Raw genomic sequence first — 117,398 nt, forward strand, 5'->3', positions numbered from 1 at the left:
GTGCGTCAGTGTGTGTTGAGTTGAGCCCACGTATGCACGTGTGTGTATGTATGCGTGTGTTTATACGAGTGCGTGTGTATGTGCGTGTGTGCGTGTATTAGTATGTGCTTGAGTGTTTATGTGAATGTGTCGGTATGCATGTGTGTGTGCGTGCGTGCCTGCGTGTGTGTGTGTGTGTGTGTGTGTGTATGTGACATGAACCGTCTCCAGTGTTACCCTGACATGACATGACATCATCCGCTGGTGCAGTGACAATAAACATGACATTTCTTTTTTGGTTACAGCAGTGTTGCACTATTACACGTCTCAATGAATAATTATTCTATTTTCATCAAATCAACTTTTTTGATCAATAAGATATGTTGTATTTGCGTGACATTAATCTGCCCACACGAAGAGACATGCCTGTCGTCTGGCACAGCTCGCTGACTTCTTTGTGATGCTGTTGTGTGATTCCTGTGTACACGTGTTGTTGGTGTCGTTGCCGGAGTAGCTGTTGTTGCTGACAACATGGCGTGGCGGTAGTCAGGTAACGTCACCACGATTGCATTTCATAACGACACGCAGAATTTCGATAAAGAAATGTCATAGCCCCTCGACTGGAGGCGACAGCACGTCAAGTCTTACGCTGAATTAGATTTTCATTTTGATATTATTGACCACTTGATGCAAGCGTTACACATCACGTCTCTACATGACGTTGGCATCATAGACCACGTTCATGATGTAGACGCTACAGACCACATCTCTCCCTGATGTAGACGTCACAGACCATGTTGTATTACGTTGGAGTTCCAGATCACGTCTACAGACGATGGCAGGCGTTATAGATCACGTCACCCCATGATGTGCGTGTTAGAGATCATTTCTCTACATGATGTAGACGTTATAGATCACGTCTCTACGTGATGTAGACGTTAGAGATCACGTCTGTACATGATGTGCGTTAGTGATAACGACTCTACATGATGAAGACGTTATAGATCACGTCTCTGCATGATGTAGAGACGTTAGAGATCACGTCTCTACATGATGTAGACGTTATAGATCACGTCTCTACATGATGTAGACGTTATAGATCACGTCTCTACATGATGTAGACGTTATAGATCACGTCTCTACATGATATTGACGTGACAGACCCAAACTCTACATAACATAGGCGTTACACACCACGTATCCACATGATGCAAGCGTTGAAGGCTGATGTTCACGTCTCTAGATGTAGATGTTACAGACCACGTCTCTACATGTAGATGTTACAGACTACTTCTTCACATGTAGATGTTACAGACCACTTCTCTACATGTAAATGTTACAGACCACTTCTCTACATGTAAATGTTACAGACTACTTCTTCACATGTAGATGTTACAGACCACTTCTCTACATGTAAATGTTACAGACCACTTCTCTACATGTAAATGTTACAGACCACTTCTCTACATGTAAATGTTACAGACCACTTCTCTACATGTAGATGTTACAGACCACTTCTTCACATGTAGATGTTACAGACCACTTCTCTACATGTAAATGTTACAGACCACTTCTCTACATGTAAATGTTACAGACCACTTCTCTACATGTAGATGTTACAGACCACGTATCTACATGTAGGTGTTACAGACCACGTATCTACATGTAGATGTTACAGACTACTTCTTCACATGTAGATGTTACAGACCACGTCTCTTCATGTAGATGTTACAGACCACGTATCTACATGTAGATGTTACAGACTACTTCTTCACATGTAGATGTTACAGACCACGTCTCTTCATGTAGATGTTACAGACCACGTCTCTACATGTAGATGTTACAGACTACTTCTTCACATGTAGATGTTACAGACCACGTCTCTTCATGTAGATGTTACAGACCACTTCTTCACATGTAGATGTTACAGACCACGTCTCTACATGTTGATGTTACAGACCACCTCTTCACATGTAAATGTTACAGACCACGTCTCTACATGTAGATGTTACAGACCACTTCTTCACATGTAGATGTTACAGACCACGTCTCTACATGTAGATGTTACAGACCACTTCTTCATTGTAGATGTTACAGACCACGCCTCTACATGTAGATATTACAGACCACGTCTCTACATGTAGATGTAACAGACCACGTCTCTACATGTAGATGTTACAGACCACTTCTTCACATGTAGATGTTACAGACCACGTCTCTACATGTAGATGTTACAGACCACGTCTCTACATGTAGATGTTACAGACCACGTCTCTACATGTAGATGTTACAGACCACGTATCTACATGTAGATGTTACAGACCACTTCTTCACATGTAGATGTTACAGACCACGTATCTACATGTAAATGTTACAGACCACGTATCTACATGTAGATGTTACAGACCACGTATCTACATGTAGATGTTACAGACCACTTCTTCACATGTAGATGTTACAGACCACGTATCTACATGTAGATGTTACAGACCACGTATCTACATGTAGATGTTACAGACCACGTATCTACATGTAGATGTTACAGACCACGTCTCTACATGTAGATGTTACAGACCACGTATCTACATGTAGATGTTACAGACCACTTCTTCACATGTAGATGTTACAGACCACTTCTCTACATGTAGATGTTACAGACCACTTCTTCACATGTAGATGTTACAGACCACGTCTCTACATGTAGATGTTACAGACCACGTATCTACATGTAGATGTTACAGACCACGTATCTACATGTAGATGTTACAGACCACGTTTTGACATGTTGCAGTCGTTACAGACCACGTATCTACATGTAGATGTTACAGACCACGTATCTACATGTAGATGTTACAGACCACGTCTCTACATGTAGATGTTACAGACCACGTATCTACATGTAGATGTTACAGACCACTTCTTCACATGTAGATGTTACAGACCACTTCTCTACATGTAGATGTTACAGACCACTTCTTCACATGTAGATGTTACAGACCACGTCTCTACATGTAGATGTTACAGACCACGTATCTACATGTAGATGTTACAGACCACGTATCTACATGTAGATGTTACAGACCACGCCTCTACATGTAGGTGTTACAGACCACGTTTTGACATGTTGCAGTCGTTACAGACCACGTATCTACATGTAGATGTTACAGACCACTTCTTCACATGTAGATGTTACAGACCACGTCTCTACATGTAGATGTTACAGACCACGTATCTACATGTAGATGTTACAGACCACGTATCTACATGTAGATGTTACAGACCACGCCTCTACATGTAGGTGTTACAGACCACGTTTTGACATGTTGCAGTCGTTACAGACCACGTATCTACATGTAGGTGTTACAGACCACGTCTCTACATGTAGATGTTACAGACCACGTATCTACATGTAAATGTTACAGACCACGTATCTACATGTAGATGTTACAGACCACGTATCTACATGTAGGTGTTACAGACCACGTTTTGACATGTTGCAGTCGTTACAGACCACGTATCTACATGTAAATGTTACAGACCACGTATCTACATGTAGATGTTACAGACCACGTTTTGACATGTTGCAGTCGTTACAGACCACGTATCTACATGTAAATGTTACAGACCACGTATCTACATGTAGATGTTACAGACCACGTTTTGACATGTTGCAGTCGTTACAGACCACGTCTCTACATGTAAATGTTACAGACCACGTATCTACATGTAGGTGTTACAGACCACGTTTTGACATGTTGCAGTCGTTACAGACCACGTATCTACATGTAGGTGTTACAGACCACGTTTTGACATGTTGCAGTCGTTACAGACCACGTCTCTACATGTAAATGTTACAGACCACGTATCTACATGTAGGTGTTACAGACCACGTTTTGACATGTTGCAGTCGTTACAGACCACGTATCTACATGTAAATGTTACAGACCACGTATCTACATGTAGATGTTACAGACCACGTTTTGACATGTTGCAGTCGTTACAGACCACGTATCTACATGTAAATGTTACAGACCACGTATCTACATGTAGATGTTACAGACCACGTTTTGACATGTTGCAGTCGTTACAGACCACGTCTCTACATGTAAATGTTACAGACCACGTATCTACATGTAGGTGTTACAGACCACGTTTTGACATGTTGCAGTCGTTACAGACCACGTATCTACATGTAGGTGTTACAGACCACGTTTTGACATGTTGCAGTCGTTACAGACCACGTCTCTACATGTAAATGTTACAGACCACGTATCTACATGTAGGTGTTACAGACCACGTTTTGACATGTTGCAGTCGTTACAGACCACGTATCTACATGTAGGTGTTACAGACCACGTATCTACATGTAAATGTTACAGACCACGTCTCTACATGTAGGTGTTACAGACCACGTTTTGACATGTTACAGTCGTTACAGACCACGTCTCTACATGAAGATTTAGACGCAGTAGGCCAACATAGTTCCTCCCAACATAGTCGAAGTAGACAGCTCATACAATAATACCGCTTATTTCCATTTGCTATATATGCAAGCTCCAGTATAATAGCGTGTGTATTTGGGGACTCTGTACTGTACATTGTATCGCAGTTGTGGCTTAGGTTTAAGCCTCGCTGACAACCGATGGACGATTATATAATGGAAAGGATTAGTTCACAGTATGTCTATCTATATGTATAAACCCAGCTGCCTCCTGCAGACATGTAATGGATCCAGGTTATTGATGTGCTATCAGCTTTCTGTAACTGAGCATCTATGGATCAGACTAAATGTTCACTAGGATCACGACTGTATATAATGTCCAGTCGAGTGGAGGACGAAGATGAGCCAGCTGGATAGGAAGCGTACTGGTGCCTAGTGGTACATGGCGTCTCAGTTCGCCAATGGTCCTTGGTCCGACCGTCATATCTATCTAGGATCATCTAGACTGCACCCATTGTCTATTTCACTGAACCCCAGTCAACCAACCAGGTGTCGGGGACACAGGTGGCCCAGTGGTCTAAGGCACCTCAGCTGCCAACATCTGATTTAGTTTGGGGCTGAGCTTTTGATTTACTGTGTATGTTTGTATGTGGGTGTGCGTGCGTGCGTGCGTCATTGCGTCCGTTCGTGGAGGTGAGGGTGTAATTTACAAAATATATGGTTCTGAAGCTGTTGCTGAACAAATATCTGGTCTCAAGTATGAAATGGTCGGTCCCTAATGTGTTCGAGTCCCAGTGACGATCCATGATCTGTCAGCATCATGCCCATCTCATGGTTTTCACCGACGTAGTAAAAAGTCTATGATCTGTGTAACTTCCGGTTTTCCTCTCTAACATTAAGTTAGCAAACTGTGATACAACTTAATATTGTTCTAAACGGCGCCAAACACATTCACACCGGGAATAATAAAGTACTTAATGATACCTCCATAACAGAATGATGAAATCTGATTGGTCCACGTGATCTTGATAAAATACTTTATAATACCAGAATGTTTTTTGTTTGTTGTTGAACACGGCACTCGGCAATATACCGGCTATATGACGGCGATCTGTAAACAATAGAGTCTGAACAAGACAATCCAGTGATTGATATCATGGGCATCGATCCACGCAATTGGGATACGATGACATGCATCAACCAAATGAGCGAGCCTGACCACCCGATCCCGTTAGTCGCCTGTGTCAGCAAGATAAATTCGTGGCAGCAGGATTACTCGGTTACAGGGGTTTTATGCGTCCCGCTTGGTTTCATACTACGAACCAGAGGCGAGTGGTAAAAAACCAAACGAGGGACGCATGTACCCCGAGTCCCGTGTACTCCTCGTGGTCCTGCTACAACTTGTATTCTGCTGTCCTCTATGTTTATTCTCTTTCCGGAACTTCACGGGTCGTCTCTTCTTGTACTTGGATGCAACCAGGTAGACTATGCCAGCCTACGGAAACTATATCTTACCAGGTAAACTATGCCAGCCCACGGAGACTATATCTTACCAGGTAAACTATGCAAGACTACGGAGACTATATCTTACCAGGTAAACTATGCCAGACTACGGAGACCATATCTTACCAGGTAGACTATGCCAGACTACGGAGACTATATCTGACCAGGTAGACTATGCCAGACTACGGAGACTATATCTTACCAGGTAGACTATGCCAGACTACGGAGACTATATCTTACCAGGTAGACTATGCCAGACTACGGAGACTATATCTTACCAGGTAGACTATGCCAGACTACGGAGACTATATCTGACCAGGTAGACTATGCCAGACTACGGAGACTATATCTTACCAGGTAGGCTATGCCAGACTACGGAGACTATATCTGACCAGGTAGACTATGCCAGACTACGGAGACTATATCTGACCAGGTAGACTATGCCAGACTACGGAGACTATATCTGACCAGGTAGACTATGCCAGACTACGGAGACTATATCTGACCAGGTAGACTATGCCAGACTACGGAGACTATATCTTACCAGGTAGGCTATGCCAGCCTACGGAAACTATATCTTACCAGGTAGGCTATGCCAGCCTACGGAAACTATATCTTACCAGGTAAACTATGGAAGACTACGGAGACTATATCTTACCAGGTAGACTATGCCAGACTACGGAGACTATATCTGACCAGGTAGACTATGCCAGACTACGGAGACTATATCTGACCAGGAAGACTATGCCAGACTACGGAGACTATATCTGACCAGGTAGACTATGCCAGACTACGGAGACTATATCTGACCAGGAAGACTATGCCAGACTACAGAGACTATATCTGACCAGGTAGACTATGCCAGACTACGGAGACTATATCTGACCAGGTAGACTATGCCAGACTACGGAGTCTATATCTTACCAGGTAGGCTATGCCAGCCTACGGAAACTATATCTTACCAGGTAGGCTATGCCAGCCTACGGAAACTATATCTTACAAGGTAAACTATGGAAGACTACGGAGACTATATCTTACCAGGTAGACTATGCCAGACTACGGAGACTATATCTGACCAGGTAGACTATGCCAGACTACAGAGACTATATCTTACCAGGTAGGCTATGCCAGCCTACGGAAACTATATCTTACCAGGTAAACTATGGAAGACTACGGAGACTATATCTTACCAGGTAAACTATGCCAGACTACGGAGACTATATCTGACCAGGTAGACTATGCCAGCCTACGGAGACTATATCTTACCAGGTAAACTATGCCAGACTACGGAGACTATATCTGATCAGGTAAACTATGCCAGACTACGGAGACTATATCTTACCAGGTAAACTATGCCAGACTACGGAGACTATATCTTACCAGGTACACTATGCCAGACGACGGAGACCATATCTTACCAGGTAGACTATGACAGACTACGGAGACTATATCTGACCAGGTAGACTATGCCAGACTACGGAGACTATATCTGACCAGGTAAACTATGCCAGACTACGGAGACTATATCTTACCAGGTAGACTATGCCAGACTACGGAAACTATATCTTACCAGGTAGGCTATGCCAGCCCACGGAAACTATATCTTACCAGGTAGGCTATGCCAGCCTACGGAAACTATATCTTACCAGGTAAACCATGGAAGACTCCGGAGACTATATCTTACCAGGTAAACTATGCCAGACTACGGAGACTATATCTGACCAGGTAGACTATGCCAGACTACGGAGACTATATCTGACCAGGTAAACTATGCCAGACTACGGAGACTATATCTTACCAGGTAGACTATGCCAGACTACGGAAACTATATCTTACCAGGTAGACTATGCCAGACTACGGAGACTATATCTTACCAGGTAAACTATGCCAGACTACGGAGACTATATCTGATTAGGTAAACTATGCAAGACTACGGAGACTATATCTTACCAGGTAAACTATGCCAGACTACAGAGACTATATCTTACCAGGTAAACTATGCCAGACTACAGAGACTATATCTTACCAGGTACACTATGCCAGACTACGGAGACTATATCTTACCAGGTAAACTATGCCAGACTACAGAGACTATATCTGACCAGGTAGGCTATGCCAGACTACAGAGACTATATCTGACCAGGTAGGCTATGCCAGACTACGGAGACTATATCTTACCAGGTAAACTATGCCAGACTACGGAGACTATATCTTACCAGGTAGGCTATGCCAGACTACGGAGACTATATCTTACCAGGTAAACTATGCCAGACTACGGAGACTATATCTGATTAGGTAAACTATGCCAGACTACGGAGACTATATCTTACCAGGTAAACTATGCCAGACTACAGAGACTATATCTTACCAGGTAAACTATGCCAGACTACAGAGACTATATCTTACCAGGTACACTATGCCAGACGACGGAGACTATATCTTACCAGGTAGACTATGCCAGACTACGGAGACTATATCTTACCAGGTAAATTATGCCAGCCCACGGAGACTATATCTTACCAGGTAGACTATGGCAGACTACGGAGACTATATCTTACCAGGTAGGCTATGCCAGACTACAGAGACTATATCTGACCAGGTAGGCTATGCCAGACTACGGAGACTATATCTGACCAGGTAGGCTATGCCAGACTACGGAGACTATATCTTACCAGGTAGGCTATGCCAGACTACGGAGACTATATCTTACCAGGTAAACTATGCCAGACTACAGAGACTATATCTGACCAGGTAGGCTATGCCAGACTACAGAGACTATATCTGACCAGGTAGACTATGCCAGACTACGGAGACTATATCTTACCAGGTAAACTATGCCAGACTACGGAGACTATATCTTACCAGGTAGGCTATGCCAGACTACGGAGACTATATCTTACCAGGTAAACTATGCCAGACTACAGAGACTATATCTGACCAGGGAGACTATGCCAGACTACGGAGACTATATCTGACCAGGGAGACTGTGCCAGACCACGGACACTATTTGAGACTACGGAGATTGCCAGAAAACGGAGACTATGCCAGACTATGCTAGACCACACAAGAGCTCCCCGCAGACTCTTCATATAACCAGTCACTCCAAATCCATGTTATTGTAGCGGCCATAAAATGTCCCAGTCCCGTGATGGGATTCGAACCACGGACCTTCTGATCCAAGTTCGGACGCCTTGTCAACATGGCCAAAGAGGTTAACCCCGTCAGCAATCTGACAAGGTAAGGATGTCATCTGTGGGATGACTCCCCGCCCTGCTACATACTCCCCCGTCAACGGAAGGCACGTCCCGGGCCGCATAGTAGGGTACTGAGGCTTATTTTGCTCAAATTTAATATGAACGTGCTCAGCCCCACGTTGGGCGCCAATGTTGCGGCCATAAAATGTCCGAGTCCCGTGATGGGATTCGAACCACGGACCTTCTGATCCGAGTTCGGACGCCTTGTCCACATGACCAAAGAGGTTAACCCCGTCAGCAATATGACAAGGTAAGGATGTCATCTGTGGGATGACTCCACGCCCTGCTACAGTATTTTCAAGTATGATTTGGGATTTATTTCAGTGAAAATCAAGAAAGAGACACAACAAGGTTGACGAGTAAAGACCGACGAGTTTATTAGCATTTTACTTGGAACAGGTGCTTGACATAAGTTCCATGTCCACGTTACCATGGCAACAAAGGGGTCCGCCATAGCCCACGCACACGATAAGACAGAACGCTGTAGCGTAAACAAAACAACATCAACAACAACGACAACGACGATGATGACGAGGACGACACAGACTGCGCTGTGCGGACGTCGACACCAGGATGAAGAAGCATTCATCCCCATGTCCAATGACGGGCCGGTCGTGTACACCTGCTAAGTGGGTTCTCTCCCTCAGATCGTTTCACCGCTAGGGATCGTCACTTCCTGTAAAGGGAGACAATCCACGTAGACCCCGCGAAATGTCACACGGTAATGAGAAACGTTTATCCAGCAATGTTCAGCCGTCACGCGGCGCCCAGAAAGTCACTGTGTGCAAAGTATGGAACGTTCAAATCTTTTCTGCGCACTACGTCATAGATTCGTGTTTACACTGCGTCAGCATTTGTTGCAGTTGAGCACAAGTTGAGTCCATCAAACACGCACGTACGTTGACGTCATCACATTCCCCTTGTAAGTAGTCGTCTGCAAGAGAAGATAACGAGGTGATTATCAACACACGCACGCACGCACGCACGCACGCACGCACGCACGCACTCAACATGCGCTCGGTATTCATGGCATACATTTACGAAAACTACATACGGTTTCCACCGTCTTAGATCATTGATTATGATCATATGTACGCTCTTGGTTACACGTGGGCACGGGTGGCCCAGTCGTCTGAGGCGCCGCGATTCGCTGTGCAGAGTTGCGTCCCTTGGGCCAGAAGCTTATGATTGTGGGTTCGAATCACGGTTAGCCCCAATTATGAATCTAGGTGTGACAGCACCATACCCGTGCTCGTGGGCTTCATCGAAGTGGTAAAGGTCCGAGACCTGCATCACTTCGGGCTTTTCTCCCACATTGAGCTGACATGCCGTGATATAACTGGAATACTGTTAGAGGCGGCGTTAAACCCATCTCACTCACTCACTCTAGGTGGCACAGTCGATCAAGTCGCCGAAATTCGCTCTGCAGGGTTGCGTCCCTTGGGCACGCCTGAAACCTAGGTTTCTAGATTTGTCAGCACCATAGCTTTGCTCGTGGGTTTCACCAAAGTGGTTAACACCTAAGAAGGCCTACATCACTTCGGGTTTTCCTCCCACATTAAGCTGTCACGCCGTGATATAACTGGAATAGTTTTCAAAGCGGCGTTTAACCCAACTCACTAACTAAAGATGATCTGATTCTTCTTTCTTGGTTAGAAATTGAGATGCAAGTTCATTTGCTAGTAGTCCAGAACAGACTCAATGAGCCTTCAGGTTTCACAACGGAGGTAAAAATTAGTTTTCTAAGCCATTGAATTGACCAGCTGATTTGGTTTTCTACAGCCTCTTGAGACATTTGAGAATGTTGATGCGGAGTTACGTATTCTAACACTACTACCTTATTCATCGTCTTGTCCAATGAGGTCAAACTTGGGTTTTCCCTAGTAAAATGACACAGGGTTACTATTTTCAGCATTTGATAATCGCAATGCATTCCAAATCAAAGTACCTGTAAATGCCAAAAAATGTAATAAATTCTATAAGTTTAAAAAAAAGAAGAAAAAAAAAAAGAAAAAAGAAAAGAAAAAGATGATCTGCTGGGATGGGTCTTTTGTTGATGACACTAACATCTAACTTTAACCTCAAGTACAACTGAGTTTAGTTTAACTCTGCTTTGAACAGTAATTCAGTATTTTCCCGGCATGTCAACTTCGTATTGAGGGCAAACCGGAAGTGATGCAGGTCTTAGACGTTTATCATTTACCATTCTAGGCTCTTACAAAGCTAGAAACATAATCAGGACGAACCGAAATTCGAACCAATGATCATAGGTTTCTGGAACGCCTAATTGATGACTCTACCACAGCGAAATGCGGCGCCGTTGTCGACAGACCCCATAATAAGCAATGATCCCTAATCTTGTATATGTCCATGTGAGTACCACGTTACGAGGAGTACTTACGACAAGCATCTTCCCGGAGTCTTGTAACTGTCTCATGATCTGCATCTCGTTCTCCATCTCTGCTATCTTGTGGGTCTCCAGGAACCTCCCGTCTTGCGCATTGATCACGCTCTGAAACAAACGAGCGCCAACTTAGTACAGGGTACTTCGTTCAAATATTTTGGACAACAGTTTACCTGATATTAAAGTTATGTACCCGTGCTCGTGAGTTTCACCAACGAGGTAAACGTCTAAGACCTGTATCACTTCAGCCTTTCCTCCCATACCAAGCTGACCAAGCTAAGAACGACCCTACGGCGCTAACACTACCAATATATCATATTGTCTGCAAACAATGACAGAGTAATGGCCACGAGTGGCATTTTCAATATGGCTGCCGAGACGGACATGTTGTTTTGCGAGACTATGCTGCCAACTGACGACCGGTCATGGCTTCATTTCTCATCCTCTTTCGTTCTAGGTGAGCTAAAAATCTCTACTATTATTTTAAAGGTCAGTTGCGATGTCTTTGAAACCTCTATAAAGATTACGATTTTGGTAGAGAACTTTGTACAATGCAACAGCCGTATCGTATCTGTGCTGAGCCTACCCTCCCTATGTACAGTATGCCACAAGACAGCCAGAGCGCTTCCAGATCGGTCTATTAACAAGCTGGCATCTGCCCATCCACGGTTTTTCGAGCCCCTATTTAAAACTGTAAAGTTAAGAGTTAGACACCCCACCCAGGTCGCTGGCTAATTACCACAGATTCAAGGTGAGCATTTGTGCTTAGATTGTAACCGAGGCGATCCCGTCTCAATTACTTCAAGCTTTCATTTTCAAAAGCAGAAAAAGTAAGTTTCAGTAAAACTTGAAATATGGCAGCGTGTGTGTCCTGTGCCTCCCGCTCACGAACCTGTGAAAACACTGCATGTACATTTAAATGCATGCTTTAAAACTTCACATAGATCATTAAATATACCTATCTATATAATAACGTCATTATACAACCACACATAAATTATGATATGTAGATCTAAGCCTAGAAAGCACCATCTAGCTCTATGTCGCAATCCCGTAACATTTCTGTGTCAAGTGAGTGAGTGAGAGTGAGTTTAACGCCACTTTAGGTAGTATTTCAGTAAGATGGCGTGTCAGCAAATGCGGGAGGAAAGTCAGATGTGATGACTAGTCAGGGCGTTTGCAAAATTTAAGATTAGGTCATGTATTTTTATGCTCAGAAATCGTTGGCAATGTCGGAATAACGTCCCGTCCGTCCAAGCCGGATCGCGTTATAAATTCTACACCTGATCAGTATGCTAGTATGCACAGCGTGTTCTCGAGTTTTAGACACATGCATACACTTCCTTCACTGGGATGGGGATGAGGCAAAGGTTTAGGGCTTCGTTGTGTCATTTATATACTTCCCGTAACGTCAATAGGGGCGGTCGGGTAGCCTAGTGGTTTAAGCGTTCGCTTGTCACGCTGAAGACCCGGGTTCGATTCCCGACATGGGTACAATGTGTGAAGCCCATTTCTGGTGTCCTCCGCCGTGATATTGCTGGAATATTGCTAAAAGCGGCGTAGAACCATACTCACTCACTCACTCATAACGTCAATATCACGTTATATATTTCTATATCTAGATCACGCCAGCATATCTATACCGGGCATTGCAGCAGATAATTATTTCGGTGCCAAGAAAACGCCATTCAGCTTTAAACTGAGATGAGGTCATACCTCTATTTCAACATGACGTCACGGACGTCGATTTAAAGATAACGTCGTATACTCCTACTCCAAGATGACGTCATCTGTTATAAAGCACGTATCTACCTTCATGGGCGTTCCGTCAAGGTTGGCGGATTCGTAAGGTTCCCCCATCTTGAACCTAAACTGTCGCCCATTGGGGACGTCTGCCACGCCCACGTCGATGATCCAAACGTCCCCGTCTTTGTTGTAGGAGATGACGGTTTTCGAACTCTTGTAGAACGCCGTCTTGTCACTGGTAAGACCTTGAAGAAAATACAACACAATGTTCAGCTACATATTGTCATCAACACAACACAACACAATGTTCAGCTACATATTTTCGTCAGCACAACACAACACTATGTTCACGAGGAGACGCACCAGCCCAAAGTGATTCCGATCGCATGGTCATGGTGCTGCATACCAAGGATCATAATAAGACAAGATTAAGGACCTGTTCTGTACCGGAACCCCCATGGAGAGACACGTCTAGGACACTTGGGATCTGTTCTGTACGGAACCCCCATGGAGAGACAAGTCTAGCACCCTGGGGACCTGTTCTGTATTGGAGCCCCTATGGACAGACACGTCTAGGACTGTGGGGACCTAATTCTGTACCGGATTCTACATGGAGAGACACGTCTAGGGCCCTGGGGACCTATTCTGTACTGGAACCCCCATGGACAGACACGTCTAAGACACTGGGGACATTTTCTGTACCAGAATCTACATGCAGAGACAAGTCTAGGACCCTGGGGATCTGTTCTGTCCTGGAACCCCCATGGACAGACACGTCTAAGTCACTGCGGACCTCTTCTGTACCGGAACCCCTATAGAGAGACAAGTCTAGGGCACCGGGGGCCTGTTCGGTCCTGGAACCCCCATGGACAGACACGTCTGAGACACTGGGGACATTTTCTGTACCAGAATCTACATGGAGAGACAAGTCTAGGACCCTGGGGATCTGTTCTCTCCTGGAACCCCCATGGACAGACACGTCTAAGTCACTGCGGACCTCTTCTGTACCGGAACCCCTATGGAGAGACAAGTCTAGGGCACCGGGGGCCTGTTCGGTCCTGGAACCCCCATGGACAGACACGTCTGAGACACTGGGGACATTTTCTGTACCAGAATCTACATGGAGAGACAAGTCTAGGACGCTGGGGACCTTTTTCTGTACCAGAATCTACATGGAGAGACAAGTCTAGGACCCTGGGGGCCTGTTCTGTCCTGGAACCCCCATTGAGAGACAAGTCTAGGACCCTGGGGGCCTGTTCTGTACCAGAATCTACATTGAGAGACAAGTCTAGGACCCTTGGGATCTGTTCTGTCCTGGAACCCCAATGGAGAGACAAGTCTAGGACCCTGGGGACCTGTTCTGTCCTGGAACCCCCATGGAGAGACAAGTCTAGGACCCTGGGGACCTGTTCTGTCCTGGAACCCCCATGGAGAGACAAGTCTAGCACCCTGGGGACCTGTTCTGTACCAGAATCTACATTGAGAGACAAGTCTAGGACCCTTGGGATCTGTTCTGTCCTGGAACCCCAATGGAGAGACAAGTCTAGGACACCGGGGACCTATTCTGTCACAAATACCCTAGGATAATCGCAGCTAGCTTCAGAATCACCTGTAACAAGACAGAACTTGTCTATCAGAAATTGCCAAGAATGCGTCTGCCCGCAGTGCTACTTATGGATAAGTTCCATGTCGGGAGTCACCTTCTGTCCGAGCTATAGGCGGCAACCAGAGAGTATTATGTCATTTCCACTAAATGCCAGCGCTAGTATACACGTTCCCCTACATACTCCACTAATAGCTGACGACACAGAACAGATTATTACTGGGTAAATATATCCACAGTTGGTAATCTTAGCCGAATGACATTTCCAGGTTCGGCCAGCAAAGTATTACATAGAGCACTGACCTTTCTGATAGAAAGTGCCAGACACTCATTCAGTATGTCAAGAGATGGTTTGAAGCTGTTTATTGTGATCGATAACTCTTTATATTCATGGAGTAAAGTCTTGCTCAACGTCATGAAGTACAGACGCCTCCCAGAGAAAAACGAGGCTTAACTTGCTGTCTTCTTCAGGGCGTTGTTGCGTTGCTGTCAAATACTTGTGATGGGCAATCAGTAAATGTTATGTACATGAATATTTAACAAAAAATATTTCTACATAGATAAGGCCAGTTAATTTATTTTGTTTCTTATCACCGACTGGTCCTAAAAATCGACCCAACACCAAAGTTTAAAAAAAATGTTCCCATGTTAAATTCGGTTCACGTTCCGAAACATTTTTTCATTCTGAAGTTGTACTTTTTAATGTAACCTGACCCGACGTCCTATCATTCCGCGGGTGATTTTGCAAACCAGGGAAGGCTATGAGGACTTGGGAAAAGAACAATTGTGAATTTAAGTTGGAACAGAAAAAAACATCGATTTGTTAAAATGATGAAAAACAAGAAGTATTTGTGTGGTCTGTTGTTGTAGTGGTAGTGAGAGAGTACGGTCACGTTGTCAGTAGCACAAACACACAAAGGGACAGGGAGAAGTGATGGATCCATATCGAGACTTCATGATTGAGACCTGCATGATATTTCGTCTAACAGTTAATTTTCACACAAACAACTCGCGTAGGGTGTCAGATATACATGTGTAAAATAATCGAACAAGTTAAGTTTGTTCTGGCTGTAAGTAAAGGAGTTATGATCAATTACGGAACTGGTCACGTTACTGCATGTCACGTTGACACACGCGCACCTGGCACGCAGCGCACGCTCCATTCCGCGGATGATAGTGTCGTGTTCCCGCGCCTGGCATAGCTGCTGCTTCTCACAGAGTAGAAGCCACAGCGGACCGCCCCTCACCACTGAACGAGGGCCCCGGGTTGCGAACATCCCGTGGGGTCGTGTTGCGAGGGTGGGCGGGGTGTCCTTTAAAGTTTAACGCCACATCGCTAGAAAAGAATTTAAACTTTGATAAAATAATTGGGATAACTGCTTATCTTGTCTCCGCAGAAATGTTGGAAATGTTAAGAGATGTACGCGCTGGCAGTCGCCTCTTGCCAAACCGTGCCTGGAATTCTTGGCTCCCTCTGGGGGACGGGCTCGAGACTGGGGAGATGCCAGTTTGAAGAGGGGGTGGTCTCGTGGGGATCTCGGGACCCCGGTGGGGGCCGGCGATCGAGAGTAGGGGAGGGTAGGGGCTGCGATGCGTGGATTTTCATGTTAGGATGCGTGGTGATGTGTTTGGTTAGGTTGTAGCTTGGTGGGTGGTGTGGTGCGGAGCAGTGCGGCGCGGTGCGGCGCGGTGCGGGTATGTGTGAATTGTGAACGTGTGCGGCGCGGCACGTGGAGATTTGCGGTGTTGGATGTGTGAATTGTGAAGGTGTGGTGCGGCGCGGCAGGTGGAGATGTGCGGTGTTGGATGTGTGAATTGTGAACGTGTGCGGCGCGGTGTTTGATGTGTGAATTGTGTAGGTGTGGTGCGGCGCGGCGCGGTGCGGGTATGTGTGAATTGTGAACGTGTACGGCGCGGCAGGTGGAGATTTGCGGTGTTGGATGTGTGAATTGTGAAGGTGTGGTGCGACGCGGCAGGTGGAGATTTGCTGTGTTGGATGTGTGAATTGTGAAGGTGTGGTGCGGCGCGGTGCGGGTATGTGTGAATTGTGAAGGTGTGGTGCGGCGCGGTGCGGGTATGTGTGAATTGTGAAGGTGTGGTGCGGCGCGGTGCGGGTATGTGTGAATTGTGAAGGTGTGGTGCGGCGCGGTGCGGGTATGTGTGAATTGTGAAGGTGTGGTGCGGCGCGGTGCGGGTATGTGTGAATTGTGAAGGTGTGGTGCGGCGCGGTGCGGGTATGTGTGAATTGTGAAGGTGTGGTGCGGCGCGGTGCGGGTATGTGTAAATTGTGAACGTGTGCGGCGCGGCAGGTGGAGATGTGCGGTGTTGGATGTGTGAATTGTGAAGGTGTGCGGCGCGGTGCGGGTATGTGTGAATTGTGAAGGTGTGGTGCGGCGCGGTGCGGGTATGTGTGAATTGTGAACATGTGCGGCGCGGCAGGTGGAGATGTGCGGAGTTGGATGTGTGAATTGTGAAGGTGTGGTGAGTCGCGATGCGGTATGTGCGATATGGTGCAGTCCGGTGTGTTGTGTAAGATGGGTACGTGCGGTGCGGTGCGGTGCGGTGCGGTGCGGTGCGGTGCGGTGCGGTGCGGTGCGGTGCGTGGTGTTTTATAAGAAGCGGTATGTATACAATGCGGTGCCGTGCGGTTTGTGTTGTTGTTTAAGATGGGGTACGTGCGAAGCGGTGCAGTGCGGTGTGTGGTGTTGTGTTGTGTAAAACGTGGTGCGTGCCATGCGGTGCGGTGCGGTGCGGTGCGGTGCGGTGCGGTGCGGTGCGGTGCGGTGCGGTGCGGTGTGTGTTGTAAGATGAAGAATGCCGCGCGGTGCGGTGCGGTGCGGTGCGGTGCGGTGCGGTGCGGTGCGGTGCGGTGTGTGTTGTAAGAAGCGGTATGCCGCGCGGTGCTTTGCTGTGCGGTGCGGTGCGGTGCAGTGTGGTGTGGTGTGTGTTGTAAGATGCGGTATGCCGCGCGGTGCGGTGCGGTGCGGTGCGGTGCGGTGCGGTGCGGTGCGGTGCGGTGCGGTGCGTGTTGTAAGATGCGGTATGCCGCGCGGTGCGGTGCGGTGCGGTGCGGTGCGGTGCGGTGCGGTGCAATTTGTAAGATGCGGTATGCCGCGCGGTGCGGTGCGGCGTATGATGTGTGTTGATGTGCGAGTGGAATGACCCTGCGTTGTGTTGTCGGTTAAGATGAGAGGTCGGCGGAACCAGAAACGGAGATGAGCTATTGGAATGTACTTCAGTTGTACAACAACACAGACAGCAGGACCCCGAACTGCCGATACACGTGGAACAGTAACAGATCGTCGTGCAGTGGGGGAGATGCACATCTTGCAGTGCACATCTCACGTCGCTGGTGAAGTCGGATACGGCCTTCCACGACTGCTTTGTAAATATAATTTCTTTCCTTGTACTGATACTTTTTGTAAATCTGGTAAACCGTCACTTAAACGGCAAAGATTAAGTTGTTTGGAATTGCCCTATCTTGTTATCTTCTCTGTAAACTGTGGAAGAAGGCCCTCTCCTGTTGAGTTAATGCGTCTTGCTCTGTGTGGCCGGCGAATTCCTCATCTGTTATGACGTCAGGTTCTATCGCCATGATCAGCGGTTCAACGCGTCATCTTTCCAACAGCCATAAAAATGGTGAATTGTAAAATGTTATCAGTAGAAAGGATATGTCTCTGTGGCAATGAGGTTTTGTTTTTTTACCAGCAAAATAGCACAATATGAAAGAAGGTGCATGCCACGTGCACTCCAGCGAGCTGGTCCGCACCATTTCCGCGAGCATTGTATATCTGAAGGGACCGACCAGTCGATATTCTGAGGGAGAGTTTGAGAATGTATTGAAAATTTTATATCGTTAAGAAAATCCTAATTTTGCCTCAGTCAATACAAAAAATAAATTGTTCATTGGATGTCCTGATTGTCCCAAACGGTGGAGGGCAACATTCGGTTTACATTGTTAACGACACGCCAGTTCAGGGGAAAACATCCTAAACGTAAAGCGTACAACATACATAGTTAAGCGGACAATTAACATGCAACTCACAGTGTACAATGTACAGCGGACAATTAACACGCAACCCACAGCGTACAATGTACAGACAGCAGCGGACAATTAACAGGCAACCCACGGCGTACAACATACAGACTGCAGCGGACAGTTAACACGCAACCTGCAGCTTACAACATACAGACTGCAGCGGACAGTTAACACGCAACCTACAGCGTACAATGTACAGCGTACAGCGGACAATTAACACGCAACCTACAGCGTACAATGTACAGCGTACAGCGGACAACGACACTGGACTTATTGGCTGTCTGAATTGTCCTAATTTTTCTCACAGTCCCAACACCATATTATTTTCCCATCGCCCAGCCCTTACTGTAATGGTAAATGTACATTTTCTACATTTTCAGGCCTCCTATCTCACTGGGGCTCCTTTTCAATTTATGTTGCTTGTTTCTATCAAAATTACATATTTTCAGAAACTAAGCGTAAGTCTAGGATTCTCCTCACAGTGATTGAGAAGCATGTCCACGGGCTAACGTCTCGTGTGGTGTAAGATTAGACCAGCAATCAATAAAAAATATTGAATCAAAATAAATTATCTAACTCTAAATCCCCACACGTGGTAGCGTGCTTCCCATATCCCCGCCAGGTACCCTCAGTATGTTTATAGGACATTTGGTACGGTAACTCGGACAAATGACGCAGCACGGAGTTCATTACGCCCCGAGAGCGTCTCAATAACTGTCATCTTCGCAGTGATGTGCAGCATAACGCCATTCATAAACAATGCGACTAAGATGGGAGCTCTCACCACGATGTGTGTGTCGTCTGGCTTCCGCGCGGGCGTGTTTGTTCATGTCGTCCAGCCAGTTCGCGTGTGTTGTCTTTCCCGTGCGTGCGCGCGTTTCGTCTGTGTGTGTGTGTGTGTGTGTGTGTGTGTGTGTGTGTGTGTGTGTGGTCTGGCCTGTGTGAGCGCGTGTGTGTGGTCTGGCCTGTGTGAGCGCGTGTATGTGTGTCTCGTCTGGCCTGTGTGAGCGCGTGTGTGTGGTCTGGCCTCTGTGAGCTTGTGTGTGTGTGGTCTGGCCTGTGTGAGCTTGTGTGTGTGTGTGGTCTGGCCTGTGTGAGCTTGTGTGTGTCGTCTGGCCTGTGTGAGCGCGTGTTTGTCGTCTGGCCTGTGTCAGCGTGTGTATGTGTGTGTCGTCTGGCCTCTGTGAGCGTGTGTGTGCTCATGTGCGTCGTCCGGCCTGTGTTGACGTATGCGTGTGATCTGGCCCGAATGCGCATGCGTCGCCTGCATTTGTGTTTTATTGTTATGTTGACTTTTTTCAGGAGATAATATTAGTCTGAATACAAGCATATATGTAAAGTGTGTACAATCCTCTCATCACGTGTATATCATGTGTGTCGTCTGCTCACAGTGTATATCATGTGTGTCGTCTGCTGACAGCGTGTATATCATGTGTGTCGTCTGCTCACATTGTATATCATGTGTGTCGTCTGCTGACAGCGTGTATATCATGTGTGTCGTCTGCTCACAGAGTGTATATCATGTGTGTCGTCTGCTGACAGCGTGCATATCACGTGTGTCGTCTGCTGACAGCGTGTATATCACGTGTGTTGTCTGCTCACAGAGTGTATATCACGTGTGTCGTCTGCTGACAGCGTGTATATCACGTGTGTCGTCTGCTGACAGCGTGTATATCACGTGTGTTGTCTGCTGACAGCGTGTATATCACGTGTGTTGTCTGCTCACAGAGTGTATATCATGTGTGTCGTCTGCTGACAGCGTGTATATCACGTGTTGTCTGCTCACAGAGTGTATATCATGTGTGTCGTCTGCTGACAGCGTGTATATCACGTGTTGTCTGCTCACAGAGTGTATATCATGTGTTTCGTCTGCACACAGCGTGTATATCATGTGTGTCGTCTGCTCACACCGCTTATAGCAAGTGTGTCGTCTGAGCATATCGTCTGTACCATGTGTGTATCTGCTCATACCATGTATATCACGTTTGTCGTCTGCTCACAGCATGAATATCACCTATTGTTGGTGCCGGCAGACGACGGGTAGAAACTACTTCAACCAACTCGGCTACCAGACCATCACATATATGGTTCCATCTTGTCCTCTGAGCCGGCGTGAAACCCTACGTTCTCACAGATACAGATGCATCAATCGCCCCATTGCCTTAAATTACCACTTGGGGGCGTTGTTGCCGAGATGTTATGGCTACATGTGCTCAGGTATTTTACATCGTGACCTGAAAGCGCCGACCCACACTGTTAGACTGAGTGACAAGGCGGCGTACGGGCGGCGCGGGGCGGGAATATCGCCTTCATTTAAAGACAGGTGCCCAGACTTAATAGACGGATGGGCTTGGATATTGAAATAGATGATAAACTGAACAGGTTGGTTCGTTGGAAACTGGATCCAAAATCGGAGAATAAATGATACACAGCTTGTTTATGTGCAGCTGTCGATAAGGTACAGCGATATCCTAGGGTATATTAGGTAAATGTATCATTAGCCGTGTGACGGCCTGGCAGGTGGTTCAGGGGCATTTTATACAATAAACAATCTAAACCGGCTCGTAGTGAAGACGTGTGTGTGTGTGCTGGGGTTAACCCCTCGCAGAAGTGTATAGTCGAGACTTGTCAGGTAAATATTGCAGGTAAGCCCTTAGACCAGCCGTGCTCCACGTGGGAGTCCGGCAATGAGACAATCGATACCTAAACTTATCGCCTAACCGGCACTTATGGTCATGGGTTCGAATCCCAGATTCACTGTGTTTATGTTTCTAGGTTTGTCAGCACCATACCCGTGCTCGTGGGGTTCACCATATTGGTAAACGTCTGAGACCTGCATCACTTCCGGCTTACCTCAAACACGCAGCTGAGTCGTCGTTATATGATACTGAAATACTTGAAACACAAAGCGGCGTTTAACGTATCTCACTCAATGTCGTCTTCATAGAGCCTGATACGCTTTGACAATAGAGCGTACGTTAGCTCCGTATATACCGAAGTAGGATGTAGCGAACTGCCGACTTGGACGATCACATAGCTCACGCCATTCGCGATCACGGTTGTAATTTGGAACATGTAAATAGTAAGCCAATACGCTGTTCACACATTTAAAATTGGACGTTAAATTATTTCACCAGCCTGCCTTTTTCGTAGCTAGCGTGAAATGCTTATTTAAAGAAACGTCAATTCTGATTTCATTTTTTTAACATTTGCAAAATTATATTATTTTTGGAAATGACACAAGGTTGACAGATCATCTCCCAGTGTCTTATATCCCTTGTCAAATACATAAAATAGTTAATGAAATTGGATTTGTGAAGTTGAAGATACTGAAGACCTGGTGATTCACTTTCAGGCTCACAACAGTGTGCCTTTATGCCCGTGTTCTGGGCCTACAACAAAATGAATTTCTCATCTTGAGCACCCTAATAGTTCGTCCGGTACTGGAGGAAGCATCTACCCGATGCCGCCCTTTTCATTCCCAAGTACCTGTGCCATGTTAGAACTGACATAAGTATTGGTTTTCGGTGGGTTTGGGGGACTATACATATACACAAGATACGCTTCTCTGTCTCGCAAAGTAAGTGCGTGATCATGCAATGTGCTACTCTCACGATGGGAGAGCTTCGTTGAATAGTCATCATCAAGACCGCCTCCGTGGTCTAATGGTAGAGCGTCCGCCCGGAGAGCCGGAGATCCGGGGTTCGATCCCCGGCCGCGTCACACCAAACGACGTTAAAAGATGGAACTTGTTGTTACCCTGTCTGGCGCTCGGCATTAAGGGGCTAAAACAAGGACTGGTCGGCTCGGAGTCAGTAAAGTGTGTCTGAGTGGGGTATTCATGTTAAACTGCGGCATGGTATCTCACTGAGCTAGCACTTTAAATCGGCAGTCCGGACTAGTACAAGCAGCAACACAAACACCACACACGTACATGCACGTCGCTATATAAGTGCAATAATCTTGGACGCGACGTTAAACCCAATTTCACCTCACCTCACCTTGGACGCGACGTTAAACCCCATTTCACCTCAACTCATTATCAAACGCCCCTTCATGTTTGAGCCTTATCCAAAGAAGATTAATATTGGCAAGAATAACTAAATGTGCTGCATGACTTTGACAACGAGTTCAATGTCTAATTTGTCGTGAACAAGCAAGGGACGTATGTCGCATTTCGATGTAAACGAACATAATTTTTACACCGATTAATACAGTATATATACTGAGCATAAACAACGAGCTATAGGAACATAAACAGTAAAATTCCGAGTTTCGAGTTATTCTCTTTCTTATCCATAATCAAATTTAGTGCAAACGTTTCCAGATCGTATTCCCAACCAAATACACTATTTCTACCGGATGTAACCCAAAAGAAATGTACCCGGATGTAACAGTAAACAAAAAGCGTGACTGGGCTCCTGTTTACCTAAACTGGTGTCAAAAGCGTTAAGCTTGCGGCCGTACCAGCAGTGTGACCAGTTTATAAGCAAGCAACTTTTTTCACGGCACATCGGATTGTGTAAAAAACTAGTAGCTCGCTATTACCATTCCACTTTAGCATATCAGTTCCACTTACACAAACACAACATGCAAAATTATAGAAATGTGTTGTTGCACGTAATACATTAACTTTATCAAAAACAAGTTAACACTTTTAGAATGTCAGTTAAAAAGGTCACGTGAGTCAGAGTGTTGAGTTTTGGCGTAACGCTACAGCGACTCAGTCGCCAATTGTAAAAATCTCGAACATAAAACAACGGCAGGCATGCAAACCGTGGCCACACCTGGATGATGCATGGATCAATGTGGAATATTTGTCATCAAGTTGCAGTTAGATATTCTATATCTGAATCCAGATTTCTGTCTTGTTCTTTTTCCACATCTGCACGTGGATGATAGACTGCTAGAATTAACGAATAAAAAGTAGTTCAGGCGAAAAACGAAAAGCCGAATTATTTATAGAAAAAGTGCAATTCCGATGAGCATAACAGAACAATTATGCCCTTTTTCGCTTTTTGTTGTTGTTTCTTGGTTTCTTTCTTATTTTAAGAAAATAATCAAGCCTGGACCAGAAAATCCAGTAATTGACATCATGGGCATAGATCTACGCAATTTAAGAGCGATGACATCAACCAAGTCAGCGAGCCTACCCCTAACCCCCATCCCGTTAGTCGTCTCATACGACAAGCATAGTCGACTATAACGCTAAGAATGGGTTCTTGAAAACCTATTCTAACCCAGATCTTTATATGTTGGAGCCTTTCCTGGAAGTGAACCGATCTGACTTCATGTCTCCCTGACACCATGACGTCATGATAACATGGTATCCTGACACACACTCCGTTGAACTTCGATGACAGCACGTGGAGCCGTACAACCAATGTAAACAAAGGATAACTACGCAAAAACGAGTAGATTTTCACGTATTCGGATACTTTCTTAATGATTCGTAACCATTCTTTGACATTTGTTTATGAAAATGTGTAGACTTGTCAAACATGAAACGGATGAAAAGCATATGCAATATCTTGAATGGACAGTGAAAGTGTCGACGGATCGTCACATGGCGCTGGCCTGTGACAGAGGTACTATGCTGGCTGCCGACCGCAAGGAAATCTGGGTAGGAGAGTGATCCTGACACTGACGTAATACAATGGCATCGTGACGTCATAACATGCCACCATAACACAATAACACCTTGACGTCTTGCCACAACCATGGAGGTTTACGTCTTTGTTGTGTCATTTATATACTTCCCGTAACGTCAATAGGGGCGGTCGGGTAGCGTAGTGGTTAAAGCGTTCGCTCCTCACGCCAAGGCTCGGGTTCGATTCCCCACACCGTTACAATGTGTGGAGCCAAATTATTGTATCGCTACACACATTTACACCATGTCGGCTCGGCGGCGATAAGCACCGTGCCCACCTCTATCACCTGCCCATCAGATACATTCCACTGAATGACGGTCTATGAATGAACGGCGGAAACATGATACACCTTTATCTCCTGGTAACACAGGCGGTGAAAAGATTTATCTCGTAAGCCAATATTCAACACTTAGAATTTACGTAAATAAAGTATTTTATGAGGAAAGCTGTCACTTTGGCAAAAAACCACGATAACCACTTTCCCTGTGAGCTCAGCACGTCGTTCTTGGTATGCGAGAACAGTGTCTTGAGATTAGAAAGTTGGCACTTCCTATAGTATCGAATGGCAAACCACTCAGTTAAACGTAAACAGTTCAATTTCGTTTTAAATCGTCAAAGACATCAAGGTGGACACGCCCCCGGGGTGACGGCAGTACGAGCCGGACAACAACACGAGGCTTGAATTATGTAAGGGGCGTAACCGCGTAAGAACTTCCGGTAGGTCGTGCCCGAGCTTGTGATGAGAGGAGAGCTGGGTAATCTGATACTCCAGTCTGTTTGCATAGTTAAACTACAACCCTGATTGTTTTGTCTGTGTTGTTCCCGCCTCGCCCATTTTACATTTAAATGATGTTTTGAAAGATCCTGATGTGCAATGGCTTTTAAAGGAACCAGACTAAACGGCGTAAGCGTCACAATGTTCAAAGTGGAGTGAATCTTGAACGAACACTAACCCTCTGAAAAAGATGCAGCGAAAAAACTATACGACCAAAGACAAATCTGACCAGTTGACAACTTTTCAGGACCAACCAAGATTTGATTACTCTACACCTGCTTTGTGTCATTCTCAGACTAATTAAGAAATGACTTCAGTATAGTTTGCATCATCTTGCCAAGGCAAGAGAGTTAACTGACTTTAAAAGTCCAGTTTCCACCCTTGCCGAACTAGGCTCGAATTCCTGGGCTCGATCGTAGCGCCAGTGGCAATTACGAGTAATGTCCCTTGTATGCCTCTCCTATGGACCAATCAGATTCCACCTCTCGTATCACTTGCATATGCTTCATACAAAATGGCGGTGCCCGGTCAAGTTTCGATCTGATCGATAATCAAGATCTATATTGTGATAAAACGGGTCTTACATCGCGAAGTACATCAATCACGTGAGCACCTTGATTAAAAACATGAACAGATTTAGAAAATATCTGTTGACAACGAGTTGTTGCACATCTTTGCAAATCCTGCATGTCAGTTAACGAACTAGTCTGTCTTACAGACCCTGATACAAATATATATCAAATACAGCCCATGCAAGTCTATAATGTTTGGCAAGTCTTCTTCACTGCAGTATCTGAAAATGAAGAGAGTCACTGGGCTCCTTTTTATTATATTTTTATTAAGATAACTGAACAACTGTTTTTTATGTACGATATGTTCATTTCAGAGACTAGATGTTAGTCTATTTACGAACCGGATTTCGATTTCGTTACGCGATTGTTATTGGACTATGCATAGACTCGTTAGTCCAGCCCATCTTTAACTCCACAATACCAGCCTAGTTCGGCAAGGGTGGAAACTGGACTTTTATAGTCAGTTAACTCACTTGCCTCGGGAAGATGATTTTGCATCGGTGGAGGTAAAAACGTAGCGGCTTTACGCAAGGTGTGCACACTGGTTTGTCATGTTATTGACCACTAGTTTGTCTGATTCGTAGTTACCTGGCCGCCGTTACACAGCTGGAATATCTCTCAGTGCGTCGTAAAACAATATTCACTCACTCACCCCAAATATTCACGATCCAACCAGTCGGCGCCTCATTTTCGTTATTCATGATCCAATAGGTTTTCGGCATATCCACTGATATTCAGGATCTACTGAGATCTAGCCCTGTCCAGTTCATTAGTGTTAAAGGTTTGAGCAATCATCACCACTATTATGGCCGTCATCGGCCGCGTGCTAGAAATCTCTATAAAAACTAACACAATCTGATAGGTTATTTGCGTGATCGCAATACCACACAGACCAATGTCTGAACTGGAGATAATTGTGATGCCATTTTAACACGAAAGCCGATGTTAAACGACCATTTCCTCTGTATCTGGGAATAAATGCTATCTCTTGAAAACACACCTATTGAAGACCCTGCCAAATCGGAAATGCTTCTATTTGAAGATGCTAGGTCACACTGACATTTTATTCGCGGTAGATCAGGTACAAGTAGACCCACGGTGGCCCGTGACGTCACCGCATGCAAATCATGCGTGCGTTAAATAGAAAGAAGGTGCAGGTCACCCACTTATGCTTTCCGACTATTTAAAAAAACCCACTTTTCTCTGTTATAAATTTCAAATCATATCTATCCAATTTATTTTAAGAGACTTTTATAAGTACAAGCCCGGTTTTAAAGATTAACTCAGGTGTTCTTCCCGTGGGTAAAACCCTGAGAGTAATTACTGAGCCAAGATGGCGGGATCTGAAATATGTCGTCGTGTGGTTTACAAGGCTTGATGGTAAACAATCAGTGTGCAGTATGATGTCTATACATGCAAACACTTAACAACTGGATATTTCAGGACGCTAACACGGAGAAGTTAATTAAAACTTTGGGAAACTCAAGTCTTTTAATGTGAAACAGGTTATTGCCTGACGGCGCGTCACTGTAACTGAGTCCGTATCCCATCATTCTCCCAAAGCCCAAGGGATGTGATCAGTGCCAAGGCATGCTGGGAACTTGGACATATTGTTTACTGTGATTGGCTTTCCCCAATCCGAAGGGAGACAGGGAGATACCATGGAACCGGAACGATTGACGTATCACTACAAACTGGAGGACCGAAAACTGAGGTTTCAATTATGTTGAATACTAAGTGAATCTGATTTTTGTTTTCAGATCTTGGAAAATTGCGCTGTGGCTGTGTGACCTTCACTTTCGTGACACAAAAATATTGTCCCTCTCTTTCACAGCAACAGCTGATGTGGATTCTGTAGCCGACGCCGATGGAGAGCAGTAGGTGTTGAAACAGTCGGCTCCGATACATCTGACCTACATGTGTACGGATGAATCAGGGGAGGTAATTCCAAACACACCTCACCTGCAGATCTGACGTGGCGTTGTGTTTCAGCCACATAGGTGGCAGGCAAACCACGTGGGCAGTACCTGCACGTGCAGCACAGATGTCAACAGGTCGTCGAGAGCGGCGTCCTCGCCTCCTTCATCCGACACGCCGACTACGACGTGATGACAGGAGCATCATCAACACACACGGCGATCTACCCAGCCTCTTGTGGAGCCACGCCCATACTTCAGGCAAGGGCGGATCCAGTATTTTTTAAAGGGGGGGGGGGGTCCAAAATATCAAAATCCCCTCTTAGTCGATTTTACAGCCTACAACATACTACATTTGGTTTTCAAAAGGAGGGTAGTAGTAGTAGTAGTAGTAGTAGTAGTAGTAGTAGTAGCAGTAGTAGTACACGTGTAGGGAGGTGGTGAGGTATGCTGACACGTGTCGGGAGGTGGTGAGATGCGCTGACACGTGTAGGGAGGTGGTGAGATATGCTGACACGTTTCGGGAGGTAGTGAGATATGCTGACACGTGTCGGGAGGTGGTGAGATGCGCTGACACGTGTCGGGAGGTGGTGAGATATGCTGACACGTGTCGGGAGGTAGTGAGATATGCTGACACGTGTCGGGAGGTAGTGAGATGTGCTGACACGTGTCGGGAGGTGGTGAGATACGCTGACACCTGTCGGGAGGTAGTGATATGTGCTGACACGTGTCGGGAGGTGGTGAGATATGCTGACACGTGTCGGGAAGTGGTGAGATGTGCTGACACGTGTCGGGAGGTAGTGAGATGTGCTGACACGTGTCGGGAGGTAGTGAGATGTGCTGACACGTATAGGGAGGTGGTGACATATGCAGACACGTGAAGGGAGGTAGTGAGATGTGCTGACACGTGTCGGGAGGTAGTGAGATGTGCTGAAACCTGTCGGGAGGTAGTGAGATGTGCTGGGATGTTCGTTTGTTCGGACACGTGTTAGGTTATTGCTTCTGATTTTAAAGCTGGGTACCTCATTTCTGTAGGTGTTTCGTTACCCGCTATCGTCTGAGAATGTGCAAACAAGTTTTGGTTTGAGTAATGAGTCTTTATGAAATGAACTTATTGGCATTATCCTTCGTTGTGAGATCACCTGCACGTGTTGTGGCAACCCTGATCTTGATACGCTTGTGTCCATATTGGCTCCAAAATTGCCATGTAATGTAACATCATCTGCTCGTTTAATCATCTTCATACAAACAGTGATAGTTCTGTCGTTATCAGCCGAAAACTTTCAATACAGGCAACACAAATATCGAGTCAAGTTCTCACACGCAACTACAAAAGGGAAACTCTACAACAGCGCATGTGTGTATTGAAATGGCGCAACAAATGATCCCTACGTCTCCGCAGCTCCACGCAGCATCGTCACGTGGCATGTCGCCAATCGAGCGGACAGAAGTATGGTGGTTTTTATAAGTATAAACTCATTGATTTTTACATAGGATCAGAGGACCGTCTACTATACACTATTGACGTTGAGGATTACCGGGGTTAACAGGCCTCAACCACATCAGCCCAACCGAGAACAATACTGGATATGGTATTGCCACAAATGCGGAGGCCGAAAGCTTCATTTAAACACTTCAAACCCAACCTTGTTCTCTCCAGGTTTAACTCAAATTTCATGACACTTATCAATCCAACAGACAACGATTACCGTGACATACACTGTCTCACGCAAAGCACTTGTTACAACCCCCAGTCAGGGTGTCCACCTTTAATTCTTTGATTTTAGATGTGTGAAACCATGGGACACTCAAGAAGTGGGCAGACAGACAAACCGGGGCACTCTAGAAGTGGGCAAACAGACAAACCAGGGCACTCTAGAAGTGGGCAAACAGACACACCGAGGCACTCTAGAAGTGGGCAGACAGACACACCGGGGCTCTCTAGAAGTTGGCAAACAGACACCCTGTGGCGCTCTAGAAGTTGGCAGACAGACAAACCGGGGCACTCTAGAAGTGGGCAAACAGACACACCGAGGCACTCTAGAAGTGGGCAGACAGACACACCGGGGCTCTCTAGAAGTTGGCAAACAGACACACCGAGGCACTCTAGAAGTTGGCAGACAGACAAACCGGGGCACTCTAGAAGTTGGCAGACAGACAAACCGGGGCACTCTAGAAGTGGGCAGACAGACACCCTGGGGCACTCTAGAAGTTGGCAGACAGACACACCGGGGCACTCTAGAAGTTGGCAGACAGACAAACCGGGGCACTCTAGAAGTTGGCAAACAGACACCCTGTGGCGCTCTAGAAGTTGGCAGACAGACACACCGGGGCACTCTAGAAGTGGGCAGACAGACACACCGGGGCTCTCTAGAAGTTGGCAGACAGACACACCGGGGCACTCTAGAAGTGGGCAGACACCCCGGGGGCAATCTAGAAGTGGGCAGACAGACATCCTGTGGCGCGCTAGAAGTTGGCAGACAGACACACCGGGGCACTCTAGAAGTGGACAGACAGACACCCCGGGGCTCTCTAGAAGTTGGCAGACAGACACACCGGGGCACTCTAGAAGTGGTCAGACAGACACCCCGGGGCTCTCTAGAATTGGGCAGACATATACCCTGGGGCACTCTAGAAGTTGGCAGACAGACACCCTGGGGCACTCTAGAAGTGGGCAGACAGACACCCTGTGGGACTCTAGAAGTTGGCAGACAGATACCCCGGGGCTCTCTAGAAGTGGGCAGACAGACACCCCGGGGCTCTCTAGAAGTTGGCAGACAGACACACCGGGGCACTCTAGAAGTTGGCAGACAGACACCCCGGGACACTCTAGAAGTTGGCAGACAGACACACCGGGCACTCTAGAAGTTGGCAGACAGACACACCGGGGCTCTCTAGAAGTGGGCAGACAGACACACCGGGGCACTCTAGAAGTGGGCAGACAGACACACCGGGGCACTCTAAAAGTTGGCAGACAGACACCCCGGGGCAATCTAGAAGTGGGCAGACAGACACCCTGGGGCACTCTAGAAGTGGACAGACAGACACCCCGGGGGCAATCTAGAAGTGGGCAGACAGACATCCTGTGGCGCGCTAGAAGTTGGCAGACAGACACACCGGGGCACTCTAGAAGTGGACAGACAGACACCCCGGGGCTCTCTAGAAGTTGGCAGACAGATACCCTGTGGCGCTCTAGAAGTTGGCAGACAGACACACCGGGGCACTCTAGAAGTGGACAGACAGACACCCCGGGGGCAATCTAGAAGTGGGCAGACAGACATCCTGTGGCGCGCTAGAAGATGGCAGACAGACACACCGGGGCACTCTAGAAGTGGACAGACAGACACCCCGGGGCTCTCTAGAAGTTGGCAGACAGATACCCTGTGGCGCTCTAGAAGTTGGCAGACAGACACACCGGGGCACTCTAGAAGTGGTCAGACAGACACCCCGGGGCTCTCTAGAAGTTGGCAGACATATACCCTGGGGCACTCTAGAAGTTGGCAGACAGACACCCCGGGGCACTCTAGAAGTGGGCAGACAGACACCCTGTGGGGCTCTAGAAGTTGGCAGACAGATACCCCGGGGCTCTCTAGAAGTGGGCAGACAGATACCCCGGGGCTCTCTAGAAGTGGGCAGACAGACACCCCGGGGCTCTCTAGAAGTGGGCAGACAGACACCCCGGGGCTCTCTAGAAGTGGGCAGACAGACACCCCGGGGCTCTCTAGAAGTGGGCAGACAGATATCCTCGGGGCACTCTAGAAGTTGGCAGACAGACACCCCGGGGCTCTCTAGAAATGGGCAGACAGATACCCTCGGGGCTCTCTAGAAGTGGGCAGACAGACACCCCGGGGCTCTCTAGAAGTGGGCAGACAGACTCCCTGGGACGCTCTAGAAGTGGGCAGACAGACACCCCGGGGCTCTCTAGAAGTGGGCAGACAGACACCCCGGGGCTCTCTAGAAGTGGGCAGACAGACACCCCGGGGCTCTCTAGAAGTGGGCAGACAGATATCCTCGGGGCACTCTAGAAGTTGGCAGACAGACACCCCGGGGCTCTCTAGAAATGGGCAGACAGATACCCTCGGGGCTCTCTAGAAGTGGGCAGACAGACACCCCGGGGCTCTCTAGAAGTGGGCAGACAGACTCCCTGGGACGCTCTAGAAGTGGGCAGACAGACACCCCGGGGCTCTCTAGAAGTGGGCAGACAGACACCCCGGGGCTCTCTAGAAGTGGGCAGACAGACTCCCTGGGACGCTCTAGAAGTGGGCAGACAGACACCCTGTGGCACTCAAGAAGTGGGCAGACATACAATCTTGGGCACAAAAGCTTGAACACAATAGCTGGGACACAGTCCTTGCTGCGCCATCACTACGGGGAATGATTTGCTTCGCTTAACAAACCCATAATGAGACGTAATAGTGCCCATTTGAAAGATGCTTAATTTGGAATAACTTTGACCTTGACCTTTATTGTCTTCATTCATTAATTTCGATACATGCACTGATAGCGCACACAGCACAAAGCACACAGACTATCAGTTACTACGAGACGGGCAAAGCCTGGCCAGTAGACGCTTGGGGATGTTTGCCTTGGTCCTGTTGGTAGCAAAAAAACCTGATGAATCATCAGCATGCCCAGGGGACGTGTGCACATCATTGGGCGGCACGATTGGAGATCACACAAATTACATAATTCCTATTTTTTTATGGAGAAATAATATGTTGGCGCTTCCACCAGTTAGACAATCAATGTTTGATAGACCTAATTTCACGGCCAGGCAGTGCGCAAACACATGAGGTCAGGGTCACCCGGTCATCCATGAATGTCAAGGTCATCGACTGCAGGACGAAGTGATTGATTACGCTTGTTGAAGTCGGCAACAACGGTTGAAACATCACAATTATTGACGACAACGTAATCATCTCAAACAAACCAATAACTTCTATTCAGAAGCCGGCTTTAACTAATAAAAGCTGTCTGGAAATTGATTCCTTTCACAATCCAAGCTTCGATTCTGTTCTCGCACATTAAGGCATCTTGTTTCAAATCCAGAAATATGTTTTGATTTGGAATACGTGACCACTGAAGTGTGTGATTTAAACTAGTGCTAGGGAATTATTAGGTTTTATCTTTTTGTACTTGGCCGCTGACTTCAGCAGGAGTTGCCATGTCATCAGTGGATGGCGATTCCCGGGGGAGACGGGTCTTGGGTGTGTGGGGTGGGGTTGATGTTTGGGGTAGGGGGGTTGGGGTGGGTTGGATGGAGGGGGGTCGGGGGGTGGAGCATAACCAGAAATAAGCATACTAGATTGTAAGTGAGTCAATATTCAAGCTACACTGCCGGGCCAAAAAAAGCTACACTCAAAAATTGTAGTTGGCCAAAACGTTACAAACGTTAACGTCACAAACGTTAACGTCACACCGAAACACTGCAAACTGTGTAGCCGTATCAAACACATCACCATGGAATAACCCTTTCTTCTTTGTTTCATTTTCAGCCACCATCAAACAAGAGTGTAAGCTTTCTTTTGGCCGGCAGTGTATATCACGGCAGCATGTACTAATCAAAGGATGGCCGAGAAAAACTGTTGTTGTTAACATAATCACGAGAAAATATTCACGACGTCGGGTTGGGATGGACGTAAGTGGGGTCTGTGCTGAATGAAACAACTCCGGTTCCGTATTTAGATGGATCCGTCTCTTTAGTTCAGAGTCTGCGATGGCCGCGTGATTAACTCTGCGAATGGGCTACTGCTCTAATACACCTATTTACCAGTGTCGTGACTATTATACAAATGACAGGGCTATCCCTGACTCGTTCACCCGGTGACAATGACGTCAAACCAATTATAACCTCAAATATTGACGTTTGGGTTTCATTAACACATATTTCCTTAATTTCGTTCTAAACTTTTATCCTAATTCGATAAGTGCGAGGCGCGCGAGCTCAAAGAGGAATCCGATTCCCACAGTTCTCCGAAAAGAAAACATCTCGATTAAAAAAGTGTTTGTAAGTGTGTGAAGGCAAATACAGACAGTGGACAGAGCTGTTTCAGAGCTGACTCGATGGGTCAATCTGCTCACTCATACACAGACAGTGGACAGAACTGTTTCAGAGCCGACTCGATGGGTCAATCTGCTCACTCATACACAGACAGTGGACAGAACTGTTTCAGAGCTGACTCGATGGGTCAATCTGCTCACTCATACACAGACAGTGGACAGAGCTGTTTCAGAGCTGACTCGATGGGTCAATCTGCTCACTCATACACAGACAGTGGACAGAACTGTTTCAGAGCTGACTCGATGGGTCAATCTGCTCACTCATACACAGACAGTGGACAGAGCTGTTTCAGAGCTGACTCGATGGGTCAATCTGCTCACTCATACACAGACAGTGGACAGAGCTGTTTCAGAGCTGACTCGATGGGTCAATCTGCTCACTCATACACAGACAGTGGACAGAACTGTTTCAGAGCTGACTCGATGGGTCAATCTGCTCACTCATACACAGACAGTGGACAGAACTGTTTCAGAGCTGACTCGATGGGTCAATCTGCTCACTCATACACAGACAGTGGACAGAACTGTTTCAGAGCTGACTCGATGGGTCAATCTGCTCACTCATACACAGACAGTGGACAGAGCTGTTTCAGAGCTGACTCGATGGGTCAATCTGCTCACTCATACACAGGCAGTGGACAGAACTGTTTCAGAGCTGACTCGATGGGTCAATCTGCTCACTCATACACAGACAGTGGACAGAACTGTTTCAGAGCTGACTCGATGGGTCAATCTGCTCACTCATACACAGACAGTGGACAGAGCTGTTTCAGAGCTGACTCGATGGGTCAATCTGCTCACTCATACACAGACAGTGGACAGAACTGTTTCAGAGCTGACTCGATGGGTCAATCTGCTCACTCATACACAGACAGTGGACAGAACTGTTTCAGAGCTGACTCGATGGGTCAATCTGCTCACTCATACACAGACAGTGGACAGAACTGTTTCAGAGCTGACTCGATGGGTCAATCTGCTCACTCATACACAGACAGTGGACAGAACTGTTTCAGAGCTGACTCGATGGGTCAATCTGCTCACTCATACACAGACAGTGGACAGAGCTGTTTCAGAGCTGACTCGATGGGTCAATCTGCTCACTCATACACAGACAGTGGACAGAACTGTTTCAGAGCTGACTCGATGGGTCAATCTGCTCACTCATACACAGACAGTGGACAGAACTGTTTCAGAGCTGACTCGATGGGTCAATCTGCTCACTCATACACAGACAGTGGACAGAACTGTTTCAGAGCTGACTCGATGGGTCAATCTGCTCACTCATACACAGACAGTGGACAGAGCTGTTTCAGAGCTGACTCGATGGGTCAATCTGCTCACTCATACACAGACAGTGGACAGAACTGTTTCAGAGCTGACTCGATGGGTCAATCTGCTCACTCATACACAGACAGTGGACAGAACTGTTTCAGAGCTGACTCGATGGGTCAATCTGCTCACTCATACACAGACAGTGGACAGAACTGTTTCAGAGCTGACTCGATGGGTCAATCTGCTCACTCATACACAGACAGTGGACAGAACTGTTTCAGAGCTGACTCGATGGGTCAATCTGCTCACTCATACACAGACAGTGGACAGAGCTGTTTCAGAGCTGACTCGATGGGTCAATCTGCTCACTCATACACAGACAGTGGACAGAACTGTTTCAGAGCTGACTCGATGGGTCAATCTGCTCACTCATACACAGACAGTGGACAGAACTACTTTAGAGTTGACTCGATGGGTCAATCTGCTCACTCATACACAGACAGTGGACAGAACTACTTTAGAGTTGACTCGATGGGTCAATCTGCTCACTCATACACAGACAGTGGACAGAGCTGTTTCAGAGCTGACTCGATGGGTCAATCTGCTCACTCATACACAGACAGTGGACAGAGCTGTTTCAGAGCTGACTCGATGGGTCAATCTGCTCACTCATACACAGACAGTGGACAGAACTGTTTCAGAGCTGACTCGATGGGTCAATCTGCTCACTCATACACAGACAGTGGACAGAGCTGTTTCAGAGCTGACTCGATGGGTCAATCTGCTCACTCATACACAGACAGTGGACAGAGCTGTTTCAGAGCTGACTCGATGGGTCAATCTGCTCACTCATACACAGACAGTGGACAGAACTACTTTAGAGTTGACTCGATGGGTCAATCTGCTCACTCATACACAGACAGTGGACAGAACTACTTTAGAGTTGACTCGATGGGTCAATCTGCTCACTCATACACAGACAGTGGACAGAGCTGTTTCAGAGCTGACTCGATGGGTCAATCTGCTCACTCATACACAGACAGTGGACAGAGCTGTTTCAGAGCTGACTCGATGGGTCAATCTGCTCACTCATACACAGACAGTGGACAGAACTACTTTAGAGTTGACTCGATGGGTCAATCTGCTCACTCATACACAGACAGTGGACAGAACTACTTTAGAGTTGACTCGATGGGTCAATCTGCTCACTCATACACAGACAGTGGACAGAGCTGTTTCAGAGCTGACTCGATGGGTCAATCTGCTCACTCATACACAGACAGTGGACAGAGCTGTTTCAGAGCTGACTCGATGGGTCAATCTGCTCACTCATACACAGACAGTGGACAGAACTACTTTAGAGTTGACTCGATGGGTCAATCTGCTCACTCATACACAGACAGTGGACAGAACTGTTTCAGAGCTGACTCGATGGGTCAATCTGCTCACTCATACACAGATAGTGGACAGAGCTGTTTCAGAGCTGACTCGATGGGTCAATCTGCTCACTCATACACAGACAGTGGACAGAGCTGTTTCAGAGCTGACTCGATGGGTCAATCTGCTCACTCATACACAGACAGTGGACAGAGCTGTTTCAGAGCTGACTCGATGGGTCAATCTGCTCACTCATACACAGACAGTGGACAGAGCTGTTTCAGAGCTGACTCGATGGGTCAATCTGTTCACTCATACACAGACAGTGGACAGAACTGTTTCAGAGCTGACTCGATGGGTCAATCTGCTCACTCATACACAGACAGTGGACAGAACTGTTTCAGAGCTGACTCGATGGGTCAATCTGCTCACTCATACACAGACAGTGGACAGAGCTGTTTCAGAGCTGACTCGATGGGTCAATCTGCTCACTCATACACAGACAATGGACAGAACTGTTTCAGAGCTGACTCGATGGGTCAATCTGCTCACTCATACACAGACAGTGGACAGAACTGTTTCAGAGCTGACTCGATGGGTCAATCTGCTCAGTCATACACAGACAGTGGACAGAGCTGTTTCAGAGCTGACTCGATGGGTCAATCTGCTCACTCATACACAGACAGTGGACAGAACTGTTTCAGAGCTGACTCGATGGGTCAATCTGCTCACTCATACACAGACAGTGGACAGAACTGTTTCAGAGCTGACTCGATGGGTCAATCTGCTCAGTCATACACAGACAGTGGACAGAGCTGTTTCAGAGCTGACTCGATGGGTCAATCTGCTCACTCATACACAGACAGTGGACAGAACTGTTTCAGAGCTGACTCGATGGGTCAATCTGCTCACTCATACACAGACAGTGGACAGAGCTGTTTCAGAGCTGACTCGATGGGTCAATCTGCTCACTCATACACAGACAGTGGACAGAGCTGTTTCAGAGCTGACTCGATGGGTCAATCTGCTCACTCATACACAGACAATGGACAGAACTGTTTCAGAGCTGACTCGATGGGTCAATCTGCTCACTCATACACAGACAGTGGACAGAACTGTTTCAGAGCTGACTCGATGGGTCAATCTGCTCAGTCATACACAGACAGTGGACAGAGCTGTTTCAGAGCTGACTCGATGGGTCAATCTGCTCACTCATACACAGACAGTGGACAGAACTGTTTCAGAGCTGACTCGATGGGTCAATCTGCTCACTCATACACAGACAGTGGACAGAACTGTTTCAGAGCTGACTCGATGGGTCAATCTGCTCACTCATACACAGACAGTGGACAGAACTGTTTCAGAGCTGACTCGATTGGTCAATCTGCTCACTCATACACAGACAGTGGACAGAACTGTTTCAGAGCTGACTCGATGGGTCAATCAACTCACTCATACACAGACAGTGGACAGAACTGTTTCAGAGCTGACTCGATGGGTCAATCTGCTCACTCTTACACAGACAGTGGACAGAACTGTTTCAGAGCTGACTCGATGGGTCAATCTGCTCACTCATACACAGACAGTGGACAGAACTGTTTCAGAGCTGACTCGATGGGTCAATCTGTTCACTCATACACAGACAGTGGACAGAACTGTTTCAGAGCTGACTCGATGGGTCAATCTGCTCACTCATACACAGACAGTGGACAGAACTGTTTCAGAGCTGACTCGATGGGTCAATCTGCTCACTCATACACAGACAGTGGACAGAACTGTTTCAGAGCTGACTCGATGGGTCAATCTGCTCACTCATACACAGACAGTGGACAGAACTGTTTCAGAGCTGACTCGATGGGTCAATCTGCTCACTCATACACAGACAGTGGACAGAACTGTTTCAGAGCTGACTCGATGGGTCAATCTGCTCACTCATACACAGACAGTGGACAGAACTGTTTCAGAGCTGACTCGATGGGTCAATCTGCTCACTCATACACAGACAGTGGACAGAGCTGTTTCAGAGCTGACTCGATGGGTCAATCTGCTCACTCATACACAGACAGTGGACAAAACTGTTTCAGAGCTGACTCGATGGGTCAATCTGCTCACTCATACACAGACAGTGGACAGAACTGTTTCAGAGCTGACTCGATGGGTCAATCTGCTCACTCATACACAGACAGTGGACAGAACTGTTTCAGAGCTGACTCGATGGGTCAATCTGCTCACTCATACACAGACAGTGGACAGAGCTGTTTCAGAGCTGACTCGATGGGTCAATCTGCTCACTCATACACAGACAGTGGACAGAGCTGTTTCAGAGCTGACTCGATGGGTCAATCTGCTCACTCATACACAGACAGTGGACAGAACTGTTTCAGAGCTGACTCGATGGGTCAATCTGCTCACTCATACACAGACAGTGGACAGAACTGTTTCAGAGCTGACTCGATGGGTCAATCTGCTCACTCATACACAGACAGTGGACAAAACTGTTTCAGAGCTGACTCGATGGGTCAATCTGCTCACTCATACACAGACAGTGGACAGAACTGTTTCAGAGCTGACTCGATGGGTCAATCTGCTCACTCATACACAGACAGTGGACAGAACTGTTTCAGAGCTGACTCGATGGGTCAATCTGCTCACTCATACACAGACAGTGGACAGAACTGTTTCAGAGCTGACTCGATGGGTCAATCTGCTCACTCATACACAGACAGTGGACAGAACTGTTTCAGAGCTGACTCGATGGGTCAATCTGCTCACTCATACACAGACAGTGGACAGAACTGTTTCAGAGCTGACTCGATGGGTCAATCTGTTCACTCATACACAGACAGTGGACAGAACTGTTTCAGAGCTGACTCGATGGGTCAATCTGCTCACTCATACACAGACAGTGGACAGAACTGTTTCAGAGCTGACTCGATGGGTCAATCTGCTCACTCATACACAGACAGTGGACAGAACTGTTTCAGAGCTGACTCGATGGGTCAATCTGCTCACTCATACACAGACAGTGGACAGAACTGTTTCAGAGCTGACTCGATGGGTCAATCTGCTCACTCATACACAGACAGTGGACAGAACTGTTTCAGAGCTGACTCGATGGGTCAATCTGCTCACTCATACACAGACAGTGGACAGAGCTGTTTCAGAGCTGACTCGATGGGTCAATCTGCTCACTCATACACAGACAGTGGACAGAACTGTTTCAGAGCTGACTCGATGGGTCAATCTGCTCACTCATACACAGACAGTGGACAGAACTGTTTCAGAGCTGACTCGATGGGTCAATCTGCTCACTCATACACAGACAGTGGACAGAACTACTTTAGAGTTGACTCCATAGGGCACGCACGCACGCACGCACAATGCACGCATGCATTGGACAGAGCTGTTTCAGAGCTGAATCGGAGGTGGAAGTCACACATTCAAAGACAGACTTGCATTGATAGACAGGGCTGATTCAGAGGTGTCTTGATAGGGGACTCCAAAAACTTAGTGGTCACAGCTACTTCTGATCTGTCTCGGTAGGGGACTACGCACGCTCACACATACACACAGACACAGACATACACACACACACACCTTGCGTCAACTCAGTATATAAAGTGTATTAAATATGAAAGAGCCCGTCATATAATGATTGAGTGAGACTTGTTTTACGTCGCTTTGGCCACTATTTCAGTAATATCATGGCGTGTCAGCTGGATACTGGTCTTCCCCGTTTTGGTAAAGCCATGAGCAAGACAAACACAAACCACAGTGACATACACATATTGAAATACAGATTCCGAAATCGATGACCCAATGACATATGCTGTAACTATCCAATGACACTGGCCATGTGCTCCCTTCCAACTGGGGCGGGGGCTCGGGTGGCGAAGTCGTCTAAGGCGCCGCGATTCGCTGTGCAGAGTTGCGTCCCTTGGACACGCCAGAAACCTATGATTGTGGGTTCGAATCCCGGTTAGCCCCGATTATGTTTCTAGGTTTGTCAGCACCATAACCGTGCTCGTTGGTTTCACCGAAGTGGTAAACATCTGAGACCTGCATCACTTCGGGCTTTCTTCCCACATTAAGCTGACACGCCGTGTTATAACTGTTATAATGTTAAAAGCGGCGTTAAACCCAACTCACTCACTCCAACTGGGGCGGAAGGGTGGCGTAGTGGTTAAAAGGTTCGCTCGTCACGCCGAAAGCCCGGGTTCGATACCCCACATGGGTACACTGTGTGAAGCCCATTTCTGACGCCCCCCGCCGTGACTGATTGGAATATTGTTAAAGCGGTGTAAAACCATACTCACTCACTCCTGATATATACCAACCATACAGCTGTAATTGGTAGAATCCTAAATAAATTATCGAAAGTCCAGTTTCCACCCTTGCCGAACAAGGCCGGAATTCCTGGGCTTGATCGTAGCGCCACCAGTGGCTATTACGAGTTTTTTCCCTTCTATGCCTCTCCTATGGACCAATCAGATTCAACCTCTCGTATCACTTGCATTTGCTTCCAATTAAACGGCGGCGCCCAGTCAAGACGATCTGATCGATAATTAAGATCTATATTGTGATAAAACGGGTCTTACATCGCGAAATGAATATAATCACGTGAGCACCTTGATTAAAATATCTGTTGACAACGAGTTAGCGATGCACATGCTTTGCAAATCCTGCAATCGACCGAAATCTGCTTGACAGTTTACGAAGTTTAGTCAGTTAACTCACGTGCCTAGGGAAGATGGCGCAGTAGTAGTACCAGTGCTTGTCCGCTGATAGTTTTGCCGACGTGTTAGTGTGTTAGGTTTAACGTCGTTAATATATCATTCACACCTTGCATGAAGCATGTGTTAAAAATTAGATTTAAGTTTTTGAAGTTAAGCTTTATTTTGAAATAATGTACGAAGCAGCTGTGAAGACATGAATTCAATTCATAATGTACTATAATCTGTACAATCCATTTGACGTAACCTGCAACAACCCATGTAATATTATCTGTAATTATCCATGTAATATTATCTGTAACAACCCATGTAATATTATCTGTAATTATCCATGTAATATTATCTGTAACAACCCATGTAATATTATCTGTAATTATCCATGTAATATTATCTGTAACAACCCATGTAATATTATCTGTAATTATCCATGTAATAGTATCTGTAATAATCCATGTAATATCATCTGTAATTATCCATGTAATATTATCTGTAATAATCCATGTAATGTTATCTGTAACAACCCATGTCATATCATCTGTAACAACCCATGTAATATTATCTGTAACAATCCATGTTATATTATCTGTAATTATCCATGTAATATTATCTGTAGCAATCCATGTGATACTATATGCAACAATCCATGTAATATTATCTGTAACAACCAATGCAATGTTATCTGTAACAATTCATGTAACATCTGTTGCACCCAATGTAATATTATCTGTAACAATCCATGTAATATTATCTGTTACAATCTACGTAATACAATATTATCTGTAACAATCCATGTAATATTATCTGTAACAATGTACGTAATGCAATAGTATCTGTAACAATCTATGTAATGCAATTATTTACTTGTGTTTATATTTCCCTAACTCCGATGCTGTAATTTGCGAAATATATTCCTCGTTTACATAACATCATTACGTTAGCACAAGTTACCAGTTTGTCAGCGAGAGGCATATCAGTGGTGGCAGCTGTTCACATCGTCGACAGGTACTCGCGATATAGACGGCAGCAATAATGGCTGCATCATTCCTTTCGCGCGCCACTCTTATCTTTAAATGAGAGCCTGCAATTACTTTATTTCCCTGATTGTGTCCCGTGCTGTTACGCCATCTGAACATCGGCCTCTGCTGGCGAACGAGGGCTACCGCAGGGAGAGTCAACGCTGGATAAACGAGTGTGGTCGTCCGAGGGGAGAGTAATCGCGGGGAGAGACAGTGCTGAATAAACAAGGATATGTAAAGGTGGGGAGAGACAATGCTGGATAAACGGGGGCATGTAATCGCGGGGAGAGATAGTGCTGGATAAACGAGGGCATGTTATCGCGAGGAGAGACAATGCTCTCATAAGGGTATGAACGCCACAATTTGACGTTCATACGTTTTTGACGAGTCCGTGTTCTTGAAATGACGTAGACACCGACGGACAACTTCTACATTTCTGGGGAAACCCCTGGGAATTCCATAGTACGAAAACATACATAAGCGTTCTTTCTGATCATTTAGAACCTTTAATCTTGGTCTCAGCGATTCAGTTTCACTGAGAAACGTAAGGGAGCTTGACAGCATGATTGTTCACGAATATCCTCGCTACGGCCCATCCTAAACAAACGAAGAAATGCACATCCAAACTATCGTAGTATCGACTCGATCCGTGTCTAGGCTGACAATGACCGTCTCCAGCAATCTGTGAATTTACCTTAGTGTCTGTTTGACGCATCTTTAATCGCAATTCAATGATCGGCCAGTTGACTAACACATGTAACCGCCAAAGGTTCATTAACAACTTCGGAAATTTCTCCCGTCACGTTTATCGTGTCGGTCATTTTGACGTTTTGTACTTGATGTAAATGTATTACGACGCGCTGTCATTGTGACTGACTTACTGAGGTAGTTCTTTAGAGACCTTTCTTATCTGATGGTGATATCATTTGAACACATTTGTTGCGTAAGATGTTTCTGAAATGCAAGTTGTGCATCCATACGCTTATGTCACTTCTCTTTTTGAGGAACTATGTTATTCCGCGATACAGCTGGTTGTTGTATGGCTGTCAGTGTGAACCTGAAGTCACACGTACTATATATAAATAAAATTGTGTGTAGGTCCTGGCCTACGTCCTTTGAAGTAAGAAATAGGGATAAAAAATTGTAAGAATTGACTTTCACTTGGTGAGTTCAATTCTTAAACAGAATCGGTTAATTACGTCAAACAACACGTTATCGTTTATCGTTGTTACTGTCTGTCTGATATCATTACCCGGATGTACAGTCTGGGATGTGAGTCACGCGATGTGCAGACCTTCTGAAACAGACTTGGTGCGCTGATCAGGTATGACGCCAACACGTTGAGGCGGTGGCTTTGTCTTCCCCATCTGACTGTCCTTGTAGTCCTGCTGACTGAAGTTGTCAGTCAATAACCGCTTCCTATTGGTCGATTCCAGAACGTGATCAGCCCAGAGGCCGTTATTAATAAAATGATTAAATATAACCCGATCAATGTCTTGTTATATTGCACATCGATACTGGTAACATTAATAATATTTCATCAGTTATTTCCGATCAAAAAAATATTTCAGGTCGTCGCGAGCCAGAGACGATGTCTGGATCTATTTATATCCGTGTCGATATACCTGGGCATGGATTCAAGCATAACTGGCGCCTGTGTTACAACGGTAAATCAGAAGTGTAGGGCAGGGGGTATGATGTGGGTGTGGGTGTGGGTGTGGGTGTGGGTGTTTGTTTGTTAGTTTGTTTAACGCCGCACTCAGCCATATTCCAACTATTCCGGCGGTCTGTAAATAATCGAGTCTGGACCAGACAATCCAGTGATTGACATCATGAGCATCGATCTACACAACTGGGATACGATGACATGCATCCAAGTCAGCGAGCCTCACCACCCGATCTCGTTAGTCGCCTCATACGACAAGCATAGTTGCCATTTACGGCAAGCATGGGTTGCTGAAGAAAATTCTACCCGTATCTTCGAGGGTAGAGATTGGGGGTGAGGAACGGGCTGGAAATTGTGGTCTGGGGCTTAATGTACTTTTCTCTATATTTTATGGGCGCGCATTGTGTGGACAAAAGTTTTGTAACATTTTCAACGCTTTCGGGACGAAGGCCCCAAGCAGAGCTCCACAACATTCAACCAAGGCGGACGTGCGTAGTGAGCGGAACACTAACCACATGACCATTCCCAAACTACATACAAATTGCTTATCGATATATAGGGACGATTCAGTAGCACGGGTTTGGCGGGGTACATCATCATTTAATAATTTTCATTCTTGGTTTTGGAGGTACGGATCAAGGCTGGGGGTATTGATCAAGGGTGTTGATAGGCTCAAGGAATGGATCAAGGGTGTTGATTGGCTGAAGGTAGTATGGATCAAGGGTGTTGATTGGCTGAAGATAGTATGGATCAAGGGTGTTGATTGGCTGGAGGTAGTATGGGTCAAGGGTGTTGATTTGCTGGAGGTATGGATCAGGGTTGTTGATTGGCTGGAGGTATTGATCAAGGGTGTTGATCGGCTGGATGTATTAATCAAGGGGGTTAATTGGCTGGAGGTATGGATCAGGATTGTTGATTGGCTGGATGTGTGAATCAGGGCTGTTGATTAGCTGGATGTATGGATCAGAGTTGTTGATTGGCTGGATGTGTGGATCAAGGGAGTTGATTGGCTAGAGGTATGAATCAGGGTTGTGGATTGGCTGGATGTGTGGATCAAGGGAGTTGATTGGCTAGAGGTATGAATCAGGGTTGTGGATTGGCTGGATGTGGGAATCAAGGGTTTTAATTGCCTGGAGGTATGAATCAGGGTTGTTGATTGGCTGGATGTGTGGATCAAGGGAGTTGATTGGCTAGAGGTATGAATCAGGGTTGTGGATTGGCTGGATGTGTGAATCAAGGGAGTTAATTGCCTGGAGGTATGAATCAGGGTTGTTGATTGGCTAGAGGTATGAATCAGGGTTGTGAATTGGCTGGATGTGTGGATCAAGGGAGTTGATTGGCTGGAGGTACAAATGAAATGTTGGTACAAATGCCGATTGCCTGGGGTGACCCCTTTAACATGACAACACACCAGGCATATTAAAGGTTCAGAAAGCACTGTCAGGGGTAATTCGCCGTAAATACATCTTCCTGTTCCGCATCCGCCGGGGTTCCTGCTTCTATATTTATAACTGCTCGGGATCCCCTCATCAGCTGTAATTATCATTGAGTTAATAAACTCCGAGATCATTATTGTTTCCCGACATCGTCACATAGCTTCTTACAGTGATCTCAACCCATGATCGTCACTGGGAGAATAGTCGCTGGCGAATCGCGTTCAGGCCAATTTTATTCCAGTCCACCATCTTCGTCAGTTGGCTAAAATCTGAACGAAGATACATTTAGGAGTTGATGATTGCCCTCATTACACAGCCTCTGTTTGACAAGTAACTACAACGCCAACAAGACCTGGGCCGGAAATAGGTATCAGCTGAGCACAGTCTCTTGTAATGACGGATCAAGATACTCGATCGTGCCCTACCCGCGACAGCTGTAAGGGTGAAGTCGACCTGTCTTGTAAGGAATGTGTAAATGGGGAGAACGATGTTGCAGGGTATGTCCTGGGGAGGACGATATTGCAGGGTATGTACTGGGGAGGACGATATTGCAGGGTGTGTATTGAGGAGGCTGATATTGCAGGGTATGTACTGGGGAGGCTGATATTGCAGAGTATGTACTGGGGAGGCTGATATTGAATGGTCTGTATTGAGGAGGCTGATATTGCAGGGTATGTACTTTGGAGGCTGATATTGCAGGGTATGTATTGAGGAGGCTGATATTGCAGGGTATGTACTTTGGAGGCTGATTTTGCAGGGTATGTACTGGGGAGGCTGATTTTGAATGGTCTGTATTGAGGAGGCTGATATTACAGGGTATGTACTAGGGAGGCTGATATTGCAGGGTCTGTATTGAGGAGGCTGATATTGCAGGGTATGTACTGGGGAGGCTGATTTTGAATGGTCTGTATTGAGGAGGCTGATATTGCAGGGTATGTACTAGGGAGGCTGATATTGCAGGGTCTGTATTGAGGAGGCTGATATTGCAGGGTATGTACTGGGGAGGCTGATATTGCAGGGTATGTACTGGGGAGGCTGATATTGCAGGGTATGTACTGGGGAGACTGATATTGCAGGGTATGTACTGGGGAGGCTGATATTGCAGGGTCTGTATTGAGGAGGCTGATATTGAAGGGTCTGTATTGACGCGGCTGATATTGCAGGGTATGTATTGAGGAGGATGATATTGAATGGTCTGTATTAAGGAGGCTGATATTGAATGGTCTGTATTGACGAGGCTGATATTGCAGGGTATGTATTGAGGAGGCTGATATTGAATGGTCTGTATTTAGGAGGCTGATATTGCAGGGTATGTACTGGGGAGGCTGATATTGCAGGGTATGTACTGGGGAGGCTGATATTGCAGGGTATGTACTGGGGAGACTCATATTGCAGGGTATGTACTGGGGAGGCTGATATTGCAGGGTCTGTATTGAGGAGGCTGATATTGAAGTGTCTGTATTGAGGAGGCTGATATTGAATGGTCTGTATTTAGGAGGTTGATATTGCAGTGTATGTACTGGGGAGGCTGATATTGCAGGGTATGTACTGGGGAGATAATGTACTATGATATGGGGATACCTGACAGTCAAATTACTAAGATTGTGACTGGTGAGAGGATGACATTTGTAAATGTAATTTTAAAGAGTTGAGTATGAACGTGGTCCGCACGTGCGGCTCACACCAAGCTCCACGGCAGCAGGCGCTCCACAGCCAGGGCGCCGATAAACGCCGGTAGAACTCGGCACCGCTAATTAAGTAATTAATCAACGTTTAGAGTAGTTACTTCCTGACGTCATTATACTTAGTATCCTTGAATCGGTTGGGCATGATCTACGGTCACGTGACGTCGAACAAGGCGAAGAAAGCTATTACACTCAAGAGCAGCTCTATTGCACAACGGAAGGGGCAACCTTTGGCCTGCGCTCATATCACAGATAATACAAGATATTGCACGTCTACCCACTGTAAGGAACTCACCTCATTAGGCCACATAAAATGCACTGCTTAATAATATGATCGTAATCGCTGTTAATAGTCTACATATACATCCCCTGCAGCAGTTATCGCCCTTGTGGAGGGGTATGCACGTGGAGGTAAGGAGGGAGTCGGTGTGGTGGTGGAACTGACATGGGGGAAAAGAGGTTGCAAACAGACGATCGCGCGATTGCTTACACCAGCTCATCCAAGCGCGTCAACGCACCGTCGTCGACGTCATTATCCGCGATAGTGTCGTCCCAGCCCAGACACAACAATGGAGAATGTACGGAGATAGCATATTGGAGTACCACAAAACCTGTCTGACTGACAAAATGCGATTCCCACCTGTAATAGTACACATCTGTGCGATAAGTTTTACCAATCCTTATCTACTTGCACAGCAGTATGTATGGCCTCTAGAGTTGGGATAAGCATCTTCGGCTAGCACTGTATTATATCTCCATTGTAGTAAGATTAATTCCATTCGCTACAATAGCTGATTCGAATGAAACGACGCTAACAGCCGTCCAGTCCAATTAAAATCGCGTGTGAGGGGAATTATGTTGGAAATTAGAGAATGGGTCTAGGTGTAGTCTGTCTGACAGTCTTATTCTGCCGTACAGACCCTGAAACAACTACATCCAAATACAGCCCTTGCAAGTCTGAAGAGAGTCTCTCGGCTCCTTTTTATTTTAATTTTTTATAGCTAGAATTAAACAACTGTTTTTATCGGTAAAATGTTCATTTCAGACTGCCAGATGTTAGTCCATCACAGGCCCTGAACCACATTTTCCCCTTCCGCCTAGCCCTCACATAATGCTAAAGCAGAATGAAGCAAGTCTAGATTTTCCACAGTTCTGAATTTAAATTTCAGACACTAAGCGTTAGTTTTGTGTCCAGGGTGTTTAGAATGAAGTGTAGAAATACTGGACGGTTGAAGATGGGGAGCAGCGAGTCTGGCATCAAATAGGACAATGTCATAGACCTTTTGGAACAATATGAATTTCAGTTATATCAGGGCGTTTCAGTTGGTGTGGCAGGAAAGCTCGAAATGGGTGAGGTGGTGAAAGGGGGTTAAGGCGCGTTAAACATTATTGCACTTACACACTGACGTGCATGTGCGCCTGTTTTTGTGTTTGTGGCTGCTTGTGCAAGTCCGGACAAATGTTAGCCTACTGAGACACCATGCCGCAGTACATGGATACCGCACTCAGACACAGTATACTGACTCCAAGCCGACCAGTCCTTGTTTTATCACATTAATGCCAAGCGCCAAGCAGGTTAACAACCCGTACCATCTTTTAACGTATTTTGGTACGACGCGGCGGGGATCGAACCACCGACATCCGCTCTATCCCGAAAGCCCGAAGGGATGCAAGTCTCAGACGTTTACCACGTTGGTGAAACCTCGAACACAGTATCCTGATGACAAACCTAGAAACATTAATCCCGCGAATCTAAGATTCAAATTCACGATCAGTTTTCTGGCACGCCTAGGTGCCGCAGCTCTACACAGAGAACTGTGGCGTCGTCGACGACTGGGCCACCCGTGTCCACGAAACTATTAATAAAAAGAACTGAACATACATCCACGTCATATTTGTCAAATCAGAATCATAAACAAGCATTGGGAACTTGGGACCTATTCAGATGGGTTCCCTTAATCACAAATCAAACCGACCGCCTCCGTGGTGTAGTGGGAGAGCCGAAGGTCGGAGGTTCGATCCCCGGCCGGGCCATACTAAAAGACGTTAAAATGCGGTACTTGTTGTTACACTGTCTGGCGCTCGGCATTAAGGGGCTAAAACAAGGACTGGTCGGCTAGGAGTCAGTATAGTGTGTCTGAGTGGGGTATTCTTGTTCAACTGCAGCATGGTATCTCAGTGGGATAGCACTATAAATCGGCATCAGTCCTGACTAGTACAAGCAGCCACAGACACAGACACAGACACACACACGTGCATGCACGTCTCTATATAAGTGCAATAATCTTGGACGCGACGTTAAACCCCATTTCACCTAACCTGACAAAGCAAGCCACACCCTTCCCAACCCCCTACAACACGTGACTAGTTGATGAGATGAGTTAAGCCAGATCGTGGCTATTTAAGGCACGGGTTTTACGTTCCCGAAGCAACAGTGTCAGTATTTGTGTGTTGCTGTGGCCAGTTGACAACTCTTTGTGGTGGTCAGGTCGCCAGTAACGTGTGAAGGACAACGATACAGCTCATGGCTTACAAGTAGGAAACACGAGGATCATCTTGTTAACACAACAAATCGAAACTAAACAAACGTCTCTAACTGACTCGAAGACACTTCATCTTTGTTCAACATAGGTGTCCGATGAGGGTACCAACCCTCTCTTCCCTGAATCCCGATTTCCATCTCATTTTTCACCCTTGGGTCTCATTGCTCACCCCTGAATCCCGAATATTATTCCCAAAAGCATTGGGAAAAGGATGTGTTTAAGTTAAATTACTACAAAATATCGAAGAAATATAATATATAAAGGATTTTTTTTACATACACCATTTGTTTCTAATGTATCTGCGTACCAAATGCGATTTTATTTGCGTCATGCGTACCACACTGCTGAGTCCCGCATACCCGCTACATAGACCTCGAATCCTACGCACCAAAGGGGATTGGCAGCCTCCTGAATGGGAGAATTCTTAAAAGGCAACGATATTGACGGGAACGTCTCCATTTCGACTCCAGCGCGTTTCGGGGCAGATGCTAGAACACAAATGAAGCTTGTCATAACTGGAGGCAACAACATCGAGCTACGTACATTTTGTACATTTGTTGCGACCGAGGAGCGATGTAGCATCAGGGACACACAAACCGTAATTCCGAGTTTTTGACCAACTTATTCCGTGTGTAATCTACGTCATCTTTAGAGAGAACGGAATTAAAATGCATACTATGACATCACTACAGAGATTACGGCGCAGTCATGACTTGGTTGACATTACTGCCACACGGTCATTTGCATGTCACGTGACCGGACTTTTGTTTGTAAATATACGCGCTTATTCTGTAATCGTAGAAGACCTGCCCAGTGGAATAGCGATTGAGTGAGTGAGGTTTTACGCCGCTTTTAGCAATATTCCAGCAATATCACGGCAGGGAACACCAGAAATGGGCTTCACACAGTATACCCCTGTGGGGAAATCGAACCCAGGTCTTCGGCGTGAAGAGCGAACGCTTTAACCACTTGTCTACCCACCGTCCCCCTAGTGGAAGACCTTCACTGCGATTTACAAGTTGTCTTGCATCCCTTTTAGGACTTCTGCTGCCACCGTGAGGCGTGTGATAACACCTCTAGACACACCACCCGGAACCGTACAACCAATATAAACAAAGGATAAATACGCCAATGAAAATAGTTTTCACCTTTTGGGACATTTTCATCTGGGAAATATGATTCGTCACAAACCTTTTCAAGATTCACAATGATGGCATTAACAAAAGTATAAACATTACTATATTGGGGGTTAGAGGGCAAATTTCAAGATTATTGTAATGGCCGCCCCCACACTGAGGGCAGCGATGTTACCGAGTGTGTAACGAAGGCGTCACACAATGGGAAGGAGCTAGGAACAGAAGATTACAACACTTCTAGCTTTGATAAAGGAAAAAATGGTCAAAGTTTGGCTGTTTACACTCATCAAAGTTTTTGACAGGCCATCTAAACTTTGGCGGGACTTATCTTACCAGGACGGATGCTGTCGAGGAAGAATGTGTTGCTGTTATGTGTATTTTGTGTATTGTCATGTTGAGAAGGCGCCGTCCGGGTAGGCAAAGTATTATAATCATGGTCCCGGGATTGGCTGCAGAGGAGTCAGCTTGGTACCTACAATTCTCTTCTCCAAGAGTTGAATTGAGACGATTCCAGTACCTATGCCATCGTTCAGGTTTCATCTGTAAAACGCGAGGCCGTACATTCAAAGGCAGGACACAAGACGGAGGGTTTCTTTCGCGTTCTGATTGGTGACATTACATCAAAGTCCATCAAAGTTTGTTAAGAAATAGGATTGGCTTTTCCATAAAAGTCCGCCAAGATCTGCTCTAAGTTGTTTACGGTATGTTACATTTTAAAAAAATTAGTCAAAATGGAATTTGACCAAGCCTTTCATTGAAGTATTTGAGTGTAATGGGGGCTTGAGTGTAGAACACGTCTCTCAACTTACAGATAACACTTCTGCCATATCCGTTAGTGAAGGTACGCCAGCTTTTCATGTAACAAGTAAAGCACTACTTGACTTTCCTATTGATATCTACTGGATATCCACCCTCTAATTGGACCATTATTGTCCTCCTCCTCCAAGATGCTCTTTACGCATGCCCGGCATTAAAATAGTGCCTCGAATTCCTACGCAAAACTCCCATAGGGCTCCTATACATAGCATGTTATCTTGGACATTTGTATTTTATTTCGTACAAGTAGCGCAACTTAATTTTAAGTAACTTAGCAACATATTTTCGCGATTACTCTTGCAGTTTGATGGCTTGTGTGTCCGGATGTAGAGTTACAGCGAGTAGCTCCCAGGCGAGTGATTACTCGCGCCACAGTCTCCACAGTGAAGTCTCGCCGCCCCTTTAACATTCAATGCGAGTTCTTTGATTGAAGGAAGCCGATCGGCCTCGGCAATGTGGGAAGTAGGCTTTCATTTGCTATTCATTAATTTCTCCTGCCTTAAAGTGCGAATTCTACATGATAACGTTGCAGTTCTCATATGGTACACATGTCTGAAACATGCGCTCTGCTCCGCCTATATAGGTACTATTTGAGTGACGACAGATTATACGTTTAATGTCTGCTGGGAGAACGTCAGTCGGCCAGATTGCCAGCACGCGTTGGAAGTATTACAGTATGGATAAGATTTGTAGATGTGTTGATATTGATAATACATCCGGGAAGGCTACATGCCGAGGCCATGCTTTTGTTCCCAGGAAAGTTTGTAGTAATCTGACTCGTTCGCTGTGTAGAACAGAGAACCACACACCGGCCAAGTATTGTACCTGAGCGGTGTACAGAGCTACACGTGTTCCAAGACATGGAGGAACTGGTACTCTTCCCGACCATATCGTCAGTACAACACTACCATTAGTCAACCCGACAACCGACGACAATACCCGTCTACTTAACGACAACCCTGTCTACTTAACGACAACCTGTCTACTTAACGACAACCCTGTCTACTTAACGACAACCTGTTTACTTAACGACAACCCTGTCTACTTAATGACAACCCGTCTACTTAATGACAACCCGAGTCTACTTAACGACAACCCTGTCTACTTAACGACAACCTGTCTTCTTAACGACAACCTGTCTACTTAACGACAACCCTGTCTACTTAACGACAACCTGTCTACTTAATGACAACCCCAGTCTACTTTATGACAACCCCAGTCTACTTAACAACCTGTCTACTTAACGACAACCCCTGTCTACTTAATGACAACCGCAGTCTACTTAACAACCTGTCTACTTAATGACAACCCCTGTCTACTTAACGACCTCTGTCTACTTCACAACCCTTGTCTACTTAACGACAACCCCTGTCTACTAAACAACCCCTGTCTACTTAACGACAACGCGTCTACTTAACGACCTCTGTCTACTTAACGACAAACCCTGTCTATTTAACGACAACCTCTGTCCACTTAACAACCCCTGTCTACTTAACGACAACATCTGTCTACTTAACGACAACCCCTGTCTACTTAACAACCTGTTTCTACTCAACGTCAACCTCGATCGACACAACTTCGGGACCACACCGTTGACAAACGCTGTCTTCTCAACGACGTCCCCCTACACGTCACCAGGGCCACACCCAACGCCGCACCCAGCAATACACCGCTCTATAAGGCCGCATGTAAGCAATCTGGACCAGACAAACCAGTGATTGAGCAATGATCTACGCGGTCGGGGCACGATATCACAACAAACACCCAAGTTACCGAGCCTGACCAACCAATCCATTCAGCCACCTCTTACGACAAGCACAGGTTACTCAAAAACAATTCTCACCAGGAATCCCTCAGGGTCAGACCTATGCTTCAGCAACCCATGCTTGCCGTAAAAGCTGGACAGCGTGTGTTTGTAGACAGTGTATGTTGGTAGACAGTGCATGTTGGTAGACCGTGCAGGTTGGTAGACAGTGTAGGTTGGTAGACAGTGCAGGTTGGTAGACAGTGTATGTTGGTTGACAGTGTATGTTGGTAGACAGTGCAGGTTGGTAGACAGTGTATGTTGGTAGACAGTGTATGTTGGTAGACAGTGTATGTTTGTAGACAGTGTATGTTTGTAGACAGTGTGTGTTGGTAGACAGTGTGTGTTGGTAGACAGTGTTTGTTGGTAGACAGTGCAGGTTGGTAGACAGTGTATGTTGGTAGACAGTGCAGGTTGGTTAACAGTGCAGGTTGGTAGACAGTGCAGGTTGGTAGACAGTGCAGATTGGTAGACAGTGTATGTTGGTAGACAGTGCAGGTTGGTAGACAGTGCAGGTTGGTAGACAGTGTATGTTGGTAGACAGTGCAGGTTGGTAGACAGTGTATGTTGGTAGACAGTGTGTGTTGGTAGACAGTGTATGTTGGTAGACAGTGTATGTTTGTAGACAGTGTATGTTGGTAGACAGTGCAGGTTGGTAGACAGTGTATGTTGGTAGACAGTGCAGGTTGGTAGACAGTGCAGGTTGGTAGACAGTGTATGTTGGTAGACAGTGTATGTTGGTAGACAGTGCAGGTTGGTAGACAGTGTATGTTGGTAGACAGTGTGTGTTGGTAGACAGTGTATGTTGGTAGACAGTGTATGTTGGTAGACAGTGCAGGTTGGTAGACAGTGTATGTTGGTAGACCGTGCAGGTTGGTAGACAGTGCAGGTTGGTAGACAGTGCAGGTTGGTAGACAGTGTATGATGGTAGACAGTGTAAGTTGGTAGACAGTGCAGGTTGGTAGACAGTGTATGTTGGTAGACAGTGTATGTTGGTAGACAGTGCAGGTTGATAGACAGTGTATGTTGGTAGACAGTGTATGTTGGTAGACAGTGCAGGTTGGTAGACAGTATATGTTGGTAGACAGTGTGTGTTGGTAGACAGTTTATGTTGGTAGACAGTGTATGTTGGAAGACAGTGTTTTTTGGAAGACAGTGTGTGTTGGTAGACAGTGTATGTTGGTAGACAGTGTATGTTGGTAGACAGTGCAGGTTGGTAGACAGTGTATTTTTGTAGACAGTGTATGTTGGTAGACAGTGTATGTTGGTAGACAGTGCAGGTTGGTAGACAGTGCAGGTTGGTAGACAGCGTATGTTGGTAGACAGTGTGTGTTGGTCTACAGTGTGTGCTGGTAGACAGTGTGTGTTGGTAAACAGTGTATGTTGGTAGACAGTGTGTGTTGGTAGACAGTGTATGTTGGTAGACAGTGTGTGTTGGTAGACAGTGTGTGTTGGTAAACAGTGTATGTTGGTAGACAGTGTGTGTTGGTAGACAGTGTATGTTGGTAGACAGTGTATGTTGGTAGACAGTGTGTGTTGGTAGACAGTGTATGTTGGTAGACAGTGTGTGTTGGTAAACAGTGTATGTTGGTAGACAGTGTGTGTTGGTAAACAGTGTATGTTGGTAGACAGTGTGTGTTAGTAGACAGAGTGTGTTGGTAGACAGCGTGTGTTGGTAGACAGAGTGACACGGTGGGGCAGGTCAAGACGCCCTCCAGGGCAGGGGAAAACGGGGAGGGGGGTCGGCGGCGTCTCTAGTTACGACCCGACAACTGCTACAGCACGGTAACCACGTCCGGCTGTGTAGACGATGTCGTGGAGACGATGGTGTGCATGGAAACAGTATCGCGCCTGTGTGCAGCACGCTCAGGTCAATATATCGCCGGCAATATTAAGAGTTTTTTCATACATTCGGCATGTCACGTTGATATTTCGCCTATCTCGCGGTGGGAGTCTTGTCGGCCATATCAGGTGTCCGAGTTATTATTGTTCTCTTTCCTAGAATCAGCAATTTCCCACGGGCATTTCACAGTTTTTTTCGTTCACAAACAACATGATGTCTGATGAATTATTAAAAATAATCTGTTCGGGCACGCGCGTGTAATACTGTGTTGACGTGTTACTGTTAGCACGTGCAGTACATGTCCAGAGTATATGCCATTGTGTAAATACCGCGGAATAAATACCATATACCACAGAAGGTTTAGATACCATACATAACATATCTCAGTGTGAGTGAGCTGGGTTTAAAGCCACTTTGAACAGTATTTCCATTGTGTCACGGCGTGTCTGCTCAGTGTGAGTGAGCTGGGTTTAAAGCCACTTTGAACAGTATTTCCATTGTGTCACGGCGTGTCTGCTCAGTGTGAGTGAGCTGGGTTTAAAGCCACTTTGAGCAGTATTTCCATTGTGTCACGGCGTGTCTGCTCAGTGTGAGTGAGCTGGGTTTAAAGCCACTTTGAACAGTATTTCCATTGTGTCACGGCGTGTCTGCTCAGTGTGAGTGAGCTGGGTTTAAAGCCACTTTGAACAGTATTTCCATTGTGTCACGGCGTGTCTGCTCAAAGTGGGAGGAGGGCCCGTAATGCCGCATCACGTGATGCAGGCTGTATTGAGGACACCATATTTCGTGCATACCGTGGTAGGATTACAGCAGTAAAGGACCGGCCATTTAGCGCTTGGGGTGATACAGCGACAAAACCACATATATTTTTTTTAAATTAAAACTTTAAGCCTCATTATTTTTTAAAGATTCACGCCAAATTTATCCCAGTGTTCTCTGGTACGTGAGTGAGTGTTTGTTTGTTTTTTGTTTGACGCCGCACTACGCAATACTCCAGCTATATGACGTCGGTCTGTGTACGTAATCGAGTCTGGACCAGACAATCCAGTGATTGACATCATGAGCATCGATCCACGCAATTTGGATACGATGATATGCATCAACCAAGTCAGCGGGCCTGACCACCCGAACCCGTTAGTCGCCATGGATTGCTGAAGAGCTATTCTAAGCTATTCTTCACGGGTCCATTTTAGACGTCATACGGCTCATTGCTTACTTCTCATACTTAGTATGACAGTACAAAAAAATTTTCGGCCATATCAGTGGATTAACAAGGTGTTGATGATTATGCAAACTCGATGAGACCAAAGACAATTTATTAGTACTCTAAAACCATAACGTGTCGACACAGACGTACGTGAATTCGGCTGAAACACGATTACATCATCAATGATTTACTATCAGGAAAGTAGTCCGTCACAATATGGCTTTAGGTCATCAATATGGAGTAGCCAATCACGTACCTAGAATTCAATCTAAAAAATATGTTTGATGTTGGGGCCAGGTATGGGTTTCTGAGCCACTGGTGCGTTCTAAAAACCTGTCGTTACATAGACAGGCAATACAGCTCACACAAAAAAACTAACAATAATGTACTTGTGAGTCCGTTTGTGAGTGAGTGACTGAGTGAGTGAATTGGGTTTAACAACGCTTTTAACGGTATTCCAGTTATATCAGGGCGTGTCGGCTTAATGTGGGAGAAAAGACTGAAGAGATGCAGGTCTCAGATGTTTACCACTTCGGTGAAACCCACGAGCAGTGAGGAGGTTCGTAGACCTGACAAACCTAGAAACATAATTGGGGCAAACTGGGATTCGAAACCACAATCAAAGGTTTCAGGCATGCCTAAGGGACGCAACTCTGCACAGCGACTTGCGGCGCTTGAAACGACTGAGCCACCCATGCCCCCCTCACCAACTCTAAACGGCGAAGTGTGGTGACTTAGACAAATGTCAAACCAACTTGCTCAGTGCATCCCGGAGCGTGGGGGCAAAGTCTCCACTTGATACAGAATGGTTCAGTGTTCTGGCTGCTATGCGATCTTATAACACAGATCCGCAGATACTTAAGTAAACACCTTCACCTGTTTACAAAGCATAACACACGCTGGGGTATTACAACGCAATAATTAGACAATTTGCTAATGCCGTATTTCAAATAAATAGGCGCATTTCCGGTTTGCGACAGCCATAAAGCGATTGAGCTGACTCAATTAGCCATAAAACACGGCTAGTTGGGCCGTGCTTCGAGGCGGTTACAGAGACTAGGATAACAGTTATATTAATTAAGTATACGTCTGACATAACGGGGAGCATTCCTCCAGATGGCGGGACACAGGGGCTGCTGCACACACTGGCCACACATCTTCATCCTCACGTGCGGGACGCGAGGTTTCCACGGACAATTTACAGGTAGATGGTGCGAGAGTAGAGGGGACTATTCACAGGTAGACGGTGAGAGAGTAGAGGGGACTATTCACAGGTAGACGGTGAGAGAGTAGATGGACTATTTACAGGTAGACGGTGCGAGAGTAGATGGGACTATTTACAGGTAGACGATGCGAGACAAGATGGGACTATTCACAGGTAGACGGTGAGAGAGTAGAGGGGATTATTAATAGGTAGACGGTGCGAGAGAAGATGGGACTCTTTACAGGCAGACGGTGCGAGGGTAGATGGACTATTTACAGGTGCGAGAGTAGATGGGACTATTCACAGGTAGACGGTGAGAGAGTAGAGGGGATTATTAATGGGTAGACGGTGAGAGAGTAGATGGGACTATTTACAGGTAGACGGTGCGAGAGTAGATGGGACTATTCACAGGTAGACGGTGAGAGAGTAGAGGGGATTATTAATGGGTAGACGGTGAGAGAGTAGAGGGGATTATTAATGGGTAGACGGTGAGAGAGTAGATGGGACTATTTACAGGTAGACGGTGTGAGAGTAGATGGGACTATTTACAGGTAGACGGTGCGAGAGTAGATGGGACTATTTACAGGTAGACGGTGCAAGAGAAGAGGGGACTTTTTACAGGTAGACGGTGCGAGAGTAGATGTGACTATTTACAGGTAGACGGTGCGAGAGAAGATGGGACTATTTACAGGTAGACGGTGCGAGAGAAGATGTGACTATTTACAGGTAGACGGTGCGAGAGTAGATGGGACTATTTACAGGTAGACGGTGCGAGAGAAGAGGGGACTTTTTACAGGTAGACGGTGCGAGAGTAGATGTTACTATTTACAGGTAGACGGTGCGAGAGAAGATGTGACTATTTACAGGTAGACGGTGCGAGAGTAGAGGGGATTATTTACAGGAGACGATGCGCGAGAAGATGGAACTATTTACAGGTAGACGGTGCGAGAATAGATGGGATTATTTACAGGTAGATGGTGAGAAAATAGATGGGATTATTTACAGGTGCGAGGGTAGTGGGGGCTATACAGACGGACTGTGTGAGATGTAAGGGGTGCGAGGGTGGAGGGGGCTATTTACAGACAACGACGTGTGGTGTAAGGGGTGCGAGGGTGGAGGGGCCTATTTACAGACAACGACGTGTGGTGTAAGGGGTGCGAGGGTGGAGGGGGCTATTTACAGACAACGATGTGTGGTGTGAGGGGTGCGAGGGGAAAAGTGACTATTTACAGACAATTAACGACGTGTGGTGTAAGGGGTGCGAGGGTGGAGGGGCCTATTTACAGACAACGACGTGTGGTGTAAGGGGTGCGAGGGTGGAGGGGGCTATTTACAGACAACGATGTGTGGTGTGAGGGGTGCGAGGGGAAAAGTGACTATTTACAGACAATTAACGACGTGTGGTGTAAGGGGTGCGAGGGTGGAGGGGCCTATTTACAGACAACGACGTGTGGTGTAAGGGGTGCGAGGGGAAAAGTGACTATTTACAGACAACGACGTGTGGTGTAAGGGGTGCGAGGGGAAAAGGGACTATTTACAGACAATTAACGACGTGTGGTGTAAGGGGTGCGAGGGTGGAGGGGCCTATTTACAGACAACGACGTGTGGTGTAAGGGGTGCGAGGGGAAAAGTGACTATTTACAGACAACGACGTGTGGTGTAAGGGGTGCGAGGGGAAAAGGGACTATTTACAGACAATTAACGACGTGTGGTGTAAGGGGTGCGAGGGTAGAGGGGGCTATTTACAGACGGTCCCCGTCCAAACCACCCCTCACACACGTGCAACACCCGTTGCAAACACACAAAACCCCTCCCAAGCACATATACCAGACCCGCCGCACATCCAGCACATATCAGCTTTGTAACACCAATGCCTTACACACAATCACCTTAACACCCCTCTATTTAATCCCTTCCCCTTCTCTCCACTTTTGGGCTGTCTGAAACGACTTGCACAAAAACACTTTTGCATATTTCATGTTTAAAATAGTTTGAATATCTGGTTTCCGCGAGCCTGTAATACACAGCCGTTTCCAGACAAAATCTGCTGAGAAATGCCAATCATCCCCACTGATGAACTCAAGGCCAGTGCGTACTCTCTTCCTCATGCCGCGCACCTCGTCAGTGCCTACCTGTAATAGCGGCGGACTTCAAAGAGAATAAGCCGCGCAACCAGGTGTAACCGAGCACTTTAGCACGCGGCCTGGAAGTCCAGGGTTCGTAGTGTGGATGCAGGGCTGGACCATCAAGCTGTTCCTGGTATCGCTGATACAGAGTCGTTCGCCAGACCCTGCTACACGGAAACTGCTGATTATAAGTAGCTGTCAATCATTACATAAACTCCCAGCAATATGCAAGGCATGGTAAGGCCAAGCACGTGCGTTCAAAACAGTAGCGATAATGGTTCAGCTAGATACTTGTATTAAGTTTACAAATTGGGGAGTGTGGGGTCATGTTGTGATAGTGATATTAGCGATTATGATAAAGATAATGGCCATCCTAACATTTGTATATATACATATACATATATATATACTCACAAGAGGTGAGGTGAAATGGGGTTTTAACGCCGCGTCCAAGATTATTGCACTTATATAGCGACGTGCATGTACGTGCGTGTGTTTGTGTGGCTGCTTGTACTAGTCCGGACTGATGCCGATTTATAGTGCTAGCTCACTGAGATACCATGCCGCAGTTTAACATGAATACCCCACTCAGACACAGTATATAGACTCCGAGCCGACCAGTCCCTGTTTAAGCCGCCGAGCGCCAGACAGGGTAACAACAAGTACCATCTTTTAGCGTCTTTTGGTATATACTCACAAGTATATATATATATACTCACAAGAAGTGGTATATTATGCACCTATGTCTTGTGGCAGAGAGATATAACTGATCAGGACTCGGGTCCCCCCAGTCTGGCCGCCTCGAATCAGGGGAAGCAATGGAGCATGCAGGTACATGTTAGGAAGCCGTTCAAGCACACGAACGCCAAGTGTGAATGTACTTGGCCTTGGAGAGGTTAATTTCATACAGGTATGCCGCTTGAAACGCTGAAGTTTTTCGCCTTTGAGTTCAGCAAGAAACACTGCTTAGGTAGCAGCGCTTTTAGTCTGCAACTGCCTCAATTTGTGGGGACCCCTGTGAGCGACGGCCGCTACATCACGACGACGGCAGCCAGATTTTATCTACAGGGGAACTCAATCTCCACTCGTGTAACATCCGGGCCCTACATCACCGATGGCATAAACATCGATAGACGTGTTTTCCTTAATGATCACGTTGAGGACATTCAAACAACAATGCAACTCTGCTTCTGTGATAGACAGTAAAGCAATGAATCTGCGACTGACCATATAGTAATGATTCTGTGATAGACAATATAGCGCAACTTCTGAGATGGACGATTTAGCATTGAATCTGTGATAGGCAATATAGCACTGATTCCGTTACAAGACAATATAGCATTGAATCTGTGATAGGCAATATAGCACTGATTCCGTTACAAGACAATAAAGCATTGAATCTGTGATAGGCAATATAGCACTGATTCCGTTACAAGACAATATAGCATTGAATCTGTGATAGGCAATATAGCACTGATTCCGTTACAAGACAATAAAGCATTGAATCTGTGATAGGCAATATAGCACTGATTCCGTTACAAGACAATATAGCATTGAATCTGTGATAGGCAATATAGCACTGGTTCCGTGACAAGACAATATAGCATTGAATCTGTGATAGGCAATAAAGCACTGATTCCGTGACAAGACAATATAGCATTGAATCTGTGATAGGCAATATAGCACTGATTCCGTTACAAGACAATATAGCATTGAATCTGTGATAGGCAATATAGCACTGATTCCGTTACAAGACTATATAGCACTGAATCTTTGTTAGGCAATATATACTCAACAACAAAAGTTCATGTGACACCAATATTTTAGTGTATTTTTCAAACAAGTAAAGTTTGGTTTTCAATATTGTAGTACATGTTTTGAATCAAGTCACAAAAGCGCAACTGTAACAGAAAAGCATGCATTCCCTGCAAAAGTTGACTTTTATGCAAGCCCCATGAATTTCACTACCCAAGAATGGGTATAAAAACATGTGCGTTAACGGGATTCCATACGCAGTGTTTAGCATCGTGCTGACAACCACGAAAAAAACAAAAACAAAATTACGCAATTATTCAACATTACGAAATGCCACGCCTGTCCGAAAATGAGCGTCTGTGAGCCATTGGTATGCTTGAAGCAAGATCGAGTCAACGTGATGTTGCAATACAATTTAACGTCCACAGAAACACCTCGGAGTAGCAGGCCACGCGTAACCAATAATCGACAAGACAACTAGATTCGAACAACACTGGAACCTCGATTCCAGCCAGCAACAGTGACTGCATGAAGCATCCCTGGCTTTCGACGAATATCTTCACATACCGTACGTCGTCGCCTCAGATGTGCAGAGATTGTCGCCAGAAGACCCGCCAGACGTCCCATTTTGACAGGAAACTACCGTCAAGCACGTCTATAGTGGTGCAGACAGCGTCTACGCTGGACGGCCATGCCGTGGGGACAAGTTCTATTCACTGACGAGTCTGGTTTTCACCTCAGCCACAGCGATGGACTGATTCGAGTGTACCGACGTCGAGGTGAACGTTACGTCAATCATTGTGTCATGGAAGAAGATCGGTTAGAGGGCGGCAGCGTTATGGTATAGGGTTGGATTACAGCAAGACAGAGGACCCGTTTGATAGTGGTAGAGGGAAATCTCAATGGACAGCGCTACCGCGACGAGATCATCGACCCTGTTGTTCTACCGTTTTTGCGTCGTCATGGCCCAGGCATTACCTTTCAACATGACAACGCCCGGCCTCATATTGCTCGACTTGTTCAGGATTCTCTTCAACAAAACAACGTGAATGTCATCCTCTGACCGGCTCGCTCCCCTGATCTCTCACCAATCGAGCACATGTAGGATGAGATGGATCGGCACCTTCGACGTCAACCACGTGTTCCACAGACACTCCAGGAACTTCGAAACATGCTCCAGCAGATATGGACAGATATCCCACAGGACTTGCATCGCAACCAGAGGTGGACACACACGCTATTGATTTGTAAATTGACATTTTGGCATGTTCATGTTTTTTTTAATGAAATAACGCACTTTCTGAAGTCAGTATGGCAAATTAAACCATTTGAACACTTACAGGAATCTTTTATCTGTTGCAAACCGAAATTGTTTCAGATTTGGTAAAATACATAACTTTGCATTAAATCTTATTCAATGTCACAGGAACTTTTGTTGTTCAGTATAGCACTGATTCCGTTACAGACAATGCGACGGCGATTGTGTGACAGACAATACAGCAATGTGTCTGTGATAGGTAATATAGCGCGGCTTCTGTGAGACACTATTTCATCGCTTCTGTGATAGACAATATAGCGCAGCTTATGTAATTGACAATATAGCGCGTCTTCTGTGAGACACTATTTCACCGCTTGTGTAATAGACAATATAGCGCGGCTTCTGTGATAGAGTAAGACAATATTGCACTGCTTCTGTGATAGACAAAATAGCGCGGCTTCTGTGATAGACAATATGACGTGGCTTCTGTGAGACAATATTGCACTGCTTCTGTGATTGACAAAGTGACAGTGATTCTGTAATAGACACTTATATTTGTACTTATATTGCTTCATGAAGCAAGATACTAAATGTACAAGGGCTCGCAGTGTATTGTCCTTTATTATATTGATATTTTGTCCTGCAGTGTACTGCTCGCAGTGTATCGTCCTTCACAGATACCACGACCCATAGTGTATCGTCCTTCATATTGATATCATGGCCCGTGGTGTATTGTCCTTCATATTGATATCATGGCCCGTAGTGTATTCTCCTTCATATTGATATCATGGCCCGTAGTGTATTATCAATATTGTTAATTTGGCCCTATTTCCCTGCATATTGATATTATTGCCCATAATGTATCGTTCTTGATGTTGATATCATGGCCCGTAGTGTATTGTCATGCATCTTGATATCATGGCCCGCAGTGTATTGTCCTGCATATTGATATCGTGCCCCGTAGCGTATTGTTCATATTGAAATTATGGCCCGTAGTATATTTAGCTTCATATCGATATTTAGCCCGCAGTGCATTGACTTTCATATCATTATTTTTACCCGCAGTGTACTGTCCATCATATGGATATCATGACCCGTAACGAGGTGTCCTTGATCCTGATATCGTGACCCGTAGTGTGGTATCTGATACTGATGCCATGGCCCGTCGTGTCTGTGAAACTTTTATCAGTTTGGAGTTATGTCGGGCCGGTTGTAGATATAGTGTTTACAACAGGGAAGGGCTGTCAATGGGGTACTTGTGGCCGGGAATCACCGTGGAGACGGGTGGTTGTGGTACGGATGTGTTTAAGAAACAAGAAACTAGAGCCACACCGTTGAGCTACTAAGCTACCAGGGATGGAGCCATATTCATAGTGTGATCCACGCAGCTACCCAGGGATGGAGCCATATTCATAGTGTGATCCACGCAGCTACCTTGGGATGGAGCCTGCATGGGTCCAGTGAAGGAGGAATATTGTAGGATTATTGTTTGTTTGTTGTTTAACGCTGCATTCAGCAATGTTCCACCTATATGACGGCGGTCTGTAAATAATCGAGTCTGGACCAGACAATCCAGCGATTGACACCATGAGCATCGATCCATCAACTGGGATACGATGATATGCATCAACCAAGTCAGCGAGCCTGACCACCCGATCCCGTTAGTCGCCTTTTACGACAAGCATAGTCGCTTCTTGCGGCAAGCATGGGATGCTGAAGACCTATTCTACCCAAGATCTTCACGGATCTTGTAGGAATTAAAGGACATACCGTGACAAGGTGACAAACAAATGGTCAGTGTCACCTCGTCCATTGTTCCAGCCATGGGATCAGTCGGCGGACTAACTGACCGTTGGAGAAGTCGTTGTACCTGTGTATGTAGTACCTAACAGCTGTCTCCATTGTCAGCTACAACAGGTGACAAGCCCTCACATAGAGTTGCTAAATGTTTCAGATGATGGAAGGCGGAAGATCCCGCTTACTGGTGCTAAGGGCCGCGTCGTATGTGACGAGCGATTCATGTTATGATGAAAGTCACGACATGCTAAATATTTGACAGGTACTTCTCGACTGGCCGGTGGGGGTTGTGGAATCCGCGGCGTCACGTGCCTCCATGGCAACGGTGACCATGTCAACACGGAGGTGCCGGAGGGTGATGGTTCTCACATTCACGCAGTGTTGAGGTGACAGACACAAAGCTGTTCTATTTGGACATGAGACGGCGATAATCTCTGCAAACTATGTCTCCCCCCATCCCGCTGTGGCTTCCTCAGCGTCGGGGATTAGCATAAATACCGACCCAGTGTCATCTTAAACAATTTTTGTCACAACGGGCAACAAAAACTCATGCTAAGAACAAAACTTGTGGAAAAAAACCTATACACCTTGTTTCATTTAACTTTCAGATTTGGCCCGACTTGGCGGAGATTGGCGAAGGGGGAAAAACTAAATTCACTGTTTGTTTCCAAAATTGACAGCGCGTGCAGCACTTGCGCGAAGCAGCACGAGACATTTGGCGCGAGAAGTAAAATGTGTACCTACCTATTGAGGCAGCGAACTCGTCAAATCCTTCCTTAGACTCCTCTTGCCATTTGCCGATGAAACCGTCCAGAGACATGGTGTACGACGCTAGCTGGGGTATTCCTGCGTGTTGGACCGCTGCTGGGAGAAGGGAAGAAGCGCCACTGAGATTAGCAGTCGACTGACGCTCGCTGGCTGCAACAACTCAGTGTTGTGTAGGATGCCGTGGGACTCTGCAGCTCTCCTCCACAGATGTAGTGAATGGCTCGCCCAACCGTCCCACTCTCGGTTTATAGATGCCGTCGACTAATTGCGCGGGGACAGGCGGGTTTTTCTTACAAATCCATATTCACTTACATAATCAGTCAAACAGGCGAGCTGAGGAGAGCATGTAGTCTCACATCAAGATTTTTTTCTCAGGATTCCATCCAATCAGGACGCACTATGAGCAGTTGTAGAGAATGGGCGCGAGCCTGCACGTGCAGGGGGTGTTAACCTGTCAGCTAATCACATGTGGGGATTCCCCTCTCTACTTGGCCAGCGGCAGCAGTTATTGTTTCAAGGAATAACTAACCTCAACTCGATGTCCATGAGACAATGCAGTGAATTTGTGACAACACAACATGGCACCCTATGTTGTGCGTATGTGTTTCGTCACGTGGGCTGTGTCCTGTACGCTACATATTGAACATGTTTTGGGATAGGCTTGGCAATGGGATTGTAAGTAAGGGATGACACCGTACCAAACAACCTTCTCTACAAGCGTACAGCAATGACAGTAACGGATTATCCGACCTTAAGGCCCGCTGTCATCGCTCAACAGTGAGTCGATACATTAACAATATACCATATCATCTGTGCCATACACTCACCATATACCATATTGACAGTGCGATACATTTACAATATACCGTATCATGTGTGCGATACATGTTCAATATACCAGATCATCTGTGCCATACACTCACCATATACCATGTTGACAGTGCGATACACTTACAATATACCATATCATGTGTGCGATACATGTTCAATATACCAGATCATCTGTGCCATACACTCACCATATACCATGTTGACAGTGCGATACATTTACAATTTACCGTATCATGTGTGCGATACATGTTCAATATACCAGATCATCTGTGCCATACACTCACCATATACCATGTTGACAGTGCGATACACTTACAATATACCATATCATGTGTGCGATACATGTTCAATATACCAGATCATCTGTGCCATACACTCACCATATACCATGTTGACAGTGCGATACATTTACAATTTACCGTATCATGTGTGCGATACATGTTCAATATACCAGATCATCTGTGCCATACACTCACCATATACCATGTTGACAGTGCGATACATTTACAATATACCATATCATCTGTGCCATACACTCACTGTATACAATGTTGACAGAGCGATATACTTACAATATACCATATCATGTGTGCGATACATGTTCAATATACCATATCATCTGTGCGATAAACTCACCATATACCATTGCCAGTACGATACACTTATAATATACCATATCCTGTGTGCGATACATGTTCAATATACCATATCATCTGTGCGCTAAAATCATCAAATACCATTGTCAGTGCGATACACTTACAATATACCATATCAGCTGTGCCATAAACTCACTATATACCATTGACAGTGCGATACACTTACAATATACTATATCATGTGTGCGATACATGTTAAATATACCATATCATCTGTGCGATACAAGTTCAATATACCATGTCATCTGTGCGATACATGTTCAATATACCATGTCATCTGTGCGATACATGTTCAATATACCATATCATCTGTGCGCTAAAATCATCAAATACCATTGCCAGTGCGATACACTTACAATATACCATATCAGTTGTGCCATAAACTCTCCATATACCATTGACAGTGCGATACACTTACAATATACCATATCATCTGTGCCATAAACTCTCCATATACCATTGACAGTGCGATACACTTACAATATACCATATCATCTGTGCCATAAACTCACCATATACCATTGACAGTGCGATACACTTACAATATACCATATCACCTGTGCCATAAACTCACCATATACCATGTTGACAGTGCGATACACTTACAATATACCATATCACCTGTGCCATAAACTTACCATATACCATGTTGACAGTGCGATACACTTACAATATACCATATCATCTGTGCCATAAACTCTCCATATACCATTAACAGTGCGATACACTTACAATATACCATATCATGTGTCATCTGTGCTGTACACGATCCATTTACCATGCCATCAGTCCGATACACGTCATACCATGTCATCAGTGCGATAAACGTCATCATACAATGTCATCAGTGCGACACACGTCATCATACCATGTCATCAGTGCGACATACGTTATCATACCATGTCATCAGTGCAATACACGTCATCATACCATGTCATCAGTTCGATACACGTCACCATACCATGTCATCAGTGCGATACACGTCATCATACCATATCATCATCAGTGCGATACACGTCATCATACCATATCATCATCAGTGCGATACACGTCACCATACCATATCATCAGTGCGATACACGTCATCATACCATATCATCAGTGCGATATACGTCATCATATCATGTCATCAGTGCGACACACGTCACCATATCATGTCATCAGTGCGATAAACGTCATCATACCATATCATCAGTTCGATACACGTCACCATACAATGTCATGAGTGCGATATACGTCATCATATCATGTCATCAGTGCGATTCACGTCACCATACCATGCCATCAGTTCGATACACGTCACCATACCATATCATCAGTGCGATACACGTAACCATACCATGCCATCAGAGGGACACACGTCATCATACCATGTCATCAGTTCGATACACGTCATCATACCATGTCATCAGTTCGATACACGTCACCATACCATGCCATCAGAGCGATACACGTCATCATACCTTATCATCAGTGCGATACAGTTCAATATACCATGTCACCTGTGCTAAACATGATGTGCGTGCGTGTGTGCCTGCGTTCGTGCGTTCGTGCGTGCGTGCGTGCGCGTATGTGTATGTGTCTGAGGACACTCGTATGTCTCAGTGCTCGGCGCGTTCAGTCAAACAGAATCCCATCTGACGGTATGGTCGACAATGACCTGACTGTTCACACCAGGCATCTGGTTGTTACAATGTACGCATAACCACTTATATGATCCTTCTGATGTTGCATATATACTAAACCGCAAAAGAAACGTCACTTCACGAAAATATTTAATTAAAGTTTCCCATTGAAATATCAATGCATGTTTTGGAGGTATCTCGTTTTTGACGTTAGATGTATGTAATGTAAACGGTCAAACAGTGACACAAATAAAGATAAAATGGATCTCCAAAACGCAGTTTAACAAACGACCATGGTACAAAGTCCTGACTGCTTTCCATGAAAATCAACATTCATTTGCGTTTCTTTGCGCCTTTTCTAATAAACGGCACCCCAATACGTGGATCCAACATTCTTGTGTCGACACGAGCGCCATGCCAAGACTTACGAAGAATCAGAGAAACCAGGCTTTATGAAGACTGCATGCAAGCCAGGCTGCACGAGTGTTTGTCCACGTGAGAACCGTCTACAGATTACAGCAACGATACCAGGTCACCAACATCATGCAGTCGTCATATATCCAGTTTTTTCACGTAAGTCTCTGGGCACGGTTGCATTCGGTTCTGCTACTAACGAATTGGTCTCAACCCAGGAATTGTCCGAGCTGTGGCAGTGTGGCAGTTTGGTGTCGATGTATCTGATGCACCAACCGAATATGGTTGTCTTATTGACGTGACGTCACACATGGACGACCACTCCCTAGCAAGTCATGAGTGTTGTCCTGCTGTAGATAACGTTTCTAAAGAGATGAGGGCGGTCGGGTAGCCTAGTGGTTAAAGCGTTGGCTCGTCACGCCGAAGACCCGGGTTCGATTCCCGACATGGGTACAATGTGTGATGCCCATTTCTGGTGTCCCCCGCCGTGATATTGCTGGAATATTGCTAAAAGCGGCGTAAAACCATAATCACTCACTCACTCACTCTAAAGAGATGATATTGTGTTTCGATGAACATTAAAATATCTGCCAACCTTGTTTTGCGGCGTTCCTGTTTGCAGCATACCCACGGCGCGTTGGCGTTGATTTTCTCCAAGCCCTGGCATTGCATAAGCATTATTTACGGTTAAACAAAAGGGCTTTTATAAGCACCTGGTAGCTGAACAATCATTGTGCGCTGTTTACATTAAAAACCACGTGTGTGAGTGTCATGCTCCCAACAAACACGCAAACATCCGAATTGTGCGCCGTGCATGGACATGCACGTGTAAATGGTGAACCACGACCTTTAAGACGAGGAGAGGTCGTTTTGACTATGTATTAAAAGATGCATTATTCATTTTTAGAATAACTGTATTTTTTAATTGAACTTTATGTAAAGCACAGTTATTGTTCCCCCGTGAATATAAATATTGATCGTATTCTTGGAATCCATTATCTACACAGCCTCATTGCTTTGTTGATTACAGGTTGTTGCTTGTTGACTGCAGGCCTCCGTGATGCAGCTGTAATATTGTTGACTGCAGGCCTCCGTGATGCAGCTGTTATATTGTTGACTGCAGGCCTCCGTGATATAGCTGTAATATTGTTGACTGCAGGCCTCCGTGATGCAGCTGTAATATTGTTGACTACAAACCTCCGTGATTTAGCTGTAATATTGCTGACTGCAGGCCTCCGTGATATAGCTGGAATATTGCTGACTGCAGGCCTCCGTGATATAGCTGGAATATTGCTGACTGCAGGCCTCAGTGTCATAGCTGTAATACTGCTGACTACAGGCCTCCGTGATATAGCTGTAATACTGCTGACTACAGGTCTCCGTGATGTAGCTGTAATATTGCTGACTACAGGTCTCCGTGATGTAGCTGTAATATTGCTGACTACAGGTCTCCGTGATGTAGCTGTAATATTGCCGACTGCAGGACTCCGTGATATAGCTGTAATATTGCTGACTGCAGGCCTCCGTGATGTAGCTGTAATATTGCTGACTGCAGGACGCCGTGATATTGCTGTAATATTGCTGACTGCAGGCCTCCGTGTTTCAGCTGTAATATTGCTGACTACAGGCCTCCGTGATGTAGCTGTAATATTGCTGTCTGCAGGCCTCCGTGATGTTGCTGTAATATCGCTGACCACACACCTCCGTGATATAGCTGTAATATTGCTGACTACAGGCCTCCGTGTTATAGCTGTAATACTGCTGACTACAGGTCTGTATATCGGGGATGTATCAGGGATGCATCAGTGGTGTATGTCAGGTATACAAGGACTGTATATCGGGGATGTATCAGGGATGCATCAGTGGTGTATGTCAGGTATACAAGGTCTGTATATCGGGGATGTATCAGTAGTGTATGTCAGGTATACAAGGACTGTATATCGGGGATGTATCAGGGATGCATCAGTGGTGTATGTCAGGTGTACAAGGTCTGTATATCGGGGATGTATCAGGGATGCATCAGTGGTGTATGTCAGGTATACAAGGGTTGTATATCAGGGATGTATCAGCGATGCATCAGTAGTGTATGTCAGGTATACAAGGTCTGTATATCGGGGATGTATCAGGGATGCATCAGTGGTGTATGTCAGGTATACAAGGGTTGTATATCAGGGATGTATCAGCGATGCATCAGTAGTGTATGTCAGGTATACAAGGTCTGTATATCGGGGATGTATCAGGGATGTATCAGTGGTGTATGTCAGGTGTACAAGGTCTGTATATCGGGGATGTATCAGGGATGCATCAGTGGTGTATGTCAGGTGTACAAGGTCTGTATATCGGGGATGTATCAGGGATGCATCAGTGGTGTATGTCAGGTATACAAGGGTTGTATATCAGGGATGTATCAGCGATGCATCAGTAGTGTATGTCAGGTATACAAGGTCTGTATATCGGGGATGTATCAGGGATGCATCAGTGGTGTATGTCAGGTATACAAGGGTTGTATATCAGGGATGTATCAGCGATGCATCAGTAGTGTATGTCAGGTATACAAGGTCTGTATATCGGGGATGTATCAGGGATGTATCAGTGGTGTATGTCAGGTGTACAAGGTCTGTATATCGGGGATATATCAGTGGTGTATGTCAGGTGTACAAGGTCTGTATATCGGGGATGTATCAGTGGTGTATCTCAGGTGTACAAGGTCTGTATATCGGGGATATATCAGGGATGCATCAGTGGTGTATGTCAGGTGTACAAGGTCTGTATATCGGGGATGTATCAGTGGTGTATCTCAGGTGTACAAGGTCTGTATATCGGGGATATATCAGGGATGCATCTGTGGTGTATGTCAGGTGTACAAGGTCTGTATATCAGGGATGTGTCAGGGATGCATCAGTGGTGTATGTCAGGTGTACAAGGTCTGTATATCGGGGATATATCAGGGATGTATCAGTAGTGTATGTCAGGTGTACAAGGTCTGTATATCGGTGATGTGTCGGGGATGCATCAGTGATGTATGTCAGGTGTACAAGGTCTGTATATCGGGGATATATCAGGGATGCATCAGTGGTGTATGTCAGGTGTACAAGGTCTGTATATCGGGGATGTATCAGGGATGCATCAGTGGTGTATGTCAGGTGTACAAGGTCTGTATATCGGGGATGTATCAGGGATGCATCAGTGGTGTATGTCAGGTGTACAAGGGTTGTATATCGGGGATGCATCAGGAATGCATCAGAGGTGTATGTCAGGTGTACAAGGTCTGTATATCGGGGATGTATCAGTGGTGTATGTCAGGTATACAAGGTCTGTATATCGGGGATGTGTCAGGGATGCATCAGTGGTGTATGTCAGGTGTACAAGGTCTGTATATCGGGGATATATCAGTGGTGTATGTCAGGTGTACAAGGTCTGTATATCGGGGATGTATCAGTGGTGTATCTCAGGTGTACAAGGTCTGTATATCGGGGATATATCAGGGATGTATCAGTGGTGTATGTCAGGTGTACAAGGTCTGTATATCGGGGATGTGTCAGGGATGCATCAGTGGTGTATGTCAGGTGTACACGGGTTGTATCAGTGGTGTATGTCAGGTGTACACGGGTTGTATCAGTGGTGTATGTCAGGTGTACACGGGTTGTATCAGTGGTGTATGTCAGGTGTACACGGGTTGTATCAGTGGTGTATGTCAGGTGTACACGGGTTGTATCAGTGGTGTATGTCAGGTGTACAAGGTCTGTATATCGGGGATGTGTCAGGGATGCATCAGTGGTGTATGTCAGGTGTACACGGGTTGTATCAGTGGTGTATGTCAGGTGTACACGGGTTGTATCAGTGGTGTATGTCAGGTGTACACGGGTTGTATCAGTGGTGTATGTCAGGTGTACACGGGTTGTATCAGTGGTGTATGTCAGGTGTACACGGGTTGTATCAGTGGTGTATGTCAGGTGTACACGGGTTGTATCAGTGGTGTATGTCAGGTGTACACGGGTTGTATCAGTGGTGTATGTCAGGCGTACACGGGTTGTATCAGTGGTGTATGTCAGGTGAACACGGGTTGTATCAGTGGTGTATGTCAGGTGTACACGGGTTGTATCAGTGGTGTATGTCAGGTGTACACGGGTTGTATCAGTGGTGTATGTCAGGTGTACACGGGATGCATCAGTGGTGTATGTCAGGTGTACACGGGTTGTATCAGTGGTGTATGTCAGGTGAACATTAGAGCTGGGAATCTTCAACGACACACAGCTAACATCCAGTGCAACATTCGACCAAGGCACGTGACACGTGCCTTAGACAATGTGTCCACTTTAACAATACCGAGAAGTGGACTTTATAACCTTTACCGTAAGTTGTAACGATACGACAGAACTAAAACTAACTCTTCAAAAAAAGATTGAATGACGATGTGCCACCAGCAGTTATGTCCCTTTGACAAGTGTACACTGTTCCAGGTGAATTATCCGTCTGCGGGTATTTAGACGCTATAGAATACCTGAGCACAACGTTTCCTCTCCATTTAATACTTAAACGTAACAGTTGAATATATTACCAGTAATCGATTCTGATTGGTCAGTGAGCTGTTCAAATCTGAATAACATTGTCTCTGACCAGAAGAACTGATTTGACGGCCGCTTCACCGCGTAAAACGACCAACCTGGGTGTTGTCATTCTTCACATGAGTCAACACCTCTTTCGTCCATCTCAAAACGTGCACGCACACTCTGAAAGCGTATACATGCGTGTGTGTTTGTGTGTGTGTTTGTGATATGTCTACATGTATTGATTGTTTATAATGTACATCTATTGACTGTTTATAGTCTACTTGTATTGACTGTTATAGTGTAAACTATAGTTATTGATTGTTTATAGTCTAAGCTGTAGGTATAAATAGTTTATAGTCTAAAGTGTAGGTATTCATTGTTTATAGTCTAAACTGTAGGTATTGATTGTTTATAGTCTAAAGTGTAGGTATTAATTGCGGGGGCAGTCTGTAGATGGTCTAGAAATAAAACCTCTGAAGAGCAACCGTTATGGTTTGATGCAGAGTGCTGTCAACTTAAATCTAAGAAACACATGCTACTAAATCGTTTCAGATCAATCAAGAGTGACTCAAAGTTAAAAGACAATTTATGTGCAAAAACTGAATTCAGAAAAAAGTGTAAAACTAAACAAAATGAGTATAAAATACATATGAGTAAAAAATTAACCGAGGCTGCAAATATGAGTGATTGTAAAGAGTTCTGGAATACTATAAAGCACTATTTGAGAAGTAACGCACGACAAGGTGATATAACCCCTGACACTTGGTTTAGATATTTTAAGAATTTATTAAATCCAGATTTTAACAGAGATGTAAATGAATTTGATAAATCAGTTCAGGATTTTTTAGATTCCCATTCATGTCAACATTGTAATTATATGCCTTTTACTGACCAGCTCTTATCAGGTGAAATTACTGAAAATGAAATTAAACAAGCTTTAAATGGGTTAAAAGTGGGTAAAGCAGTCGGTGAGGATGGTATACCCCCTGAATATATGAAAAGTATAACAAATTTCATAAACCCGTATCTTAGGCAGCTTTTAAATAAAATTCTAGATACTGTTTTTTTTCCAGATTCCTGGAATATAGGAATGATTATTTCTCTACATAAATCCGGAAACATATCTGATCCAAGCAACTACCGAGGTATTTCTCTCTTAAATGTGACTGGCAAATTGTTTTCTGTTGTAATTGAAAAACGTATTAGAACATGGATAGATGTGAATGACCTGTTATCAGAATCCTCCATCAGACAATATATTTATTCTTCAATCTTTGTGTACAAAATATCTTATCAAACCCAAGGGCCGTTTTTATTGTGCCTTTATCGATTTCAAAAAGGCTTTTGACTATGTGGATAGAAAGAAAATGATGTTTTTATTAATTACTAAAGGATTAACAGGCAAATTGTCAAACGTTCTACAGAGCATGTACTCATCAGTTAAGGCATGTATCAAGACAGATAAAGGAATCACTGAATGTTTCAGAACTTCAGCTGGTGTAAGACAGGGCTGTGTACTCAGCCCTGTCCTATTTATATATTTCATAAATGAACTTGTAACTGAAATGTATCATGAATGTGATTACGGAGTTTTTGTGTCACAAGATATAATTGATATAATGCTGTTACTATTTGCTGATGATATTGCTTTATTATCATTTCCAGTTAGTGGCCTCCAGAAACAGTTAAATGTTCTCCAGCTATATTGTGAGAAATGGGGCCTTGAAGTAAATTTGAAAAAGACAAATGTTATTGTTTTCAGAAAAGGTGGTATTCTAAATAAATTTGAAAAATGGACGTATTGTAATAAGACAGTCAATATTGTTTCATATTATAAATATTTAGGATTGACTGTATCTTCTCGATTAGCATGGTCAACAGCTTGTAAGCAGTTGGCTCTGCAAGCATCTAAAGCCTTGATTCCTGTCTATAGAGTTTTTAAGGAAAACAAATGTATATCTTTCCGAGTTGTTTCGGACATTTTGACAGAAAAATAGCACCAATTCTGCTGTATGGTTCAGAAATATGGGGATGTCATTATAATGATTCCATAGAAAAAATTCATGCCATGTACTTTAAACGTTTTTTAGGTGTCGGTAAATATGCCTCTAACAAAGCCATTCTAGGAGAAACTGGTCGTACCAGTCTTTTTGTTTCATCCCAGCTACGGGCAGTTAAATATTGGATAAAGCTACTTCGTATGAATTCAAATAGATTTCCTCTTCACTGTTATAATATGTTAAAAGCCTTTGATGAAAAGGGTAAATATTGTTTATGGGTGTCTGATATCAGAAATATTCTTTGTATGTCTGGTTTTTCTCTTGCATGGATATCTCAAGATGTTGGAAATGATAAACTATTTATCTTCATGCTTAAGGAAAGATTAGTTGATATATTTTCACAAGATTGGCACTGTCAAATATCATCCTCAAGGTGTTTATGCCATTATACGAATATAAAATCTTTACTTGTTCCTGAAAAATATGTATCTGTACTACAGGATAGAACTTTGAGAAGATCTTTGTGTAAATTACGTATATCATTACATAATTTTAATGTTAACAATCTCAGAAAGAAAAATGTACAAGATAAAGAAAGTAGTTTATGCCGTTATTGTAATGAAGGCTATGTTGAGGATGAGTTTCATGTACTTCTCATTTGTAAATATTATCAGTTTCTTAGAAATAGATACCTCCCTATGATTTCAACTATGTACAAAGATGAACAGTGTAGGTATTGATTGTTTATAGTCTAAACTGTATGCATTAATTGTTTAAAGTCTTAAGTGTGGGTATTGATTGTTTATAGTCTAAACTATAGATATTGATTGTTTATAGTCTAAGCTATAGGCATTGACTGTTGATAGTCTGAACTACAGGTACTGATTGTTTATAGTCTAAAGAGTAGGTTTTGATTGTTTATAGTCTAAACAGCAGGTATTGATTGTTTATAGTCTAAAGTGTAGGTATAGATTGTTTATAGTCTAAACTATAGGAATTGATTGTTTAAAGTCTAAAGTGTAGGTATTGATTGTTTATAGTCTAAAGTGTAGGTATTGATTGTTTATAGTCTAAGCTATAGGCATTGACTGTTGATAGTCTGAACTACAGGTACTGATTGTTTATAGTCTAAAGAGTAGGTTTTGATTGTTTGTAGTCTAAACAGCAGGTATTGATTGTTTATAGTCTAAAGTGTAGGTATTGATTTTTTATAGTCTAAACTATAGGAATTGATTGTTTATAGTCTAAAGTATAGGTATTGATTGTTTGTAGTCTAAAGTGTAGGTATAGATTGTTTATAGTCTAAACTATAGGAATTGATTGTTTATAGTCTAAAGTGTAGGTATTGATTGTTTATAGTCTAAAGTGTAGGTATTGATTGATTATAGTCTAAAGTGTAGGTATTGATTGTTTATAGTCTAAAGTGTAGGTATAGATTTTTAATAGTCTCAAGTTTAGGTATTGATTATTAATAGTCTAAAGTGTAGGTATTGACTGTTTATAGTCTAAACTTCAGGCATTGACTGTTGATAGTCTGAACTGCAGTTATTGATTGTCATAGTCTGAACTGTAGGTATTGATTGTTTCCAGTTTAAACTATAGGTATTGATTGTTTATAGTTTAAAGTGTAGGTATTGATTGTTTATAGTCTAAAGTGTAGGTATAGATTGTTTATAGTCTGAACTGTAGGTATTGACTGTTAATAGTCTGAACTACAGGTATTGATTGTTATAGTCTAAACTGTAGGTATTGATTGTTTTTGTCAAAATATAGAAAATGAATTTATTGAAGTCAAAATCTTGTGTTTTATTAACCCGGAAACTGAGGATGTTTTGATCAGGTAAAGGGTGTTATCTTAACAAGATAACGAATGGTGTTTTTTGAGCAGGTTCAGAAGGTGGGCTCGCTAAATGCCGTAGTGTGGTGTGGTGTGGTGTGGTGTGGTGTGGTGTGGCGTGGCGTGGCGTGGCGTGGCGTGGCGTGGCGTGGTGTAGTGCAGCGTAGTGCGGCACTCATTCTCTATTTTAAAACTAGGATCATTCGTCACCACTCGCCCCTTTCCGTGACCTGCAAGAAGAATCGTCCCCCTATCGATGGATGTTATGTGCGAAAATACGACAAACCAATCAGAATGCGCGTATGATTTCTAAGTTCTTCCTCAAAGAATCCCTCAGAAATAATTTCTGTTTTTACATATGTCTTGCATCTAAAAGTATAAATGTGTTCAATCATACTGTATAATTTCGCATGTCCTGATGTGCTTTTAATTGCATCTGAAATATAAATGATATATGGGGAAATATATGTGAACCATTGCGCAACGAGTTGACAATTGTTTTATGTATGCCCGTTTGCGCTAAGACGGAACCCGGTTGCAAAAATGGCAACGAGAGGGGCACGAGTCCCTATTCGGCTTGTCCCGGAATAACACGAGTTGGTCACGAATGAACTAGGATTAGACCATCGTCCCGAGGCAAAGGGATTCTACAAAAGTCCGAACTAGACATGAATTTCTTAGTTATATTTTGCCTGGACTAGCGAGTCTATGCCATCAAAATCGTGTAACGACGTCGACATCCTGTTCGAGAATAACATGGCGACGGCCAAGCAGATTTCGTTCGCTGGCAGGACTTAAAAAGCATTTGTGTCGACAACTGGGCGTTGACAGATATTCTCCAAATCTTTATTGTGTTTAATCAAGGTACTCAAGTGTTTTGTAACACTCCATATGCACAGGGTCTCTATGAGGCAAGGAATGTGAAACTCTTCTTCGATTAACTTGATCAGATCATTTTCACTGGGCGCCGCCATTTTGTTTTTTAAGCAATACAGGTTATATGAAGGGTGACATTTTATTGGTCAGTAGGAGGAACGTAACTCATAATAGCCACTGCTGGCGCGACGATCGAGCCACGAAATTTCAGCCTTGGTCGGCAAGGGTGGAAACTGGGCTTTTATAGACAGTTAAATCTCTTGCCTCGGGAATATGAGATAAAACCTGCAGACCTAAATATCATATCCTTAGCAACTTCTGAGCAGTATACCTAGATACAGGGCAGCGCACCTGTACATGGGCGCCACTCTGGCTACAAGGGGGAGACAACTCTATCCCTAATTTGTGTCGGCTATTCTACTGGGTATGTCATTTATGAAAGTTAATTTACATACACATACATCGCTTTTATCTTAAAGTTAATTACACTCACCAGGTCATTTGCGTTCTTGAAACTCGTTTTCATAATAAATTGACCAAACAATAAGAACAATTTTTATTAAAACATGCGCGAAATAAATTGAAAATTGTAGGAGTTAAATTTCGCTGGTGCAGAAGAACCTGTTGGTAATGAGAATACACGGATGCAGATTGGGACATCCTCGTTCGCCTCATCAACATTGTCTTAATGAGTTCCGGGCCTCGTTACAGGGAAGTGCCCAGACTACATGAAGCTTGTTTCCTATGATCCGATACCATGAAGATGACCTTTCAATAATAAGCAGTGAAACCCCTTGTACAATGTGTATTTTTTTAAACTCCCAGAAAACAGAATACACTCCATAGTACCCTTACCACGAGAAACCATACATACCACCCCGTCTCCGAATATCCCTCGCCCATGTAACAGAGACCCCGGGACAGCCCCCCCCCCCCCCCCCCCCCCCCCCCCTGTAACAGAGAGACCGAAACATGCCCCCATGTATCAGAGAGACCGAGACATTCCCCCATGTAACAGAGAGCCTTGGACATTCCCCCATGTAACAGAGACCCCGGGACATTACCCCATGTAACAGAGAGACCAGGACATTCCCCCATGTAACAGAGAGACCGGGACATTCCCCCATGTATCAGAGAGCCTTGGACATCCCCCCATGTAACAGAGACCCCGGGACATTCCCCCATGTATCAGAGAGACCGGGACATTACCCCATGTATCAGAGAGACCGGGACATTCCCCCATGTAACAGAGAGACCGGAACATTACCCCATGTAACAGAGAGACCAGGACATTCCCCCATGTAACAGAGAGACCGGAGTCCCCCATGTAACAGAGAGACCGGGACATTCCCCCATGTAACAGAGACCCCGGGACATTCCCCCATGTAACAGAGAGACCGGGACATTCCCCCCATGTAACAGAGAGCCCGGGACAGTCCCCCATGTATCAGAGAGACCGGGACATTCCCCCATGTAACAGAGAGCCCGGGACACTCCCCCATGTAACAGAGAGCCTTGGACATTCCCTCATGAAACAGAGAGCCTTCGACACTCCCCCATGTATCAGAGAGCCCGGTACATTCCCCCATGTAACAGAGAGACCGGGACATTCCCCCCATGTAACAGAGACCCCGGGACATTCCCCCCATGTAACAGAGACCCCGGGACATTCCCCCATGTATCAGAGAGACCGGGACATTACCCCATGTAACAGAGAGCCTTGGGCATTCTCCCATGTAACAGAGAGACCGAGACATTCCCCCATGTAACAGAGAGCCTTGGACATTCCCCCATGTAACAGAGAGCCCGGGACATTCTCCCATGTAACAGAGAGCCCGGTACATTCCCCCATGTAACAGAGAGACCGGGACATTCCCCCATGTAACAGAGAGACCGGGACATTCCCCCCATGTAACAGAGACCCCGGGACATTCCCCCATGTATCAGAGAGACCGGGACATTCCCCCATGTATCAGAGAGACCGGGACATTCCCCCATGTAACAGAGAGCCTTGGACATTCCCCCATGTAACAGAGAGACCGAGACATTCCCCCATGTAACAGAGGGCCTTGGACATTCCCCCATGTAACAGAGAGCCTTGGACATTCCCCCATGTAACAGAGAGACCGGGACATTCCCCCATGTAACAGAGAGCCCGGGACATTCCCCCCATGTAACAGAGAGCCCGGGACAGTCCCCCATGTATCAGAGAGACCGGGACATTCCCTTATGTAACAGAGAGCCCGGGACACTCCCCCATGTAACAGAGAGCCTTGGACATTCCCCCATGTAACAGAGAGCCTTGGACATTCCCCCATGTAACAGAGAGACCGGGACATTCCCCCATGTATAAGAAAGACCGGGACATTCCCCCATGTAACAGAGAGACCGGAACATTCCCTTATGTAACAGAGAGACCAGGACATTCCCCCATGTAACAGAGAGACCGGAACATTCCCCCATGTAACAGAGAGACCAGGACATTCCCCCATGTAACAGAGAGCCCGGGACATTCCCCCATGTAACAGAGACCCCGGTACATTCCCCCATGTAACAGAGAGACCGGGACATTCCCCCCATGTAACAGTGACCCCGTTACATTCCCCCATGTAACAGAGAGACCGGGACATTCCCCCATGTAACAGAGAGACCGGGACATTCCCCCCATGTAACAGAGACCCCGGGACATTCCCCCCATGTAACAGAGACCCCGGGACATTCCCCCATGTAACATAGAGACCGGGACATTCCCCCATGTAACAGAGAGCCTCTGACATTCCCCCATGTAACAGAGAGACCGAGACATTCCCCCATGTAACAGAGAGCCTCTGACATTCCCCCATGTAACAGAGAGACCGGGACATTCCCCCATGTAACAGAGAGCCTCTGACATTCCCCCATGTATCAGAGAGACCGGGACATTCCCCCATGTAACAGAGAGCCTCTGACATTCCCCCATGTAACAGAGAGACCGAGACATTCCCCCATGTAACAGAGAGCCTTGGACATTCCCCCATGTAACAGAGAGCCTTGGACATTCCCCCATGTAACAGAGAGACCGGGACATTCACCTATGTAACAGAGAGACCGGAACATTCCCCCATGTAACAGAGAGACCGGGACATTCCCCCATGTAATAGAGAGCCCGGGACATTCCCTTATGTAACAGAGAGCCCGGGACATTCCCCCATGTAACAGAGAGACCAAACATTCCCCAATGTAACAGAGAGACCGGGACATTCCCCAATGTAACAGAGAGACCGGGGCATTCCCCCATGTAACGGAGAGCCTGGGACATTCCCTCCTGTAACAGAGAGCCTTGGACATTCCCCCATATAACAGAGAGCCTTGGACATTCCCCCATGTAACAGGGAGCCTGGGACATTACCCCATGTAACAGAGAGCCCGGGACATTCCCCCATGTAATAGAGAGACCGGGGCATTCCCCCATGTAACAGAGAGCCTGGGACATTCCCCCATGTAACGGAGACCCTGGGACATTCCCTCCTGTAACAGAGAGTCCGGGACATTCCCCCATGTACCAGAGAGCCAGTCCCTGGATGCCACAGTCATTTATAAAGAAGTGTTGTTCTGTGACGCAACGTACAATTAATGCTAGCTTGATATTTCCGTGTAATGTCAACTGAAAGTGATATAGACAGCATGGCATGCGACTGATACCTCTCAAAGGAGGGGTTAGTGCTCTCTACAGATTTGTTGTGTTTGAAAGAGAAAGTACAAATGTTACGGTCAGGTTGACCGTATGGATAGGGAGACACCCCAAAATTGGTGGGTGACTCAGAGAGAGGAAAAGCTCGCTAGACGCTGTACTCGCGTCTTCACAGGGTGGAACCGTTCAATGCCGTGCTCTCGTCTTCCCGAGGCGGTGTCGCTAAATGCCGTACTTGCGTCTTCACGAGGTAGACTTTCTAAATGCTGAACTGGCTTCTTCACGAGGTAGACTTGCTAAATGCTGAACTGGCGTCTTCACGAGGTAGACTTGCTTAAAGCCCTACTCGCGTCTTCACGAAGTAAACTTGCTTAATGACGTTCTCGCGTCTCCACAGCGTAGTCAGTATCTATTGTAGTATAATCAAGGGTTAGTTTGTGTAGAGTAGAGCAGAGCAGAGCAGAACAGTGTAGTGTAGTGTAGTGTAGTGTAGTGTAGTGTAGTGTAGTGTAGTGTAGTGTAGTGTAGTGTAGTGTAGTGTAGTGTAGTGTAGTGCAGCGTAGTCAGTATCTATTGTAGTATAATCAAGGGTTAGTTTGTGTAGAGTAGAGCAGAGCAGAGCAGAGCAGAGCAGAACAGTGTAGTGTAGTGTAGTGTAGTGTAGTGTAGTGTAGTGTAGTGCAGCGTAGTCAGTATCTATTGTAGTATAATCAAGGGTTAGTTTGTGTAGAGTAGAGCAGAGCAGAGCAGAGCAGAGCAGAGCAGAGCAGAGCAGAGCAGAACAGTGTAGTGTAGTGTAGTGTAGTGTAGTGTAGTGTAGTGTAGTGTAGTGCAGCGTAGTCAGTATCTATTGTAGTATAATAAGGGTTAGTTTGTGTAGAGTAGAGCAGAGCAGAGCAGAACAGTGCAGTGTAGTGTAGTGTAGTGTAGTGTAGTGTAGTGTAGTGTAGTGAAGTGTAGTGTAGTGTAGTGTAGTGTAGTGTAGTGTACTGTAGTGTAGTGTAGTGTAGTGCAGCGTAGTCAGTATCTATTGTGGTATAATCAAGGGTTAGTTTGTGTTGAGTAGAGCAGAGCAGAGCAGAACAGTGTAGTGTAGTCTAGTGTAGTGTAGTGTAGTGTAGTGTAGTGTAGTGCAGTGCAGTGCAGTGCAGTGCAGTGCAGTGCAGTGTAGTAGAATGTTGTGTAGTTTAGTGTAGTTCTAGTACAGCGTAGTGTAGTGTAGTGTAGTGCAGTGCAGTGCAGTGCACTGCAGTGCAGTGCAGTGCAGTGTAGTAGAATGTTGTGTAGTTTAGTGTAGTTCTAGTACAGCGTAGTGTAGTGTAGTGTAGTGCAGTGCAGTGCAGTGCAGTGCAGTGCAGTAGAATGTTGTGTAGTTTAGTGTAGTTCTAGAACAGCGTAGTGTAGTGTAGTGCAGTGCAGTGCCGTAGAATGTTAGTGAAATTCTAGTACAGCGTAGTGTGATGTAGTCTAGTCTAGTGTAGTGTTGTGCAGTGCAGTGCAGTGCAGTGCAGTAGAATGTTGTGTAGTTTAGTGAAGTTCTAGTACAGCGTAGTGTGGTGTAGTCTAGTCTAGTGTAGTGTTGTGCAGTGCAGTGCAGTGCAGTGCAGCGCTAGGCTGAAGTGTGTGGTTGTGCAGTGTAGTGTAGGGAAGTGTAGTGTTGTGTAGCCTACCTTACCGTATTATGACGTGGTGTGGCGAGGCAAAGAAACCAGATTCAAGTTGCTGCGAATACCCTGACGTTCATCTAACGGAGAACTTTAACTGGTAAACTACGTGTGATGTGCTGTTACAGTGCTTCCCTCACAATACCCCGACGGCTGCCTACCGCAACTGCTGTTTGTCGAGGCTTGGGTCGAGAAGGGTAGGTTAAATCATATATGTATCATATGCATACATGTATGCTATAAATTAAGGGTAGGTCCAATGATGCGTGGATGACATGAATACTTCATACAGTATTATTGAAACGAAATGCAGATGTCTAGATGCTAACAGCCATAATTGCACGGTGCTAAGGATGTTTCCCGACAGCACGTACAGGAAGTGCCGCCATCAGAAAGCAGCACACGCCTGGTGGCAATACAAGGAACTAACGACTTCAAACACGTTCAATGCAGTAAACAAAATTAAATTACAGGCCCACACGTAGAAACTTTGATCGGGTTTAGTAAGATAAGGCTTTCCAAGCAGTTTAATTATATAACCAGTTATTTCAGTATTTGGTGTGAAAGGGCATTTCGCGTTCGCCGTTATGGATGAAGACTGACAAATGATTTAAGAATTGCTTAAGTTATGATCGGTGGCCATCTTGAAATACTTGCGGATTGGGTCACATGACATGACCTAAGTTAGAAGGAATAAAGCATTTCAGATTCCTGGCAAACATATCTGGCCGTTTGGTGCATGCAAGGCTCTGTCGGAAATATAGGTATGTACAACAGGAAATGAATTGTGGATGTGACCCCCTTTTAGGCCTAGGGATGTGTTGTGGACGTGGCCCCATTTAGACCCCGGGATGTGTTGTGGACGTGAGCCCATTTAGACCCAGGGATGTGTTGTGGACGTGGCCCCATTTAGACCCAGGGATGTGTTGTGGACATCACCCCATTTAGATCCAGGGATGTGTTTTGGACGTGGCCCCATTTAAATCCAGGGATGTGTTGTGGACATCACCCCATTTAGACCCAGGGATGTGTTGTGGACGTTACCCCATTTAGATCCAGGGATGTGTTGTGGACATCACCCCATTTAGACCCAGGGATGTGTTGTGGACATCACCCCATTTAGACCCAGGGATGTGTTGTGGACGTTACCCCATTTAGACCCAGGGATGTGTTGTGGACGTTACCCCATTTAGACCCAGGGATGTGTTGTGGACGTGAGCCCATTTAGATCCAGGGATGTGTTGTGGACGTTACCCCATTTAGACTCAGGGATGTTTTGTAGACGTGACGATTTAGACCCAGGGATGTGTTGTGGACGTGACGATTTAGACCCAGTGATGTGTTGTGGGCGTGACGATTTAGACCCAGGGATGTTTTGTGGACGTGACGATTTAGACCCAGGGATGTGTTGTGGACGTGGCCCCATTTAAATCCAGAGATGTGTTGTTGACATCACCCCATTTAGACCCAGGGATGTGTTGTGGACGTGACCCCATTTAGACCCAGGCATGTGTTGTGGACATCACCCCATTTAGACCCAGGGATGTGTTGTGGACGTGGCCCCATTTAGACCCAGGGATGTGTTGTGGACGTGAGCCCATTTAGATCCAGGGATGTGTTCTGGACATGACCCCATTTAGATCCAGGGATGTTTTGTGGACGTGACGATTTAGACCCAGGGATGTGTTGTGGACGTGGCCCAATTTAGATCCAGGGATGTGTTGTGGACGTGCCTCCATTTAGACCCAGGGATGTGTTGTGGACATCACCCCATTTAGACCCACGGATGTGTTGTTGACATCACCCCATTTAGATCCAGGGATGTGTTGTGGACGTGGCCCCATTTAGACCCAGTGATGTGTTGTGGGCATCACCCCATTTAGATCCAGGGATGTGTTGTGGACATCACCCCATTTAGATCCAGGGATGTGTTGTGGACGTTACCCCATTTAGACCCAGGGATGTGTTGTGGACGTGAGCCCATTTAGATCCAGGGATGTGTTGTGGACGTGGCCCCATTTAGACCCAGGGATGTGTTGTGGACGTGAGCCCATTTAGATCCAGGGATGTGTTGTGGACGTGGCCCAATTTAGATCCAGGGATGTGTTGTGGACGTGACTCCATTTAGACCAGGGATGTGTTGTGGACATGACCCCATTTAGACCCAGGGATGTGTTGTTGACATCACCCCATTTAGATCCAGGGATGTGTTATGGACGTGGCCCCATTTAGACCCAGTGATGTGTTGTGGGCGTGACCCCATTTAGACCCAGGGCTGTGTTGTGGACATGACCCCATTTACACCCAGAGATCTTTAGTCACCGAGCCTGACCACTCAATCCATTCAGACGCGACCCGTGAAGATCGGGGTAGAGAACAGGTCTTCAGCAACCCATGCTTGGCGTAAGAGACGACTAACGGGATCAGACTGTCAGGCTTGCTAACTCGGTTGATGCATGTCATCGTATCCCAACTGCGTATATCGATGCTCATGATGTCAATCACTGGATTGTCTGGACTAGACTCGATTATTTACAGACCACTGTCATATAGCTGAAATATTGCTGAGTGCAGCGTTAAACAACAAACAAACATTTAGTCGCCTTTTACGACAAAAATAGACCTATTCTAATCCCCAATACCCACGGGGAACGGTCATAATCGAACCAAAGTATTCGAACACTGGTAGACTAACGCTGAACTTCTGAAAACCTATAATTTTGATGGAAACCAGTAACTATATTTAATTGAAACGGAGCCTACGTTAGATGGGAGATGAACGTGGGAAAATCTAGACTTCATTTAGGGCTATAGCATTCATTAAGTGTTTGTCTGAAGAGAAAATGATATGTGAGACAGACTTGGATACAGGACTCGGGAGTGTAATGCGGGCTTTCCTGTCGCAGTCGTATCTGGGATAATTTGTACTGCTTTCCGTATCTTTTGTTTGGAAACGATTGGCAAACATTTCTCAGAAATAACCTAAATGGTTATGACAATGACCCCTCGTTATTAGCAACGCTGGAATATCAGTTTCCTCGTCATGCTGATTGGTCAGTCAGTCCAGCGCGTGCAAGGGCGCACGTGATTGATGCTGTTAGCCGCCTTGACCAAACAGACACGTATCAGAATAGTCGGACCCGGTAAAGATCACTTGTCGGGAGTAGGAAAAGTAATCAAGATTATCGTTAGATCCGTGTCCGCCATCACATTTGTCATGATTAACACGAGAAAAGACGGGGTTTCGCGAGATCGGAGGCATACAAATATGATCATATGGTTCTGATTAAAACGTTAGTGACCTTAAGACCGTCTGGAGTTCAGGGGTTAGTCATCGTCAAACCGGAAGTAGGTGGTACTATCTTTGTTTCCTCCGTACGTGAAGAGTTACGGACAATGATATTATGATGCCACCATGAATAAATACATAAGCATGTATTCCGTGTACAATTAACCAGAAACCATATATGGTCTCTTTATCGATTATTGCAGAGTGCGGGGTTAAACAGCAAACAAACAAACTAGCATTCGGAGGAGCGGTACAGGATGTCCGCTTAACGTATACATGCAACTAATTCGCGAAACAATTTGCGTTTAGCAGTCGTGTTATTAATGTTGAATTCATCTCCAATGATTTAGCTATGTGTTTTTTAAAACGTTTACGTGTCAAGCGCACCAGAAAAATGCCGCATTCGTGCCTGTCATCTTATTCCGTATTGCATTGTAATGCTGTGGTGTTAGAACCATGTGAAGAATGACGAGGGCCCGGCTTACCGTACGTGTCTCACTTGTACCCAATAACTTGTCAGGGTTTGACTTGTATAGTCTGTGCTATTGTGTAACTACTCAACCCCAGCTCAAAATACTGGAGTCGGTGATGCCAGCTTGTGACGACATCGAGTTGTTGGGAGCGCCATCTGTCGGGTGAAACTGACCTGGCGGCACACGACAACGTCCGGGTGCCGCGGAAGGAGAGAAGATGTTTATTAAGTCTCACTTACTTTGCCATTGCGATTCCAACCAGATATGTAAAAAATACGAAGACATTTTAGAAGTATTGTAAATAAAACTGAAATCCTTACGTTTCGAGAGACAATCAACATTAAAATAACTTTGGAATAACATCAATACACACAATAAATGCAATACCATACTATAAATGCAATACAGGACAATACAATACACACTGTACGACACACAACTTATGTGTCTCTCTCTCTCACACACACACACACACACACACACACACACACACACACACACACACACACACACACACCTACAGACGGGGGTCGACTGGGGTGGACTGGGGTGGACTAGGGTGGACTGGGATGTGACTTGGTTGGGACTGGGGCGGACTGGGATGGGACTGGGGTGGACTGGGTTGGGACTGGGGTGGACTGGGATCGACTGGGTTGGGACTGGGGTATATTGGGATGTGACTTACTTGGGACTGGGGTGGACTGGGTTGGTACTTAGTTAGGGTTAGGGTGGACTGGGGTGTGACTTGGTTGGGACTGTGTTGGACTGGGGTGGACTGGGATGGACTGGATTGGGACTGGGGCGGACTGGGATGTGACTTGGTTTTGACTGTGTGGGACTGGGGCGGACTGGGATGGACTGGGATCGGACTGGGTTTTGACTGTGTGGGACTGGGGCGGACTGGGATTGACTGGGATCGGACTGGGTTGGTACTTGTTTGGGACTTAGTTGGGACTCGGACGGACTGGGGTGGTACTTGGTTGGGACTTAGTTGGGACAGTGCTGGACTGGGGTGGTACTGAGTTGGGACTGGGGTGGACTGGATGTGACTTGGTTAGGGTTAGGGTGGACTGGGGTGTGACTTGGTTGGGACTGTGGTGGACTGGGGTGTGACTGGGTTGGGACTGTGGTGGACTGGGGTGTGACTTGGTTAGGACTGTGGTGGTCTGGGGTGTGACTTGGTTGGGGTTAGGGCGGACTGGGATGGACTGGGGTGTGGCTTAGTTAGGGTTAGGGCGGACTGGGGTGTGACTTGGTTGAGACTGGGGTGGACTGAGGTGTGACATGGTTGGGGTTAGGGCGGACTGGGGTGTGACTTTGTTAGAACTGGGGTGGACTGGGGTGTGACTTGGTTGGGACTGGGATGGACTGGGGTGCGACTAAGTTAGGGTTAGGGCGGACTGGGATGGACTGGGGTGTGACTTGGTTGGGGTTAGGGCGGACTGGGATGGACTGGGGTGTGACTTGGTTGGGGTTAGGGCGGACTGGGATGGACTGGGGTGTGACTTGGCTGGGACTGGGATGGACTGGGGTGCGACTTAGTTGGGGTTAGGGCGGACTGGGATGGACTGGGGTGTGACTTAGTTAGGGTTAGGGCGGACTGGGGTGTGACTTTGTTGGGACTGGGATGACCTTGGGTGTGACTTGGTTGGGGTTAGGGCGGACTGGGGTGGACTGGGGTGTGACTTGGTTGAGAACTGGGGTGGACTGGGGTGTGACTTGGTTGGGACTGGGGTGGACTGGGGTGTGACTTAGTTAGGGTTAGGGCGGACTGGGTAGTGACTTGTTAAGGACTGGGATGGACTGGAATGTGACTTGGTTGGGACTGGGAGGGACTGGGGTGTGACTTGGTTGGGACTGGGATGGCCTGGGGTGTGACTTGGTTGGGACTGGGGTGGACTGGGGTGGGACTTGGGTGGGACTGAGGTTGACTGGGGTGTGACTTAGTTGGGACTGGAGTGGACTGGGTTGGGGCTTGGTTGGGACTGGGTCACTGGGGTGGATTGGGAAGTTACTTGGTTGGGACTGGGGTGAACTAGGTTGGTATTTGGTTTGGACTGGGATGGAATGCGATGTGCATGGCTTGGTTGGAACTGGGGTGGACTGGGATGTGACTTATTTGCGACTGGGTTGGACTTGCTTGGGACATCAAGGTGATGGTTTTTTCACAGGCGCATTAACAGTAGATGAAGATTGTGGTGTTATAAACGTACATTAAAAGTATAGAGAGGTGGGTCAGAGAGTGGTCGATCTTCCCGAGACAAGGGAGTTAACTGACTATAAAAGTCCAGTCTCCCTCCTTGCCGAACTTGCCTGCAATTATGGAGTTACATTTTGGCTGGACTGACGAGTCTATGCATCGTCCAATTAAAATCGCGTAACGAACTAGACATCCGGTTCGTAAACAACATGGATTTCAAGGTGCAGATTTCGGTCGACTGCAGGGTTTGTTAAGAATGTGTACAGTCAACTGGGCGTCGACAGATGTTTTGCAAATTCTTTCATGTTTTTAATCAAGGTGCTCACGTGATTTGATGCACTTCTCGGGGTAAGACTCGTTTTATTACAATATAGACGTTGATTATCGAGCAGATCGTCTTGACTGAGCGCCGCCATTTTGTTTGAAGCAAATGCAAGTGATATGAGAGATGGAATCCGATTGGTCAATAGGAGGAACATAGATGGGACATAACTCGTAATAGCCACTGGTGGCGCTACGATCGAGCCTGGAACTTCCAGCCAAGTTCAGCAAGGTGGAAACTGAACTTTTATAGTCAGTTAACGCCCTTGCCTCTGGAAAGATGAGAGTAGTCCAACCAGATCATAATTTTAAAATCCAATCATGAATTGCTTTCTTCCAGTGCACTGGCTAGCCTGTTTTTATACTAAGTGGCAAAGTGTGACGCATTTGTTTCAGGCAGTTTGGTTCTATGTCCTTGATGATTGACGTCTGGATAGTGAAGCAATATCGACCCGATTGTCTACCCTTCCTATGACACGCGCCATTTCGACATGAGATGTGGAGCCTCCTCGTCATGACGTAGTACGGCAATATAACTGTTAATACTCGCACCTCATGCGGAAGATACGACACACTGTGTAATAAATATAAAGGAACTAGTTTGATAGCCCACGTGCATGACATACAGCGCCTTGTGTTCTCGTGGTCAATTGGTGTTCTGTTCTCTACAGACGCAGATGGATGAGACGAGCTCCGTGCAGCGTAAGGGATTTCACAGATGGCGAGTCCTACTAGTGGCTAAATTAAATCACTCACCACTGTCACAGGTAATTCACGATTGGGCTTGTGGAGTGAGTGTTGTTTTACTCCACAGTCAGCCGCATTCGAGTAATTGGTGGGTATAGAATCGTGTATGAGTCAGGCAAACCAGTGGTTGATAGCATGAGCATGATGACACATCGTACACGGCGCCCTCGAGGCATGATGGCACACAACACCAGGGATTTGTTTAAGAACAGATATTGTTGTGTATGTAATTTTAGTTGCGATAGAAACTGTTGTAACTATATTTGTAGTAACTGTCTTTGGAACTAATGATAGAACTATTAGTAAAAACTCATATCACGTGCTTTCGTGGCCAGATATGAAGAAGTTTCTTTATGGAACAGTTTCTGGCGATTCGAGGCCCTTTTCGAGCTGACTCGGGGCGGTCGGGTAGCCTAGTGGTTAAAGCGTTCGCTCGTCACGCGGAAGACCCGGGTTCGATTCCCGGGTACAATGTGTGAAGCCCATTTCTGGTGTCCCCCGCCGTGATATTGCTTGAATATTGCTAAAAGCGGCGTAAAACCATACTCTCTCACTCACTCGAGCTGATCTGTTTGCCAAGTACCGTTCTTTTACCTATTCGGAAACACCGAATTCCGATCAGCTTCCAACGCTATTCTGCAAAAACTATGACAGGAGTCTTTCAAGTCAATCAACAGTGACAATATTCTGAACATTCGTAACTCGACTAACATTAATTCCAGGCCTGTTGGGGCGGTCGGGTAGCCTAGTGGTTAAAGCGTTCGCTCGTCACGCCGAAGACCCGGGTTCGATTCCCGTCATGGGTACAATGTGTGAAGCCCATTTCTGGTGTCCCCCGCCGTGATATTGCTGGAATATTGCTAAAAGCGGCGTAAAACCATACTCACTCACTCCAGGCCTGTTACCTATTGCTGCGTCCACACATTTGACCCATTGTATTGCCTGTCTGATTGTAAGCCATTGATCATTCAATGATTTTCGTGTGGTCATTAACCAATTTTAAAATTTGGTTCTGGGCGTTCCGAAGTCTGGCTTAACCTCTGCAGTTCAATTTGGAACCCACCCCATAACAATATGATCTGTTTACTGTGGAATCGGTATCGTTGAATTCATCTACAGGACACATCATAGTCCCAGTTTAAGTCATACGAAAAGACGTTAAAAGATGGTACTTGTTGTTACCCTGACTGGAGCTCGGCTCGGGTCTGTTGGTATGACACGGCCGGAGATCCAAGCCCGAACCTTCCGCTTACCCAGGGCGGACGGTCTACAACTAGACCACGGAGGCGTTCGGCCCTGACTTGAACTAATACAGTCACATAGAACGTCATGAGAGGTGACCCTGTCGCTCAGATCGCGTCATCTATCACCTGATGCTCACCCGCGGGATTCCGTGGCCTGATTGGTGCCCAGTACCCAATGCAAGTCGACGGAGGTGACCAAAAACGAGTGAGTGAGTGAGTATGGGTTTACGCCGCTTTTAGCAATATTCCAGCAATATCACGGCGGGGGACACCAGAAATGGGCTTCACACATTGTACCTATGTCGGGAATCGAACCCAGACCAACAACGAGCACCAAGGATGTGGAGCGTTGCCCATACTTCCAATCAACGGTTTGTGCGGTCAGTTTCGATTATGTTCAGTCCCGCCCCGTGCTATTTTTATGGAATATTACTGATTCTTGTGTTAAATACCATTCACTCACTCTCTACACACCGTCAGCTTCCAGTACACATGTACTCTCTCAGTACTGTTCTCACTGTGAGATAGCCAATCTTTACGGGAAAGACTAAACAGTGCTGACATTCCTCGGCTTATCTCTCCACTTCATCCCAGCTGCACAAGAATGCTACCAACGCTGCGACTCATAAACAAATATCGGAAAGAAATATATCCATCGATGGAAAATGAATTTAGCAGGAGGTAAAGGTACCCACAGATACAACGACTCACATCTATAAATAGCAACATCAGCAATATTCCTCATATTTTACGTCGGTCTGCAAAACGTGTTGATAGCACAGGTGGCCCAGTGGTCTTAGGCTGATCAGGATCCTCTGATCACGGATTCGAACCCCAGACGCGTCCTGATTCTGATCTTGGACCGTCAGCTCCAAGGGTAAACGATCACGGCCAGTGTCACTTTGATTTTTTTCCGATTTTGCGTCACTGGTTGTAATACTGTAATACTAGTTGAAATACCAGCTGGAATACTGGTTGAAATACTGGTTGAAATACCAGCTGGAATATTGGTTGAAATACCAGCTGGAATATTGGTTGGAATACCAGCTGGAATACTAGTTGGAATACCAGCTGGAATATTGGTTGAAATACCAGCTGGAATACTGGTTGAAATACCAGCTGGAATATTGGTTGGAATACCAGCTGGAATACAAGTTGGAATACCAGCTGGAATATTGGTTGAAATACCAACTGGAATATTGGTTGAAATACCAGCTGGAATATTGGTTGAAATACCAGCTGGAATATTGGTTGAAATACCAGCTGGAATATTGGTTGAAATACCAACTGGAATAATGGTTGAAATACCAGCTGGAATATTGGTTGAAATATCAGCTGGAATACTGGTTTTAATACCAACTGGAATACTGGTTGAAATACCAGCTGGAATATTGGTTGGAATACCAGCTGGGATACTGGTTGAAATACCAACTGGAATACTGGTTGAAATACCAGCTGAATATTGGTTAGAATACCAGCTGGAATACTAGTTGAAATACCAGTTGGAAAACTGGTTGAAATACCAACTAGAGTAATGGTTGAAATACCAATTTGAATATTGGTTGAAATAACAGCTTGAATACTGGTTGTTTCAGATGTTGTGAGTAAATATTTTCTTGTAGATATTAAAACACATGTTTTAAAGATAAAGCATTGCGTCATATAAATGTTTATGCACGTTTCCGTACATAGTCTCTAGTGAGTCATGTGGGAGGCACCAGTCACGTGACATCCCGAAACCTGCACCGTTACCCAAACGAAGGTTTCTCATGAGAAATGTCGCTCTTTTTATAATTCTGTTAGAAGTCATTGACGACAAGCGCGAAGGACTTTTATCGAGTTGCGTCCCTTACACCTGCCTGTATCCGAGTATCATGTGTTCGAATCCTGGTGTGCTCTGATGATGATCCTTGGTGTGCTTGCACCCTACCAGGGTTCGTGGGTCTCACGAAGTGCCAAACGTGACATGCCTTCATCATTAAGTTGACACGCGGTGATATAGCTGTACAAAATGACGTTAAGCTCGACTCACTCACCCGGGCCGCCTCCGTGGTGTAGTGGATAGAGCGTCTGCCCGGAAAGTGTAAGGTCGGTGGTTCGATCCCCGCCCGCGTCATACCAATAGACGTTAAAAGATGGTTCATTTTGTTTCCTTGCCTGGCGCTCGGCATTTAGGGTATAAAACTAGGACTGTTACATGAATACCCCACTCAGACACAATATATTGACGCTAAGTCGACCAGTACTTGTTTTAGTCCGGTAATCACGAGCGCCAGGCAGGGTAACAACAAGTTCCATCTTTTGGTATGACGCGGCCGGGGATCGAACCCGCGACCTTCCGCTCTCCGGGCAGACGTTCTACCACAAGACCACGGAGGCGGTCTCATATAGGTGCAATGTTACTAAATGCGGCGTTAAACAAACAAAGAGAGGGGTGGCTGTGTGTCCGACCAGGTAGGACCAGTTTAACACACTCAGGTTTGGGGGACTGCTCCATAAGGTCGGGCTGCTGGGTCAAACTCAAAGTCATTCGAGGTTTCCAGTGAATGCTAAGCATGTGGGCTTTTCTCTCACTGCAAAGTCAGCAGCGATAACTGCCAGACAGCTATAACAGTAAATGTTCGTTTTCATGTATGAAAAACATCCCCGTGAAGATAATTGCAGTAAGGAGGACCTTGGCGGCTGTGAAGACCGGCCGTAAATCAAACAAGGTATCTGTCCGTGAAACGCAAGCGCTCCTGGGCTATGACGTATCAGAGTGAGTGAGTGAGTTGGGTTTTAACGCCGCTTTTAACAATATTCCAGTTATATCGCGGCGTGTCAGCTTAATGTGGGAGGAAAGCCCGAAGTGATGCAGGTCTCAGACGTTTAGCACTTCCGTGAAACCAACGAGCACTGGTATGGTGCTGACAAACCTAGAAACATAATCGGGGCGAACCGGGATTCGAACCCACAATCATAGGTTTCTGGCGTGCCCAAGGGACGCAACTCTGCACAGCGAATCGCGGCGCCTTAGACGACTGGGCCACCCGTGCCCCCTATGACGTACCAGACTAGGTATCTGTCCGTGTAACGCAAGCGCTCCTGGGCTATGACGTAGCAGACTAGGTATCTGTCCGTGTAACGCAAGCGCTTCTCGACTATGACGTATCAGACTAGGTATCTGTCCGTGTAACGCAAGCGCTCCTGGGCTATGACGTATGAGACTAGGTATCTGTCCGTGTAACGCAAGCGCTCCCGGGCTATGACGTATCAGACTAGGTATCTGTCCGTGTAACGCAAGCGCTTCTCGACTATGACGTACCAGACTAGGTATCTGTCCGTGTAACGCAAGCGCTCCTGGGCTATGACGTATCAGACTAGGTATCTGTCCGTGTAACGCAAGCGCTCCTGGGCTATGACGTATCAGACTAGGGTATCTGTCCGTGTAACGCAAGAGCTTCTGGGCTATGACGTATCAGACTAGGTATCTGTCCGTGTTACGCAAGTGCGCTCCTGGGCTATGACGTATCAGACTAGGTATCTGTCCGTGTAACGCAAGAGCTTCTGGGCTATGACGTACCAGACTAGGTATCTGTCCGTGTAACGCAAGCGCTCCTGGGCTATGACGTATCAGACTAGGGTATCTGTCCGTGTAACGCAAGAGCTTCTGGGCTATGACGTATCAGACTAGGTATCTGTCCGTGTAACGCAAGCGCGCTCCTGGGCTATGACGTATCAGACTAGGTATCTGTCCGTGTAACGCAAGCGCTCCTTGGCTATGACGTAATCAGACTAGGTATCTGTCCGTGTAACGCAAGCGTTCCTGCGCTATGACGTAATTAGACTAGGTATCCTGAGCTGTGGCGGAATCAGGCAAGTTTTCTGTATGTCTTACGCAATTGCTCCGAAAGGCACCGAAAATCGGTAAGTAAGGTTGTGCCCCTTGGCCGTTCCAGGATCCACTGGTCTTGAGTGCAATATCCAGATTCGTTCATATTATGATCCTTGGTTTTACCAGTACCAAATGTGCTAATCACTGCGCCGCCATTGGTTTTCCTGACTTTTTCCTTCCACATTTTACTGAAATGATATCAAAGCAGCGTTAATCCAAGCCCATTCACTCTCGTAGAGATATGTGCAATCAACGGCATTCAATGGATCCCGTATGATAACGATATGCTCTTGTGTGTGCACGTGCACTACTTACTCGTGCTCTTCCCTCCTCTGTCACGTGACCCTGACTGGCATTGTGTTTAAGTTAGTCCTTCTGTTATAGAAACAGTACAGTGAGTGGTGGGAATGTGCACGCTAGACTCCCATCTATCCAGCTCTGTGCCCGACATACCTCGTAGGTTACACTGACCATGTTGAGTGCGCATGCGCAGCACCAGGCCACCCTACTCCACTCTCTCGTGCACCGGGCTTTTGTTGTCTCGGATTAAGTGTGAATTTCAAGTATTCTGAAACGATGAGACTTAGATCCGGCGTTTAGTTGAGTCTGTGATTTAATACACTGCAAGCTGTGGGCTGTGTATCTCGCCAAACTGCGCAGTACGGTGTACATTGTATCGGAAACGAGGATTAATTGAGAAGTGCATTGCTGTTATTGTACATTCCGGCTGATATAATCATTTCCTAATTACCTACTGACTTCGCACGTAGTCTTGGCAAGTGCAGCGTTATCGAGCTCCGTACAGGCTCAACAGACGCCACGGACAGCGTTACCGAGCTCCGCACAGTGTCAACTGGCGGCAAGTGTGGCGTTGCTGACCCACACATAATGACAACGGATGCAACGGTTACTGTTACCGAGCTCCGAACAGTGTCAACTGGCGGCAAGTGTAGCGCTGCGGAGCTAGCTCCACATAGTGACAGCGGATGCAACGGTCACTGTTACCGAGCTCCGCACATTGTCAACTGGCGGTAAGGGTGGCTTTGCCGAGCCCGACTAAGTGTCAACGTATGCAACGGTCAACGTTACCGAGCTCCGAACAGTGTCAACTGGCGGCAAGTGTAGCGCTGCGGAGCTAGCTACACATAGTGACAGCGGATGCAACGGTCACTGTTACCGAGCTCCGCACAGTGTCAACTGGCGGTAAGGGTGGCTTTGCCGAGCCCGACTAAGTGTCAACGTATGCAACGGTCAACGTTACCGAGCTCCGAACAGTGTCAACTGGCGGCAAGTGTAGCGCTGCGGAGCTAGCTACACATAGTGACAGCGGATGCAACGGTCACTGTTAACGAGCTCCGCACAGTGTCAACTGGCGGTAAGGGTGGCTTTGCCGAGCCCGACTAAGTGTCAACGTATGCAACGGTCAACGTTACCGAGCTCCGCATAGTGTCAACTGGCGGCAAGTGTAGCGCTGCGGAGCTAGCTACACATAGTGACAGCGGATGCAACGGTCACTGTTACCGAGCTCCGAACAGTGTCAACTGGCGGCAAGTGGAGCTAGCTACATATAGTGACAGCGGATGCAACGGTCACTGTTACCGAGCTCTGAACAGTGTCAACTGGCGGTAAGGGTGGCTTTGCCGAGCCCGACTAAGTGTCAACGTATGCAACGGTCAACGTTACCGAGCTCCGAACAGTGTCAACTGGCGGCAAGTGGAGCTAGCTACATATAGTGACAGCGGATGCAACGGTCACTGTTACCGAGCTCTGAACAGTGTCAACTGGCGGTAAGGGTGGCTTTGCCGAGCCCGACTAAGTGTCAACGTATGCAACGGTCAACGTTACCGAGCTCCGCACAGTGTGAACTGGCGGCAAGTGTTGCGTTGCTGAGCCATACATAGTGACAGCGGATGCAACGGTCAACGTTACCGAGCTCCGAACAGTGTGAACTGGCGGCAAGTGTGGCTTTGCTGAGCCATACATAGTGACAGCGGATGCAACGGTCAACGTTACCGAGCTCCGCACAGTGTGAACTGGCGGCAAGTGTTGCGTTGCTGAGCCATACATAGTGACAGCGGATGCAACGGTCAACGTTACCGAGCTCCGCACAGTGTGAACTGGCGGCAAGTGTGGCTTTGCCGAGCTCCACAAAGTGTCAACACACAGGAAGTGCTCCACACAGGTTCAGTGGATGCAACATGCAGCGCCGAGGAGCCTCAAGACATGAGCTGCGAAACTGAATTCAACGCAGGATCAACGCACCACGTGGTGCCGAACTCAAAGGTCATCAATCTCCCGACAGGGTCACCACTAGAGTGTGACATAACTGGTCTTCGACGTCATATTGTTGTGATGAGTTAGTGTTATAACTCATGTCGATATAAACACACAACATAACACAATATAACACAAATGAAGTCAAGCATACCCTCCTTGGGTATGGCTGCCAAGAGTTCATGGAAAAACGTCAAATTCACCATCCCTTCAATTTGTTACTTCTGTTTTTGCGATAAGATATGTGATTAGGCATGGTCGTTATGAGTTTAAACGTTGATATGAATGTAAAAAAGAGACTAAAGCAAACACGATCAAAGTCACCCATGTTTTAATGGCGACACTTTAGACAAACTGTCGCCAGCATATGCCATAACCCTGCTTCGGAGTCTCTGTGTCGGTTGTGTCTAGACATGCACGGCAATAGGTGTCATTGTCTGGCCTCTTCTGATCAAAGGCGAGTGAGTATCGTTTTACGCCGCTTAAATAACCATTCCAGCAATGGTATACACCCATGTTTGATGGTGGCTAAAACTGAAACAAACAAGAAACGGTTATTCGATGGTGATGTATTAAATACGGGTATCATAGTTGTGTTTTTGGACCTTAAGTTTGCAGTGTTTCGGCGACTGTTTTCAGTCATAGTATTGTTTTATTTTGTTTGTAATGTGTTGGTCAAAAATGTTCCCAAGTGTATACTTACTTTAGCCCGGCAGTTTAATCGGAATCAATTAACATAAGGTCCTCAGAGGCAGGCGTTGATAGCATGTAGGTTGTTGTCAGGGAAGCGTTTGCATCAATTTTTTCAGTTGAGTTTCAAATATTTTTATTCCAGCAGTTATTTAATATAGGCGGGCATTTTTCAAGAATGTGTTGCGCGGTTCTCGTTGCAGCTCCACCGGTCTGTGTTGGTACAGACGCTGAAGTTAATGAGTTTGTTTTGACGCCTCTTTGAACAGCCTTTTTCAGTTATATCACGGCGTGTCAGCTTGATGACTGATGCAGGTCTTAGATGTTTACCACTTAGCGAAATCCATAAGCACGGATATGATACTGACAAACCTAGGAACATAATCGGGGCGAAATGGGATTCGAAACCACGATCATAGGTTTCTGGCACGTCTAAGGGGAGCAACTCCACATAGGGGTTTGTGGCGCCTTAGACAGCTGGACCACCCGTGCCCCCGTACAGACACACAGGAAGAATGATGTGTAATGTTGAATGTAAGGGGCGCCATGGTGCTTCCGGAGGGCGATGCAGAACAACGAGTTAAGATGTGGAGTATAACCCACATAGATCAACGAAGATATTCACACATCTGTAACGTCTAGTGGCACGCATTGTATTCATTATTTATGTACCATTGAGGAAACCACTTCCGTCGCATGAGTGAGTGAGTGAGTGAGTATAGTTTTACGCCGCTTTTAGCAATATTCCAGCAATATCATGGCGGGGGACACCAGAAATGGGCTTCACACATTGTGTCCATGTCGGGAATCGAACCCGGTTCTTCGGCGTGACGAGCGAACGCTTTAACCACGAGGCTACCCGACCGCCCTCGTCGCATGAGTAATCCAGGAGTTTTGCAATAAAATGTTTCCATCATTTGAGTAGCCTTGTGGTTCTGGTTCGTCATGCCGGGTTCGAGTCCTAAAATGGATATACTGTGTCTATCCCGTCTCCCCAACCTCCATGATATGTGGCGTAAATCTCGACTCACTCGCTCACTCACTCATCATTGTACTTGAGAGTAAAATAGGGCGGAGGGGTGGCTTAGTGGTTAAAGCGTTCGCTCGTCACGCCAAAGACCCGGGTTCGAATCCCCACACGGGTACAATGTGTCAAGCCCTTTTCTGGTGTCCCCCGCCGGTATTGCTGGACTATTGTTACAAGCGGCGTAAAACCATACTCACTCACTCTCTTAAAACTAAAATACCAACCTACCCAGATTGTTTTGTAGAAAAATGCAGTGTGCTGGGTCGTGTGGAGTGTTCACCTGGGTGTACTGGAGAGTTGACGCTCCCTGTATTGTTAAAAGAATACTTGACAGAAGATATTCACAACTCCACATTACTCGGACAGTTGCCATTCCGTTGTGGGTCATACCAGTTGAGCACATTCAGAATGTCAATCATTCAGCGGAAATATATCACATTTGCGCATAAACATTAACAAACATTAAGCTGGCAGATGGAAGGCAACAATGCAATTAATCTTCTTGAATAAACACGCTGTTGGAAGCATTAAGTGGCTCGGACAACCGTCTTACCAGGAGTAAACTCAAAGACTGAAATGTCAGTCTCGTCTTGTATTTACGAGGAATGGCTGAAAAGTTCTGAGCTTAACTGTGCTGGACGGCGTTGATGGAGTTGGCTGCTAATTACTTCATCTCTTCCGAGGCCTACACTTCTGCCAACGATGCTGGAGTGCCTGGATCATATTGGTGCAGAAGGCTCCCTCCTGGTGATATAAATGACGTCATTATCATTTCCATAATGCTTGCCAGGCAGTTCTTTCTTCAGGTTTGGAAAAAGGTGACAATGTGATGGTGCCAAATCTGGTAAAATTGAGTTTGTCCAATCTCCTTAAAATCAGATCTTAGTTTTCGCTACCGCTAAACAAAGATCTGAGGACATCCCATTACGGGTCACGTCAGAACGGCCTTTCGTTAATTTTGACCGACCAATGAAATGAAAGAAATCGACATGAGCCAATCAGAAGGCAGCTTTCTCGAGCTTAACGACACTGGTTTCAAACTAGCGACTACTTTCGAAACATATTTTTACGTATTCTCGATTAAAAATGTTAAAACTGATAAGAACATTCTGGAATGGCTTATAGATGGCCTAGTTTTGTATTGATATAATCATAAAACCCGTAACTGTCAATCGGAATACTCCGTGTTATACGTTTCGTGGTTGCATGATCAGAAAACACATTCCGACTGTCACTTTCACGATCTGGTAAGCGACGCTCTGATTGGTTGGATGAAAGGTCGTTCTGACGTGACCCGTAATGGGATGTCCTCAGATCTTTGTTTAGCGGCAGCGAGAACCAAGATCTGATTTTAATGAGATTGGAGTTTGTCCATCGAGGTCAGAGGGGACATAGGGGACAATAGAGAATAGACTTATGGACAGGTGCATTGTCCTGGTGTAACGATACACTTTTAGTGAGTTTTCCACGACGTTTTGCGTTGATATTCTCAAGCAGTTGCCTAAGCAGACTAGCATAAGATTGGCCATTAATGGTCGGACCGGAAGTGAGTGAGTGAGTGAGTGAGTGAGTTTTGGTTTTACGCCACTTTTAGCAATATTCCAGCAATATCACGGCGGGGGACAACAGAAATGGGCTTCACACATTGTACCCATGTCGGGAATCGAACCCGAGTTTTCGGCGTGACGAGCGAACGCTTTAACCACTAGGCTACCCGACCGCCCCTCTGACCTTACGGAAGGTAGCCCAAAAGGATTTCTTTGGAATCCCACAACACCGAAACCATCACCTTACCAGCTGATCGAACAGACTTTCTTCTTCGGGGAAGACGTTAGATGTTTCCACTGCCTGTTGTTAAGTCCCAGGCTGATAGTGGTGAGCCGTACATTTTATAACACGATGAACCTGGAGCGTTTCTGATCAGGAGTCTGAAGCCCTTGGAACCCTACGTGCTGAGACCTTTGTCATACCCAGTTCATTTCTCAGAATGTTCGCAACCCTCGTGAGAGTTGCCTACTGTATTGGCTATGTGACGCGTGGTGATTCTTCGATCATCCATAATCACATCATGTATTTTATCAACATTTTCCTGATGGTGGCAGTTGAAGGTATTTCTGATCTCGGACTATCGTCGATGCTCTCTCTCACCCTCTGCAACTCCGCTACCCAGGGGGCACGGGGGGCCCAGTCGTCTAAGGCGCCGCAATTCGCTGTGCAGAGTTGTGTCCCTTCGGCACGCCAGAAACCTATGGTTGTGGGTTCGAATCCCGGTTCGCTCTAATTATGTTTCTAGGTTTGTCAGCACCATACCCGTGGTCGTGGGTAACACCGAAGTGGTAAACGTCTAAGACCTGCATCACTTCGGGCCTTCCTCCCACATTAAGCTGTCACGCCGTGATATAACTGGAATACTGTTAAAAGCGGCGTTAAACTAAACTCACTCACTCACTCACGACTCATTCCGCTACCCATCCTCTAACACGGCAAAAGAAGGATCAGCATCCCTACGTGTGACCATGTCCGCACTGACGTCATCGTCCCGAGACAAGGGAGTTAACTGACTATAAAAGACCAGTTTCCACCCTTGCCAGCTAGGCTGGTATTATGGAGTTACATTTTGGCTGGATTAACGAGTCTATGCATAGTCCAATCAAAATCGCGCAACGAAATCGAAATCAGGTTCGTCATCTGTCATGCAGATTTCGGTCGATTGCTGGATTTGCAAAGCATGTGCTCGGCCAACTCGTTGTCAACAAATTTATTTCTAAATCTTTTCATGTTTTTAATCAAAGTGCTCACGTGATTTGATGCATTTGATGTAAGAACCGTTTTATCACAATATAGATCCTGATTATCGATCAGATCGTCCTGACAGGGCGCCACCATTTTGTTTGAAGCAAATGCAAGTGATACGAGAAGTGGAATCTGATTGGTCCATAGGAGAGGCTTAGAAGGGACTCACTCGTAAAAGCCACTGGTGGCGCAACGACCGAGCCCAGGAATTCCAGCCCAGTTCGGCAAGGGTGGACTTTTTAAAGTCAGTTAACTGTCTTGCCTCGGGGAGATGCACCTTCAGTGTGAGATACTTGATGATTCACATCAACACAGAACACCTAGTCATTTTCATGTCTGCAGAAATATGCTGTCTTGTTGTGTATTAGATTCAAATGCAGCCTGTAAGCGGAAACGGTTGTACAGTCAGTAAACTACGGTTATAACGAACACACTTATAACGAACTGACGGATATAACCTAATAACGAACTACGGTTATAACGAACTAAAATTAGCAGTCCCTTTAAGTTCGTTATAACCGTAGTTTACTGTACTTAATACATGCAAGTTGTTACGGGTGTACTCTACATCCTTCCCGGGGCGGTCGGGTAGCCTCGTGGTTAAAGCGTTCGCTCGTCACGCAGAAGACCCGGGTTCGATTCCCGACATGGGTACAATGTGTGAAGCCCATTTCTGGCGTCCCCCGCCGTGATATTGCTGGAATATTGCCAAAAGCGGTGTAAAACCATACTCACTGATTGACTCACTCTCGTACCTGGGTCGTTGTTATGTCGTGAATCGAACCGTCGTCACATGATGGCAACCGAAGCCAACGTTGAAACACACAATGGCGGCCTGAACTTGAAGTAATAGGTTGTAGTTGTTGAGCGGTTAGTGTTAAGGTGTTAATCCACTTTGCATTTGAGTTATTTAAAGATGTTTGTTTTCTTACTTTGTTTGTTGCTTAGGGCCGCACGCAGCAATATTCCAGCCATATGACGTCGGTCTGTAAATGATCGAGTCTGAACCAGACAATCCAGTGATTGGCATCTTCATTATTGATTCACGCAATTGGGATACGATGACATGCATCACCCAAGCCAGAGAGACGGCCCGGTCCCGAAAGTCGCCCTTTTAGGTCAAGCATAGTCTCCTCTTGCGACAAGCATGGGTTTGCTGAAGATTTTCTAGCCCGGATCTTCACGGGTCAGCTATTTAAAGATGTTGCCCTTGATATTATATTACCATATAGTCGATATATTGTAACGTGAAATCCTAATTCTCTCGCTGACTATGTGGAAAAGGCATTCTATATTTGTAATCTGGCCCAATGTGGCCAGGGGTTATCGAGGACGCTTTAACTACCAACCACTGGTTTGCCTGCTCCAGGCTCGATCCCACTTCTATGGTTGCATGGTTAAACTATAATACCCTCCCCTCAAAACATAAAGGGCAAAAGGGTAGCCTAGTGGTGAGTGAGTGAGTGAGTGAGTGAGTTTGGTTTAACGCCGCTTTTAACAGTATTCAAGTTATATCGCGGCGTGTCAGCTTAATGTGGGAGGAAATCCTGAAGTGATGCAGGTCTCAGACGTTTACCATTTCGGTGAAACCCACGAGCACGGGTATAGTGATGACAAACCTAGAAACATAATTAGGGCGAACCGGGATTCGAACCCACAATCATAGGTTTCTGGCGTGCCCAAGGGACGCAACTCTGCACAGCGAATCGCGGCGCCTTAGACGACTGGGCCACCCGTGCCCCCAGCCTAGTGGTGAAAGCGTTCGTTCGAAAGCGTTCGTTCGCTAGATACTAGATTCGATACCCAACATATCGGTGAGAAATGGGGTTTAACGTCGCGTCCAAGATTATTGCACTTATATAGCGACGTGCATGTACGTGTGTGTGTTTGTGTGGCTGCTTGTACTAGTCCGGACTGATGCCGATTTATAGTGCTAGCTCACTGAGATACCATGCCGCAGTTTAACATGAATTCCCCACTCAGACACAGTATACTGACTCCGAGCCGACCAGTCCTTGTTTAATGCCGAGCGCCAGACAGGGTAACAACAAGTACCGTCTTTTAACGTCTTTTGGTATGACGCGGCCGGGGATCGAACCCCGGACTTTCCGCTCTCCGGGCGGACGCTCTACCACTAGACCACGGAGGTGGGCCCGACATATCGGGGACATGTGAGCTCACGTTGTCTCACGTCATGGGAAGATGCATTTTCTTAAGTTCCGATACCTAGAATACGCGAAAAAGGTAGAATATTTTATACCAACTTAATTATGAAGATAACGTTCTACTGATGAAGATTCCCTGCTTCCGAGTCATAATGTGTACTGCTAATTACACGTTTGTCGGCGCGGAGCTGCGCCTTCTCACACCATGACGGTTGGAATGTTACTCCTAGTGGCGCCCGCTGCATTTTCAAACATCGCATTAAGTTTGAGGCTAACTCATTTCGTGGCTTTTGAAGATAAGTCAGTTTGTCTAACGACGGGTAATCGTCCATGTTATGACTCACGTGCGTTAACTAGGACCCCGCTGCGCAGCCTGGATGTGGTAGAAAGATCTGAGCGCTCTGGGGACCTGCAGAAATGGTCTATGTGATAACTCACCGCAAAGGCGGATTGGGTTCAAGGATCAGAGCGCTCAAGGCGACGATGATCGCCTTGTCTGACAAATGTATCAACGTCTTTGTATGCATCACGTGCTGCCATCGGCTTGTGGGGTGGTTGGGGTAGCTCAGTGCGTACGCTCGTCACGCCAAAGACGCGGGTTCGATTCGAAAACATTGGTACAATGTGGGAAACCCATTCTTGCTGTCTTTTGCTATGGTATTGCTCGAATATTGATAAAAGCGGCGTAAAACCGTGGTTAAACCGTTCTGTATACGGATGGTTTCAGTCCAGGGTGCAACTCTGTAAACAGATGGTATATTAGGCCAGGTTGGCGTTCTGTAAACGGATCGTTTATTTGGCCAGGATGTCGCTCTGTAAACGGATGGTTTATTTGGCCAGGATTTCGGTCTGTAAACGGATGGTTTATTAGGCCAGGGTGCAGCTCTGTATACGGATGTTGTTTCAGGCCAGGGTGTCGCTCGGTAAAACCATGGTGAATGTTTTAGATTTACCATTTTCAGCTTCAGTATCAGGACGAATTTGGGATTCGAACCCACGATCGAAAGTTGCTCGCACACCAAAGCAATTGTGACTTGGGGCGCCTAAGGCAACTTGGTCACTCGCGTCTTGTTTGTGGAAACTAGTCTCAGGAATGTTCAATGTTCTGTATCGTGTTCTGTTCAGTGGTCTGTACCGGGTACTGTGCAGTGTTCTGTTCAGTGTTCTGTACCAGGTACTGTGCAGTGTTCTGTTCAGTGTTCTGTACCGGGTACTGTGCAGTATTCTGTTCAGTGTTCTGTACCAGGTACTGTGCAGTGTTCTGCTCAGTGTTCTGTACCGGGTACTGTGCAGTGTTCTGTTCAGTGTTCTGTACCAGGTACTGTGCAGTGTTCTGCTCAGTGTTCTGTACCAGGTACTGTGCAGTGTTCTGTTCAGTGTTCTGTACCAGGTACTGTGCAGTGTTCTGTACCAGGTACTGTGCAGTGTTCTACTCAGTGTTCTGTACCAGGTACTGTGCAGTGTTCTACTCAGTGTTCTGTACCAGGTACTGTTCAATGTTCTGTTTAAATAAAGTTCAAACACCACTTGGCTTGTGTGCTAATTTAGTTTGTGAATCAATCTCACAGTTAGTGATTACCCCTCACACACATATCTCTATAAGAAGCCTGTGATGATTTAACCCGTTGTGAGATCAAGATACGTGTTCGGAGTTTATAAAAGAGTATGCCTTTTCTTTTGTCCCGAGACCTATTTTACGAAGAAGCAAGTGGATTATATACTACTAACTTTATTTCTACCGATGTATTTAGTGCTTTTTATTCCTTATGTTAATAGAGTACGTAGGAATTGTTTTATTTTTTGTCTTCTGTGTATATACATGTACTCTGCATGATGAATGCTCTCTAAAGGTGCACTGTACACACGCGGTCATAGTTTAAAAATAGTCTGTGTGTATGTATGTCTGCCCAATTCATGAAGTCAACCTGCGACCAGCCTCGGTTCCTGGTATCAGTATAACCCGGCAAATCCACTGTTCCGAACAGAAAATACTTATCATAACAACTGTTGTATACAGAAGACACCATCAACTATAACAGTAGTATAATATTCCGCCTAAAACTGACATTTAGTCTCAGAAATAAAGTTATTGTATTTAAAAATATACATCTATTAAAAGATAAATAAAATCCAAATGGAGTCGAGAATAATGCTTAATTTCAGGAGCTGAAGCAGTCTAGACTTGCCCAATCATCCTAGACTTGAGTTAGACTCCTTTCTTAATTTGTTCTCTTGGGTGTGGGAGACAGACTGACAGTTAGCTGACACACCATGATATGGAATATTAAACCCCACTCACTCACTCACTCACCCAATAGAGAGACCATTTAAATATGCAATGTCACTTCAAGGAATTAGTCTCATGTGGCTGCCATTTCCTTCCATATTAACAGTAGGGGCGGTCGGGTAGTCTAGTGGTTAAAGCGTTCACTCGTCACGCTGAAGACCCAGGTTCGATTTCTGACATGGGTACAATGTGTGAAGCCCATTTCTGGTGTCCCCCGCCGTGATATTGCTGGAATATTGCTAAAAGCGGCGTAAAACCATGTTCACTCACTCACTGTTACACAGAGCTGTATTCATGTATATGTCCTATTACTCTGGCTTACAGAACCTTGTATTCACTGCGACATGATTACATGAATTTATTGTTTCAAACTGGATGCATCTGTGATGATCTCCAACTGGATGTCCCTAACTGAACGTTGCTGCAGTCAAATGTTGTACTGAAGCACCGGACGTGATGAACGCTCACACTTCACGCTCTGGGAATTGTTGGGAGAAAACGATGAAATCATCTGTTAACTTAGATGTAATAAAACGATAGAAACCTCTTCACCCTTTCCTGGTGCAGTCTGATCGATGCCAATTGGCCGAATGTCGGAGCAGACGACATATCGCATCCCGCACGGCGAGGATTCCCCAACAAATCACCCCCAACAATGGCCGTGTACCGACTCTCAACCCCGACTCACGGATCACCGCGGCCAAGATGTCCGACTACAGATTTGTTAGCTACTAAACAATCACGCCAAGTGGAGTGTTCGGTCCAAGGGTTATCGGACATTCCGGCTCGTGACACATAGCACCCCCTGGTGGAGACTTTATGTTGGGGCCGTCAGTAAGATAAACGTCCTTCAATGTTAAGACTCGCACCATTTTAGGATAGGATTAAATTTAATAATGCTGTCTGTTATTCTGTGTGGCATTTATATGTTAAGAATTATTACATTTCGCACTACTTTCCTTCGCAAGTGGGGGTCGATGTCCGGTCGCGTCATCCTTAAAGGCGTTAAAAGAGGGTACTTGCTGACACACACACACACACACACACACACACACAGACACACACACAGACACACACACAGACACACACACACACACACACACACACACACACACACACACACACACACACACACACACACACACAATGCTGCATTTCTTCCGACGTGGGTGCGAGAGAAAAGATTAAACGCTTCTATCCCCAATGTAGATCAATGCTGCCTTCCTCCCATGAGGAGCCTGAGTCAGAAAAGGGTTGACGCTTCTGTCACAGGTGTAGATCAATGCTGCATTCCTCCTCACGTGGAAAGTCAGAGAAAGGAATGACGCTTCTGTTCCAGGTGTAGATCAATGCTGCATTCCTCCTCACGTGGAAAGTCAGAGAAAGTAAGGACGCTTCTGTCACAGGTGTAGATCAATGCTGCATTCCTCCTCACGTAGAAAGTCAGAGAAAGGGTTGACGCTTCTGTTCCAGGTGTAGATCAATGCTGCATTCCTCCTCATGTAGAAAGTCAGAGAAAGGAATGACGCTTCTGTTCCAGGTGTAGATCAATGCTGCATTCCTCCTCACGTGGAAAGTCAGAGAAAGGAATGACGCTTCTGTTCCAGGTGTAGATCAATGCTGCATTCCTCCTCACGTGGAAAGTCAGAGAAAGTAAGGACGCTTCTGTCACAGGTGTAGATCAATGCTGCATTCCTCCTCACGTAGAAAGTCAGAGAAAGGGTTGACGCTTCTGTTCCAGGTGTAGATCAATGCTGCATTCCTCCTCATGTAGAAAGTCAGAGAAATGAATGACGCTTCTGTTCCAGGTGTAGATCAATGCTGCATTCCTCCTCATGTAGAAAGTCAGAGAAAGGAATGACCCTTCTGATGAGATCAAGCGATATCTCCAAGGAGATACTGATGCAATGAATTTCATCACAATGATTTCCAAATCCAAAATCAATCACAATCAAATGGTATTACTTATCTCCTTGCCTCTGAAGCTGGTTAGCTGTACTTGTTACACTAAAGAAACTGGTTGTGACTGTTTACAACTGAAATAGTTGAAAAACAGCCTCGGGGATTTGAACTCTTATCGACTTTTGTTGATCTGTTTTGTCAAAAGACACTCGAGTGAGATGAATTTACAAGGCTCCATAAATATCCTATCTTAGATTTGCATCCTGACAAACATATCTGCATCAGTGAGTCTCCGATTTGAGTAAAACATGTAAGACAAGGGTGGAATATGTGGCAACATGCGCCTGCCTGTCACTGCAGGGATTCTTCGGCGTAATTAGTGCACATATTCTACAACCATTTCCCCCCTCCCCACCCCCCACCCCCATCCCCCACCCCATCCCCCGGATTCCGCTGCTACTTAGACAGTGACAGTTGTTTAACAAACAGATTCTGCGTTTATCGGGTTTGCAGATTTCATGTTTGGTTCAGATTGTAAACGCCTGCAAGCATGTGCAGACAGAACTCCAGCCCTCCGATACTAGCGAAAGCAGCTGTCAGGATCGTGAAGTTCGAATTTTATTGATTCTTTATTTGCTGAATGGCCTACCGTAGGTCAGGACATCAGTGAACACCAACAGTTTCCTGTGTCGTGTTATCGTAATGTGTATGTATCTGATACTTAGTGCTTCTTAGTGTCATCGGGGGCACGGGTGACCCAGTCCTCTAAGGCGCCGCGATTCGCTGTGTAGAGTTGCGTCCCTTGGGCACGCCGGAAACCTATGATTCTGGGTTCGAATCCCGGTTCGCCCCGATTATGTTTCTAGGTTTGTCAGCACCATACCCGTGCTCGTGGGTTTCATCGAAGTGGTAAACGTCCGAGACCTGCATCACTCCGGGCTTTCCTCCCACATTAAGCTGACACGCCGTGATATAACTTGAATACTGTTAAAAGCGGCGTTAAACCCAACTCACTCACATACTCTTAGTGTCATCGCTGGAACATCGGTGATTGCGGCGTGACACAACATTCATGGCACGTCCTTAATAGGTCTTCGGTGCAACTTACAAGTCTTCCCCCTCCTTTTTCATAACCTCCCTCCACACTGACTAATAACCTGATGGTATGTACACCTCCCCTTTAAGTGAATGGTGATATGGTGGCATGTGAACCATCCCTCAGACTGAATGAAGATCTGGTGGTATGTGAACCATCCCTTTAACTGAATGATCTGGTGGTATGTGAATGTCACCTCACACTGAATAATTGTTTTAACTGGCTAAACAAATGTGCCATCTGACGTCATCTCTAATTATTGCCCAAGCCAGACAATAGATGTTTTCGACATACGTGAAGTTCATTTAGTTGGCCACGTCCGCCAGGTACAGTTCTGATATAAGCACAAGCAGACCCTGTCGTTGGTGAGCTCGGTGTTCGATCATGTCCTCAGACTGCACTGGTTGTGTCGGGCTGATCATAATGAATCCATTAAACATGTATCAACCATTGGGACAGACACAGACGCAGGGACCCCGGCATTGTCTGCCGAACTCCCCTGTCTGTCTGGAACAATGTCATGACGTCTGGATCATGTCACGTGACTGTCTGACACGCGTGTTCCCTCCATACCATGTCGTCTGCCACGGAATCGCCAGCTCCCTGGGCCGTGACTCTGTTTGAAGCTTATGGTTATAGTTAGAGTGATTACATGCCATTAGTCCCTGTAAACAAATCGCTAGCAGAATGTCGTCTGCTCCGTAAACCATGACAAAGACATCGATCAGGACCGCGTTCCCACCGTTCTAGCTGCACAATCGAACAGTATTAAATGTAGTGGAACAAGTTAATATGGCAAAGGTTGTTATTTATTGCCGGGTGTTAAGTGTGTGAAATCTTAGTAGAATAAAAGATAGATCAAGCCACAGTTGGGTAGGCGCTTTGTGGTAGACTGGGTTTGTGGCAGTGGTGCGGAGATTACACGGAGCTACATCAGCAGTTACTTCTGGTGTTGGCCTCAATTACTGAGCACTAAACAACCAAAGCCATAACGTCCCAGTCGACAATGAAACACTTAAAGCCCACAAAAAATGTTCCTCATCAATTCCAGATTTTAAAGTTGGCAAGGTGATCAGACGTTTTCCTTTCTTCTTTTTAAATCACATGTCTGTGTACGTGGTCTTGTTTTCATAGCAACTGAAAGAAGACAACTGAGGGACACTAAAATAACACTCAGTATTTAATTCCGGAAATTCAAGGAAAGATAACTCTAACTCTAACTGAAGACTAAAATGCGGAAAATTAGGAATGGATGAATTCGGAACCGTGAGAAAGGGCATTGACCTGCTGGATTTAATACGACCCTCACGAAGATGTTTTTGGTCTAAGTTATGAAGTATTTTCACCTGTCTCTTTTTCCACCGTAAGCAATATTGCAGCTTATTCGTGGTAGGAAAAATTGGTTGCAACGTTTTAGCCATGCATTTTGGCAAGGTGATCGGGCATTTTTCTTTCTTCTTTTTAAATCACATGTCTGTGTACGTGGTCTTGTTTTAGGAGCAACTGAAAGAAGACAACACTCAGTATTTAATTCCGTAAATTCAAGGAAAGATAACTCTAATTGAAGACTAAAATGCGGAAAATGAGGAGTAGCAATATTGCAGCTAATTCGTGGTAGGAGAAATTGGTTTCAACGTTTCAGCCATGCTTTTTGGGAAGAAACCAAGGTCACGTGACCAGATTTTGTCTCCACCGGGTTAAGGCTACCCCCACCACTCACTCACTCACTCACAGTGTTGAGGTACATTGTAAAATTGTCGACACAGAAGGAGCACAGGTGTGTGAGTGAGACAGTGAGTAAATTATGCCAGTTTTATACGAGGGTTGATTGATAAGTTCTGTGCCTCACATAGAAGGAATTGCGTAACAGTGAAATCTTTTGTTGTGGACAATACAGGGTGCCATAGAGGTAAATCTACAAAAGAATGGAGTCAGTTGAGTAAATCGTTTGGCTCAGTAACAGAATAAGGGGTTTGTGATCTTTGGAACATGTCAAACTTGAGGAACGTGCAGTGTATTCACATAAAATGAAATAATAATAATAAAAGGCTATTTATATTGCGCACATTTCCACATCACTCAAGGGAACAACACTACCATGCCACTATAAAGAGCGTGGCGGGGAGAACCTGGAAGATTATCCCCGTCATGGAAGGTCTGTGACGTCAGAAACGCCAGAAATGATCCAGAGAGTCCACAATATGGTGATGATCAACCAACGAATGACTGAGCGTCATATTGCTAGTTCAGTAGACATTTCTCAGGAGTACATTCCATTATCACAGAAACTTAGGCAATGAAGAAAGTATAAGCTTGTTGGGTTCCAAAGCTTCGGACCTCTGACCCAAACGCACCAGACTCAACGTGTCTCGTGATAATTTAGCTCTGTTTGAAGCTGCTTCAGAAAGGTTCTTGCATCGATTTGTGACTGTGTATGAGACCTGGGTCCAACCAAGAATCAAACCTGGATAAAAGCGGGTACGTGTGCAATATGAAGAAATTAAGCGGAAAATGACTAAGGTCGAAAACAGGAAAGACACCAGCGTGTCCACCAATAGCGTACTGACTGCCATGCCCATGGACAAAATTCGAGTTCACACCCCGCGTTGTTGGGATATAGTGCTGTATGTGCAAGCTATTGCAGTGTCTGAGTGTCTGTGACGTTATCGTACGCAGCGATCCAACTACAAGTATCAGCTTCAGATACGGGAGGACTTTTACATTGTGGTTCTATGGGAATGCTGCTGTCACATGCACTGTACGCGGGCTAGCATTGTTGTTAGCATGGCACATGATAGGAAGAGAGTGTGGTTGTAGCATTTCATCACAATAACATTGGGCCATGAAGTTGCCCTGCAGTCGCAGTCGCAGTCGCAGAAGTTTGTTCTACCAGTTTGGGAGATTCCCGCCCATATAATTACACTGCCACTGCCAAAAATGTCGACCTAACATTGGAAATAGCTGCAATACGTTCATGGCGACGTCGATACACCCTGGCTTCCCCATCAGCTCGTTGCAGCATAAATGTTGACTAGTGGCTGAAACAAAAAGTTCTCGATTGCTGGTAAGGCCGTACCCTGAGTGCCTGACACCTCCGATTGGTCATTTGACTCTGAGGCCAGTGTAGCGAAGGCGGCTGGCCATTGCCTGGTCAGATATCCTTCTCAGTACTGGAATTGTCGTGGTTGTTGTACAACTTTGCCGCGAACGAAGTAGCGACATGAATCAGTCCATGGAAGCCGTTGCAACTCTGGGTCGGCTTGACCCGGGTCCGCCATGTGTCCTGTGACGTTCCAGGCTGTTGGTACTGATACCAAAGTCTAGAGATGGTGCTCTGGGATACATTTATTACTATAGGTATATCAGACTATAATTCCCCTGCTTCCTGGCGATGCTGTTCCCGTGTGTTACGGGGACAGCTTGCCGGTTACACATTCTATCACTGAGTACAAGCGTGATGACGAGAAGCGCTTGCTTGGGACACATAACACGGAGTTCCCAAGGGAAGATGAGAAAAGCTTCCTGGGGACACATTTTAACTCGGAGTCCCCACGGGAAGACAAGAAACGCTTGCTGGGGACACATTCTAACACGGAGTTCCCAAGGGAAGATGAGAAAAGCTTCCTGGGGACACATTCTAACACGGAGTCCCCACGGGGAGACAAGAAACGCTTGCTGGGGACACATTATAACACGGAGTCCCCACGGAGAGACAAGAAACGCTTGCTGGGGACACATTCTAACACGGAGTCCCCACGGGGAGACAAGAAACGCTTGCTGGGGACACATTCTTACACGGAGTCCCCAAGGGGAGACAAGAAACGCTTGCTGGGGACACATTCTAATACGGAGTCCCCAAGGGGAGACAAGAAACGCTGGCTGGGGACACATTCTTACACGGAGTCCCCACGGGGAGACAAGAAACGCTTGCTGGGGACACATTCTAACACGGAGTCCCCAAGGGGAGACAAGAAACGCTTGCTGGGGACACATTCTAACACGGAGTCCCCACGGAGAGACAAGAAACGCTTGCTGGGGACACATTATAACACGGAGAGACAAGAAACGCTTGCTGGGGACACATTCTAACACGGAGTCCCCACGGAGAGACAAGAAACGCTTGCTGGGGACACATTCTAACACGGAGTCCCCACGGAGAGACAAGAAAAGCTTGCTGGGGACACATTCTAACACGGAGTCCCCACGGAGAGACAAGAAACGCTTGCTGGGGACACATTATAACACGGAGAGACAAGAAACGCTTGCTGGGGACACATTATAACACGAGTTCCCAAGGGGAGACAAGAAAAGCTTGCTGGGGACACATTCTAACACGGAGTCCCCAAGGGGAGACAAGAAACGCTTGCTGGGGACACATTCTAACACGGAGAGACAAGAAACGCTTGCTGGGGACACATTATAACACGAGTTCCCAAGGGGAGACAAGAAACGCTTGCTGGGGACACATTCTAACACGGAGTCCCAACGGGGAGACAAAAAACGCTTGCTGGGGACACATTCTAACACGGAGTCCCCACGGAGAGACAAGAAAAGCTTGCTGGGGACACATTCTAACACGGAGTCCCCAAGGGGAGACAAGAAACGCTTGCTGGGGACACATTATAACACGGAGAGACAAGAAACGCTTGCTGGGGACACATTATAACACGAGTTCCCAAGGGGAGACAAGAAACGCTTGCTGGGGACACATTCTAACACGGAGTCCCAACGGGGAGACAAAAAACGCTTGCTGGGGACACATTCTAACACGGAGTCCCCACGGAGAGACAAGAAAAGCTTGCTGGGGACACATTCTAACACGGAGTCCCCACGGAGAGACAAGAAACGCTTGCTGGGGACACATTCTAACACGGAGTCCCCACGGGGAGACAAGAAACGCTTGCTGGGGACACATTATAACACGGAGTCCCCACGGGGAGACAAAAAACGCTTGCTGGGGACACATTCTAACACGGAGTCCCCACGGAGAGACAAGAAAAGCTTGCTGGGGACACATTCTAACACGGAGTCCCCACGGGGAGACAAGAAACGCTTGCTGGGGACACATTCTTACACGGAGTCCCCATGGAGAGACAAGAAACGCTTGCTGGGGACACATTCTAACACGGAGTCCCCACGGAGAGACAAGAAACGCTTGCTGGGGACACATTCTAACACGGAGTCCCCACGGAGAGACAAGAAACGCTTGCTGGGGACACATTCTAACACGGAGTCCTCACGGAGAGACAAGAAAAGCTTGCTGGGGACACATTCTAACACGGAGTCCCCACGGAGAGACAAGAAAAGCTTGCTGGGGACACATTCTAACACGGAGTCCCAACGGGGAGACAAGAAAAGCTTGCTGGGGACACATTCTAACACGGAGTCCCCACGGGGAGACAAGAAAAGCTTGCTGGGGACACATTCTAACACGGAGTCCCAACGGGGAGACAAGAAAAGCAGAGGTTAGTGGGTGAAGAGCTCCCCGGGGAGAGCACTGTTGAATCATGATCACCAATCACACGAACTACGGCGATGGTCATATATTTTACGACCGCTTCATAATGTATTTTGCCGCACTCAAATTGTCAAGTGTGACGCCTTTGCTCTGCGTACAAGGGACGGTCGCGTCAGCAATACATTACTACTGTATAGTGTCAACTTGGAGATCATATTTCAGGGAAGAACATAAGATGTGGGCCCACGTGCATCGCTACTGTTCGGGTTCATAAATGGCCTTTACACGAGGCTGAAGGTAGAGTCTGGGCTGCCCTTACCACTACTGTCATGACAGGATGCCAGTGATGGGTTTTGATTATATAATTGGAAGTGAGATGGTCAAATCTATCAGTGAAATAGATCCCCTATCTCTTGAGTGACAATTAGACTAACATCTAGTCTCTGAAATGAACATATCGTAAAGAAAAAACAGTTGTTCAATTATCTTAATAAAAATATAATAAAAGGGAGCCCAGTGACTCTCTTCATTTTCAGATACTGCAGTAATCTAGACTTGCCAAACATTATAGACTTGCATGGGCTGTATTTGATAAATATTTGTATCAGGGTCTGTAAGGCAGACTAAGTGACAATAAACTATCCGAGTCAGTCTCGAGGGTGGTGATACCGTATATCGCTACTGGTCAGTCAAGGCCACTTGCCATGACTCAAGGTCAGTGTCGCGGAAGCCTCACTGTCAAATAATGGCTCGAAGAAACCCCTTGAAGTTGTTAAACGAAACTTGGCACTTGTCTGATTGTGTGTTCCTGAACATGTTCTGCCAATGTTATTGTCTGTTTAGACCCTTCTGTGTTTGAGGCAGGGCGGCCCAGACGTCCAAGGCGCTGTAATTCGCTGTGCAGAGTCGCGCCCCTTGAGCACGCCAGAATCCTCGTGGGTTTGAATCCCGGTAATCCCCGATTATGTTTCTTTGTTTGTCGGAATCATACTCGTGTTCGTGGGTTTCACCAAAGTGGTAAATGTCTACCATCTGCATCACTTTTCTCGCACTTTTAATTAAATTTAAGCGGAAATGCTGTGATTAACTTGAATACTGTTCCTTGTCTATTGATGGCACACCCTGATTGTTTTCAAGATTTTGAACAGCTGTTTGAAAATGGCAGCTGTTCTAATTCTAATACAAGTATTCCTACGTTCTAACCACTGCCTTAAATAGTAATTTATTAGATTTCTTAACATGCAAGTCTCATGGGTATACAACTTTGCAGATATGGATAGATCGTAACATGGCTAATGCAAATATCATCTTCAAAGTATCGGAAGCGGCGCGTATATAAGGTTTATTTGTACTTTTGTCCTGTCTATCAATTTCATGGGCTGAAACGAAAATACAGCGGAGGTGAAGCCTTTCAATACAGAGGACCCGTGAAGATCCGGGGTAGAATAGGTCTTCAGCAACCCATGCTTGTCGTAAAAGGCGACAAACGGGATCGGGTGGTCAGGCTGGCTGACTTGGTTGATGCATGTCATCGTATTCAAATTGCGTTGACCGACGCTCATGATGTCATCACTGGACTGACTGGTCCAGACTCGATTATTTATAGACCGCCGTCATATAGCTGGAATATTGTGGAGTGCGGCGTTAAACAACAAATAAACAAATAAATACAGAGGCTCCATATATTGTCTTATTGTAAGAAATTAAATAAAAAATTACACGATTGATGGCACAAGCTACCTCCAAAACTACACGCTTGATGGCACAAGCTACCTCCAAAACTACACGTTTGATGGCACAAGCTACCTCCAAAACTACACGCTTGATGGCACACGCTACCTCCAAAACTACACGCTTGATGGCACAAGTTACCTCCAAAATTACACGTTTGATGGCACAAGCTACCTCCAAAATTACACGTTTGATGGCACAAGTTACCTCCAAAATTACACGTTTGATGGGACAAGCTACCTCCAAAATTACACATTTGATGGCACAAGCTACCTGCAAAATTACACGCTTGATGGCACAAGATACCTCCAAAACTACA

At 45.9% G+C, this 117,398-nt stretch overlaps 2 protein-coding genes across 2 annotated transcripts; one reads left to right on the forward strand and one right to left on the reverse strand.

Moving 5' to 3' along the window:
- Positions 1-9,529: 9,529 nt before the first annotated feature.
- LOC124114166 (fatty acid-binding protein homolog 6-like) lies at positions 9,530-65,744 on the reverse strand. Its single transcript, XM_046474736.2, has 4 exons — positions 65,362-65,744; positions 13,394-13,572; positions 11,579-11,689; positions 9,530-10,111 (listed from the first exon to the last, which is right to left on the reverse strand). The coding sequence occupies exons 1-4, from the start codon at positions 65,435-65,437 to the stop codon at positions 10,061-10,063; spliced, it is 417 nt and encodes a 138-aa protein (XP_046330692.1). The 5' UTR covers positions 65,438-65,744; the 3' UTR covers positions 9,530-10,060.
- A 46,657-nt stretch (positions 65,745-112,401) lies between these two features.
- On the forward strand, positions 112,402-115,360 carry LOC125376983 (serine/arginine-rich splicing factor 4-like). Its single transcript, XM_048389737.1, has 3 exons — positions 112,402-112,449; positions 113,248-113,957; positions 114,571-115,360. Exons 1-3 carry the CDS (start codon positions 112,402-112,404, stop codon positions 115,358-115,360), a joined length of 1,548 nt encoding a protein of 515 aa, XP_048245694.1.
- The last annotated feature ends 2,038 nt before the right edge of the window (positions 115,361-117,398 follow it).

Source organism: Haliotis rufescens, unplaced genomic scaffold (assembly GCF_023055435.1).
Source record: "Haliotis rufescens isolate VD_foot unplaced genomic scaffold, xgHalRufe1.0.p SCAF_8, whole genome shotgun sequence".
NCBI lineage: Eukaryota > Metazoa > Mollusca > Gastropoda > Lepetellida > Haliotidae > Haliotis > Haliotis rufescens.

Bases quoted from the DNA above. Each gene is read 5' to 3' on its own strand.
- LOC124114166 (XM_046474736.2), bottom strand. From the start codon at position 65,437: ATGTCTCTGGACGGTTTCATCGGCAAATGGCAAGAGGAGTCTAAGGAA. The intron at 13,573-65,361 runs GTAGGTACACAT...ATTTTCTTCAAG, and splicing joins CGAGTTCGCTGCCTCAATAG to GTCTTACCAGTGACAAGACG. The intron at 11,690-13,393 runs GTAGATACGTGC...CGTTTGTTTCAG, and splicing joins TTGACGGAACGCCCATGAAG to AGCGTGATCAATGCGCAAGA.
- LOC125376983 (XM_048389737.1), top strand. From the start codon at position 112,402: ATGACTAAGGTCGAAAACAGGAAAGACACCAGCGTGTCCACCAATAGC. The intron at 112,450-113,247 runs GTACTGACTGCC...TTATTACTATAG, and splicing joins CCAGCGTGTCCACCAATAGC to GTATATCAGACTATAATTCC. The intron at 113,958-114,570 runs GCTTGCTGGGGA...CGAGTTCCCAAG, and splicing joins AACACGGAGAGACAAGAAAC to GGGAGACAAGAAACGCTTGC.